We start from the raw sequence: 144,179 nt of genomic DNA, 5'->3' as shown, positions 1-144,179 counted from the left end.
TTGGGTAGCTCAGATGGTAGTTCACTTGCCCGCGAAAGGCAAAGGTCCCGAGTTCGAGTCTCTGTCCGGCACACTGTTTTAACCTGCCAGGAAGTTTCAGCCTGCTTGTATGTTTGTATGTCGGCAGCGCGATAGACTGTGTTAATATCGCTGACAGCGCTCTGCGCCCTCAGAAAGAGATTCTGTGGCTGGACGGACTAGCAGTTAGCGAGCGGATAGAGAAGGGTTTCGACATGCTTTGTTTTTTCTTTTAGTGGAAAACCAGTGTTGATGGGACATGCACTGTAAAATAAGGATGGATGTAGTAGGTAATGTTTGGGTAGTGGAATTATTGACTACCATATAATTTTTGGAACTGGATGTCACATGAGTAAGATAAAATCTTCTAAATACATTGTTTGCTCTTAAACAACATATTTATTTTGTTAACCATATGCCACCTAGTAGTTAGAGTCTATAGTAGTTAGAATCTTTTTGTTTAGCTGGCTATGGCTGCTGCTTGCTGTTATTGCTGCAGTTCGTGATATGAAGATTTTCTGTCAGGTAAGTGACTCATGAAGAAGTATGAGCTATTGATAGGATTTATTGCAATTCAGGGCCATTCTTTTGTATTAATTATTTGAAGCCATGTTGTATCAGATTGCGTTGGGCTTTTATTTTGCGGGTAACAAATGAATAGGTTAAGTTTAATTTGTCTTTGTCAGGGAAAATTCTGTAGGTCAGTGTTTGAAATGAGAAAAATAAGTAAAGAGACAGTAGTTTCACCTCATTCAGTAGTTTCACCAAGTAAAGACATAGTAGTTTCAACCTGACCCATTTCGTCGTGTTCTGCAGCCTTCCGTGGACCAATCTGGACACACCTGTTGCACTGCCGAAATACTTCGTCCCATACGAGCAGCAATTTAGCGGATTGATGCTTCACATTCTCTCATGCCAATAATTCGCCTTGTTTCAAACTCACAGATTTGACGGTACAGTTCGTGCGTACGTCTGCAAGGCATCCTGCACATCTACTCAAATCGCACCTTCGGTCTATAGCGACAACGAGCGCCGCAGGCACATTTGTTCAGTAGGTGGCGTTGCGTCGCAATATTGATGTTGACCTCGAACCTGCGATCCGACATGGTTCAAATGTTACTGCTTTCTGCAGAACATACTAATGTACATGTCCTCTGAATGTGGAAATCCTACCTCTAGTCGTTCAAGGAGTTTTGTGTTTTCTGAACGTGAGTTTAATACGAAAGAACAGTGTAACTTTCCACGGAATTCTAAAGTCGGAGGAAGAGAAGTGCCTATTATATTGAGTAGCAGTAAGTTTGGAAAATAAATAGAAAGAAGGGGAGAGAGAGAAAATTGACTGAAAAGGAAGTCGAATCTACACCTTCAGCTTTTCTTAACAGTGGTAGAACGTTGCCTTCGGAAGAACATTTATATTTCAGCTCCTGTTTAACACCCACTTTTGAACACCGAGTCAAGTTTGGTAACAATTTAGCTACCGCCATGAAATCCTCTGGCACTTTTTTGAGTGTATTTGTAGTAACCTCGCGTGAAGCAACGTCAGACTGCTGCCCAATTTACGCTGCAGGCCACTAAAATTGCAACTCTATAAAGAAGGAATACAGCAGACTTTAAATTTGCATTAATGGAAATGAAAATGATTAGTATTCCAGCGCAACCACACAGACTAGATAGTTGCAACGCCATCCACATTCTAAATATAAGGAAAGATAAAACAATGAGTTTTATCATTAAGAAATCGCATTTTAAACATTGTCTGCTTATGAGAAGATCGTGTTACGCTTCGTTTTACAAAGAGTAACGTCTACGAGCACGAGTAGAGAAATACGATAGCGGCAGATTCATCGGAATCGATACCGTGTCGTTCATCGTTCCGACATAATGCTCGTCACGTTGGCGGCATCCTGGGACTCTCAAGCGGATATGGAATCGATGGATTCAGGAGAGCCATACTCAATGCCATTCAGGACCCCAACAGCCCTGCGCGACTAGCGCCAGAGAGGGCAGATTGTTTGCTCATCCACGAAGGATCGAACAGCCGCATCAAATATCCTGAGCAGAAAACGAGCTTGTTTGCAGCAGAAGATCCACACGTGCAGTGGCAAAACGTCTGAAAACCGCGATCTGTCAGCACGGCGATCACCGTTGCGGCTTCCCATGACGCGGCAGCAGAGAGAGATGCACCCAGAGATAATTCTGGACGCAAGAGTGGCACCATATTGTCCTTTACGACAAGTTCCAGTTCTGTATACACTGTCACGATGGATGTATCTGTGTGGAGACTCTGAGAAGAACGAATTTTGTCACACTGCATCGTGTCGTCGTACAGGTCCTATACCTGGCTTGATGGTATGAGATATTGCTAGGTCCACAACATGAAATCAGCTGCTTCGCATAGTTGGTAATTTGGACAGCAGCCTTTAAATTTATGAAATGCTGATACCGATAGCAGTGTCCTTTCTTCGAGGTCTTTGCTATATTATCTTCCAACAAAACAACCCAAGACAGTTTGTTTCCCGAATTACCCTGACCAATGTCGATACGGAGGGTATTCGATTGCTGCCAAGGCCAACAAGTTCTCCATGTTTCCCATCCCTTGCAAGGACCTAGTCATCGGTTGCGAGGCAGACGGGCTGCCACTTGCTGGCCTCTACAATTTACGAACTCTAGCACAGAGTTTAAGCGGTTAGAGGCGCCATGTCACTGATTGCGCCTCCCCTTCCGTCAGAGGTTCGAGTCCTCCCTCGGGCATGGGTGTGTGTGTTGTTCTTACCATAAGTTAGTTTAAGTAGTGTGTAAGTCTAGGGACCGATGACGTCAGCAGTTTGGTCCCATAGGATTTCACACACAGCATGCTGAAGTCCTACAGACGTGGCACAGGAAATGACAGGTTATGGGAGTGATAGTAGAAGACAGCAAGATATTTAGCCTGTATTTCGCAGAAGACGAGATTGTACTTGGAGAAGATGAAGATGATATGAGCTATATGATAAGAAAGCTTAAAGAGGAATACAGGAAGGCTGGCCTGGAGATGAACTTGAAGAAGTGTAAGTACTTGGCTATTGGAGCCGAAAAAGTAAATAATTTAATAATTTGGAGGTAGCTGGAGAACTAATTGCAGGTGTGGAAAAAGGCAAATTATCTTGGGGCATTATTTAATAAATTGAACACAAGCAGTGATGATATCACTGTTAGGATTAATAAAGGACGAGCTATAACAAGGACAATGAACTCTCTACTGTGGGAAAAAAACCAAAGAAGAACAATGAAGAAGGGAATATATAAGACTATAGTCCATAGTGCAGTTTTGTACAGAACAGATGCCTAGGACGTTAGCAAAAGAAGATTAAATTGCCTGTCACTGAGATGGACTACTTAAGAAGAAGTTCGGGCTGTACTGGGCTAGTTATGATTGAAAATGACGTCATCCAACAAAAGATGAGAAAATGGATATGGATACCTGTGACGACATCCAGCAAAAACGGCTGCTGTGGTTTGGCCATGTAAATATGATGAATGAAGACAGGATACCAAAGAAGATACTACGATGAACACCATCCCAGTGGAAGAAAAGGGGTTGTCCACGATGCAGCTGGCAAAACGATGCAAGGAAAGTCAAGACAGAGGAAGATGGTGACAGAGGGTGGAGAAGCGGCACCAGCCGTAGATAATCCGCAAGAAGAATAAGAAGGAATAACGTGCCCTCGTCTATCACGCACGCTCAGTTCGGCTTGACGTCCAGCAGGGTTGGAACCATTGTTGCTACTACAGGTGACACACTGTGTACTAAATTTCGAGTCATATTTACCGTCAAATTTATAAAATGTCATTGTATGCTGTGTATTAGACTGGCAATGGCAAGGAAATCGTTTCTGAAGAAGAGAAATTTGTTAACATCGAGTATAGATTTAAGTGTCAGGAAGTCGTTTCTGAAAGTATTTGTATGGAGTGTAGCCATGTATGGAAGTGAAACATGGACGATAACCAGTTTGGACAAGAAGAGAATAGAAGCTTTCGAAATGTGGTGCCACTGAAGAATGCTGAAGATAAGGTGGGTAGATCACGTAACTAATGAGGAGGTATTGAATAGGATTCGGGAGAAGAGAAATTTGTGGCACAACTTGACTAGAAGAAAGGATCCGTTGGTAGGACATGTTTTGAGGCATCAAGGGATCACAAATTTAGCATTGGAGGGCAGCGTGGAGGGTAAAAATCGTAGAGGGAGACCAAGAGAACAATACACTAAGCAGATTCAGAAGGATGTAGGTTGCAGTAGGTACTGGGAGATGAAGAAGCTTGCACAGGATAGAGTAGCATGGAGAGCTGCATCAAACCAGTCTCAGGACTGAAGACCACAACAACAACAACATGCTGTGTATAGAGGTGTTGCAATTTTAATGAGCAGCAGTGTACTTCGGTCCCGTTGGTTTCATTCGCAGCTCTAACAACAGCCCGGAAGAACAGAGCAGGCAACGACAGCGACAGTTGAGGCTCCAGCGAGCGTGTCGGGAATGGAGACCAGCTCGTTTGCTAAAAGACTCTCGTGTGTCTCAGACCGCTAGGGCCGCCCATCAATATTCTCTCAGCGTCAGTCGCGTGCTGCAAGAAAGACTCCCGAGAGTGGAACTTGTCTTCACAAACAGCAGCCGTATCCCCCCCCCCCCTCCTCCCTGCTGCTCCTAGGCGCCACTTCTGCCACATCTGTAGAATGACTGTAGTCTGTAGAATAAACACGGTTGTGATTTTCAGTGTTAGTGAGGGAAGTCCACTGTAGGCAAAAACGGCTCTGAGCACTATGGGACTTAACATCTGCGGTCATCAGAACTACTTAAACGTAACTAACCTAAGGACATCACACACGTCCATGCCCACAAAGGATTCGAACCTGCGACCGCAGCAGTCGCGCGGTTCCGGACTGAAGCGCCTAGAACCGCTCGACCACCGCGGCCGGTCACTATAGACACAATCTGACCATTGTAGCTTCATGATAATGACATTCAAAACTGATTACAATTCTTCGAATGGCCCCTACCAAAACTGCAAATAGGTCGGGGTTCCTGCGATTATGTTTACAGACGAAGCATCATTTACAAACCAAATCTTCCCACTGCGCACTAGTAATCAGCTGAAAATCCTGTAATGGTGATGCATTAGTTTGTTCTGAAAGCGGTGCTGATATTCAAGACAATAAAAGCGGGTTAAAAGCTGTGAGCTATCTGGGGAAGTTAACCTTCCATTACTGAGCAACTGTTGCACCAGGTATCCAATCTAGCTTACCAAATTCCCAACCAGACTAACATTAATTATAATCTTTTAGTAGTCATCTTACGATAACCGGTGATATATATATAAAAAGACAATTTAAATAAAAGGAAATAAATCAGTTTATATTTGGACATTTAGTTTAACATTGATCATTGTTCCGTTAAAATTTCAGCATATTAAACTTGATCCATAAGTAAACTGGTGCCTTATTTAGGATTGTGAAAATGTGAGTTTGTAATCCTACGGAACACATCAAATATGGAGCCAAGATTGGGAGACTGCATACAACACTGCATTCATAAAATAACACACGAAGAACGTTGAAACATATGCAAGAGGAAATTAACCACAACCAACCGATTCAATTTTCACCCAAAGAAGTTACGTTCGTAGCGCAATCCTGTCTGTCATGAAATTACCACACACTGGCATACTAAATTCATACTAACTCTCTGTGAAATCTTCCCGAATAGAATAGTTAAGGGCCACTTTGATGATTACACTACATGCTTCACGTGGTCAACTTGGTTTACACAAAGAGTGTAACTACACAATAGTTTTGATAATTAAAATAAAATTCATCGAAACACAATTTACAAAAGAAAAACCTCGAACTGGTTACTATCGTCTTACTATTAACCTGATGGGTCAAACAGTTGTATAAGCACGGGGTACTGGTCTCACAAAGTACACCCCACGTGGGTTGAACATAAAGAAAAGTTGCTATATTGAAAAATATTGTCAAGACGAGACGTTATAATCTCACGCACATTCGCATTTAGGATTGATGATCTTAGTTAGAGTTATGGGTCATCCACACGTGGTTCCACTTTACTCACAGAGTAGTGACAAAGCAACTACTGGAAGATATTCTGAACTTCACACTCGAATTACACTGCGTTGCAATATAAGATAACATTAGATATTTTAGATCTAAACCTGAAATAAAGGTGCTTAAATTTTCAGTTAGGCTGAACTTAAGAAGTCCATTGTCCTACGGACTTAACAGAGACGCGCTTAGCCGGAGATCCAACCACTTCAGACGCTCGCCGCGGACAGACTGACCTGGTCCCTTCCTGAGGGTGGCTCACAAATACAAACGGAAGTGGCCAGAGAGGCAGCTTCCTATACCAACATGACAAGGGGCGGACGGGACCATACTAAGCATAGAAATCTCTCTGCTTTTAGAAAGGTAGATACCTGTTCCGATGTTGGTCCTACTGTTCTCTAGCAGACAGGCTTGTCTGCTACCATCAAGCATGCAACTAGAAATACATTTGCTCATTCATCCTTTCACACAGAAGGGAAGGGGGATGACAGTATCTTATCATATACAGTACATAAAAGAAAGCGGATGCAGGTTCCGTATGAGTCTGTGTGACATGAATTACATATAAACTGTGTTTTAAAGTGTAGTAGTGTGACAGATCTTTCTTGATTACGTGTAAAAGTAACACGTTCCACTGCTCAGTCTCCTCCCAGATAGTCAGAAACACCACAGTAAATTTAGAAGAGGAATATATGCCGTAAATGACAACAGTTTTAAAAAATTAACATGAAAGGAATCCAACAGAGATCTTTCAATCCACGCTGACTGAAAGAACCAGCGACCTTGGTCTGTCAACGCGCGGCATTTCAAAAACTGCGTCAATGTTCCCGATTTCATGTAAGGGATTTTAATTAGCAACATGTGTCGACAGTGCCTAACGAATATGTTACCACAGTTACTGGAACACTCCACTCCGTACATTAGGCAATCCATGTGCTACCAACGTGACAGCTCGTCGATTCCCCCCAGATTATCATAGATATTCGTAACAGAACCTTCGGAGGTCGTCGGATCAGTCATTCGGTGTCACACAAAATGGGGCATTCACCCGCCAGAACTAACACATCCGAAACAAGAGATTATAAGGTATCTGCTTTAAAGAAGCCTTTGCTCAACAGTAGATTACGATACCTATCCTGATTGATGAAATTTGCGATTCGATTCTTTTTCAAGCTATGTTTAGCTAAAACTGCAAATCCAATGTTTTATAAGGGAGCCTATGGGTTCGATGTTTTGTGTGAGAAAATTTATTTAAATCTCTTTATTTTTCATGTTTTCTTTAATATTTTGGAACTCCATTTTTATCTGCAAATTTAAAGAAATTAATTATTATATAAAATCCATTTGTTTCGTTTGACCATAATTGGCACATATTGCACGTTCTTCGGTCTTTGGTTACGAAAATTCCATTTCAAAATAGTGTTCAATAACATATATAATTACTTCATTTCTGTAAATTTTGTTTATATCCAGAGTTATGTTTACTAGGTATTTATGTACAATGTTTAATTTACTTAATTAATGGTTCTGGAAAGATCTAGATTTTCTTGCTATTAAATATATCATTGGTGCTTTTCATCAAAGAGTTAGACAGTCTTCGATTGGCTTTCAAGTAAGCCAGTGCTGGTAGGGAACTGGAGAAAGCAACTCTTTCAATGGAAATGGGATAGAACAACATAGGTTAGTTAACTATTTAGTTTTTTTACATGTTCCATAGCCCATTTGAACGATTCTTTTATCGAAATGATGTGGAACGAGTCAGTTTAGGGGATATGTACGCATGTTTGGTGTTAACGATAATGAACACAAAACTATTTTAGCCCTACTATGCAACTACACTTAAAACAAGTTGTTTTCTCTCTATCTTTTTTTACCAGCTACCATTTATTAAGTATAAATTCGTCAATGGAGTAGAAGGAGTTGTCCAAGAGTAACGATTTAAAGTTAGATTTAAAACTTGCTTTGTTACCTGTCCGACATTTTAAAAAAGGGTTTTATAGCAGCTGAGGACATTTGGTGTGAGTACTGTGAATTAAATGTGCCACATGTATGTCTTTTTGCATTAAAACTGTGACTTTTAATGGAATACGTACTTGAAACGATTTATGACCTTGTCATGTGGGAAGATTCTCTTTAGCAAAGTACATAACGCAGAAACATGAAGTTGATTACTTGTCGTGTGTGAATTGGAAATAAACCACGATGTCTAAAAACAGTGAACTAGCATCTTCACTAACATTCAATACGGAGGACAGAAAATCATTCCCCAGACGTTATAAAGACTACAACCGCAGCCACAAACAGCACTACAAAACAAGATGAGTAGTTTTTCTACTCATCGTAACAACAGTTCTTAAACTGGTATTCTGCACTGCTTTCTCCCGACATATTCAACAACGCATTTACATGTCAGTTTGTTCTGATAAATAAATGCAAATACAACATCAATAATGTCGTAAAAATACTTTTTAGTTGAAAAAAGGGAGCGGTAGTGTTAAAGTGTCTACAGGAAGACACCAACTATTCCCGAAGACATGAAATGCTATATAACAGGCGTCTTTGCTGTGACAAGTCAAGGTGAGATTCACTCTGTAGTATTGTCTCTCTGACTTCGCTTTACAGGATACCATCTGTTGCCTGCGGCTGTATTCACATGTAAATAGTTTTGTTACGATGAGTGGTGGTCGTCCGTCTTCTGATTAGTTTGATGCGGCCCGCCACGAATTCATCCCAATTCTTTTCAACTCAGCATTTGCAACCTAAATCCTCATTTATCTGCTGGATTTATTCCAATCTCTGTCTGCCTCTACAGTTTTTACCCTCTACAGCTCCCTCTAGTACCATGGACGTTTTCCCTGATGTCTTAACAGATGTTCTACCATCCTGTACCGTGTTCTTGTCAGTGTTTTCCATATACTGCTTTCCTCGCCGATTCTCTGGAGAACTTCCTCATTCCTTACCTTATCAGTTCACCCAATTTTAAAAGTTATTATGTAGCACCACATCTGAAATGCTTCGATTCTCTTCTGTTCCGATTTTCCCACAGTCCATGTTTCACTACCATACAATGCTGTGCTCCAAACGTACATTCTCAGAAATTTCTTCCTCAAATTAAGGCCGATGTTTGATACTAGCAGACTTCTCTTGGCCAGAAATGCCAGTTTTGCTTGTTCCAGTCTGCTTTTATGCCCATCTTGCAACGCCCTTAACTTCATCTATTTCGTGATCACCAATTCTAATATTAAGTTTATCGCTATTCTCATTTCTGCTATTTCTTATTACTTTTGTCTTTCTTCGATTTACTCTTAATTCATATTCTGTACTCATTAGAATGCTGATTCTATTCAAGAGATCCTGTAATTCTTTTTCACTTTCTCGGCGAATCTTATCACTAATATCCTTTTACCTTGAATTTTAATTCCATTTTCGCACCTTTCTTTTATTTCCTTCATTGCTTCTTCGGTGATGGATTGAACAGCAAGGGCGAAAGACTGCATTCCTGTCGTACATACCTTTTTACCTAAGCAATTCGTTATTGTTCTCCCACTCTTATTGTTCCCTCTTGGTTCTTGTGCGTATTGAATACTACCCGTCTTTCCCTATACCTTATTCCTATTTTTCTCAAAATATCTAACATCCTGCACCATTTTACATTGTCGAACGCTTTTTCCAGGTCGACAAAACCTATGAATGTGTCAGTTTTGGTTCTGTTATCAAGCCCAACGTCAGAACCCCCTCTGTGGTGGCTTTACCTTTTCGAAAGCCAAACTGATTGTCATCCTCAATTTTCTTTTCCGTTGTTCTGTATATTCTTGTCAGCGAGTTGGATACATGAAGCGTTAAGCTGATTGTGCGATAATTCTTGCACTTGTCGGCTCTTGCAGTCTTCGGAACCAGTGTGGATAAAGTTTTTTCGAAAGTCTGATGGTACATCGCCAGTCTCATTCATTCTACACATCAACGTGAATAGTAGTTTTGTTATCACTGTGCCAATATATAGCTACATAACGAATGTGTTTCTGTTATCTTGCCATATGTCGAATCATATCTAGAAACATTAAAAAATTCAAACATTTTTCTTTCTTCTGAATTGTTTATTACATGAATTTAAAATACCACAGTTCAATAAGCAACGTTCTTGGTCTTGCCTTCTATTGCTAGTAGGTAAAGATTTTGTGGGTTGGATGCACCTGAGGCCGTCACATGAGAACAGGGTTTTTTTTCTAAATGTAACCAGCAACTTTGTGTGTTTGCCTTGGACTTTATTTACGCAATTCCAAAAGCAGCTTTTAGTGGAAATTGCAGCCTTTTAAATAGAAAAGGCACGACGTTTCTCTCTCTCTCTCTCTCTCTCTCTCTCTCCCCCCTCTTTATACAGCATTTAAATGACGCCGCCGTTGTGAGTCTTCAAGCGACTCAGAAGCTATAAAAGACATGTGGCGCTCAGCGTCTAAAATGTGACGGGTTAGTGACTGTGGTGTTCTTTATCCAATTGTCGTGGGATATGAGACTGCTCCAGGGTTTGCTGGGTTCGGTTAACTTTCGCATCCCGAACTCTCTTAGAACTATGTGCTAAATTAGACGTACCGTACTGGTGCGAGCCTTGTGGTAGAATAAATAATATTAATAATACATTTATTAAGGCTTTCCCGACCTTTTATTTTTAAATACGGTTCTCGTGGTTACCGCGGGATTTTATTATTGTATCTCCACAATACTTCGTCAGGTGGTGCAGGAGTTCTTTTTAAAAACTCTCTCACGAGTAAATATTCGATTGGCATTGTCATGGAATAATTTGTAAACACTCCGAGTTTCCGACCTGATAAAAGAAGTATTTTCTATTCCCTTAGTCATCCTTGTATAAGGAAGGATTTTTGTTTCGTGGCATACATTCTTCGCTTGTTCCTATTTATGGATCATCTTCAGTGATCTTCAATCCAAGTCTGTTTTACGCATATAATATTGTGTTGTATAATGATTCAGGTAAGTTGCTATATTACAGATTTATTCTCTTGTTGCATAAGAAATATCTTTAAGCGCAAGTTTCGTAAGATTAAATTACTAGTTGGTTGTACTTAGAGTTTGTGACTTTATTATTCGATAAGTGTCGTCCTGGAGTTATTGCCTTGCTTACTCCAGGATGTACGGTTTTCAGCATTTTCGGACACATTTCAAACGAATGCTTCTCTTTCATTCTTTGGGTATGTTTCGGTTGTGTGAGTTTACTGGATGTAGTGTTGCCAACGGTCGCAGTGAGGTTTCGTTCGGCTTTTGTTCGTGTTGTGGTGTCTGCGCATTGGTTGACATTTGTTTCTATGTTATGTGTGGGTTACTCTGTGTGGTGCTCTTGAAAAAAGCAGAATTTTGAATGGGAGGAATCGTAAAATTTTTGTTGTTGTAAATTAAGTCATTATCCAGCCTTGTTATGTTGTGCACCGCTATTTATTGTTGTTTTAGTGGGCAACATGATCAGTGAGTTGTTACTCATGTTGATTTGGCCATTTAATAATTTTTAATCGTTCAAAAAAAGTGAAACAAAATTTAATTAAGTTAAAGTAAATAACTGAACAAGTAAACAATTTCAATCACTTATGCACTTTAATAAAGGAGGATACGACAGGCACCCAAGAAATCAAAGTGACAGTTGCAGAGGATAAGCGAGGATTTAAGAGGAAGAAGGTGTTATCATGTGGAAAACTGAGCAGACGACTGAGAAAAGTGCTCGTCATTTTTTGTGGAAGTTGATTTTGTAGAGCATAGAGTCATGGACATTAAGGAAGGAAGATGAAAGGTTTGAGAATGGAGAAGATGAGTTAGACAGAAATAGTAGATACTGAGAGAAAAAGCTTTTTAGTAAACTGTCTACGAAGACAGTGCTTACCGACAGTTGGTTTAGAGGGACTGGTGGAAGGAAAAAAGAAAGAAGAAGTAAACGACAGTAGTTGACAGATAGGTTGAAAGTGCAAAGACAGGTTTGTAAAATCTTTGCATGTGCATCCTTGTAGTAGACGGTTACAGCGACTTCGGCTGTTCAATATGTAATGAAAATTAAAACGCAGTGGTCTCTTTTGTATTTAATTTATTTACGTTACCGGTTTCGATGTTACTAGTTCCCATCATATCACCGGAGGGCTTGGTTAGCACTTGGACGGGTGACCATATGGTCTGCTGAGCGTTGTTGGCAAGCGGGGAGTACTGAGCCCTTGTGAGGCAAACTGAGGAGCTACTTGATCGAGAAGTAACTGCTCCGGTGTCGTAAACTGACATATGACCTGGAGAGATGTGCTGACCACAAGCCCCTCCATATCGGCATCCAGTGACACTTGTGGACTGAAGATGACACGGCGGCCGGTCGGTACCGTTGGGCCTTCATGGCCTGTCCGTGCGGAGTTTTTTTTTATCTATGTATCATTACACCATCTTCAAGCCCTTTGAGCAACGAAAATAGGGAGGAATCGTATCTCGTGTGCAGTCATAATAGGAGCCAATACTAAATGAGCGTTGTCTATAGATCTGTGGTTGGCACAACATTGTTGTCCTGACAGTCGTCGACTGATAAAAGAAGCGGTAGTGTCGTGTAGACCAGAGATCTGTGGACACCGGTTATTTAGTACTGGCCCCTATAGGATTACAGACGAAATTGAATTCCTGCCAATTTACATTGATCAAGAGGCCTGAAGATGGTGTAATGGAACTCCGAAACTGACTGCGTAAATAAATTAAGTACAAAAGACACGGCGTAATGTGTTTTAATTTTCAATGCAGTTTTGTAAGAGAACGGTACAAGACAGAAAGGTGGAGAGCCAATGTTACATAAAGACCTCCGTAACAGGTATAGTGCTAAAATAAATCGCGTGTGGTCGTCGTCGTCGTCGGCTGATACTCATATCCGAGTTTTGATTTCTTTCCTGAGATTTCCTTTGTCACTGTTCAGGCGTGGAAGTGTCGTTGATGGCTTAGCAATCCAATCCTAGCGTGGAACAGGCGGCCACAGACGTTACAGCTAATGGAAGGTGGAGGACGTGGCTGAGCCTGGAGGAGTTTACGTCTCCGGCGTTTGTCATTCTCCATTCTTCGAAGTTCCAGCTCAAAGTTTTGTAGAGCATTTGAGGTAACTGAGCGCCAGCGACTTCGATCTTCTGCTGTTGTGGACCAGTTACTCGAATCTATGTTCAAGTTTTTCAGATTTTTCTTGTACTGATCCTTATAACGTTTGAGAGGGGCACCTCGTGGCCTTTTACCTGTGCTCACTTCGCTGTACAGCATTTGGCGTGGAAGTCTGTCATTTTTCATCCGCTGGACATGTCCGACCCATCTGAGTTGATGCCCAATGATATGAGCTTCCATGCTATACATTTTTGCTTTCTCAAGAACAGCCGTATTGGATATGAAGTCATCCCATTTCAGGTTCATGACATATCTTAGCTTCTGTTGGTTGAAGCGTTCTAGTTTCTTTAGATCACAGCAATATAACGTCCAGGTTTCGCAACCTTATAGCAGGGTGGAAATGACTACAGCTTTGTACACCATCAGTTTGGTGTACAGTGTTAGGTCTTTTTTCAGGAAGACGCGCTTTGTAAGACGTCCAAATGCTACATGGGCAGCACGTAATCTATTCTCCACATCTTTTCCAGATGAGCAGTTAGATGACAGTATACTTCCTAGGTAGAGGAAATGGTCCACTTGTTCCAAGGGTGTTTCATAAATGGATATGCTGAAATCAAGAACGGATGAGCCAGGAGTTGGCTGCGCCATCACCTTTGTCTTTGGAATATTGATGGAGAGACCAAATCGTTCATATGCCCTGCTGAAGGAATCAACTGACATCTGCAGGTGAATGAGCTGGAGAAGCACTGTCATCAGCATACTGCCGCTCTGTCACACGAGTGGTACTGATAAACCTTTTTGAATGGAGTCTGGACTGGTTGAATAATCCTCCATCGAACCTGTACTTTAGTTCTACTCCTGCATTGTTTATGGATGTCTCGTAAAGCATAGCTGCCAGATACAATGCAAATAATGTTGGCGCAAGAACGCATCCTTGTTTAAGCCCCCTTGTTATTGGGAATTCACCAGTTGTTTCATTCTGGCAGAGAATCTGTCCAGTCATATCATCGTGGAAAGCTTCAATCAAGTCAACAAAATGTTCAGGGCAGCCGAAGCATTTTAAGACCATCCACATGGCTTCTCTGGGAACTGTATCAAAGGCCTTTTCTAGATCGTAGAAAACAAGTAGTAAAGGCTTTTGCTGTTCTCTGCACTTCTCCTGTAGTTGTCGTGCACAGAAAATCATGTCAATTGTCCCTTTTGAAGGTCGAAACCCGCACTGAGACTCAGGTAGTGTCTGGAGGCGATTTAAAAGGATTCTCGCAAAAATTTTGCCACTGATAGAGAGTAGAGATATTCCCCGGTAGTTACCACAGACGCTTCTGTCGCCCTTCTTGAAGATGGTGACAATTGTGGAGTTCTTAAAGTCAGCTGGTACCTTGCGGGTTTCCCACATTAATAGAATGAGTGAGAAGAGTCTAGTAATTAGGGACAAGCCGCCACCCTCAATAAGCTCCATCGGGATGCTGTCAGCTCCAGGAGCCTTCCCAGGTTTCACACTCTTGAGTGCCTTGCAAAATTCTTGAAAAGTTGGAGGATCAGCCATCCAGGGTCGTGGAGGGTGCTGTGGGACATTTTTGAGAAAATCTCCAGCGGCAGTAGAAGGGCGGCTTAACAGTGAAGTGCTCTTTCCAAAAATTTAAGATGTCCTGACTCTCAGTAAGAATGGTGGAGTTGTCAGCAGCTTTCAATGTTCCTGATGAGCGTAGAAGCCACGCAGGTTCCTTGCATCGGAAAGATTTTGGAGTTCTGTAGCTTTCTGTTGCCACCATTTGTTCTTGATTGCTCGTATTTCACTTTGACATTTCTGCTTGAGATCTTGAAAGTGTGCTTTCTTTTCTGCGCACAACACAGAGATTAGACCTTTGGTGCTGTGTGACTCCCGTTTCGTCGAGCTGAGAGAAACGTGGGCCGCGGCCGGGGCGCTGGGTCAGCGTATCTAGCCGGAAGCGCAGCAGAGTGCCGAGTGCAGGCAACGTCCTCAGATAGCGGCGCAATTTTCCGCCGGGTGCAGCCGCCGTGTGGACACGCCCCGCTGCGTGCTGCGTGCTGGCAGACACGCGTGGACGCGTGGCCGCATATACTCCGTTCTGCCCTCACCTGCTCCGTCGCGATCGACATCCGGGTGACTGCAGCTGTTAAGCTGTGTGCACAACAAAGCGAAGCGGAGAAACTTTCCCGTTGCTTTATAAGAATACCGCTACGGTCGCAGGTTCGAATCCTGCCTCGGTCATGGATGGATGTAATGTCCTTAGGTTAGTTAGATTTAAGTAGTTCTAAGTTCTAGAGGAGTGATGACCTCAGAAGTTACGCCCCGTAGTGTACAGAGCCATATAAGCATACCGGAGAAACAAACAGACCGTGTTATATCAGCTCTAGCCTTGATAACTGCCTCAATGCGCCCTCACTGTGTGTTAACGGATACATCCAACACTATAGTACTTCATACACGACACAAAAAAATCAAAAAAGAAATTAATTTCGTTAATTGTTGTTGTTGTTGCTGTTGTGGTGGTCTTCAGTCGTGAGACTGGTTTGATGCATTTCAGCAGCTCTCCAAGCTACTCTATCCTGTGCAAGCAGCTTCATCTCCCGGTACGTACTACAGCCTACATTCTTTTGAATCGTCTTAGTGTATTCATCTCTTGGTCTCCCTCTACGATTTTTACCCTCCATGCTGCCCTCCAGTACTAAATTGGTGATCCCTTAATGTTTCAGAACATGTCCTACCAATCGATCCCTTCTTCTAGTCAAGTTGTGCCACAAACTCCTCTTCTCCCCAATTCCCTTCAATACCTCCTCATTAGTTATGTGATCTACCCATCTAATCTTCAGCATTCTTCTGTAGCACCACATTTCGAAAGCTTCTATTCTCTTCTTGTCCAAACTATTTATCGTCCATGTTTCACTTCCATACATGGCTACACTCCATACAAATACTTTCAGAAACGACTTCCTGACACTTAAATCTATACTCGATGTTAACAAATTTCTCTTCTTCAGAAACGCTTTCCTTGCCATTGCCAGTCTACATTTTATTTCCTCTCTACTTCGACCATCATCAGTTATTTTGCTCCCCAAATAGCAAAACCCCTTTACTACTTTAAGTGGCTCATTTCCTAATCTCATTCCCGCAGCATCACCGGACTTAATAATCGTTTTGCTTTTGTTGAATGTTCATCTTATACCTTCCTTTCAAGACACTGTCCATTCCGTTCAACTGCTCTTCCAAGTCCTTTTCTGTCTCTGACAGAATTACAATGTCATCGGCGAACCTCAAAGTTTTTATTTCTTCTTCATGGATTTTAATACCTACTCCGAACTTTTCTTTTGTTTCCTTTACTGCTTGCTCAATATACAGACTGAATAGCATCGGGGAGAGGCTACAACCCTGTCTCACTCCCTTCCCAACCACTGCTTCCCTTTCATGCCCCTCGACTCTTATAACTGCAATTTGGTTTCTGTACAAATTGTAAATAGCCTTTCGCTCTCTGTATTTTACCCATGCCACGTTAAGGAGAACTTACTTTATGCCCAAAACAAAATAATTTAAGAAAGTACTCATTTCGTAAACTGTTATTGACTCTTATTCATAACATATTTATTAAAGACATATTGATGTGTAAGAGGGTCCTGAACCTGAAAATACGAATTTGATGTTTGTTGTGAAAAGTCACACCCACTACAACGACCTAAATTTTTGCGTGAAGTTTTACTGAGAAATTTAAAACAATTATTGAACCTAGAAGGAATCATTCAAAAGTATTAATATTTTTTCAGAGTTGTAAAATGTAAAATAAATTACTAGATTTTAGTATGTTCAAAATGTGGTCATAACCCGCCCTCCCCCTCGGGCCCTCGCCCCCCCCCCCCCTCTTCATCACAGTTGGTATTGCAAGGGTTCATGGTGAGCTTTCTGATACTTATTCGAATGATGATTCCAATTTATGCACAATATTTCGAATTTCGACCAGTCGGCATCTTCAGGTGCTGTAGGTTTGCGGTTATGTGTATTCTCTGTCTGGACTCTAAATCAGGCTGTGAAGTAATGCTCGTATATCTCCGCCATTTGCAACGTAGTACGACCCAAGGCGTACCACTTCAAAAATGGTTCAAATGGCTCTGAGCACTATGGGACTTATCTTCTGAGGTCATCAGTCCCCTAGAACTTAGAATTACTTAAACCTAACTAACCTAAGGACATCATACACATCCATGCCCGAGGCAGGATTCGAACCTGCGACCGTAGCGGACGCGCGGTTCCAGAATGTAGTGCCTAGAACCGCTCGGCCACCCTGGCCGGCCGTACCACTTACCCAGTTTGACGCTCGTTTGTTTGTCAAAGCCCGCACTGATATTCAGCGAAATGAACGTTCTCTTACCGTTTACCAGCCATATTGTATGTGACATCCAACGAGATCTCAATAAACAGAGTACCAAACGGCATGACTTGTTCCAATTATAATCTCCATCTCGGTTTATTGGTTTACCGATGTATTTTTTTTTCCGATGGACTCCTTACTTACACTGTTCCAGAAACCTGATTTCACACCACTACATTGGTCGCAACACAATTTCGTGATTCTCTTCGAAGCAGTGCTCGTTGACAGGCGATTTCCTTGACTGTTTCACAGTTAACGTACAAGTACCACTGAGAGAAAAACAGATCCGAGACAAACAGAATGCTAGTGAATGTAAGCTTGAGAGACAAAAGTTAAGTAGGCATTACTGTTGTCAATAGCAAGTAATGTGAGTCGAAAGAACAAATTTTCATATAAACAAGGCACAAAGCGCCTGCTGTCAACATTTGCACTGTTGTTTAGAGACACAGAAATATGATTGGGAGAAAGATACCAAGTGAATGTTATTACCCTGTGACGAGCCATCGCAGACCGCTGGTCCCTTATTGGTATGCTTGAGACAGTATACGTGCCTAGTATGTTCCAAAACGCCGAGCATAAGAACGGGATTTCTGGTGCTCATTCATTGGTTTCTGTCAAGTATTCGGGATAGCCGTAGGGCTAGGGACCATTTGTGTACCAAACAGAAAGATCATCTTAGTGTCCTGTCCTACAGTACAAGGCCAATGTATGAAAATTACACACTTCCTCCTGCTTAGGCAACCAGCTGCTGTGTCCGAGAGGTTCTAGGCTCTTCAGTCCGGAACCGCGCTGCTGCTACGGTCGCAGATTCGAATCCTGCCTCGGGATGGATGTGTGTGATGTCCTTAGATAACTTAGGTTTAAGTAGTTCTAAGTGTAGGGGACTGATGACCTCAGAAGTTAAGTCCCATAGTGCTTAGAGCCATTCCTGCTTAGGCAATTGGAGCAAAGTGGTTGGTTCTAATTGCTCAAATGGCTCAAATGGCTCAGAGCACTATGGGACTTAACATCTGAGGTCATCTGTTCCCTAGAACTTACAACTACTTAAACCTAACTAACCCAAGGACATCACACACATCCATGCCCGAGGCAGGATTCGAACCTGCGACCGTAACGGTCACGCGGTTCCACACTGAGAGACCCAGAACCGCTCGGCTACACCGGCCGGCGTTCTTTTTGCATTTGATGTGCTCTGCGGTGGGCTTAACGAGACTTAGTTCAGGCGTGGTTCGTCGGGAAAAGCCACAAAAGGCTCAAATGGCTCAGAGCAGTATGGGATTTAATTTCTGAGGTCATCAGTCCCCTAGAACTTAGAACTAGTTAAACCTAACTAACCTAAGGACATCACACACACAAATGCCCGAGGCAGGATTCGAACCTGCGACCATAGCGGTCTCGCGGTTCCAGACTGCAGCGCCTAGAACCGCACGGCCACTTCGGCCGGCAGATGTTAAGCCCCATAGTGCTCAGAGCCATTCCTGCTTAGGCAAATGGGGCAAAGTGGTTGGTTCTTTTTGCTCAAATGGCTCAAATGGTTCTGAGCACTATGGGACTTAACATCTGAGGTCATCAGTTCCCTAGAACTTACAACTACTTAAACCTAACTAACCCAAGGACATCACACACATCCATGCCCGAGGCAGGATTCGAACTTGCGACCGTGACGGTCGCGCGGTTCCAGACTGAAGCGCCTAGAACCGCTCGGCTACACCGGCCGGCGTTATTTTTGCATTTGATGTGGTCTGCGGTGGGCTTGACCAGACTTAGTTCAGGCGTGGTTCGTCGGGAAAAGCCACAAAAGGCTCAAATGGCTCAGAGCACTATGGGACTTAACTTCTAAGGTCATCAGTCCCATAGAACTTAGAACTACTTAAACCTAACTAACCTAAGGACATCACACACACAAATGCCCGAGGCTGGATTCGAACCTGCGACCGTAGCGGTCGCGCGTTTCCAGACTGCAGCGTCGAGAACCGCGCGGCCACTCCGACCGGCGCTACAAAAGGATTTTTTATTATATTTTCACCGGTCCAAAACCCAGATGATGATTCCAACAGCGCCGTACGCAGCAAACAGCTAAAATTTTAACGATACATTCCTAACAGCCCGATCTCTAACAAAGTTGCAAATTTTCTTCATCTCCTTTTCCGTTTCCGAGATACAGATGTTCGAAGTTACCCTACTTTTACACTTAAAATAGTACGTAAGACCCGGCGTGAAGCAAAAACGTGGTTTATAATGCGGCACAGCACGGAAAAATATGCTGTAAATTATCTCCGTCATCACCTGGGATACCCATGATGCAGTACTGAAGAAAATGCACAACTTTTTTGCATATAAAATCTGGTCTGAAGTGCAAAATTAGTTTTGTGTTATTGCACGTAAGTAAACTATGAAAATTTTAGCGGCCAATATATTTCTTTTCATACGAATTTAATGCCCTGCTACAGCTGGGAAAAGAAGGAAACTAGCGGGAAAATGTTCCTATCGGAGCAATGCGAATAAGTTCGTGTTTATTTAAAACATTGCGACTGAAAAATGGGCTACCAGCTGCCTCATTCTATCTTCCTGTGCACCTTTACAAATTTTCTTAAAAAGTTTTGATATACGAGTATATTCCCGTTTTTTGTACTGAGAGAGAAGAAGACAGTGGCACTGACCAACAGACTGAAAAGTATTAAATACTGGAAGATAGTAGACAGTGGCTGTGTTATAGAAAGAGGGACAATGGCAGTGTGAGAGAAAGAGTGGTACACAGTGGCAGTGGAACGTGGTTGCCAGTGACAGGGCAGTGCTAGGAAAACAGTGAAGGATACAGTGCCAGAGGGGAAGGAATAAACTTGAAGAGAAAATAGGTGATACCCAGTGATAATGGAAGACAGAGTATACGACAATGACAACGCGAGAAAGACAGTTAGTGACAGTGAGAAGAGACAGCAGCAGAAGTAAGGATGGAACGAGATATTAGCAGTAAAAGAGAGTAAGAAAAGGCTGTAGTAGTAGGACAGAACGCAAGTGACGGTGACTGTGAACTGGAGACAACTACAGAAGGACACAAAAACATAATGGCAATGAGTTGGTGTGAATGAATGAGTCAGGAAGAGCACCTGTAAATGGATGGGTATGGGCGATTTAGTGATTGTCTAGTGGATGTGAGTGAGTTACAGTTACGGGAGCTTGAGTGAGTTTGAGGTGAGTTGCATGTTGGAAAACGTGCAAATACACTCATGGAAATGGAAAAAAGAACACATTGACACCGGTGTGTCAGACCCACCATACTTGCTCCGGACACTGCGAGAGGGCTGTACAAGCAATGATCACACGCACGGCACAGCGGACACACCAGGAACCGCGGTGTTGGCCGTCGAATGGCGCTAGCTGCGCAGCATTTGTGCACCGCCGCTGTCAGTGTCAGCCAGTTTGCCGTGGCATACGGAGCTCCATCGCAGTCTTTAACACTGGTAGCATGCCGCGAAAGCGTGGACGTGAACCGTATGTGCAGTTGGCGGACTTTGAGCGAGGGCGTATAGTGGGCATGCGGGAGGCCGGGTGGACGTACCGCCGAATTGCTCAACACGTGGGGCGTGAGGTCTCCACAGTACATCGGTGTTGTCGCCAGTGGTCGGCGGAAGGTGCACGTGCCCGTCGACCTGGGACCGGACCGCAGCGACGCACGGATGCACGCCAAGACCGTAGGATCCTATGCAGTGCCGTAGGGGACCGCACCGCCACTTCCCAGCAAATTAGGGACACTGTTGCTCCTGGGGTATCGGCGAGGACCATTCGCAACCGTCTCCATGAAGCTGGGCTACGGACCCGCACACCGTTAGGCCGTCTTCCGCTCACGCCCCAACATCGTGCAGCCCTCCTCCAGTGGTGTCGCGACAGGCGTGAATGGAGGGACGAATGGAGACGTGTCGTCTTCAGCGATGAGAGTCGCTTCTGCCTTGGTGCCAATGATGGTCGTATGCGTGTTTGGCGCCGTGCAGGTGAGCGCCACAATCAGGACTGCATACGACCGAGGCACACAGGGCCAACACCCGGCATCATGGTGTGGGGAGCGATCTCCTACACTGGCCGTACACCACTGGTGATCGTCGAGGGGACACTGAATAGTGCACGGTACATCCAAACCGTCATCGAACCCATCGTTCTACCATTCCTAGACCGACAAGGGAATTTGCTGTTCCAACAGGACAATGCACGTCCACATGTATCCCGTGCCACCCAACGTGCTCTAGAAGGTGTAAGTCAACTACGCTGGCCAGCAAGATCTCCGGATCTGTCCCCCATTGAGCATGTTTGGGACTGGATGAAGCGTCGTCTCGCGCGGTCTGCACGTCCAGCACGAACGCTGGTCCAACTGAGGCGCCAGGTGGAAATGGCATGGCAAGCCGTTCCACAGGACTACATCCAGCATCTCTACGATCGTCTCCATGGGAGAATAGCAGCCTGCATTGCTGCGAAAGGTGGATATACACTGTACTAGTGCCGACATTGTGCATGCTCTGTTGCCTGTGTCTATGTGCCTGTGGTTCTGTCAGTGTGATCATGTGATGTATCTGACCCCAGGAATGTGTCAATAAAGTTTCCTCTTCCTGGGACAATGAATTCACGGTGTTCTTATTTCAATTTCCAGGAGTGTATGTTCACATGCCAAAATTTTTGGGAAAATTTGTGAAGGTGCTAAAGAAGATAGAATGAGGCAGCTGTTACTCCACTGTTCAGTCAGAGTCTTTAAATAAACAGGAACATATCCGCATTTCTGTGATCCCATTGCTCAGAAAATATTCCCGTACAACCTATGAAATTTTGTTAGTGGAATTCGGATTCACCCCGTATAACTACACGCCACGACTGACGCTACAAAAACTTCAAGTTTTTCCCAGCAGCCTCAGGCATGCGAAGTTCGTCCTCAGAATATAAGAGATTAACTAATTACCTGAGGACAGGCTCAGTTGCTTTCTAGATTCTGCACTAACCAGGAAAGCATTCTGCCTTCCTGTGCCGAGACTGAAGCAGAGATAGACGCTTCTCATGAATGTGTCACGCTTCACGACCGTCTTAATGCGTACGAAACGTGAGCAAACAAAGGTTCTCATACATATTAATTACTTGGACTTCTCACAGGCGGCGTGCTTTGTAGAGCGTAAACTGACGGTGCATATGCATATCCCAGAATCCTGCATCTCTCAAGGAAGAAGACGTAATGCACTGCAAAGCACTGCAAAAAATCACGTATTCGTAAAACTGCAATTACAAAAGCCTTAAAATGACAAATAATTTAAAATGATGAAGTAAGAAAGATTTTCTTTGTGCTATACTATAAAAAACTTCAGAATGTTTTCAGCGGAGGTCCGTTCCACCAGTACTAACTCCTTGCAACGACTAGTTCCGTCCACGTTCTGCCATTATCTTCTGACTGCACTAAGCTGTTTTGCAACCTACCACAAATGGTTCAAAATGGCTCTGAGCACTATGGGGCTTAACATCTGTGGTCATCAGTCCCCTAGAACTTAGAACTACTTAAACCTTACTAACCTAAGGACATCACACACATCCATGCCCGAGGCAGGATTCGAACCTGCGACCGTAGCAGTCGCGCGGTTCCGGACTGAGCGCCTAGAACCGCTGGACCACCGCGGCCGGCGAAACCTACCACATTCAACAAAATAGAAGTGAAGACAAGGAAATTTCGTGTTGAAATCGAAACTTACGTACGTCTGTTCTTTTTGTTCCTTGCATTGTGTGTGCCATTGTTCAGGAATGGGAGCCAGATGACATCGCTGTGGTCATAACATCACATGATAAGTGAGGTAATATGTACCGCCACCTGTGAACTTCGAAGCCTCCGATTAGCATAGTCTCGTGTTGCAACCGCTTATGGGCTGCACATCAGAAGCGAAAGAGGAAAGCTAGATTAAAATATGCATACAGAAGAATAGGAAACTGTATCGAAGTAGGAGTGTACCTATACCAACAGTCATTCTTTCTGTGTGATTTTATGTTGATTCCTGTGCAAAGCATTTCCGTTATACCCATGTTAGAGAAACAAAGAGGATGGCACTCGAACACAGATGACCATACAATGACGGTAAATAGAAACGCAACACCAAGAAGAAGTTGTGCGGCATAAACGAAAGTTGGTAGGCGTGGTTCTACATCTGAAAAATGATGTCTATTCAAATTTCGCACCTGTCGCCTAAGAGTTGCGCTAGTTCCGCCACTATGCGGATGAAACCAGCTTTGCTTTGAATATACGCTGTAACGGTCGTGAGTGTTAGTTACCTTTGCGACTGGACGTGGTGAGTTGCAGTTAGTCAAGAATGCCTTTAAAGCGACAAGGACGCCATGATCGACACCTCACTGAGTCTGGACAGGGTCGTGTAATAGGCCTACGAGATGCTCGATGTTACTTCTGCGACATTGCAGAAAGACTTAGCAGGAATATAGCCACCGTACATGGTTGCCGGTAACGTGGTCACGGGAATGTGCGGTCACAAGGAGATCGGGCTCGGGACGGCCATGTGACACTACCGAGAGCGAAGACCATTTGTTCGGCATATAGCTTTGGTACGGCATACTGCATCTGCAGCAGCAATTTGAGCAGCAGTTGGGACCACAATGACACAATGAACTGTTACAAATCGGTTACTTCAAGGACAACTCCATGACGGATGCTCTGTAGGACGCATTCTGCTGACCCCAAACCACTGCCGTTTGTGAGTTCAGTGGTGTCAAGTGAGAGTTCATTAGAGGGCAGAGTGGAGGTCTGCTGTGTTTTCTGATGACAGCTGCGTCTCGCTGCCAGTGATGTCCGTGTGTTGGTTAGTAGGCCAGCTGGGGATCTGCAACCTACCTCTCTGCGTGCATGGGCACACCGGAACACCTGAAGTTACGGTCTGGGCTGCCATTTCGTATGACAGCAAGAGCACTCTTGTGGTTATCCCACGCACTCTGACGGAAAATTTGTACGTCAATCTGATGATTAGGACTGTTGTGCTGCCATTCATGATCAGCATTTCAGGAGGTGTTTTCCAACAGGATGAATCCCTCCCACACAAACTGTTGGAACCCGAAATGCTCTACAGGCAGTCGACGTCATGCCTTGGCCTGCTCGATCACTACATCTGTCTCTAGTCGAGCACATGTGGAGCATCATCGGACGAGAACTCCCGCGTCACCCACAACGGCATTAACCGTCCCTGTACTGACCGACCAAGTGCAACATGAATGGAACTCCATCCCACAAACTGACATCCAACACCTGTACAACACAACGCATGCACGTTTGCATGCTTGCATTCGACATTCTGGCGGTTACACACGTTATTAATGCAGCAGCATTTGACATTTGCAATGACTTACATTAACCTGTGATCTTCCAATATTAATAACTTAAATATGTTGTCTAGATAACTGTATTCACGGCACTTCATTACTCTGCGTTAACAGCAACAACTGCATTCTGTATAATATGCATTGACATGCCCCGTTCCGCGTCATTTGGAGTTCCCTTTGCAGAACCGAAACAGCTTTACCATTTCCTACCTACTTTCATTGATATGTTTAGGCATTCTGCTGTTAAAATGAAAATGTCTCACAGGGAAAGAAAGCAAAGCAACGAAAACAAAAGATGATAATTACTTTAAGTGTCTAAGCGGGGAAGTTTCCTTGTGGCACACTCCTTCAGTTCTATACGAGAATATAGTAGTTGAGAACTTCTCTCTCTTATGTGTTGTTGATACGTGTACTTCCTCACATTATTTTCTTCGTGTTTTATCAGTTCTTTTAATAAAAATTTTCTAATCGGCATTCTGCTCTCTATGTACCCATTAGTCACATGAATACCTAGTTTTGACGCATATCGTTCCACGGAAACTGATAAATAAATAAATAAATAAATAAATAAAAAGAAATAACCACTGACTGTGCTAACCACCTCTTGCGGTATTAGAGCGAAATGACAGCCGTAAACTTAATTGACGGAACAAACAAGTTCACTTTCTGTTCGGATGTTACAATGTCATGTAAAGCCTCATATGTCAGTTACGTTCTTCGTATGATCCTTGCAAACAGTTAACAATTATCTATTATTATGAAAATTAATCTTGACGCATTTCTCACTAACTGCACATCACTGTCATTGTGCAGGTGCTTATCATTTCCAGGTTAAAAAGAAAGGTAGCTAAATGGTGTCAAATAATGAATAGGCATGTGCTATTTAGATACATTCTTTACGTATACAGCTGTATATCTAAGTAACTTGAGTGACAATTAAACGTAGAAGAGTTCGGCAAAAATATGGAAACACCAAAAGCAAAACATATTATCATGCCAAATACTGTGTAGGAACTCCGTTAGGAATAGAAAAATACAGGCTCCGTATGGTTTCCAAGGGACTCTTGTACCATCCTTCCTGCAAAATGTTGGCAAGCCCAGGTAACCAATTATGGAGGTAGATACTGATCACGCACCCTTCTCTCCAAACCCGTCCAAAAGACTCAGTAATATTGAGATCTGATGACTGTGGTGGCCAGGGGAGATAGACACTTTACCTTCGTGCTCACAAAACCAGCCGCGCGGGATTAGCCGAGCGGTCTAGGGCGCTGCAGTCATGGACTGTGCGGCTGATCCCGGCGGAGGTTCGAGTCCTGCCTCGGGCATGGGTGTGTGTGTTTGTCCTTAGGATAATTTAGGCTAAGTAGTGTGTAAGCTTAGGGACTGATGACCTTAGCAGTTAAGTCCCATAAGATTTCACACCTATTTGAACATTTTTCACACCCCCACAAAACCAATTCTGGACTATGCGAACCGGGAGAACAGGGGCTCCGTCGTCTTGGAACACAGCATGACCATTGCGTAACAAACATTACAGCAAGGGATGGCGCTGATCAACCAGAACAGTCACGTAGGTCACATAATTCTTAATAATAAAGTTACCTTGTATAGAAATACCACAATACGGCTGCCAAAACAGGTCACTGAGTTTCCGTCAGTTTCAGTCTTGGGCAGCAAATCAGGCCAGAAGTGAAACAAGACGTATACAACCAAACAACTTTCTTCCATTGCTCCATAGTTCAAGTCTTAAGACTTCAGAACCACGTTTTCCTGTTTCGAGAATTTGCGCCACTAGTGAGTGGTTTTATAAATCCAGCGCGCCCTGCCATTCCTTGGTCAAAAAGCTCCAATGATGTTTTGATGCTGAGACAATTAACGATTTCGACATTATCCAGTAACTTTTGCAGGCGCCGTCCTCTTATTTTTCGTACAGTCCTCTTCAATGACCGTCCGTCGGGATCACTTGACGCACAGTTTCGCCTACTTTGTTACAGCGCATGATGTAATTCCGCTTTCCCTGTATGCGGTGTAAACGTTCCATACAGTCCTTCTTGAAACACCAAACACTTCGGCGCCTTTTGATATGGAATAACCCACTGTATGAGCTCCAACAATTTGTGGAAATTTGAATTCACTTAACTCCGACATAATGCATTCACAACTACTCAGAGCACGGCTGACATTTGCAATGTGTTGAGGACATTACACAGGTGATGTTCGTAGTCAAACAAAAAAGAGTAACCTCCAGGCCTGGCTAGCATCTACAGTTATGTTCACGCATGCATTTCCCGTTGTTTTCCTGTATTTTTGTCTAACCCGTGTGTCCGTCTCTCCACAAGTAACACGTCTTCGGTTTTCAAGCCAACAATGATCTGTGTTCCGGCGTTTATTTAGTTGCTCCGAAGATGTCCCATCAGCATCAACTCTTGTTTCGACTCAGATCTCCCCTTACACTCCGTCAGTAGTGATTGATCGTCTATTGCTTTTACAGAATCTCTTTTTGCGTCTACTATGTTCCATCATAGACTGATACACTGATCTATCCGTTAATAGAAGCGGGACAACTGTAGTGTCAACCGACAGCATGACCGTTACAAAGTAATGATGCATCCAACAACGTACATTGGTTCAGTGTTGGAATGAGAGAGGGTGCAGCTTATACGGTAGTTTCATGGGACGTGGAGGGATGGAGGAAAATAAGAGCATTTTCTTACGAAATAGAATTTAAAAGTTCCTCGGTGCTAAGTCTTGTGCCGGTTGAGGCACAATGAAAACACAGCCCAGTACAGTACAACAGTTTTACTGAAAATTACGTAGGCCAAACTCCTCCATGTTTGGAGAAAATTTATCACTACTTCGTGACTAGCACTGAATTTATAGAAGTCCTACTTAGACTGGAGGCTGTAATGATGTAACAGTCAAAGTTAATATTCGCCGCTTGGATGTAGAATAGAATAATTTACCGAATGTCGGCAGCCGGCTTCAAGTTTCTCGACGTCTCCAGTGTAGAGGATATGTACAAATGTGTGTGAAATCTAATGGGCTTAACTGCTAAGGTCATCAGCCCCTAAGCTTACACACTACTTAACCTAAATTATCCTAAGGACAAACACACACACCCATGCCCGAGGGAGGACTCGAACCTACGCCGGTACTAGCCGCACAGTCCATGTAGAGGATATGTCCCTGTGATGGTGAAGGAAGGCGCTGGTGGCTCCATCGGTCTGCTGTGGCTTGTGTGCCATGACGTCGTATGCAGCCAAGGTTCCTGTCGAGGCTCTGATTGACAAACTGCGGCTGCAGTTGGCGCATGGCCAAGAGTTCGACGAAAGATGACTCGGAGAGGTTTTGCACCGCCCTAAATACCCGAGCCAAGTAGAGGTACTAGAGGAAATATTTGAATTACGTAGCCCGCAGAGGCGAACAGATCTGCGGGGCCAGTGACATCTGGCGGCCCTCGCATTGCCACCAGTTGGCCTAGGCAGCATCAATAGTTGAGCTCGATCTTGTGCTGATGTAACCCGTTTTAGATCAGGCCACTATGTATACCGTTAGTGTGAAACGAGTTTCCAGTCTGTAGGTATACAGACTGTACACAGCATTCCACCCCATCCCCTCCCCACTCCTTGAAGGATAAGAGGGTGCAGGACATGTCTTAGGAACCTGGTGCTTCTTCATTGGACGCCCAATCAAACTGTTGGCCTTGGCGAGCAGCGGTCGAAGTCCCTGGAGTTGGTATCTGGACCAGGGATGGGCTGATCTCGTCAGAATCCAAAGGGTGTGGATCCTGTTGCTGCGGCAATTTTTCTGTGTTGTCCAGGATTCCGGCAGAGGGGTCGTCCGTCTCTAGAACAGAAGATTGTGATAATCCACAGCTAGGAGGCATCGATGTGTTCCATGGACACACACATGATTGATGTGCTTGCAGCAAATTGAGGCATTTTGTAGTCGTACTTTCACATGGTCCGACCCAGCAAATGGATTACTGCTGCTGGGACCGACTGGGTACGATAATTGGAAAAAACCAACATCCAGACGTCTTCTTTGACAGAATAAAAAAAATACATCATTCGAAAAGCGGTTAGAAGTGCTTACTACCTGCAGCGACATTGGTAAACATTACGTCATTTAGTGCAAATTGCGTTTTTTATGCAATTTCGACCTCCAATACTTCCACTAACAAGAAGATGATACACGTCTTTTACTGCGTCTTCACACCAACTATGACTTTTAAGAGGAAAATCGCCGGCCGCTGTGCCCGAGCGGTTGTAGGCACTCCAGTTCGGAACCGCGCTGCTGCTACAGTCGCAGGTTCGAATCGTGTCTCGGGCATGGATGTGTGTGATGTCCTTAGGTTAGTTAGGTTTAAGTAGTTCTAAGTTCTAGGGGACTGATGACCTCAGATGTTAAGTCCCATAGTGCTCAGAGGCATTTGAACCATTTTGAGTAAAATCGTGGAGGTGATATTTAACATGCATAACAATTACTGGAATGTGAGGTGTGTCGCCAACGTGGGACAACACTTGCCTTTCCTCACAGCTACGTTTCTTTCTCTGGGTGTTATAAGTGTTGGGGAACTCTGCACACGTTACTATGTATCTGAATTTATTTGTTATATGAATACTCACTACCGTTTTACTAAAGTTGTATGCAGTTAATAATTTCATTATTAACCAGAAAACGCTTCTAGTCATTTCTACTGCTGTGCCAAAACTCAATTCACTGTGTAATGCTTTTCAGATTAAGATGTTAAATTATTTTAGCGCTTACATATTTTGTACATTCCTGAGTTCCTATAGAAATAAGAAATATTCTGCTCTCTTTTTTTCCCTTATTATATATAGATTGATAATAATAGTGTTTTTACGTGTTGCTCTTTCTTTTGTATGCTTGCAGATCCTGTGCAGTGTGTATACAAACAGTATTTCGTTCGAAGTGCTACTAAAATGTATTCTTCAAAACACTGGGGTGCCATTTGTTGGCGGCCGGAGTGGCCGAGCGGTTCTAGGCGCTTCAGTCTGGAACCGCGCGACCGCTACGGTCGCAGGTTCGAATCCTGCCTCGGGCATGGACGTGTGTGATGTCCTTAGGTTATTTAGGTTTAAGTAGTTCTAAGTTCTAGGGGACTGATGACCACAGCAGTTAAGTCCCATAGTGCTCAGAGCCATTTGGACCATTTTGCCATTTGTTAGCTTCGATCAGTCACAGCATAGTAGGTAGATTTTCATTGATGTAGGATATAGACAGCTGGAAAACTTTAAATAGGGATAGTTCCGTGCTGAATAAAACTTGTTTACACATAGGAATATACCATGTTGCAGTGTTCCGGAACCACAGGGCGAGCTTGTTTACTTGTATTCACAAGTATTAATGAGTATTCTGATGAAAGAGAGGTCACTATTCGGTAAATTCTGGGAACGGTTAAACTTTTCAACTCTTTTTTCTTTTTTTCCTTGCTCCAACATGAAATATAACGATGTTTGTACTCGCTTTATTAGTGAGCAATCAGGTGTCTCCGCCACTCGGTTACGTATTCGCCAGAATGCAGTGTTATTTAATAGATCAATTAAAATCTTGTTAGATTCTTTGCACGAATACGGTCTTTACATATATGAAGACTGAGCAATGGGGAATCCTGTTTCGCTGCAAGCTGCTAATGCAGCGACGTGCCGCGACGGCGTGCGCCGCGGGTGGCCGTCCGCAGTAGATTAGGCGCTGCTGATGGTCACGGCCTGCCGCAGGCGATAGCGCGACACGCGGCTCGCGTCTCCCCCGTGTTGCGCTCTGCCCCGCTGGTTCCGGAAGAGGCGAACGCGGCCGCGTCCGATGGCGTGGACTCCTTGCACCGTGCTACTTTAGCCAACAAATGCGATTTAGGTACTATCTCTTAAGATGGCGGACGTTCATAGATGCGATCACAAGACAGTTAAGATGCTTTAATCAGCACATTGTCGAGTAGAATGGCCACATTAGGATGAATAACAAAAACAAACTGTTCCTTTCCATGTACACGTTAATAGAAAGACTGATTAAATTTCTAGGTGATTTGGGATATGCACTACGTTAGAGCTGACACTTCTGGTACGTGTGGGCGTCGTGCTGACGTGACTACGGAGACAGATACTGGACCATGCCATGCTGCTTCAGCTCTACACCAGAGTACATCAATCGTAGTCCTGGCGAGTGTGGCGTGTGGGTCTCCTGCAACCTATCAGATCTTTTCAGTAGGCGATGTGGTGACCATGGTATCAATCGAACACTCTCTGTGTATTGTTGTCACAGAACAGTCCAGACAACCTGCAGTCTTGCGGTATCTCATTGAAAGTCACAGAGACCATAAAGTTATGGCATAGTCATCGGGATTTACCGGCTGTGCTGCCCGCAGCAGCTTGGCCATTATGACGAATACGATCTGGTGGCATTTATTTTCCTTGGAGGCTCCAGAAACGAGTACGTCCGTCATTATGGTGTCCACAGAACGGCAATCGTCTGCGTAGAAGACGTGGTGCCACTCCTATATCGAGTACTGAAATTGGGCGCGCCACTCTATCTCTGCCGCCATGTTAAGAGAATACGTATCGATGGTCGACGTGCTGACCATCCGTTGTGTTCTATACGTCGCTCTGCCTATGTCGACATCTGTCTTACCGCAAACAGGGTCAGTTTGGGCTTACTGAACTTTACATGCGTTCACCATTTTGCACTGACGAGCACGCCAGTAGCAATGTCCGTAACGATAAATCACAGTCTTGACAGCACACGATCGTGCCGTTGTTGAATTCCAATAAGTGTTTGTAGACGTTCTTCTCTGTATAGAAGCCACAGCGCGATCTTCTCACAGACAAACAATACGCAAAGGCGAAATTTTTCCTTATATGTTGATCATGTATGGCGTTACTTCTACTTTGTGCGGTTATCTTCAAATGGTAATCATTTGTGTGTCTAAGAACCTGGTCTGGATAAAAATATAGAAATTTCAGAAGCTGCTGTATGGTCGCGAATGGAATAGTGACCCGAAAACGTAGAATAAATTTCTTTTAGTTCACATCTATGGTCACATACTTGTAGGTCCTCAGACTACCGGTTTCGGTCAGCAATGACGATATTCAGATCCGATTTATAAAAAACTTATTCTAATATATAGAAGCCACAGTGGCATCGTCTAATGCTAAACACAAAATCAGCGATTTTTTATATGTGTGTGTGTGTGTGTGAGGATACTGGCGCTGATTTTGTGTTTAGCATTTTGACGATACCACTACGGATCCATTATATTAGAATGTGTCTTTTAAAAATCAGATCTGAAGATGGTCATTGCTGACCGAAATCGGTAGTCTGAGTACCTACAAGTTTGTGACCACAGAGTGTAACAGAATAAATTTATTCTACCGAGAGAAATCCTTACTCCAACGTAAACACATACGCAAGCCTGCAGGTTACGCTGTTGTAACTGACCACGAACGGCACCTGTGAAATGTCATTAATGCGGTGCAAGGTCAGTCGTGGCCAGAACACTAATCTGTGTAGTTGTGTTTGCACTATGTCTAATGTGGGCACATTTTTGGTTCTGGTATATTGGGTGAGTGTTTTGTGTTCTATGAGGCCCGGTATCGAAGATTTATAACGCATACAGAAAAAGTGCAAATACATCATTCGCTAAGTAACAACATGGGCGAAAGTGAGTGTTGAGCGGGAGTGGCAAATGGTCACTGAAGAGGATTGTGGCGAGAAACAAGAGGACGACAGCTGCAAAAGTAACTGCGGTACTGAATATCGCGCTAGCAAATCCTGTCAGTACCAAAACGTCATGAAGTGATTCCATAGGCTGGGAAATATAGAGCGAGCTAGAATTCCAAAACCATTCATCAGCGACACAAATGCCCGTAACAGGTAAACGTGGTACCGAAGCAAATGAACTTGGAGTACTGAGCAATGGAAGAAAGTCATTCGGCCAAGTTTACGTCTCAAGAGTGAAACATGACAGAGTTTCGCTGATTATTTGGGCAGCCAAATCGTCATATTCCTTGGGTCCCATGGTTACTTTGCAAAGTCACATCGCTCCTCCATCATTATATTGCAGTTTTAATGGCCATCTGTGTATAATGTATGACCTAGTGTTATGTAGGACTAGGAACTATCGTTGTTAGGTGAATGTATAATTTCTGAGACTCAGTGATAGCTATAAAGTCAGATTGTAATTAGATTCCCGTTTTCGTTCTATTTCCCTTAGTTGTACCCGGTTTTAACGCACGTCTGTGCTGTGGCACCAGCCTCAGAGGCCGCCGGTTTTCTTACCGGTCGTGCAAGTTATTTTCTCTGCCAGTATTGAGAGATTAGGTCACTAAGTTAACAGGGAATGATCTTGGGGCCGGCCGGTGTGGCCGAGCGGTTCGAGGAGCTAAAGTCTGGAACCGCAAGACCGCTACGGTCGCAGGTTCGAATCCTGCCTCGGGCATGGATGTGTGTGATGTCCTTAGGTTAGTTAGATTTAAGTAGTTCTAAGTTATAGGGGACTGATGACCTTAGCAGGTAAGTCCCATAGTTCTCTGAGCCAATGATCTTGGGCTAACCCTAATCATAGATCTAATGCGATGTGTGTCTGAGTTTTCAAAGTAGAACACACAATAGTATTATGAATTTTCGTAGCATTTCAAAAAGTTAGATTCGTTTCGAAACCTAATCCTTAACCCTGCTTTGATGTGTCAGCTGAGCTCTGATCATATGCTACTAGAACATTACATAAGCTGTGTTAGCGAATTTTTGTGGATGACACAGCTGAGGATGAGTGTAACGTCGTGACTGATGAAATTCATAAAAGAGGGACCAGCGTTGTTATTGGAGCCTTACACTAGCTGTAAAGATACTCTTGTGGATAATGTAGCTGAGGATGAGTGACACGTCTTGTCGGATGGCTTTCTTGAGAGAGGGATCGATTATTCATTCCGACGAGAAATAAGGTCGAATAATTGGCGTCAGTGGCTATGAGAGCATCCTGTTGCATAGCAGCAACTCGGGATATTTCAGTTTAAGGCAACGTAGCGTGTCATTGACATCGTCACTTTTCCGTTGATGAAAACTGCAGAGTTGTGTTGTACTTCAAATTATTTATTCCCGTGGAGCATTCGCAACTAGAACAGAAAAGTGGGCAAATAAACGCAAAGTACCCTAAGTCACTCACCATCAGCTACCTTGCGAAGTATATATTTCAACATCTGCCCTCCCGATTTCAGTGTCTCATGATTGCACCCTCTCGTTTGGTTTCTCTGCACTGGGAGTCGAATGAGGCCCCCTCCATCTCTCTGGCTGAGCCACGTGGACACGTGAACTTCGCTGCCGTTTTGTGCCTTACAAGATAATTACATTATAATAACAACATACACTACTGGCCATTAAAATTGCTACACCAATAACAAATGCAGATGTTGAACGGGTACTCATTGGACAAATATATTATACTAGAACTGACATATGATTACATTTTCACGTAATTTGGGTGCATAGATCCTGAGAAATCGGTACCCAGAACAACCACCTCTGGCCGTAATAACGGCCTTGATACGCCTGGGCATTGAGTCAAAAACAGCTTGGATGGCGCGTACAGGTACAGTTGCCCATGCAGCTTCAACACGATACCACAGTTCCTCAAGAGTAGTGACTGGCGTCTTGTGACGAACCATTTGCTCGGCCACCATTAACCAGACGTTTTCAGTTGGTGAGAGATCTGGAGAATGTGCTGGCCAGGGCAGCAGTCGAACGTTTTCTGTATCCAGAAAGGCCGGTACAGGACCTGCAACATGCGGTAGTGCATTGTCCTCCTGAAATGTAGGGTTTGGCAGTGATCGAATGAAGGGTAGAGCCACGGGTCGTAACACATCTGAAACGTAACGTCCACTGTTCAAACTGCCGTCAGTGCGAACAAGAGGTGACCGAGACGTGTAACCAATGGCACCCCTTACCATCACGCCGGGTGATACGCCAGTATGGTGATGACGAATACACGCTTCCAATGTGTGTTCACCGCGATGTCGTCAAACACGGATGCGACCATCATGATGTTGGAAACAGAACCTGGATTCATCCGAAAAAATGACGTATTGCCATTCGTGCACACAGGTTCGTCGTTGAGTACACCATCGCAGGCGCTCCTGTCTGTGATGCAGCGTCAAGGGTAACCGCAGCCATGGTCTCCGAGCTGATAGTCCATGCTGCCGCAGATGTCGACGAACTGTTCGTGCAGATGGTTGTTGTCTAGCAAACGTCCCCATCTGTTGACTCAGGGATCGAGACGTGGCTGCGCGATCCGTTACAGCTATGCGGATAAGATGCCTGTCATCTCGACTGCTAGTGATACGAGGCCGTTGGGATTCAGCACAGCGTTCCGTATTACCCTCCTGAACCGACCGATTCAATATTCTGCTAACAGTCATTGGATATCGACCAACGTGAGGAGCAATGTCTCAATACGATAAACCGCAATCGCGATAGGCTACAATCGGACCTTTATCAAAGTAGGAAACGTGATGGTATGCATTTCTCCTCCTTACACGAGGTATCACAACAACGTTTCACCGGGCAACGCCGGTCAACTGCTGTTTGTGTATGAGAAATCGCTTGGAAACTTTTCTCACGTCAGCACGTTGTAGGTGTCGCCACTGGCGCCAACCTTGTGTGAATGCTCTGAAAAGCTAATCATTTTCATATCACAGCATCTTCTTCCTGTCAGTTAAATTTCGCGTCTGTAGCACGTCAACCTCGTGGTGTAGCAATTTTAATAGCCAGTAGTGTATTTAGTGGTACTAGGGACGCAAATCTGGTGGTTTGGAAGGAGGTGGCAAAATGGACACTGGAACGGTCGAATCTGAGACCAACCGCTGCTCACCTCAGTACAAGAGAACGGCGACAACGAATGGTCGGTGATCGGCAGTACTGCTAAATTTACGTGACGTCGAGCAGTGCGGCGTGCGTCGTATACACTGCCGAGGCGTGTCCGATCACGAAGTTCGGCGGGACTTGGGCCGCTTGCTTTGTGAATTAAGAGCTGTGGGAGGGACCGCCTCCACGAAGCAGGATCAGACTGTTCCCTCAGCCGTGACCGACACAACTCCAGAGCCAGCGACCATAGCGGCACGCGCTCAGCCAAACGAGAAACGCTTCAACATTCCTGCTACTCTTTATGAGTGCTCTACTACGTTACCTTTACTTCATCGTCTGTTTTAAGGACAGATTTTATCTTTTTAGAAGTTGATATAAATTGCTCAAAAACGCCGTGCCCCATTTGCTTATTTGCGAACATGTATTGTGCTAGAACCCATCATTGTAACATGATTAGTTGCTGCCCTACAAAGGAGTCGCAACATTTCTCTCGGGTCTGTTCAAATGGTTCAAATGGCTCTGAGCACTTGAATGGGTACAGTACCGCCCGACATTGAAAATAGGTACAACATACTTCATTATTTTTGTCAGAACAACACATTTTTTTGTAAAATAACTCAATTTCAATTAATACAGCGAAGCTGGATACCAGTGTGGGAAAGAATGACAATTTATTTATTTAATTGATCACAGGTGCAATCCCACAAAATAAATCCCTACATCCAGTTTGGTGAGATCTGTGAAATGAATGAATGTATGGTCGTCTGCTAACTGCAGATAGTGAATGTGAATATATGATCATCTTTGAGACGATCCTTTGGCCACCTTTGGTGGAACCAAAGAGATGAAACTTACCGGAGCTTTGAGCGCCTGAAATGTGGCTGACCAATACGGTAGCAAGGTGCTCCCCCACTTCAACAGAGGTGCGAGAGGACCTGAAGAACGGCCATGTTTCAGCACTCTGCCGCTGGATCTTGTGCTGTTAAGCTGTCTTAGTTGTGCTCCGTAGAGACAAAAGAGTGGAGACATGGTATGCACGTGGAATATTTAAGAGTAGTTTGAAATAATAATTTCTCTATTTCAGGAACTTTTGTGGGGAGAATTAAATGTCAGGCAGGTAATATTAATGGGATCGTAGTAATCTTCGGAAGTGACCAACGGTCACAATGAAACCACGTGTAGCAATAAGTTGAAATACTTCCGTGTGCTTAAGTTAAGCTGAATTACTAACGTGTGTACTATAAGTTGAAATATTCAAGAAATGGCGTGTGCAGGACTTGAAAATAGAGACGAGTACTTCCATGTGGTGAGTACTGTGTGAGTCTCAATCTGTGGATGAGACAAAGGATAAAGAGAAGTACTCGTCCATGGTATCAGTTGAGGACTCGTGTGTGCGATGAATATGTTCTTAATATTACTTTACAAGATATGTTTCCGTGTGACGCTTGATTCATACTATAATACTCTGAGAGAGAAGCAAGGTGAGTCAGCCGTCTATCCAGCAACGCCACATGGCTTGCATTGCACAGGAAGACGTGCTTATACACTCCTGGAAATTGAAATAAGAACACCGTGAATTCATTGTCCCAGAAAGGGGAAACTTTATTGACACATTCCTGGGGTCAGATACATCACATGATCACACTGACAGAACCACAGGCACATAGACACAGGCAACAGAGCATGCACAATGTCGACACTAGTACAGTGTATATCCACCTTTCGCAGCAATGCAGGCTGCTATTCTCCCATGGAGACGATCGTAGAGATGCTGGATGTAGTCCTGTGGAACGGCTTGCCATGCCATTTCCACCTGGTGCCTCAGTTGGACCAGCGTTCGTGCTGGACGTGCAGACCGCGTGAGACGACGCTTCATTCAGTCCCAAACATGCTCAATGGGGGACAGATCCGGAGATCTTGCTGGCCAGGGTAGTTGACTCACACCTTCTAGAGCACGTTGGGTGGCACGGGATACATGCGGACGTGCATTGTCCTGTTGGAACAGCAAGTTCCCTTGCCGGTCTAGGAATGGTAGAACGATGGGTTCGATGACGGTTTGGATGTACCGTGCACTATTCAGTGTCCCCTCGACGATCACCAGTGGTGTACGGCCAGTGTAGGAGATCGCTCCCCACACCATGATGCCGGGTGTTGGCCCTGTGTGCCTCGGTCGTATGCAGTCCTGATTGTGGCGCTCACCTGCACGGCGCCAAACACGCATACGACCATCATTGGCACCAAGGCAGAAGCGACTCTCATTGCTGAAGACGACACGTCTCCATTCGTCCCTCCATTCACGCCTGTCGCGACACCACTGGAGGCGGGCTGCACGATGTTGGGGCGTGAGCGGAAGACGGCCTAACGGTGTGCGGGACCGTAGCCCAGCTTCATGGAGACGGTTGCGAATGGTCCTCGCCGATACCCCAGGAGCAACAGTGTCCCTAATTTGCTGGGAAGTGGCGGTGCGGTCCCCTACGGCACTGCGTAGGATCCTACGGTCTTGGCGTGCATCCGTGCGTCGCTGCGGCCCGGTCCCAGGTCGACGGGCACGTGCCGACCACTGGCGACAACATCGATGTACTGTGGAGACCTCACGCCCCACGTGTTGAGCAATTCGGCGGTACGTCCACCCAGCCTCCCGCATGCCCACTATACGCCCTCGCTCAAAGTCCGTCAACTGCACATACGGTTCACGTCCACGCTGTCGCGGCATGCTACCAGTGTTAAAGACTGCGATGGAGCTCCGTATGCCACGGCAAACTGGCTGACACTGACGGCGGCGGTGCACAAATGCTGCGCAGCTAGCGCCATTCGACGGCCAACACCGCGGTTCCTGGTGTGTCCGCTGTGCCGTGCGTGTGATCATTGCTTGTACAGCCCTCTCGCAGTGTCCGGAGCAAGTATGGTGGGTCTGACACACCGGTGTCAATGTGTTCTTTTTTCCATTTCCAGGAGTGTATCTCCAGAGTTCATAGTAGGAAAGTAGAATTACGAAGTGGGGCAGTGTCGTGTGAAACTGGGATAAATACTAATTGAAGTGGGAAAGCTGAAAGTGATAGTGTTGTGACTATTTATTGTATTGTATTCCATGTTGTAGTGTGGTGTATGTCATGTAATTTGGGTATGTGTGGTTTGCATGGGAGAGTAGCAAGGTAGTTTCAAAAGATTAGTGGGTTATGCTTGTTCCTTTTGTACCGCTCGATCTGGAGGAAAGTTTCGTGATGATGATTGTGAGAGTCGAAGTATGAGATATAATAAAAGATCCACCATCCTATCCAGAAAGTGCACTGTAGCGTTAAATAATCACGAGACCATAAGGTAGAGAATCACCAATGTAAAGCCATGCCCACTGGGCGGAATTTCTCATGTGTTATTGTTGTAGGTTATAGGATTTGTGTGTTTAGGTTATAGAATTTATCGGAATAAATAAGATAGTGAAAAGAAAAAGATTGGTGGACTTTTCCTTCGAATTGTATGTTGTCATGATGTCCCCAATTTATAATGTGTGCGTCATTCAAATTCAGTGCGGTGGCCACGTGTTGATAAAAGCCGTTAAATAAAAGACAAAAAGAAAATGTGGTATTGCCAGTGCGTAGTGAACAGTCAGAGTTCTGTAAATTACTGATAGTCAGATGTGCGTTTCCGTTGCGTATTATTCATACAGGAGGATAATTTGTAACTTAATTGAGAGTACGAGAGTTCATATTACTCGATAAATAAGAATGAATCCACTCGCTTGGCAGACCACTCATCTTGCAGGCCTGACTGCTTGATGCCACAGTATGAGCAAGGCATGTGTGTGCCTCTCACACTATGCGACTTAACATCTGAGGTCATCAGTCCCCTAGAACTTAGAACTACTTAAAGCTAACTAACCTAAGGACATTACACACATCGATGCCCGAGGCCGGATTCGAACCTGCGACCCTAGCGGTCGCGCTGTTCCAGACTGAAGCGCCTAGAAACGTTCGGCCACAACGGCCGGCTCTCGGGTCTGTCTCAGTCTTTAACAGTGGCTCTCCTGCGTAGAGGCACTACAACTTTTGACTAATCACAAGCATGTTCAACCAAGTTTGTGGAAACACATACCACAGTCCATTTCAATTGAATGATTGCTGCCTCCACAAGGAAGTGTCCACGAGTGCACGCGGTGTGCTTGCACATTATCACTTAGAAAGATGAGCCTATCGACAATATGTTTTCTGTAGGGCTGGGCAGAAGGTTGGAGAGCCCTGTTCTGGTACATGATACCAGCCCCAAATATGACGACTCACCTCCCTGATGAAACTGTGAAACTAAATTTCTGATGTGAATTCCTACCTGACAGCTTCCACACTTTTCTAGAATGATCATTAAGGGTCGACAATGCGGCCCTTTATACTGAGGAGAAAAAAGTCGTGGAACACCTCCTAACATCGTGTCGGACCTCCTTTTTCCCTGCACAATGCAACAGCTCGACGTGTGATGGGCTCAATAAGTCGTGGGAAGCTCTACATCTGCATATATACTTCGCTTGCCACCAAGCAACGTGTGGCGGAGCGCACAATTCGCTCCAAAGTAAAATCCCCCCCGTCGAAAAACGACTGTCTGAACGCATCAGTACGAGCTCTAATTTCCCTTATCTTTGAATGGTGTTCATTGCGCGATATGAAAGTTGGTGGTAACAATATATGCTCTGCATCCTCGGCGAAGATCGGATTTCTGAATTTAGTGAGCAGCCCCCTCCGTTTAGCGCGACGTCTATCTGCAAGTGTGTCCCACTTCAAACTTTCTATGAGATTTGCAACGCTCGCGCGGTGGCTAAATGGACCTGTCACGAATCTTGCTGCTCTTCTCTGGACCTTCTCAATCTCTTGAATCAGACCCAACTGGTAACGGTCCCATACAGACGAACAATACTCCAAGACTGGACGAACTAACGTATCGTAACCAATTTCCTTCGTTGAAGGACTGCATCGCTTCAGGACTTTACCAATAAACCGCAATCTTGAGTTCGCCTTGCCCATTCCTGGTGTAATCTGATCATTCCATTTGAGATCATTTCGAATAGTCACACCCAGATACTTGACGGATGTTACCACTTCCAAAATCTCGGCATTTATTTTGTACTCGTACATTAATGGGGATTTTGCCTTCTTATGTGCAGTAGGTTATATTTACTAATATTGAGAAATAACTGCCAGTCATTACACCACGCATTTATTTTCTGCAAATCCTCATTGATTTGTTCGCAACTTTCTTGTGATACTACTTTCCTGTAGACTACAGCATCATCGACAAACAATCTAATGCCGCTGTCAGTACCATCAACCAGATCGTTTATGTAAATTGCAAAAATCAGCGGACCTATTACGCTGCCCTGGGGCACACCTGAAGTTACGCTTGTCTCTGTTGAAGCCATCCCATTCAAGACGACATACTGCTCTTTGTCTGTTAGAAAACTTTCTATCCAACCCCATATGTCATATGATAGACCGTAAGAGCGCACTTTTTGTAGCAAGCGACAGTGCAGAACTGAGTCTAACGCCTTTCAAAAGTCGAGAAATATGGCATCAACCTGGGAGCCGGTATCTAGAACCTGTTGTACATCATGCACAAAAAGGGTCAGCTGTGTCTCGCATGACCGCTGTTTCCTAAAACCGTGCTGGTTTCTGCAGATGAGCTTCTCAGAGTCTAGAAAGGTCATTATGTCTGAACACAAAATACGTTCCATGATTCTACAATAAACCGATGTCAGTGAAATTGGCTTGTAATTAAGTGCATCCGATTTTCTACCCTTTTTATGGATTCCTAACAACTGGGCCTTCTTCCACTCTCCTGCAGAAATTTTAAGCCATGCTGCCCCTGTAGCCATCCCTAATTGCGAAAGCGCTACCGGTGCAGGATTTTGTGCACGAAATGACTTCTCGAGTATGTCTCATAAATGTTCAGTGGGATTCGTCCCTGGTGATCTGTTGCAGCCATATCATTCATTCCAGCTGCCCTAAACGAATCGAGAACAAGTGTCGCCCGGTGACACGGCACACTTTTATCCATAAAAATTCTATCGTTGTTTGGGAACATGAGGTCCACGAATCACTGCAAATGGTCTCCAAGTAGTCAATTTAAACACATCCCATATCATTATGGAGCCACCAACAGCTTGCACAGCGCCTTGTTGACAAGCTGGGTCCATGGCTTTGTGGGGTCTGCGCCACACTCGAACCCTACCATCAGCTCTTACCAATTGAAATTGGGACTCATCTGACTAGACCACGATTTTCAATTTGTCTTAAGGTCCAACAGATATGGTTAAGAGCCCAGGAGAGGCTTTGCAGGCGTGTCATGTTGTTAGCAAAGGCACTCGCGTCGGTCGTCTGCTGCCATAGCCCATTAACGCCAAATTTCGCTGCACTGTCCTAACGGATATGTTCGTCGTATGTCCCACATTGATTTCTGCGGTTATTTCCCACAGTGTTGCAAGTCTGTTAGCACCGACAACTCTGCGCAGGTGTCGCTGCCCTCTGTCGTCCAGTGAAGGCCATCGGCCACTGCATTGTCCGTAGTGAGAGGTAATGGCTGAAATCTGATATTCTCGGCACACTCTTGAGGCTGTGGATCTCAGAATACTGAATTAAAAATGGAATGTTCCACGTGTCTATCTCCAACTACCATTACGCGTTCAAATTCTGTTAATTCCCATCGTGCGGCCATAATCACGTCGTAAACCATTTTCTGTTTCAGGGTACTCCTCCACGATGGCTGCTCGGTGGGGCCGTGCGTTATCATCAATCTGGAGGAAGGTGGGACCCACTCCATCCCTGAAAAGGCGAACATACTGGTGCAAATTGACGGCCCGATGCACCTGACCTGTTACAGTTCCTCTGTCAAAGACAGGCAGGGGTGTACGTGCAACAATCATAATTCCACCCCACACCATCTAACCACGACCTCCATACAGGTCCCTTTCACGGACATTAAGGGGCTGGTATCTGGTTCCTGGTTCACGCCATATGAAAACCCAGGCGAGAATCACTGTTCGGACTATACCTGGACTCGTCCGTGAACATAACCTGGGACCACCGTTCCAATGATCATGTACTATGTTCTTGACACCAGGCTTTACGGGCTCTCCTGTGACAAGGGGTCAGCGGAATGCACCTTTCAGGTCTCCGGGAGAATAAACCATGTCTGTTCAGTCATCTGTAGACAGTGTGTCTGGAGACAACTGTTCCAGCGGCTGCAGTAAGGTCCCGAGCAAGGCTATCTGCAGTATTCCGTGCCCGTCTGCGGGCACTGATGGGTGAGATATCGGTCTTCTTGTGGTGATGTACGCTGTGGACGTCCCGTACTGTAGCGCCTGGACACGTTTCCTGTCTGCTGGAATCGTTGCCATAATCTGGAGATCAAACTTTGTGGCACACGGAGCGCCTGTGCTACGACCTGCTGTGTTTGACCAGCCTCCAGTCGCCTTAGTATTCTAACCCTCATAACGTCAACAATATGTGTTCTTTGAGCTATTTTCAACACACAGTCACCATTAGTACGTCTGAAAACGTCTGCACACTTACTCGCTGCACCGTACTGTGACATGCACCAACACACCTCTGCGTTTGTGGACTGCTGCCAGCACCACCGTGCGACGACCGCAGGTCAAATGCACCGCAGGATCATACCCCGACGTGATTTAAGCCCGCAAGCCGCCCACCAGAGCGTTGTTTCACCATGTATAAGCATTATCCATAATTTATGAGCAGGAGTGTAAATCACTTGAGTACAAACGACGGCTCCGCCAATGCACTGCCCTATTATACCTTGTGTAGGAAACAATACCGCCATATGTATATGCGCCATTTGTATCTGTGCATGTCGCTATCCCACGACTTTTGGCAGCTTCGTGTATGTAGTAAGCTAACACCGTCAGTAGCATTTACTGGTTTCAGTGTTATTGTGCATCACCTTCGGACATCTCTAGAATTCTGATCCCATTGATACCGGGAATCACAAATACTTTCTGTAGACGATTGAAATCATCGGCGTCGGCTAAACTAAAGCTTCATAAGCGCTCTAATTTTTGAGCATCTATTGGAAGTATTGTAACACAGCAGATTAATTTTATTGTGCAGACCTCAAAATTTTATTAAAAATCCTCACGACAGAATGGCGTACCGCCAATGCAACAAACCTTGGAGTGAGGCAAAAAGAAGTGCAAGCACTGCTGCAGTACTTAGCAAGGCACTGTTAGGCAACTCTGCCACCGAGCACTGCCACAAACTCAAACGTCGACAGAAAGACAGAGGTCGACGGCCTAGAATCGTCATAGAAATTACCACAGCGTGGGAAGGAGGGCTGACGAGTGCGATGAATGGGGGACAATACGCTCACGTACTCAGAGCTACCATGTCATAGGTAGGGACCTGGCTCATATAAATAGAACCAGAAAAAAGAATGATACTCTAAGGAGTTTCACTAAAGGAACGATTAGCAAATTAATGATAACCACCGTGCTACCTGTTTGCTGACTTCAGCACTGAGGCAGCCAAACCTGATGCATGCTACAGCTGCGGTCCGCTGTTGCTGTCTACTGGGGCGTCGCGCTTGAGAAGACCGGTAAGTAGCTGCTGCTCCTCCACTCCATCTTCACAGTTGACCTACAAACTGCAATCTTCTCGCTGGCTGGTAATTCGAGTCCGTGCAGTCTACGAGCCGACTTGTTGAACATCTGCTGGAGTGTTTGCGATCCATAGTGGATGACCAGGCCTCTGCACACGGCAGCTGGCATCCTAGACCATAGTCGGCAGAGTCCACTTGAGCTCATGACAGGGCTATCTTCGAAAGCGCTGTGGTGGCCAATCTTGAAGAGACTTTATAAACTTTGCTCGACCAATAAATATATTTACAGATAACGCTGAATCACTGAGGCCTCTGGTGGTGAACTGGGCCACTCACCCTCACACTTCGCTCGATCTTTTGATTACAATGCGACTTCAGACCTGGGTCGCTACATTGGTGTAATGAAGCAGTTCTGATATGCTATAAACAGTGGGGTAGTCCAGAGTCGTGGAGGGGCCTGAGGATGTTGTACTGTTAGGTCTAAATCCGTTTCGTATGAATAAAAGCCAGTAAATATAGTTTATCGTTGGTATAAGACATAATAATAGCTGTTGTCGCAACGTCCTCCAGAAGATGGATGTGTGGAGAAATCGTACACTTGTCTGTGAAGAGAACCTGATGACACTGATCCCGGTTCTCTGCGTACTACTGTGCACGAGGATTTGTATTGTTGACGGCATTGGACTCCGAGAGGCCAAATTATTCATGTGTAGATGGTTGTGTTCTGTCTTGCTCCACGCAGCCCTGATGGTTGGCTCCAGAGAGCGAACACGCAGTTACGTCGCGTTTTCGGTGGGATACCTGTGAGAGATTTCATCAGTATGACAGTATGAGGTAAATCTTAAGTGCTTTGTGTATCACGATAGTGGTTGAATGTTGGAATGACTTTGGTGAGGTGTATTCTAATTAGCTGGGAAACTTCCTGGCAATGCAAGCGAGGTGAAAGGACAGATAGCCGGCCGGTGTGGCCGATCGGTTCTAGGCGCTACAGTGTGGTACCGCGCGACCGTTACGGTCGCAGGTTCGAATCCTGCCTCGGGCATGGATGTGTGTGATGCCCTTAGATAACTTAGGTTTAAGTAGTTCTAAGTTCTAGGGGACTGATGACCTTAGAAGTTAAGTCCCATAGTGCTCAAGACAGAAACACACTGGTTTGCGTGTGGTGTTGCTGCTGTGCTAAGAGCGTACTCAACTTTCACGATGTAAACTTTGTTGTCTTTTCCGCATCCATGTTTTCAATGCTGCCAGTAACCAAGGAGAGAGAGGCATGCGATATTGCACTTGCTGTGTTGTTCAGAAATACAATGCAATATACTTTGTCTGAAGGAACAGGCACCGCGGCAACTACAGCCGCTATGAAACACACGAAATGTGTGCGCAGTTGTGAATAAGGTCTATCATCAACTGTGGAATACAATGATGTCAATGAAAATTTGTGCCGGACTAGGACTCGAACCCGGTTTTCCGCTTATCGCGCACGGCCGCCTTACTATTAGGCTATCTAAGCACGCTTCACGGGCAGACTCAAACTTCGTGCATCCACAATGCGTATTCCCATACAGGGGAGACATTTCAAGTGAAGGTCGCATGTCCGGTTTCAGCCGATAAATGCGATATTGCCGTACCCGTGTTGCTCATAAGTACGATCCTCCAGACGTGCATGAGTGTAGGTTGTAGACACATTGTTGACGACATGTGGAAGTTTGGGTGTGGCCGGGAAATGCGCTTGGGTAGCCTAATAGTGAGGTGAAATCTCGTGATAAATGGGAAACCAGGATCGTGTCCCAGTCCGGAACAAATTTTCAGTGTCGTCATTCTACTATACAGTAGATTGATAGACAGATATATATATATATATAGATAGATAGATAGACAGATAGATATTCAGCGATCACAGGCCCTGCAGACCACGCGCTGCTTCCACAAACTGCCTCCATTCCTTCTTGTTTTGTGCCCGGTTCATCCATGTGTCTTCAGTTCCCAGGGCTGGTAGGTCCTTCGCAAGGTCGTCCATCCAGCGCTGTCTTGGTCGTCCAACGGGGCGTTTGATGTTTGGTTTCCCCGCTAGCGCCATCTTTGCCTGTCTTCCATCTGGCATACGGGCTACATGGCCCATCCATTGTATTTTTTTTGCTCTTTAGCTTCTGTAGGATAGTTGGTTGTCGCATCAGAAGGTAGATTTCCTTGTTTTTCCTCCTCCTCCATTCTCCGTTATCTAAAACTGGTCCCCATATCTTCCTCATTACTCTTCTTTCAAATATTAATAGTTTGTTCCTTTCTCGCTTGGCGTGCTCCATGTATCTGAACCGTACATCACTGCTGGGCATATCACTGTGTTGTAGATTTGCATCTTAGTGTTCACTGAGATCGATTTAGAGCCAAGCGTCTCTCTGAGGGAATGCATGCATTTCGTTCCCACTGCAATTCTTTCCTTGATGTCCATTTTTATGTTGTTGTCCGTGGTAAACCAAGATCCCAAGTATTTGAACAGGTCTACTCTCTTGAAACGCTTGCCATCTATCTCAAGAAATTCTACCTGCTCTTGTCTTCTTCCTAACTGCATGAAATCTGTTTTGTCTCGATTCACTTTGAGCCCTACCTTCTGTGCATTATTGTCCATTTTCTGGTACATTTTTTTCAACTTGTGCTTTGATTCACTTAGTAGTAGTATGTCATCTGCATATGCGAGACAATTGACGTTACCGTCCATCTCTACTGCAGCCCACTCCTGTTGCCTTCAATCTCTTATTACTTTCTCTATGATGACATTGAACAGAACACATGAGAGAGCATCCCCTTGTCTGAGGCCTGTCTCAATCTCGAATGTTTCTGTTGTGGCTCCTCGGAAACGTACAGCTGCCTTTGACCCTTTGCGCCATTCTCACTAGCTTCTCGGGGATTCTGAAGCCCTGCATTGCATTGTATAGGCTATTTCTGTGGGTGGTGTCAAATGCACGTTGAAAATCGACGAACCGGCTGTAGATATCTTTATCATATTCCCAATGTTTTTCAAACAGATGTCTCAGTGTGAAAATGTGATCTATTGTCGATCGGTTTGGTCGAAAGCCAGCTTGGTACTCCTGTATGTTGTTCTCTACGAATGGTTGTAATTTTCTGAGGATAATGATGGACAGCACCTTATACGTTAAATTCAACAAGCAGATTCCTCTGTAGTCACCGCATTCCAATTTGTTTCCCTTGTAAGTAGGCTGTTTAGGTTTTTATCACGTAGCGCTCTGTATGAAAATCACTGGCTGTGCTGTGTGCAGTCTGTGACTGGTTGGCATTGTTGGAACATTCGCTTTTGTAGTATTGGGCAGTTGGATGTGAACAGCGCGTAGAGTTGCGCAGTTGGAGGTGAGCCGCCAGCAGTGGTGGATGTGGGGAGAGAGATGGAAGAATTTTGAGAGCGGACGATCTAGACGTGTGTCCATCAGAAAGAGTAAATTTGTAATATTGGATAACATGAACTGATATATATATATATATATGATGACTTTTGAACACTATTAAGGTAAATAAATTGTTTGTTCTCTATCAAAAATGGTTCAAATGGCCCTGAGCACTATGTGACTTAACTTCTGAGGTCATCAGTCCCCTAGAACGTAGAACTACTTAAACCTAAGGACATCACAAACATCCATGCCCGAGGCAGGATTCGAACCTACGACCGTAGCGGTCGCGCGGTTCCAGACTGTAGCGCCTAGAACCGCTCGGCCACCCCGGTCGGCCTCTATCAAAATCTTTCATTTGCTAACTATGCCTGTCAGTAGTTAGTGCCTTCAGTAGTTAGAATCTTTTATTTAGCTGGCAGTATTGGCTCTCGCTGTATTGCAGTAGTTCGAGTAACGAAGATTTTTGTGAGGTAAGTGACTCCTGAAAGGTATAGGTTATTGTTACTCAGGGCCATTCTTTTGTAGGGATTATTGAGAGTCAGATAGCGTTTCGTTAAAAAAATTATTGTGTGTCAGTTTAGTGATGATCATCTACATCTACATCTACATCCATAGTCCGGAAGTCACCTGACGATGTGTGGCGGAGGGTACCTTGAGTACCTCTATCGGTTCTCCCTTCTATTCCAGTCTCGTATTGTTCGTGGAAAGAAGGATTGTCGGTATGCCTCTGTGTGGGCTCTAATCTCTCTGATTTTATCCTCACGGTCTCTCCGCGAGATATACATAGGAGGGAGCAATATACTGCTCGACTCCTCGGTGAAGGCATGTTCTCGAAACTTCAACAAAAGTCCGTACCGAGCTACTGAGCGTCTCTCCTGCAGAGTCTTGAATTGGAGTTTATCTATCATGTCCGTAACGCTTTCGCGATTACTAAATGATCCTGTGACGAAGCGCGCTGCTCTCCGTTGGATCTTCTCTATCTCATCTATCAACCCTATCTGGTACGGATCCCACACAGCTGAGCAGTATTCAAGCAGTGGGCGAACAAGTGTACTGTAACCTACTTCCTTTGTTTTCGGATTGCATTTCCTTAGGATTCTTCCAAAGAATCTCAGTCTGGCATCTGCTTTACCGACGATCATCTTGATATGATCATTCCATTTTAAATCACTCCTAATGCGTACTCCCAGATAATTTATGGGATTAACTGCTTCCAGTTGCTGACCTGCTATTTTGTAGCTAAATGATAAGGGATCTATCTTTCTACGTATTCGCAGCACATTACACTTTTCTACATTGAGATTGAAGTACCATTCCCTGCACCAAGCGTCAATTCGCTGCAGATCCTCCATTGAGAATGACATGCTACGTTCTGTTATCTAGGAACTCTTCAATCCAATCACACAATTGGTCTGATAGTTCATATACTCTTACTTTGTTCATTAAACGACTGTGGGGAACTGTATCGAACGCCTTGCGGAAGTCAAGAAACACGGCATCTACCTGGGAACCCGTGACTATGGCCTTCTGAGTCTCGTGGACGAATAGCGCGAGCTGGGTTTCACACGATCGTCTTTTTTCGAAAGCCATGCTGATTTCTGCAGAGTAGATTTCTAGTTTCCAGAAAAATCATTATACTCGAACATAATAAGTGTTCCAAAATTCTACAACTGATCGATGTTAGAGATATAGGTCTACAGTTCTGCACCTCTGCATGAGTAAAGAGAGAAATGTCTGAGTACGTTCAGTTCTGTTCAGGTGTTTGAAAATCAAATAACGTAAGAGGTTTATCAGCTCTGTAATTCATAAATTTATCTGAGGGGATGTTTCACCCTTCTTGTACATTGGGCTTATTGTAGCCTATTTCCATTCTTCTGGCAGTGTCTCCTTCTTCCATATCAACTGGATCAGTTTATATATCTCTAAGTGTAAGCTCTCATCTCCCTTCTTGATTAATTATGATGTTATTCCATACAGTTGGTAGTTGTGAATATCCGCAACTGCGAATACATTTCACGTGACGAGAGAGAGGTGTCGGCAGATTCTCGACGATTCGCTGGTCGGAAGCACTTTCCGAGCTAACGGAGCGCAGTGAGCCCCAGCTGACGGAGCACGTAGGAGTTAGTGGAGTGCGTTCTGAGGGAAGCCATTACGGAGCGCTGGCAGCCACCCGTTGCACAACGGCGCAGGTAACGAGCTCGCGGAGGCCCCAGGGCGAGAATTGGCGGCGCCCGCGGCTGCGGCGAAGGCCGGGCAGGGGCGGCACGTGGCAGCGCGTGACGCGCATCGCCCACGCGCCGGCCGGCAACGCGCGCCTGCACGCGCGCACCACGCTCTGACGCCCCACGCTGCCACCATCACTGTTCAGTGCACGCTCACTCTGTCGTCGTTTCCGAAGCCCAGTTGTCTCCGGATCTGTTGTCGAGTCTGAAATGGTGACTGCACCTCAAAAACATCTCCTATCGTAATTATTTTCAGCCATAATGGCTGTGATTGTGTACCGTGACTGTGTGGGATAATTATTTATTTCAAGTTTCTGCTACCAATCACTTTTTTATTTTATGCTTAATCTAACATAATCCAACGCGTTTCGAACATATTCTGTTCATCTTCAGGCGTTTATAGAGGAAAGGTGCCTAACAGGAGACACACTTTCGTAAACCCATTTAAAAGACCTAAAAGTAAGTGCAACTGTATTTTTTACGATGATAATAAGATCTTGTTGTTGTTGTGGTCTTCAGTCCTGAGACTAGTTTGATGCAGCTCTCCATGCTACCCTATCCTGTGCAAGCTTCTTCAACCCACATCCTTCTGAATCTGCTTAGTGTATTCATCTCTTGGTCTCCCTCTACGATATTTACCCTCCACGCAGCCCTCCAGTACTAAATTTGTGATCCCTTGATGCCTCAGAACATGTCCTACCAACCGATCCCTTCTTATAGTCAAGTTGTGCCACACCTTCTTCTAGTCAAGTTGTGCCACAAACTCCTCTTCTCCCCAATTCTATTCAATACCTCCTCATTAGTTATGTGATCTTCCCATCTAATCTTGAGCATTCTTCTGTAGCACCACATTTCGAAAGCTTCTATTCTCTTCTTGTCCAAACTGTTTATCGTCCATGTTTCACTTCCATACATGGCTACATTATTTAATTTTATCATACAATTATCGTATTTGCAACAATAAACAATCTTTCACATTAGTTATTAAATCTTCACAAACAAGGCATTTCATAGAAATGAGTTCAAGGTTTCCTAATATGAGACAGTAATAATATTTTACTTTAATTATTTTATTACATAATAATGACTTATAAATACACAATTTTTACATGTTCATTCACTTCTGTTATCCTTCACTCATTTCACACTGCTTAGATTTATATTTACGACACCCGGGGCAAACATAATCGTGTCCTGTGACACCGCAATCTTCACGAGCCCTGCGATAACATTTCGTGCACTGTGCCCATTTCTCCCCGTGTTTGCCTTCAGAAAAGCGCCCAGTACAGAACAGACACTCTTCGTCATCGTCATCACTGCTGTCTGAATCCCCACTGTCATCAAAATGGACATCGGATGCCGAGTCACTAGACGATTCTTCTGCTTTAGGTCTAAGATTGGAAGATTTTCCACTCTTCTCCCCAAATAACTTTCTCGCCGCTTTCTTAGCTTCAGCCTCTGATCTCTTCTGTTTAGATTCTTGCAATTGCTTCACATAAGGAGTTGAAGTTAGTAACGCAGCAGAGCACGAACGCGATGTTTGACCTATTTGACTAACTGCAGGTGGTTTTGCGATGTGTGGGACGGGTCTGATGTCTGCCGGGCTGACAGCTTGATCGTCACCATCAGTAGTTTCATTTTCGTTTTTGACATCTCTTTCTTGAAGAGCGTTAGCATGACGATGAATTGAAAATTCTTGTTCCCTAAAGATGTTTCTGTTGCGTGGGATGAGACCTGTTTTTCTGAAGGCATTCACAGATGCTTCCATTTTTTGCTGCTCGGTTGTAAGCTGCCCCAAATAACTTGGCTATTAATAATGGGGTGATAACACGACCTGGGTTACTTGTCAACCACGTTTCTATCTCTTGGGAATAGTAGGTGTTCTAAGGCCCCATAAACTGGGTGTCAAGTGGCTGCATTTTATGCGTTGAGTTAGGTGGCAAACATACAATATGAACATTATTTTCACGTGCTTTATGTAACACATCGAGATTCTTTGTGAGAGAATAATGCCCATCAAGAATCAAAAATGATCAAAACACTGAGTAAAAATGTGAGTTTGTATCCAGCCACTTGGATGACAAGCTGATATTGATCCTGCAGGTGCACGGTCCATCAAGTTCCAGAAAACATTCCAATTTCTGATCGTAAGACTAGTCAAAGTAATCCCTGTTTATGATAATTTAATCGAATTAAAATAAACGCAGTTGCCGAAATTTTACGACAATAAATGATGAATATTGTTATCTCATGATAGTATTGCGCAAATTACATATAAAAATTCGTGAGAGAACGAGTTCCCCCAATATGCGATAGGTATCGTAATATGCGACACTGTCGCGTATTTGGATCCCCATACTATCGCATATTAGGAATTTAGCCATCTTACACAAAGAATCACGCACTTGCTAACAACGTTCGTTGGAAAATAAACCTAATTGTCAATAATTATAGGTAATACCGCTACAAATAACAACAATAAAAGCGTGCAATAATATCCACTCACCTTTAAGCTGAAATATTGTCTCAAAACCGATGTCGCAAAAACTCCAAACACAAGTAATTTTGTATCAACCTCCACGTACTGTGTCCGGCTCAACTATGCTGTCCTGCTCGCTGTGTCGTCGTCTGGCACTCAATAGACGTGTTTAAGAAACTCTCCACCAGAGTGCAACCCCTAACATGAGCACAGTTGTGGTGTCTCATATTAGGGAACTATCGCATAATAGGCACCTTTCCTCTACATACATACAGGGTGGCGCACGAAATGTGTTACCAATTGTTGCTTTCACAATTTACGACGCACATTAGATATCCCGCTGGGATCTCTGTTGCAGTACCAGCAGAGCTTGGAAAAACAAATGAGTTACGAAATGACGTGTAATTCACGATACTGCCGCTAGGAGACTAGTAAGCAGCAATGGCTGACAATGGAAGACTCACGACATAGCAACGATCGGCAGTTGTGTTACTTTTTCATGAAACGAAAAGCCTTGTTGTGACTCAGAGGCGTTTTCGACAACAGTTTAAAACACGATGGGTCCCTTGCAAGAAGACCATCCACAGGTTGTACGATAAATTTGTACAGGAAGGAACAGTATTGGAAGTGAAGCGACCTCGGCCTAAGCCTGTTTGTTCGCCGGAGAATACTGAAGCGGTACGAGTTGCTGTACAGAGAAGTCCCGGGAAATCGTGTAGAAAGGCAGCAGTGCAACTGGAAATATCCAGACGCTCCGTTCAACGCATTCTTAAAAGTGACCTCCATATGTACCCATACAAGATGACCTGTGCACAGAAGCTCACTGAAGAACACAAGCAGCAGAGACTACTGTTTGCTCAGTGGGCGGAGGATAGGGAAGAAACTCTCAACAACGTTTGGTTTTCAGACGAGGGGCATTTTCAAATGGTTCAAATGGCTCTGAGCACTATGCGACTTAACTTCTGAGGTCATCAGTCACCTAGAACTTAGAACTAATTAAACCTAACTAACCTAAGGACATCACACACATCCATGCCCGAGGCAGGATTCGAACCTGCAACCGTAGCGGTCGCTCGGCTCCAGACTGTAGCCCCTAGAACCACACGGCCACTCCGGCCGGCGGCGCATTTTCATTCAGATGGTGTGGTTAACAAACAAAATGTACGCTTTTGGGCCACTGAAAACCCACAAGTGCTTCATGAACGACAACATTATGCTCCGAGGATTACAGTGTGGGCAGCAATTTCCAGTCACGAACTTATTGGACCCTTTTTCTTTGACGAAACTGTGAACAGCGAGCGTTATTTGAGCATGCTTCGCAATAGCTTCATTCCACAGCTTCTTGCTACTGCCTTACCCTTCAACACGCAGTGGTTCATGCAAGATGAAACAAGGCCACATACTGCAAACAATGTGTTGGAGTTTTTACACGAGCATTTCGACATGCGGATCATTTCATTCGGGTTTCCAGGTTGCTTCAATGACGGACAAAATTGGTCCCCCAATAGTCCAGACCTTAATCCATGTGACTTTTTTCTCTGGGGGGGGGGGGGGGGGGTACCTAAAGGAAAAAATTTTCCCGAAACGTCCACGTGATTTAATGGAGCTCAGAAGACTTATTCTTCAAGCTTTCAGTGAAATTACGGTAGAAATGTGCCGTAGGGTAATCACTAACTTCAGTGTTCGTTTTAAGGAAGTTAGGAAACTAAATGGTGGACAAATTAAGCACGTGCTGAGTTAGAACAAATCTCCATGGACGGCTCTTCATTGTAGTATATGTTCCTTTCAGATTGTATTGACAATAGAATTTATATTCAAAAACAAAATGGTAACACATTTCGTGCGCCACCCTGTACATACATAGAGAAACGTTGCTTAAAAATAAACAGTCTTAAACTAGATTAATCTAGAACACTCTGTCCATTGTTTTTTACTGTAGCTGCTGGTGTGGCATTTGGTTGGAAGGAGGGGGGCAATGTATGGCTAGAAATCGAAATCAGTGATGTCTTCTGCTGTTTTTCTTCTTTGTCGTTGACTATGTATGTCACATCCTGTATAGGATGCAGATAGGTTTGCATCAGTTATGTGTTACGAAAATGGTGTGAAAGGTTTTTATATGACAGTTGATCACTTACAATTTCATCATCTTGCTGCTTCATTTGCATCACTGGTGTAATGGTGGAGCTGTTGATTGACATTAGACAATTGCACATTATATTTTGTCACTGATTGCCAATGTAATTCACTGCACAAATTGCTCCGATGTTATACAAACAACACAAAATGGTGGACTGTAGCATCTGAGTCTGTATCGATTATCGAGGTTTTGTATCGATATTCTTGGTATTGACAGATTTGTAGTCAATTATACACATTGACTTACCTTAGAAATGGCTTAAGACTGTTGATGAATTTTGAGTTTTTGGTTCAAAATGGTTCAAATGGCTCAGAGCACTATAGGACTTAACTGCTGAGGTCATCAGTCTCCTTGAGTTTTTGAATTCGGTTATTTCATTAAGAATGTTATCTCCATGTTTTGTGTTATGTATGAAAATTTCCATTTCTTCCTTGATATCCATTCTTTTACTTTTTCCTATTTTGTGTAAAGTTTTGAGGTTGTCTTCGATTTTCAAAGGGTGGCCTGTGTCTTTAATGTGAGTTGCTACTGCTGATTTGTTACATTTATAAAGTCTGTAGCAGTCTAAATGTTCTTTGAATCGGGTTTTGAAATTTCTGTCTGTTTGGCCGATATAACATTTATTACATTGGCTGCAGGTAATTTTGTATATGCCAGATTCATCAAGACTTGTATCTGGTGGTTTTATATTGTGAATAAGCTTCCTACTTAGGTTGTTGTTGGTGCTGAAGCTGATTTTTACTTCTGTGTTTTTGAATAGTCGTGCTAATTTGTCAGATACTGTTCCAAGATATGGCATTTTTACATATTTGACTGCTGGGGCACTGTCAGTTGTGAATGTAGTTTGATGTTGTTTGTTCAGTTTATTTTTTATCTGTTGTGACATAGTCAACCACATAGAAGAAAACCACCAGAAGACATCACTGATTTCGATTTCTAGCCATACACTGCCCCCCTCCTTCCAGCCAAATGCCACACCAGCAGCTACTTCATTCTTTCTCCTTTCTGTTCATCTTTCTATACAATGTGTCCCAGTTCCGTTAGGACTGTGGCTAAGAAAAGTAAAAGTCATGGATTATGTTCACAAAGTCACTGTATTTACTCCAAGTAGTATCCCCTTGAATCAATATACAGCTAAAATCGCTTTAAAAGTGTTTTCAAACAGATACTATAGCCCTTTTTTGGAATTAAATTTATTACTGCAGTAGAATTTTCTTGTATGTCCTCAAATACATTATAATTGAGTCCTTTCATTGCCAAATTCATTTGGCGGAACAATAAGAAGTCAGCTGGGGCCAAATTAGGCGAATACCGTGGTTGATCCAGGACTGTGACGCATTTGCTGGCCAAAAATTCGCACACAGTCTTCACTTTAGGTTTCGTGGGTCATTGTCGCGGACGAGTGACCAGAAACCTGTCTCTCCGTATTAGGGTCGAATTCGATGAATTCTCGCTCACAAACTATGGAGGACTTAAAAAACTTGACGCCTCGCTACCCTACCGCCATTTTCCAAAAAGTGTTAGACATGTACTGTTACAACAGCAGCCAGGGCGCCTGCTGCAGTGAAGCTAGCAGTTCGACCTCCTGTACGACTGTTGTTGAAACACTGAAGATCGTAACGCCACAACTCGCCACGAGAGAGTCATGCAACTGGTATTTCACACAACCAGTCCTAACAGAACTGAGACACACTGTGAATTCCCCATTTCTCATTGGTTATTAGCTCTTTCTCATTGTTATCAATACTTCTTTTTCTGTAATATCACCTGTGAGGGCGTTTTCATGGCTAGTTCTAACAGATAAATCGGAAACAGCTTTTACTAGAAGAAAAAAGTGCAGAGGAAATCACGTTGCCAGAACTGTCTTACACCAGCGATTAGGCCGGCCGGTGTGGCCGAGCGGTTATAGGACCTTCAGTCTGGAACCGCGGACAGCTTCGGTCGCAGGTTCGAATCCTGCCTCGGGCATGGATGTGTGTGATGTCCTTAGGTTAGCTAGGTTTAAGTTGTTCTAAGTTCTAGGGGACTGATGGCCACAGATGTTAAGTCCCATAGTGCTCAGAGCCATTTGAACCATTTTGAGGGACAGGCTTACTCTTCACCATCAAGAACTTGGATGGTTGAAACAGGTAAATTACTTATGTGTGACCCGAAGTAGTGAACTCTTTTTCAAATGCCGTATCCACAACAAGAGGACTCAACTGTTATACCTCCTACACCAATCGTACCCATTATTGACCAGTTGCTAGATGAACATTCGAACGAAGCTCCGGCTATATCGAGCAACAGTTTTACCTGCACTTCCTTATGGCTGCTCCACGTGGAGAACTACCAGCCCATTCAATCTCTGGCCACTCCAAGTAATTAAAACAGACGCCTCCGCCTCATCTTAGGAGCTCCTACATGGGCCCGGATTGCCGACCTCAACGCCGTACTGAACATCTCACGCGTCTCCGATCACATCACTTATACAATGCATAGGGTCGATGAACTCAGGCCCACTACCCGACAACTGAAATGTACTGGCTCTATCAAAAATGGTTCAAATGTCTCTAAGCACTATGGCACTTAACATATGAGGTCATCAGTCCCCTTCACTTAGAACTACTTAAACGTAACTAACCTAGGGACATCACACACATCCATGCCCGAGGCAAGATTAGAACCTGCGACCGTAGCAGCAGCGTGGTTCCGGACTGAAGCGCCTAGAACCGCTCGGCCACAATGGCTGGTCTGGCTCTATCGCTCAACAACGGTGGCATCAAGTGCGGGTCCCTTGTGCAATCAGTGAGCCCCCCCCCCTTCCCAATAACTGGATTCAACGAAAAAATCGTTCAAATGGCTCTGAGCACTATGGGACTTAACATCTGAGGTCATCAGTCCCTTAGTACTTAGAACTACTTAAACCTGACTAACCTAAGGACATCACACACATCCACACCCGAGGCACGATTCGAACCTACGACCGTAGCGGTCGCGCGGTTCCAGACTGACGCCCCTAGAACCGCTCGGCCACTCTGGCCGGCCCAGCGAAAACCAACACCTTCAGCAGGGTTACGGGCTATGAACCCTCCCAACTGCTTACGTCTGAATAAAGCTTGTATAAATCTCTGTATCCCGACATCCCAGAAGTCCAGCCTTAATGCAGTGTACTACTTTGGCTCACCTGGTACACAAATGCACGCACGCACGCACACACACACACACACACACACACACACACGCACAAAACTCAGATCGGCATCAGCTGTTCCACATACGTGTTGACATTCCTGTAGGCTGAAAATCACTTGAAGTCAGCAGCTTGACTTTCGGTGTGCTGTTTGCACAGAGACACTGGTTGGAATTCAAACTGTCACCCACTCAACCATTTGGAGTAAGCAAATGTGACTTGGGAATCCGTCTCACCTCAGGACTGTGGACTGTATGGCGAGTGCCCATTTCCAGCAATTTTGAATGCGATAAAAAAGTATTGCAGCCCCAGGCTATCTTCCTAGTTTGAGAGTTATTTTCGTGATATACTGTGTGTGGTGTATTGTACCAACAATAGATTACTTCAGGAGGAGGTCGAGCAGATACTACGCATACACACAAATGATTAGTAATTTATTAAAACTTCAGCACATAAAATACTTAACTTTGGAAACAATTATCGTCCTTACATATCTGACACTGTCACTGACAATTATGACATGACCCAAAAACTGAAAAAAAATGTGACTGAGGTGCTCAACCGACACGCTAGAGGTACCTGACCTGCTTGGCAGAAGCTAAATGAATCGGGTAAAGATGTCGCCTGGTTTATTGTGGTGTAGGCAACCTAAATAACCAATGAAAACCTTAGAATGAAATTTTCACTCTACAGCGGAGTTTGGAAGGTAGGAGACGAGGTACTGGCAGAAGTAAAGCTGTGAGGACGGGGCGTGAGTCGTGCTTGGGTAGCTCAGTTGGTAGAGCACTTGCCCGCGAAAGGCAAAGGTCCCGAGTTCGAGTCTCGGTCCGGCACACATTTTTAATATGCCAGGAAGTTTCATTGAAAACCTTGTTCACTGGTTTCTCCGTCCTATCAGGTGTTGGGTGTGGGGGGTTGAGCTGATCTCTCTTGCACTCTTGGCACTGGAAAACTAATTTTCGGGCATCACGTTTAACGTAGGCCAGATTGGATGTTATTTAATTTTCATGACAGTTTTAAAGAGCTCCCAGGTGTCCTACACATAAAGAATGATCACCTTATACTGGAAAGATCAGCTCCTGTGGCAGGTAGAATTTGTTCTTCCCGTCACAGCTGGTGCGACAGCAGAGCATCCCCTTCTTGAGTGAGTACCCTGTGACCTCTAAACCTTCTGTTTTGCTTTACATCCTGTAACAAAGGATCAGCATCCTCATTTTCCGCTAAACCTCAATCTCTGCAAGGATTACTCTCACACACGCAGGTTCCTCGGCGCTTTGCGGAAGAACCTCTACCTCGTCCTCATGCTGAAATATTCGATTAAGGGCATCAACCACATGGCTATCCATTAATTTTATATGTTGAACTCCAAAACGGAAAGCTGAGAGCGTCACAGCCCACCTGGCTATTCTCTCTCTCTTCCACGGTCTAACTAAAACCATGACAATACCTTGCTGTCAATCCCTAAATGATATGGCGTCTACTCAAGAAACGTTCCAAGACAAATAACATGCTAACGCCTCTAATTCGTACACAGAGTACTGGCTCTCTGTGGCGGATAATGATTTGGACCTGTACCTGATAGGCTTTCTCTTTTCTCCCTTCTTTTGGAGGAGCATGGCTGTGACACCCGAATTAGATGCATCTGTCTGCACAATAAATTCAGGACTGGCCAGGACTGGCACACTAGCGAAGGCTGCTATCAAAGCACCGAAGGATGCCCGCTGCATTTCAACCCATAGGAATCATTCTCCCTCCACTACATCTGGCTGAGGGGGGCAGTCAAATGGGCAAAAGTAGGATTGAATTTGAGAATAAACTTAGCCATTTTTGTGAATCTGGCTATATACCTCTTGTTCTTCCGTCTGGGGAAAGATGAATAGCCTTGGTCACATTATGATGCACTCAAGCCAGTCACTATATGACCCAGAAACGAAATATCCTTTCCATTTAGCTGATTTTAGATTGTTTTATGATTAGCCCCAATTCACATATACAGCGAAGGACTTGCCCTGTATAATCCAAGCGTCATTTATATGTTTTACTATAAGCCACCATGTCGTCCAAGTAGTTATAACGAAATATGAGGTGAAAAAGAACGGAATCTGTGACGTTAGTATGACTGCCCCCGCAGAAAACCAAAATGGAACACAGTTGTACCTGAATTATACTTGAAGAGCCTCCAACTTTGCAAAATGCTGTTAGTGGCTTAGACTTCTCCACAAGGCGTACTTGTGGTAGGCCTGGTTCAGGTGGCATAAGGTAAAGTACTGGGTGCTGGAAAGCCATCTGAAGCAATTGAAGATCGAGTAGTCCACCTCTGGTTGGTCTCCATTCCCACTGGGTTTGAGTATCAAGAAAACAGGCGATACTGAAGGCCGGATTGCGCCATAAGCCCAAAGTTCGTCAATAATTCTCCTCAATTCCCTCATTTAGGTAGTGACAAGCGGCAGGGAGACTGTCGAACTGGAACCTGATCTGTGAGCAAAATCTTCCGCTGCAGCTTCTCGTCCACCCCAGTCTATTTGCACCTCCGAATATCATCCTAAAACTTCCAACAGAGCCCGCCAGTGCACTGAGCCTATGTGAGAAATAAAGAACTGGTTGGCTTTTACGGAACACACCTCATGATAGCACCTATGTTTACATAAGACATACTTCTCACTTGGCGTAAATTTAAACATGAAGATCCCATCTATATAATGCAATATGTCTGCTGGAGAAAATCGCACGCCAGGTGCACATCCGCGCTTAGTTTTTCTGTTATGGGAAATCCATAGACCAGGATAGCTCCTGGATGCTAAGATGTAGAAGAACCTTCCCCATAACAGGTAATGCCTTCCCACTTAACATTCGAAAGGCAAGGGTCCCGAGTTCGAGTCTCGTTCCGGCACACACTTTTAATCTGCCAGGAAGTTTCACGAGAGACTTTGTTTTAATATCCCGAATCCAACAGTGACACATTACTCCCTGGGTCCAATAATGGGTACCCTGGTTCATGGTTCAAGGTAGTGCACACAAAGCACATGAAAGGTAGACCAACCCCTGAAAGAGGCCTGGCCTTACTGCGGACTTTCAGTAACCTGTGCGAGCTCCTGCACCAGCTTGCAGGCTGAGAGTTCTTCTCAGCTCTGACTTCATCTGCATATCATACTGTTGCTCGTTCACCTCTGGAACGCCTTTTCTCCAGTCGTCCACGAGCAAAATTGCCATTTGCGGTCCACATCCAGAGTGTGGCTCAAATGGCTCTGAGCACTATGGGACTCAACTGCTGAGGTCATTAGTCCCCTAGAACTTAGAACTAGTTAAACCTAACTAACCTAAGGACATCACAAACATCCATGCCCGAGGCAGGATTCGAACCTGCGACCGTAGCGGTCTTGCGGTTCCAGACTGCAGCGCCTTTAACCGCACGGCCACTTCGGCCGGCCATCCAGAGTGTGCTGGAGTCACTTGGTGTGAAGCATGTACAGCCCCAAATCCAGAGTTTTAACTGTCTTCCACCATGGTTAGTGCCAAGACCCAGGATGATTTTAGATTTAGTGCAGTACAGGAGAGATTACACTTCTATATTTGCTTATAATACTTTCTTTTCTGTCATTTTAACTGAGCACAATAATTTTACAGTTATCGTTAAGGATGGGTCAAAATGGGGAGACTCCATTGGTTGCTCTGTTGTTTTCCTTACTCGTGTCCTCAAAATCCGACTGCCTCGAGACACTAATGTATTCGTCGCAGAACTGTATGTGATGTTGCTGTCACTGGTCCCGAAGAGACGTTCTGCGACTGTTAAATTCGTTGTCTGTTCAGACTCATTGGGAGCCATTTATTCTCTATAACGATTGTACCCAGCGGATTAAGTAGTCCAGAAAGCCAGAACGTCCTTCTACAGCTGCTACTACTGGGGAAGGAGGTGTCTTCCTGCTGGATACCAGGGCACAAGGGTACTGCTGGAAAACTACACACGCCAAAAAATGTTTTGGGTCACCGCTCTTCCCAGTTTACTGTGGATATTTTATCACAGTCTCTTTGACTGTTCAGAGATGTCACGAAACGTGCCCAAAGATGTAAAATGAGCAGCGCCTATTAGACTGAGGACGTCCGACAGCCAATCAATTTCAGTCATTCCACCAGGAAGGAAGTACACGGCTCATCTTGTCTGCATTGTTACTTTGTGCCAGGAAGGGCTCTCAACAAGGGAAGTGACCAGGCGTCTCAGAGTGAACCAAAGCGATGTTTTTCGGACATGGAGGAGATACAGAAAGACAGGAACTGTCGAAGACATGCCTCGCTCAGGCCGCCCAAGGTCTAAAACTGCAGTGGATGACCGCTACCTACGGATTAAGGCTCGGAGGAACCATGACAGCAACGCCAATACGTTGAATAATGCTTTTCTTGCAGCCACTGGACGTCGTGGCTCAAACTGAGCGGATTAGGCTGCATGATGCGCAACTTCACTCCCGACGTCCAGGGCGAGGTCCATCTTTGCAACCACGACACCATGCAGCGCCGTACAGATGGGTCCAACAATATGCCGAATGACCGCTCAGGATTGGCATCACTTTCTCTTCACCGAAGAGTGTCGCATATGCCTTCAACCAGACAATCGTCAGAGACGAGTTTGGAGGCAAACTGGTCAGACTGAACGCCTTAAGACACACTGTCCAGCGACTGCAGCAAGGTGGAGGTTCCTTGCTATTCATGTGGGGCCGACGTACGCCGCTGGTGGTCATGGAAGGCACCATAATGGCCTTACGATACGTGAATGCCATCCTTCGACCGATAGTGCAGTTATATCGACAGCATATTGGCGAGGCATTCGTCTTCATGGACGACAATTCGCACCCCAGTCATGCACATCTTGTGAATGACTTCCTTCAGGATAACGAAATCGCTCGACTAGAGTGGCCAGCATGTTCTCCAGACATGAACCTTATCGAACATGCCTGGGATAGATAGAAAAGGGCTGTTTATGGACGAATTGAGCCACCAACCACTCTGAAGTGTCGACGCCGAATCGCCGTTGAGGAGTGCGACAATCTGGATCAACAGTGCCTTGATGAACTTGGGGATAGAATGCCACGACGAATACAGGCATGCATCAGTGCAAGAGGACGTGCTACTGGGTATTACAGGTACCGGTGTGTACAGCAATCTGGGCCACCATCTCTGAAGGTTTCGCTGTATGTAACTACAACATGCAGTGTGTGGATTTCATGAGCAATAAAAAGGGCGGAAATGATTTTTGCGTTGATCTCTATTCCAATTTTCTGTCCAGGTTCCGGAACTCTCGGAAACTAGATGGTGCAAAACTTTTTTTGATGTGTGTATATGGAGGATGGAGCCAAGGAGGCATGCAGCGATCCTCAGTTGTTTCAAGTTACTACCTCCCTGCATGCTAACACCTCGCTGTTGAGGTACAGAGTCAGGTGTCGACGGGAGGAGACTGGCTGGAAATGACTGATAATAAGCTGCTTCTCTGCGTCTAGTAAAGCCAACTACGGGGCAGTGGTGTACTTCCTTTCCGCTACGAAGATGGGATGAGGTCCTCCTTACTCGTCTTCGCTTAGGCCACAGCCCTATGACACATGGCTTCTTGCTCCAGAGAGAGGACCCACCAATGTTTGGTGCTTGCGGCGTGCTTATCACTGCGCACCACAATTTACTTGACTGTGTTTTATTTTCGGATGAAAGGCAGCGGCAGATTTCCCGGCAGATCTGCCCTCTATTTTAAGTGATGCTTAAACAAATGTGACGAGGTTTATAATGTCTTGTGATTTGCCTAGCTTATTTCTAAAAATTTTAGGGAGATGTTCTTAATGTTGTAACAGGGTAACGGGCACCCCCTTTTTTTTAAAAAAAAAAAAAAAAAGAAAAGAAAGTGGTGAGCCAGTTACATTTCTCATATGTCTTTCTGTTAACTCTTTTATGGTTTTAAATCTTCTTTAATCCAAGGTGTAGTATATTCCACCCTTTCTCGGTTGTCTTTAGACGTGTGAGATACAGTGATTGTGTGGCTCAATACGAGTGAGGTGAGACTGAGTAAATGAGCGTCATTTCATAGATTTCTTCCTCACTGTGTGCAACAGTTTCAGAAATTTTATCCACGTTCTTCTGTTTTAATGAGTGCAAGGGCGCTGAAAACCTAGTCATAGGACGCCCATAAGCATATATGTATATACAACGCCACTGAAACGTAACGACGTTCTGCTATCACTGAATTGCTAGGGAGCTGGTTTGCAACCAAGAGCTTCAGGTCCAGCGATAATAATAGTAATAATAATAGTAATAGTCTTGAACAACTGTATTAGAGGCCTAGGCCCAATCAGCTTCTTAACGAATATTTCACTATAATGCAAGAAGGCCTGTCAAAAATTTAAAAAAATGTGTCTATAATATTAATCCATATACACCATTGCAGACGGACAGGCCACTTTTTTCTTTTAGCGCAATTGCTTTCACAGACGAAGGCCAATCAATTGTTCGTAGTATGTGAGACCTGTAAAAATGTTGAGAAAACACGTAGTACTGAACTTAGATACGGGTGAGACCCACTGAAAATGATTTTAAATTTTGCAGTTCGCAAATGTAGCAATATACCAACAGTAGTTGGCAAAGTAGCAAATACCAACAGCGACCCATCAAAGATTTTCACAAATTGGTTTGGCAAAGGACTTGACATCAATGACCATGAATAATTAAGATTAGTAGCACTCACTCAGGTTATTAAGGAAGTTATAATATTACTTGGGAGCACTACAAGATGTTAGAGCAAAAGCGTACCTGCCTGCGTGGAATTGGAATTAAAGTAGATCCGCCTTGAGGCAATTAAATTAAATACTCAAGTAGAGGAAATGACAGCTAAAACAATTGACGGCTGTCTACTGACAAATACAGACGCTAAATACATCAGCTTAAGCCCACTGATGCAGCAGAGGGAGATAAACAAGCACGCAGCGTGATAACAGCAGAAGAGGCGAGCACACTCGAATGCAGTGTAGCAATAAACAACTTATATGTTCAAAAATGTATGTGAAATCTTATTGGACTTAACTGCTAAGCTCATCAGTCCCTAAGCTTTCACACTACTTAACGTAAATTATCCTAAGGACAAGACACACACCCATACCCGAGGAGGACTCGAACTTCCACCGGGACCAGCCGCACAGTCCATAACTGCAGCGCCCTAGACCGCTCGGCTAATCCCTCGCGGCAAAACAACTTATAGTAAAATGTATACATGAAATTAGCTGGCCTGCTGTTTGACAAGTTGTGAACTTAGTTCCACTCGGAGCACAAAGAACCATTCAGCAAGTCAGCTTGCGGGTTCCCTCTTGAATTCAACACAATAATAATTATGAAATGATCATTTGTTGCCCTGCAACATAAAACAATGCATTAATACTAGTATCGATAAAAACAAGAAACTACAAGCACCAACGAGTAGAGCAAGGACGGTGAGCGTAAGAAATACAAACGCCACGAAAGTTTTAGGGCAATTACTAGCGTATGCAGCTCCTTAGAGAACATAAGAAAGCGTAACGTTTGCAGACACTAACAAGCCGCGCCTCTCAACAGTACGACAATCGAATCCCACAGTTTAAAATATCGAATTTAATGATTAACCCACATTCACTATAAGTCACGAATGGTGGTCAAAAACAGCTGGAGATGCCCCAGTGGAGAAACAAGCGAGCGCACATGCTCCCTACAGTACATCAGAAATATCATTCACAAATTAGAAAGATAACCAGGGTGCTTGGTGCCACAACACTTGTTTAGTACTTGGAAATGGGCGCTCACCACCAAAACCACCGTCCTGAGGTGAGAGAGATTCCCAAGCCAAGTCTGATTCCTCGAAGTGGTTGATTGGCTGACAGTCTGAACTCTACCCGGCCTCTCAGTGACAACAACACACACCCCAAACCAGGCTGCCGACTTCACGAGATGTTCAGCCCGCAAGGACGACAACAAGTCCACGGCAACAGCTGACCCGGAACTATACATAGCTCCACCAACACGACTAACCAAGTATGCTGTGCAAATCCATAAATTGCCACTTGGAGCCATCTACCTGCCCCCTGGAGTGAAGGTGTCCTTTTGTTACACAGCAACTGGTCAGCGACATTGGCAGTGAATGAGTTACTACCGATATAAGTGAGCGGTCCACACACGGAATGTGCATGGCTCTAGCATGAAGTGTATCGCTATTTGTAGCCTCCTCTAAACAGGCTATAAAACTTACACTTGACACACAAAAAAACACTAGAATAACTTATTGTCCTTGAATTCGTCATTTCGCCTCACTGCGTGCTTCTTTCAGTTACCGTCTGTGTATGATCCTAGTTTAATCGAGCTTTGTTCCTTGACAGTGACACATCATGCGAAGTTTATTTCGTCCTCAAGGTTTGCTCGTCAGTGTATTTATATAAATTCTGTGTGCCCAAAGCCATAAGGGCCGTTCAGCAAATTAGACCACAGATTTCCTTTAGCATGGAATTTGGAAGATGTCCATTACAATCTGAAAATAGATGAAAAGAAAATTAAAGTTTGGGCTACCTTCTAATAATAAAATTATCTTAAAACGGAAGTGCTTGTTTTATATTAAAATTAAACTTACATAATAACATGTTTCGTATTTACTTTTGTTCGGTTAGATAAAGGCCTACTTACATGTTAAAGTTTGGGACTAATTTGGAAATTTCTAGATAATGACAGTTTTGGAAATGCTTACCATTGCAGCTGCAGTCACGTGCACAGTAGCTTTCATCATCTCCCTTCGGCCTTCTCAGAAGCTGGCTTGCAGAAAACAGGAAAGACTCTACAATTACGATATGCACTGACTGACCTAGCAACGTGATATCCTCGTAAGATACGAGATCTTTTACGAGCTGAAGCTTGCATAAGGAGACTTGATATCGCTTAATATTCACTAAAAGTCACACACAGGAGATACTTTAGAGATATATTTTTGTTAAATCTGCATCAAGTACGTACAGTGTTTCTTCTACGCGTCCTTGTGTGAAGTGAATTTCCTTAATTGTTTCTATTTTTCCCTTATTGTTTCTATTTTCCCTTATATAAAATTTTATTTGTATCTTCATGTTCTGTTTCTTTGATAAATTGTAGATTTAAGAAAAATATATCTGTAAAGTATCTCCTGTGCGTGACTTTTAGTGAACATTAAGCGATCAATATCAGGTCTCCTTATGCAAGCTTCAGCACGTAAAAGATCTCATATCATACGAGGATATCACCGTGCTTGGTCAGTCACTACATATGGTAATTGTAGAGTCTTTCCTGTTCTCCGCAAGTCAGCTTCTGAGAAGGCTGAAGGGAGATGATGAAAACTACTGTGCACGTGACGGCAGCTACAATCGTAACCATTCCCAACACTTTAAACACGTTTAAAACATACACAAGCAAATATTCCGTCCGCCTGCTTAGCTGGGTGGTAACGTGCTCGCCTTTCATGCAAGAGGTTCTAGGTTTGATTCCCGGCAGGGTTGGAGAGTTTCGCCAGTCGTGGACTGTGTGTTGTGTTGTCCTTATCATTATTTCACCCCTAGAATGAAATAAGACTTGCACTTGGCAGCCGAACTTCCCCGAATGGGGTCTCCCGGGCAAAGATGCTATACGCTCATTTCATTTCCGTAGATATTATATCAAGTTTTATTTACGCTACATCCAGATACTGGTTGACGACACTATCTACTTCACACCATCATCGTCAAAAGCCGTGCATGGAACATGTGGTACCTCTCGACAGATTAAAGCTTTTTGGAACACGAGGTGGTGCTAGAATCAGTCCAGTAATAGGCACTCTCCTGATAACCAGGCAGGAGGTTCTTATTAGTTAATGTTGTTCTCTTACTGTTTCAAATTCACTGGACTCCTCTTGCATACGTTCCTAAACTGGCTGTCCTGGGTGAAAGTAAATAGTTGAGACTTATGCCGCCCCAGCCTTGGGATTTACAACTCTGTTGATCCGATTTAAAATGCTAAAAGGTAAAAATTGTCGATTCTTATTCGAGACGAGCAAGGACAAAATTATTTTCTGGCCATTCACACTTAATTTCCAGTTTATTTTCTTTTTCTTTTTTTAACTTTACCTACATACATTCACGGGAGACATTGACCTATCTCAAGCCTCATTATTTTTATTAAAGCTGTATTTAAAACCTAAAATTCTGCAAGCGTTGTTCTGTATACGCCAATGACCCTCAGAAGTATTCTTCACAACATTACATGCATTGATGTGACACGTGTAATTTTGGGAAGTTCATGTGCCAACATACTTGCTCCGAAAAACACACAAGCAATTATTATCGCCGTGCTATATGCACGTATGTTGTCTAAACGTATCGTAGATCTATTGAAAGCGAGGATGGTGATTATGTGCATCAAATTGCAAGCTTTGAAACGTTTGTAACATAATATAATATGTGACAGCTTCGCCTAAGTTTCTCATAGATTATTTAACTCACTTTAAATGGAGTTCCGGACTATTCCTTGTAAATGCGGCGACAAATCCCTTTCTCCAACTTCCATCCATCTTCTGTCTGACCGAGTGCCCCGTCCCTAAAGATACTGGCGAATAACATCCCAAACCTGTTACGAGATATGACGTTGTCTTCTACGTCCGCCGTCAGTGAACGTTGGCCGCGAGTCATTGCTTGTGTTGTCAACTTGTAGCACGGTGTAACTGTACTCGGTACTTCTATAGATCGTTTGAGCACTGCCGTTTGTAATTCCGTATAAACGCACTGTAACGTAGTACTTTTCGTGGGGGTTGCTGGAAGCGCAGACATGATTTTGCTATTTACACATTTTTCTGTATAACTGACTAATAATTTTTCCGTTTAAGAATCGTTCCATGGTACAGAAAAAATGTAGGTGTTGTGGAGAAACATCTTTAACCCTAGATTACGAAACGCTTGTAGAATTTACGATTGCAGTTGGGTTCCAATTTGAGATTGCCACCAATCTGGTATTGTCAGCGTAAGATGTAAACGGTATATTTTGTGCTTATTCTGGATGTGATATGCCATTGGATGCCTTATAATTGTAATTCGATGGAGTATAAATTATGAACAAAACCTTTATACATTGTGGATGAGGATCACTGCGACTGTGATGAATAAAGGGTTCTTGAAATTACTGCATCCAGTCATCTTTTGTTTTCTTCCTCAATTTTTACTATCCTATTACCGGTTTCGAACCGCTTAACGATTCATCATCAGATGGGATATATTTATTGATTGTTTGCAGCAGTGTGGGAGTCGTGTAGCTGTGGCAAGATGTGTAAACGAAACGTGTAAGCACTGAGTGTGGCGACATCTTCAGTCGGGCTGTCTCCCACTGTGTCTGTCGAGACGTATTCCTAACTACCTGACCGTGGGCGACCAGGGGATCGATTGGCTGCCCTTGCCTTGGTCGGATTGACTTTGATTTTGTTGTCATGCGCCCAGTGTTCGATGACGTATATTTGTCGTTCCATGTTTGCTATGACTCGTACCGGCTTCCTTCCAGTTTTCAGGAATACTGCGTCGTCAGAAAATAATCTGACTGATACTAGAGGTTTGTTGGAGCACCGTTTTTATAAATATTGAAACGTAGCGGCTATAAAACGTAACCCTGAGGGATTCTCGCGGCAGCCGGAGTTGCTGCTGTCTTTTAGTCGTCTATACGAAAGTAAAGACTTCTTCCTTCCAGGGAGCTGTTGAGGGTCATAATGTAGCAATCCGGCCTGGTGTATTTTGTCACAACTTGACTATTAAGCTCTGACGCCATTCGTTATCGTTGGCTTTTTCTAACTCCATAGAAATTTAATTTTTCTCATTAAAATTGTCCTGTCCTGAAACCCTAACTGCTCGGTTCTTACGATGTCTTAAGTGATAAGGACATCCTGAATTCCAGCTAGTATCACTCTCTTGACTATCTTACCCACTGTCAATGGCAAACTTATCGCTTCATAAATTTGCGGTTGGGAAAGGCCATTTCTTGATTTTGGTATGGGTTCTACTCTGCCCAATTTCCAGCACTCAGGGAAGTATCCCAGCAGTAAGCAATTATTGATAATCGTTCTGAGTAATACTGTTGGCTTCCTTGGTAAGTTCATGAGTTTCTCGTTGCCAGTTCTGTCATTATCTGGTGAGGTGTTCCTTGTATTTTTGATGATGCGCTTGGTTTCAGTTGGAGTGGCCAGTCGGGAGCGTACTTGATTTGGAGCATCGCATATTGCTTCCCATTCGTTCACATCGTCGGTTTCAGTATGGCGTAGGTGGTTGTTGTTCTCCCTAGTTGGAAGCGTGTTCATTTGGTCCTGGTACACTTCGGCATGTTGTTCTGCCTGGACGTACGGGTCATACATGAGTCAGTGAGGGCCACTAATCGCCCTTTTGCGAGGTCTCCTCTGTCTGACATTGTTAACGATCAGACACTCGTCTTTTGCTCGTAGCCAGAAATTTTGTTATCCTATCCTTCCGGAATTGTTACCTTCATTCCCTCATCCCCTTCTGGAGTTCACGGGTTAGTCTACGAGTGTCGCTTTTATCTTCTGGAGTAGGGGAGCGAACTCATAGTTTTCAACTTCTGTTTCGTTCTGTCTTCAGTTCTTGGAAAATAGAAGGAAATTTGTCAAAATTAACGTTCAGAAGAAAGTTCTGCGTTGTTTCTCTTTGTTCTGCCCTGTTAATTTTCTTCGTCAATATTCGAACAGTTAAATCGACGGCTTCTTTGGTGGTCTGATATTGTTCATTAGCCTGATATTGCTGCCAGTCGACAACAATGGAATCCCTGTCAGAATCTGTAACGAATTAGCGGCTGTCTTAGGACCTCTTTTAACCGTAATGTACTATAGATTCCTCAAAGAAAAAACTGTGCCCAATGGGTGGAAGAAAGCGCAGGTCACATTGGTCTACAAGCATGAAAGCAGAAGTGATCCACAAAACTACCATCCAATATCCTTAACGTACATCTGTTGTAAGATCATTGAGCTCAAACTTAATGTTCTTTCTCGAACAGTATGGTGTCCACCACGGCAACCAACATGGGTTTTGAAAACCTCGGTCATGCAAAACACAACTCTCGCTTTTCTCACAGTACATCCTGAGAAACTTGGATCAAGGCAGTCAGGCAGATGCAGTATTTCGTCACTTCCGAATATCACTTGATTCCATACAACATCTAAGCTTAGTATCGTAAGTACGATCGTATGGAGTATCAGGTACTGTCTCTGGCTGAGCCAGATGCAGCTGCCTGCCCTGTTTCAGAGGATGATTCTCAGCCTTCAAGGTCCGGGCAATCGCAGAGGGTGGGCTTATTCGTAGTTGGGAGCTCCAATGTTACGCGCGTAATAGTGCCCCTTAGGGATATGGCGGCTAAGAAGGGGACGAAATACAGTGTGCACTCCGTGTGCATTCCGGATGGAGTCATTCCTGATGTGGAAAGGGTCCTTCCGGATGCCATGAAGAGCACAGGGTGCAGCCAGCTGCAGGTGGTGGCTCATGTCGGCACTGTGCCGCTTTGGATCTGAGGAAATTCTCTCTGGATTCCAGCGGCTATCTGATTTGGTGAAGGCTCCCGGTCTTGCTTACGAGATGAAGGCAGAGCTCACCATCTGCAGCATCGTTGACAGAACCGACGGCGGACCTTCGGTGCAGAGCCGGGTGGAGGGTCTGAATCAGAGGCTCAGACGGTTTTGCGACCGTGTTGGCTGCAGATTCCTTGACTTGCGCCATAGGGTGGTGGGGTTTCGGGTTCCGCTGAATAGGTCAGGACTTCACTACACTCAGCTGGCGGCTACACAGGTAGCGTAGGCTGTGTGACGTGGACTGGGCGGTTTTTTAGGTTAGAAGGCCTCGGGAAAGTACGGGTTGGGCTGCAATCTCAAAGGGTGCATGGAAAATACAGGACATGCTTGGATCAAGGAACAGTCGGAATTGTAGTTGTGAATCGTTGTTGTTGTGCTGGGAAAGTCCCTGAGCTGCAAGTGCTAATAGAAAGCACAGAAGCTGAAATCGTTATGGGTACAGAAAGCTGGCTAAAGCCTGAAATAAGTTCTGCGGAAATTTTTATGAAGTCTCAGACGGTGTTCAGGAAAGATAGATTAGGCAGAATTGGTGGTGGAGTGTTTGTGTCTGTCAGTAGTGGTTTATCTTGTAGTGAAGTCGAAGTAGATACTCCGTGCGAATTGGTATGGGTGGAGGTTATACTTAACACCCGAACTAAGTTAATAATTGGCTCCTTCTACCGACCCTCAGACTCCGATGATATAGTTGCTGAACAGTTCAGAGAAAATTTGAGTCTCGTAACAAATAAATACCCCACTCATACGGTTATAGTTGGTGGGGACTTCAACCTTCGCTCGATATGTTGGTAAAAATACTTGTTCAAAACCGGTGGTAGGCAGAAAACATCTTCCGAGATTGCCCTAAATGCTTTCTCCGAAAATTATTTCGAGCAGTTAGTCCACGAACCCAAGCGAATTGTAAATGGTTGCGAAAACACACTTGACCTCTTAGCCACAAACAATCCAGAGCTAATAGAGAGCATCATGACTGATACACGGATTAGTGATCACAAGGTCATTGTAGCTAGGCTCAATACCGTTTCTTCCAAATCCACCAGAAACAAATGCAAAATAATTTTATTTAAAAAAGCGGATAAAGTGTCACTAGAAGCCTTCCTAAGAGACAATCTCCATTCCTTCCGAACTGACTATGCAAATGTAGACGAGATGTGGCTCAAATTCAAAGATATGGTAGCAACAGCAATTGAGAGATTCATACCTCATAAATTGGTAAGAGATGGAACTGATCCCCCATGGTACACAAAACAGGTCCGAACGCTGTTGCAGAGGCAACGGAAAAAGCATACTAAGTTCAGAAGAACGCGAAATCCCGAAGATTGGCTAAAATTTACAGACGGGCGAAATTTGGCACGGATTTCAATGCGAGATGTCTTTAATAGGTTCCACAATGAAACACTGTCTCTAAATTTGGTAGAAAATCCGAAGAAATTCTGGTCATATGTAAAGTACACAAGCGGCAAGACGCAGTCAATACCTTCGCTGCGCAGTGCCGATGGTACTGTTACCGACGACTGTGCTTCTAAAGCGGAGTTATTGAACGCAGTTTTCCGAAATTCCTTCAATAAGGAAGACGAATGGAATATTCCAGAATTTGAAACACGAACAGCTGCTAGCATGAGTTTCTTAGAAGTAGATACCTTAGGGGTTGCGAAGCAACTCAAATCGCTTGATACGGGCAAGTCTTCAGGTCCAGATTGTATACCGATTAGGTTACTTTCAGATTACGCTGATACAATAGCTCCCTACTTAGGAATCATATACAACCGCTCGCTCACCGAAAGATCTGTACCTACAGATTGGGAAATTGCGCAGGTCGCACTAGTGTTTAAGAAGGGTAGTATGAGTAATCCATCGAACTACAGACCTATATCATTGACGTAGGTTTGCAGTAGGGTTTTGGAGCATATACTGTATTCAAACATTATGAATCACCTCGAAGGGAACGATCTATTGATACGTAATCAGCGTGGTTTCAGAAAACATCGTTCTTGTGCACACGAAGTAATGGTCGCTATCGACAGGGGATCTCAAGTTGATTCCGTATTTCTAGATTTCCGGAAAGCTTTTGACACCGTTCCTCACAAGCGACTTCTAATCAAGCTGCGGGCCTATGGGGTATCGTCTCAGTTGTGCGACTGGATTCGTGATTTCCTGTCAGGAAGGTCGCAGTTCGTAGTAATAGACGGCCAATCATCGAGTAAAACTGAAGTGATATCAGGTGTTCCCCAGGGAAGCGTCCTGGGACCTCTGCTGTTCCTGATTTATATAAATGACTCGGGTGACAATCTGAGCTGTTCTCTTAGGTTGTTCGCAGATGATGCTGTAATTTACCGTCTAGTAAGGTCATCCGAAGACCAGTATCAGTTGCAAAGCGATTTAGAAAAGATTGCTGTATGGTGTGGTGACGCTAAATAACGAAAAGTGTGAGGTGCTCCACATGAGTTCCAAAAGAAATCCGTTGGAATTCGATTACTCGATAAATAGTACAATTCTCAAGGCTGTCAATTCAACTAAGTACCTGGGTGCTAAAATTACGAACAACTTCAGTTGGAAAGACCACATAGATAATATTGTGGGGAAGGCGAGCCAAAGGTTGCGTTTCATTGGCAGGACACTTAGAAGATGCAACAAGTCCACTAAAGAGACAGCTTACACTACACTCGTTCGTCCTCTGTTAGAATATTGTTGCGCGGTGTGGGATCCTTACCAGGTGGGATTGACGGAGAACATCGAAAGGGTGCAAAAAAGGGCAGCTCGTTTTGTATTATCACGTAATAGGGGAGAGAGTGTGGCAGATATGATACGTGAGTTGGGATGGAAGTCATTAGAGCAAAGACGTTTTTCGTCGCGGCGAGATCAATTTACGAAATTTCAGTCACCCACTTTCTGTTCCGAATGCGAAAATATTTTGTTGAGCCCAACCTACATAGATAGGAATGATCATCAAAATAAAATAAGAGAAATCAGAGCTCGAACAGAAAGGTTTAGATGTTCGCTTTTCCCGCGCGATGTTCGTGAGTGGAGTGGTAGGGAGATAGTATGATTGTGGTTCGATGGACCCTCTGCCAAGCACTTAAATGTGAATTGCAGAGTAATCATGTAGATGTAGATGTAGATGGGTAATTTTTAACTCCATTTCTTGTTAAGGAAGACCCTTCATGTTAATTTGGACAGAGAGTTATCGACATATGTGAAAGTATGAGAGTTGCGCAGAAAGTAATGCACTGCATTTTTTTCTTCAACATTTTTTTATTGAACATAATGAAGATTACACACGCGAAAGAATGGTATTGTATCTACACACTTTATTTTTTCATGTGATCTCCATCCCATTCTACGGCCTTGCTCCAGCGCGAAACAAGGGCGTTTATGGGCTGCCGTACCAATCCTTGTCCTGCTGGTGTAGCCAGTGCTTCACTGTGTGAGTCACCGCCTCGCTGTCCTCAAAATGTCTTCCACGAATGGCATCCCTTAGTGGCCCAAACAAGTGGAAGTCCGAGGGGACAAGGTCAGGACTGTAGGGTGGATGGGTTAACACTGTCCAGTCCTGTTTTCCGATGCGGCCAGCAATCCTTAGACTTGTGTGGGACCGAGCGTGATCGTGTTGCAGCGAAACATCTGGGTTGCTGTGGCGCCAAAGCCACCGTAAGTGCGTCTTGAGTTTTGTTAATGTGTTGACATATACTTCTGAATTAATGGTACCGCCTGTTGGCTTCACATCAATGAGAATCACACCTTCGCACTCCCAGAACACGATGATCACGACCTTACCGGCGGATGTAGTTGCTTTGAATGTTTTCTTCTGTGGGCAGCGGGAAATGCGCAATTCCATCGACTGTCGTTACGTTTCGCACTCAAAATGGTAAACCCAGGATTCATCACCTATCACAATCTGGGACAAGAATGCCTTTCCCTCAGGTTCAAAACGTTGCAACAAATCAAGACAAATGTTTTTTTCTGTGCGATTTGTCATCCACCATTAAACACCGCAGGACCCATCTTGCACACACTTTTGACTATCCAAGAGAGCGGGTAATTGCATCCACACCTCTTTTGCTGACTGATAGATGCAGCGCCAACTGCCGAGTCGTAATGCGTCTGTCCTCGCGAATGAACACATCAGCTCGCTGCAACATGTGAGGTGTGACAGCTGTGGATGGTCTCCCCGACCGCTGTAAATCGTGGGGCTCCACCGAGACGCCTTCTGATGGCCTCACCCCGTGCCCAGCAACTACTATGTGTACTTCTGTCGACAGCAGATGTTCCACAGACTATGGACAAGCGTTTGTGAACGTTCCCCACAGTTTCTTTCCCTGCAGTGAGAAATTCAATGACGGCACGTTGCTTGTAAAGCGCATCACCTACAGGCGCCATTTTGAAACTGTCATGCAGCTTCGCTATCTGTCGGAAGTGGAGGAAACTTGGCACGCTCGCCCAGGAGACTACAAATAACACATACGTTACGTTCCGCATTCGTAGCATTGTTTTCAGCTGAGAAAAAAAATGCGGTGTGTTACTTTCTGGGCAATCCCCATAACTACTGATACATCCCAGAGAAGTATGTTAAAATCCTTGCTGTTCATAGTTCTTGCTGCATATAAGTGACTTGGCACAAAATAGTAATAAAAAAACTTGTGACACCATAAGGTATCATAACTGAAATATTTTCGGTTTTTCCTTTCACACACGCAATTACACAATTTTTGGTTTTTAATAATTAAAGTGTAATCTTTTTAACATTTTGAAACAAATATGAAATGTGTGTATTTTAAAACATCAGTTTTTTACTAAAAATGAAAACTATTTATAAAACTATGGAGAAGATACTCTGTCAATGTCATGGAAATAGTATCGTATCAAAAGAGGGAGAGGCCTGCCAAGTAGTAACACTCAGCAGTACCAGTATAATACAAAGACTTTCGAAGTGCGTGTAAAGCACATGCCTAAGTCACTACAGAGGTCCGGCCCTGAACCAATACCACAAAAGGGAGAAAAATAAAATTAAAACTACTGTTCAAATCACAATTCGGGCTGCTTATACAATTATGAATTCAGTGGTAACAGGCACAGAGATGCACACCACTTTATTAAAAGTAAGTTGTGCTTCTCTTGGTTGCGCTTTGAAAATAATTTTGTCAATCCATCCATAACCATGGATAGCTTACCAGAGTACAGGACTATCAAATGGTGGGAACAGATAAATTTCTGGGTTCGCTTATCAGTTAATTCATAAATTCCTCAAAATGGTGTAGAACTGCATAAGATCCAGCGGGATCCAGCGGCCACTGGTTTCAAAGAAACACGCCAACGGCTGCGCGCAGGGACACCAGCTTCTCCGAAGGCCAGGTGTCTGGCGGCACCCCAGGAAAGCCAACCTGTGTGTGCGTGGTCGGGCCGAATTGTCCCTCGGCTGAAAGTCTAAGCGGATGTCAGCATTTTGGCAGAAGGCACCTTTTGTTCTTCGAGGAAGCATACAGTGTGAGAGGATCCGAGTTTACAAAACTTCTGAGAATCGCCCTCTCAGGCTCAGTTCGTTGTAACACTTAGTAGGTTCAGTTCGTGTCAATACATTGCTGGCTTTATTTCGCGATCAACACTCGTACCGTGGTATTCGCCATTCTGCGCTTCATGTGATCGTTTTCACCGCCAAGCATAGATACCCTCAGTTCCTATCAAGTTATTCGCGGTAGAACGCTCATAGAATAGCTGACTGTGTTTAAAATGCAAATAATAGGTTTCTGTCGCGAGAATCCGGCCTCACGAGTTTGTCAATGTTAATTCGGTAGTTTTGGTCGTGCTGTCCCTGTCCATGTGGACCACCAATGTCATCACAGTCCGTAGAGCAGCAGATAATCAGGTGAGGTTCTTCTAGTCGGATGGTAGGGAAGACGGTAAAAGGCGTTTTGATCGCACAGAAACCAAAAGAAACGAGCAAGCCACACCAGGATTATAAGCATCACTGTAAGACTTCGTTGTCTCCTGACCTTCATTGCTTACATATTCCACCCTCACAATCATATTCCGCACATCAAGACGCTTCATTCGAACCCGAACTCGATAAGATAAAGTCAATGTTGTATGAATTCATGTAAACGATATGCAAATAACAAGTGTGCACTGGAGTTGAAATACTCGAGGCTGGTGTACACACATACATTCCAGACACGACGATCACAGGAGCTTTTAGTTCGAGAGACGCAGACCACACACCGGAAGGCCGGTCCCTTCAGAGGATGAGTCAACCTCGGCCGCCCGTGGAGCAGACAGCGTGTGCCCAAGTGAAAGGGGGAACGACTCCATGTTCGGCTTAAAAGCAAATTCCGCTACTTTGTGTGGGACCATCCAACCTATGCATTCTTTACACATAGCACGCAGTTTCTGAGATTTTCACAGGGAGACAGCTAACGCCAAATGCCGATACTACAGATTTCTGGATTGGTCGCCTTAAACGAAACGTCATTCTCCAGTTTTAGAAGAGCAATGCTGATTGTCAGACGATATTTCTGACGCCTTGCGCTGAAGGAGTAATGGAAGAGACTGAAAGATATATGCCTTCACGTCTGACGTGGAGAGGGGCCGTTCTGTTGTCGCTCTTGGAGCGAGGAACAAGTCTCTCCTCAGTACTTCACTGGGAGAGCACCTCTGTTGAGAGCGAATCGAAGTGCGACTCTATATTGAGTCCTTGCGATTAAGTGTTGTTCACTGTGTTGGCTGACACACTTATTGTGCAGTGTGAACGGACAGAGTTATAGTTGAACACCTGCGAGCGAATTTTTGAGTGGCATCGCGGTGGACTCGTTATCTGACCGGTGTACCAAGCCAATAGTTAGACTAGGGGCGAATGGGAATCCTTGACTTCATCAAGGTGTAGGGAGAGTTTGATTGGCGAAGGTCAATGCAGATAGAACGAGAGTTATCTTATTTGTCAGCAGCGAGCGGCGCAGATGGCAGTCATCACAGCTTACGGTATTGTGCGCTACAGCTATTGCGAGCCCCATATTTCCTCTGCAACAGTACACTTCACTGAATTTCACACGCGACAGCCTCGACCGTACCTAGCAACATTCTAAAGGATAATTATTCAAGTGGAGTAGGCACACCTCTCAGCCATTCTGCCAAGTCAATAACAATCTTAAACTTTGTATAGAAATTTCATTAGCGAATCCTATCCTTGAGAGGTAGCTTCACATTCCGGAAAGAACCAGGAAATAACTTGTTCAATTCATAACTAAAAGTGCCATTGTGGTTTCTCAGAATTTTTGCAAAATAAATAATAATTTTCGTTAGTTTCATGTTTTTCTTGCACTAACTAGCACTACTCGAGTACCCAAGTATTCCACTAGCTATGTAAGAAATTTTGTGAATTTTTGTGTCATTTCCTTACAGCGGACGACTCCAGAAGACATTTATTGCTGAAAGTTTTTCAGGCATTTCTCTTTAGAACGTTAGGAGCGTCTGTCTGACTTCTGTAGTAGTGTGGTGGTGGAAATTGCATCTTGCAGGAGCCACAGGGTAAAGGGTACATCTCAGATTAATCCGTTGCGCAGAATAACAGAATAGCAGATCAACCCCACACTCACATCACAAAGCCAACTATCATATTGTGGAAGAGCGGAACCTCGTTGCAGCTGAGCATCTGCGGCAATGAAATCTGTAATACCAAACCACTGCAGACTTTTATCTGTGTAAACGATTTGCCATTGTTTTACATAACATGAATAATATAATTTCCCTAGGCAATGTAACTGTATAACAGTGATTATTACGATATAAGTCCTAATGTCCTATAGTCCAAGTATCAAGATGCTTTCTGTGGCTGTAAGTATCAAATGTCATGTAGCTGTAATTACCGAATGTCATTAACGTTGCGAGTAAATACATGTAGTATCTGCCCCAGTTTGAAATTTCAGATTATTTCAAGTAATTAAACCACCCTGAGTCTGCTGAGCGCTGTTGGCAAGCGGCATGCACTCAGCCCTTGTGAGGCCAATGGAAGAGCTATCTGATTGAGAAGTAGCGGCTGCAGTCACTAAGATTGACAACGGCCGGGAGTGAGGTGTGCTGACCCCATGCCCTCCCATATCCGCATCCAGTGTCGCCTATCAGCAGAGGATGACACAGCGGAAGGTCTATGCTGTTGGGCCTTCCAAGGCCTGTTCGGTGTAATTAAACTAGTAAATACAAAATTTCATAACGAAATATATGAAGTTTTGAAATTAATAGCTGTAACAACTATTGAAAAGAAAATAGTCTGGAAACTTTCCGAATTTTATGTTTTTATTTGTCAACTTTCAGAAGTTTATGTTTATATTTTTGAATTAGATCGTTGTGGTTACTGTGTTTGTATCGATGTCTTGGCTATAGTATTCAAGTGTTGTAGAAGAGTTCTCTTGTTTATCTGAAGCCCTTGTTTCAATGAAGGAATGCTATTGATGATATTTAAATATCTGAGGAGATTTGTTTGTTAGCATTTGTCATAGGAAGAGCTACAGTGAGGTCATAAAAGTTCAATATTATCATATTACATACAGCAGTTATTCAGTCATTTGTCATTCTAGTCCCTCTACATCTAGTAACTCAAATTCTGTGAATCAAAACTGAGTCTTAACTAAATTATATTATCCTCCAAGAATAAAATTTGACTCTGCTCGACTAATAGCAGACGTCATCACAACGAGTGTTACTAATTGTTATGGGAACATAATTCTGATTATAAAACATTGGTTCAAAAACAAACTGTCTGTCATAGGACTGGCGCTCGTATTCTTTCATCATTTTATTACTACTTCTCTGAAATATGAATAGTAATCAACCATACCTTCAGCTGACCAATATAAAATTGGGGACTGATGCTGAACGAAGTAGAGGGTTGTGACCTTAGACTTTTCGCATATGATTAGATATCTATGATGAAATAGTGTCGAAAAAAGCTACAAAAATATTATTTTAATGTTCTGCCACTTGACATATTGTCATTAGCCTTCTTGTGTCACAATAAAAAGTTATTTAGATCACAATCAGTTAACTTTGTACGCTCTTTTAAACGTTCTTTGTTCATAGTCAAACCAATTTTGCATCACAGAACACATTGTGGAAACAGCACGATGGAGATTTTATGCAAGTTGGCGGAAAAACATCTTGATAAAATTGTAAAGTGGTGCTGTTGATGGCAATTTGAATTAAAATTTTAGAAAAGTAAAATTCTACACTTCACAGAACAGAAAAGTCGTGATATCTTATGACTACAAATACAGTGAGTCACTATTAAAGCTAATCTACTCACACAAATGGGAATATAAAATGAAATGATGACATAGGCACATTTGTGGGTAATGCAGGTGGCAGATTTGGTAGGATACCACGAAGATACCATCAGTCTACAAAGGAGGTTGCTTACGAAACACTTGTACGATCCTCTCTGGAATATTGTTTACTTGTGTGGTACCCACATCAAATAGGTTTCGGAGAGGACATCAAATGAATACAAAGAAGAGCAGCACGAATAATTCCAGCAGCAATTGTGAGTGGATCTACATACCCCTTATTGGTGCAAGTGAGTGTAAACGTCCTGACCCATGTTCAGAGTACGTTCCGTACTTTTACCTCCAACATACTGTGAGGTAACGGGCGAGTTGTGGCGTCCTGGAAATATCCCATGTTCGGAGTTGGCGCGGCCCCGCAGGGGCCTCTCGGCGGTCCGAGGACTGGCAGCAACCACGTGGTGCCGAACGTTGGCTGAACAACAGGGCTAGCGCCAACACGTGGTCCAGCCAGCACGTGGCTGGGAATTCCTTGGTGACTCTGTGTCTGTGAAAGACACTTGTATGCCGAGAGTGACAAAGATGGCGGACTTTGTGAAACCATCATGGCAGACTTTTCACAGCTTGTATAGAAATTAATAGTAGCCAGACGAATCATGATACCTCAAAAAGAAACATGTACATTACTATTATCTGCACGACGATTCTGATTGTGTAATCAGATTTTAAATATCTTTATTAGTTTAAAGTTTAGTATCTGACAGTAAATAATACAAGTAACACCCAGCAACGAATTTCCAAAATCTAAACCGTTCATCCGATTTCGTCGATCGGTGTGTCTTTAGAAAGCGATTAGTGTAAATCTATATTGGTATGAATTACAGGCATGTAACTTGAATAGTACATGAGTTAATAGAGGTCAAAGTGGCTGATTACTATTGATCTCGTCAGGCCATAAGTACTCCACAGTTACACAGAAGAACGGTAGCAGCATGCTTATAAATATATTTATTCGTCTATGTCTTTGTTTATATTCGATATATATACTATTCATGAAGAAATTGGTTAAATATTTACTGTGTTTTATAAAGCACAGAGACATTAGGCTACTGGCTATCTTCTGTTCTATAGCTTTTATATATGTTTATTTAACAACAGTATAACCTCGTTAGCGCGAACTCGCATACGACGAACTCGCGGTTAACGCGAAAAAATTATTGGTCCCACCAGGAATACATCAGTTCTTATGGTATGTTTTATCGGTTAACACGAATTTCGGTCAAGGTGAATTACGAACCCTGTTTCAGTTCCTAGCGTAATTAAATTTCACTGTAACACAAACTTCCGACCTTAGATTATTCTACAGCGTAATTTTTTTCCGAAATGAATGTAGAAAATGTAGCTACAAAGCCAATTATACTTCTTGTTGACTCGTTTTTAACGTATTGTAGGTCGGTAGCTGCGATTATCAACTCAACAATCAGCGTATGCTGTACATTGTAAGACATTCAATAATGTGTGCAGCAGCATTTAGGAACGTACTCAGTGCGAAATTTGACAGGTATTCTGTTAGTCTTATCCGTATCGAGTTGGAATACTGAATAAAAACTATAGTTATAACCGGTACCGTAGCACGCGAAAATGGCAAAGAGGAAACAAACAGCTCTAAATGTGCAGTTAAAGCTTAAGATTCTAGATGAAGTGGACCTTAGTACCAAGAAAACAGCAATTGCAGAGCAGTTTTGAATACGTAAATGTACTTTATATACGATTATTAAGAATCGAGAAAAAATTATTAATGTTGTGGCATCAGGTTCTGGAAACAAATCCAAACGACTTCGTACCGCCAAGTATGAAGACATCGAGACGTTACTGCTAGAATGGTTCAATCATATGCGTGCATCTAACATACATTTAACTGGCCCTGTGATTCAGTCAAAAGCAAATGATATTGCTAAAGATATGGACATCGAAGACTTCCGTTGTTCTGCTGGTTGGTTGTATCGGTTCCAAAAGAGACATTCAGTTTCATCTGTACAAATAAGTGGTGAAGCAAATAAAGTTGATGAAGAAAGTGAGAACAGCTGGTTGCATGAATTCAACCGAGTGAGGGAAAAGTATGCCTCGTGTGACGTGTTTAACATGGATGAAACTGGATTTTTCTACAATCTTTCTCCAAATCACACCCTGGGGATAAAAGGTGATAAGAGACACGGTGGAGCACGAAGCAAACAACGTGTGACTGTTGTACTGTGCTGTAATGCTGACGGCAGTGAGAAGTTTCGTCCCTGGGTTATCGGTAAATCCGAGAAACCACGTTGTTTTAAAAAAGTAAATATGGACACTTTACCTTGCATCTACTCTCACCACAAGAAAGCTTGGATTGATGGCCCATCATTTCGCAAGTGGCTTCTTCGTTTCAACAGTCGAATGGTTGCTCATTGGACAGATGTACCGCCCATAACGTTCAGGATTTGAACCTACCCAACATTAAGGTTCAGTCTTTTTCACCAAACGCCACAAGCCGCCTTCCATCTTTGGACCAAGGCATAATCTTTCTCATAAATAGAGCTTATCGTAAGCGACTTGTAAGAGCTGCAATTCGTGCTGCTGAAAACAATAGTGCAACCCCAAATTGGAATCTGCTTGACGCAATGAAAGCCATCGCAGCAACCTGGAACTCAGTATCGCCACATCACATAGGGAAGTACTTTAACAGATCTTGGAGACATAGCAACACTGAAGATGTCCACGAGTTAGAAGATGCCGCTTCACCTGATGAATGGACAGTTCTGCAGGACGTTGCGAACCGTGGGATTAGTTTCGAAGAATTAATTAGTGTAGACGACGATGTCGCCGTATGTGCTTCTGTGGAATCGGATGTGCCAAAAGCTGTGAACGAGGTGCAAGAAGGGCCATCAGAAGAAAGTGAAGAGGAAGAGAATACAGATACCATTCCACCTACCCGTCAGGAGATGTTTACAGCCTTGGACTGTTCAGAACGGTTGGCTTCAACATCCGACGTCGCTGCTGGGTTTACGGACGCTATCATTACAATTGGTTGTGAAATTACAAAATATTATCGTTCCCATGAACGTCAGCGATCCATGACCGGATTTTTTCCAAGAAAGTAACGTACATAATTTGTGAGTACTTGTAATTTTACAATCACTTTATAGCGTTTTAAGTTTACAATAACGTGATTGATAGTGTAGTGTATTACACGTTAGTGTACTGCTGTACATGTATACTTACTAAAATCTGAGTTTTTCTCTTAATACGAATTTTTTTAACACGAAATCCTGATTTTTCCGTCCCTTCGGATTCGTGTTAACGAAGTTTTACTGTAGTTTATTTATTTACTAATATCTGTTGGAGCGTGTTTATGGTCCAGCCATAGAATACTTATTAATTTCAAGTTATTTAAATGTAAATCCAGTATTTCGAATGTGTTTTAAAATATTTGTGAGTGTGCGTTGGTTTGCAGACATGAGGGAGCGCTCTAGCCAATCACAGAGCTCGTTACTAAGAGAGACGTATGGGTGTTGGGGAGGAGCATCGTTTCCGGAGAGGACACGAGGTATTTTGGAACAGTGCGGCGTGAGGGACAGTCGGACAGGACACGCGGAGAGCTGGGCGCGGCGCCGCGACGGACGCACTGTCGGCGGAAAGACTTCGACAGCGGAGCAGTTAGCGCGTGGTCGCGGAGGATAGAAATATTTTGGAGTGCTCTTGTGTGATTTCCGTGGCTTCTGCAGTGAAGACGTAGTAGGCGTTCAGAAGTGAATACATCGCGAGCTATGTTGTTGTTGTTCATAACTAATTACTTGAAGTAGGAATCTGTCGTTTCCCTGTTTTCAACTTATATTTTATTTAACTGCTGGACCATCAACACCAATAAGTGTTTTACAGAAATATACCGCATTCTCAAAAGTACTTCTACTATCGTATTCATCGTTAATAAAGTACCTGCAGAGTTTATTTATTTGCAGACTTTCTATTATAAATTTATGTTACTTTCACAATTCGCAATTGCCGAGTGATAGAAACCTTCGGCCATTCGATTCACGTGTATAGCCATATTGTATACTGTAGACTCAGCAGTATTTGGCCTGTAATGCGGCAACTACGTATCCCAGCCCCTAGACAACGAAACCAGCCAAAATTTTCAATATTTCATCTCTGAGTCGGAGGGTACGTAGTTGAGGGCCACAGCACCTCAATTCATCTTTATTTTTTGAAAGCCCGCAATATACAGTTTATGTGGTAACAGTCTGTATCGCGGTTTGTTACGCTGTCCCAGCAGTGCAGGATCAGTCGCAGCGTGCCAAACTGCACCGGAACACAATGTACGGGCCACTTGTGCACTGAGGCTCGGTCTGTCTCGGCTTTGCTCGCTTCTTCCCGGAAGTACTCGATACAGAGCGATATTTCATTTAGCACTGCGGTGCGGCATTTTTCGGAAGGCACGATTCTCTTCGTTCTGGCAGAATCGTGACGTTAGCGCTTTTTACCCTTTGCTTCTTGTTCACAGTGTCTAGGGGCTGTTTGCACAAATAGAGGCATACTAGCGATATACCGTCACAAGGCTTTAAAAATGAACAGCAATGACAGAAGAGGAGGATAAGAATTCTCAATATCAGTTACGTGATATACAGTAGCATAATCAACAGGAATCGCAAATTTGCTACGGAGCGAAATTACAACACCATGCAGAACGAATTTAAAGACTTAGTTGACGATGAGATATCAACAAATTATAATGATCGATAAGCGGGGTTCTTTGTTCTGAACATCAGGAAGCGCTTTGTGGTAAATTTTCTGGCTTGGAGCACGTAAAACTTTGGTGGAACGAATAGTAAATTTTCTGAAGTGACACGCATTATTCGACAGTCAGTTGCAACGCTTTTCGATGTGACTGAACGAAGAACGTGAAGACTTTATACAGCACAGTCAGAACAGTCTAAAAAGCTTGTAAGGGTGTTGCAGGCTAGGCTGTGCTGAAAAGAAAAACTGTTAAGAAAGAAAAATTCGATACATTACGCCATTTTCGATTCAACGGTGTCGCCAAAGGTGGCTTTCTAGCTTAAATGTACCACTTCTGAAAAAGGCACATTTTAACAGGTACCGAGCATCTGGACAAGTCATAACTCTCGGACCCACACATCTCTGCCAATTACCGCATTTTAGCGCCTGCAAAAGCTTGAATTCCCATGCCCGACGACCTGATTGACTAACTAGAACTCTAAATAAGTGGGAAACGGACCATCATACCGAATTTTTCTCTGACCAGTTACATATCAGCACAGTTTCTCCTGCAACACCCCCAGAAGTTTTACAGAGTGTTTCTGACTGCCCCATAATATCCTCGTACATTAGTTAGGTCAAGAGACAGAGCTGGAACGATTTTTCCATTTAAAACTCGCTATTGTTGAATTAATAAAGGAAAAAGGTGAGCACGAACGAAAATTAAATCCGGAATGGATTGCAAAAAAATGGTTCAAATGGCTCTGAGCACTATGGGACTCAACTGCTGAGGTCATTAGTCCCCTAGAACTTAGAACTAGTTAAACCTAACTAACCTAAGGACATCACAAACATCCATGCCCGAGACAGGATTCGAACCTGCGACCGTAGAGGTCTTGCGGTTCCAGACTGCAGCGCCTTTAACCGCACGGCCACTTCGGCCGGCTGAAATGGATTGCAGTCGTCACATTTTAAGTGTACTTGACGGAACGCTGCCCATAGTAAGACGCTGCAAGGCGAAAAACGAGCAGTTTTTGATTTAATGAGGATGCATTTAAAAAGAAATCCGCCACGGCTCGTAAACAGAAGTCGAAAACTACTGGAAGGTGATTAATGGAGGACAGATATGGAAAGACCCTTCACTAATGGGAAAAAAAAGAAAAATAGGACTGACTTCCAGAATGTACATGGAAACGGCTAAAAGAAACTACATTCCCCACAGTTACTCGCTCACACAGACAGCTGTATTCACGGTCGCAATGCTAAATGAAATGCTGGTAATAGTGAGTGCACCGCTGGATTTTATATTGTGTAAATTATGACGTTGTTGAAGGTGTGAGAGGTTGTTACAGTTATAGTTCTTAAATTAATTGCGTGATATATGTTCTTCTCAAATTTTTGGATGAACACGTTTCTTGGTTTTTATGATGGTAACATGCAAATGCAAAAGCTGGTGATAAATCTGTGAATAGATATGTGAGTGGACCGTACATCCTACTCATCTGATGATAGTGCTGTAAGACTGGTAACATTTGCAAATGAAAATTACTTTGAGATCTTCAGTACAATGTTGCCGCATAGAGGAAACAATTAGGAATAAAAAAAAAGCAGCCGAACCTGAAGAGATCCAACTAGAATTCTTGAATTTGGAATTTCAGGAGTAAGGTGATTGGCCAAATTCTGCAATGAATGCATCAGACCGTGCGCATTCCGTAAAATTTGGAAAGAAGCAAGAGCCGTCGCGCTGCTGAAACACGGGCAGACTAAAGATAACACAAAGACCTTCAGACAAATATCCTTGCTATGTTCCTCCTAAAACAAATTACAAAAAAATATTATTGACTACAGTAACTCCACACACCGAAGCCAACCTTCCCACGTACCAAGAGGTTTCTCGAGCAGATACAAACTGTTGCTATCACGTGTTATCTCTCATCTTCTATACTGAGAAACGCATTCAAAACGGCATGAAAACAGGGCTGCGAAATGATAAAGTATGAATTGAGGGGCTACTGCCTAAGCTGACAAAATTATCAAATGTGAACAGATTTATAGGTTAGTTAACAACATGTTAACACACAGGAAAATTAAGGTTTCGCTTCCTGGCACGAACAGCAAGAGTGAGGTTTTGAGTAACGTCCTACGGCAGTGTTCTGTACTAGCACCCATTGTTTCCAACCTATACTTTGCTGGCATGCCAGACGCCAATTCGTGTAAATTTGCGTACGCGGACGACTTGGCCATCGCGTGTCAAAGTATAAATTTTAAACACCTCGACAAAATACTGTACGCAGCCGTAGAAGCACTGAACATCTTCTACACCAACTTCTAGCTACATCCAAAACCTAAAAAAAAACAACCATCACCATAATACACATTAACACCAGAGACAGAAATAGAAAACCACAACTGTATGAATCGTCAACGCATCAGGCATGAGCATAAGCCTAAAAAGTTTGGAATTAAATGAGAGCACACTCTAACCTGTAACTCACATCTGGCAGATACAAAACAGAAGCCCAAATCCTGTAGCGCTATCCTGTCGAAACTGGCTGGAAGTTATGGAACGAGCACAATGAGGTCTTCAGCACTAGCGCTTGTCTACAGCATGGCTCAATACAGTTCACCGATCAGGACGAGAAGAGCACGCGTAGAACTGAAGGACACAACGCGGATAATCTATGGAACACTTACGGCTACCGCACGTGCTTGGCTCCCCATCTCTCCGTCTTTGCAAACACAGAAACCACAGAATTTTGGTGATCACAGTTAGCCAAAAGAGCATACAGAAAAATTCTAGACAACGCAGAACTCTCTATACATCAAGACTCCCCCCCTCCACCTCCACAGACAGACTTAAGTCTACGTCTGCTTCAAGGAAAAGCGGCAAAGAACTGCATGACTTACCCTCAAAGACAGCTTGGAAAGAATTATGGATTGTAAGCAGACATCTGAACCGAAATCTGATGGTCAACCCCACCAAGAACATCGGTGAATTCAACCTCTCGAGCTGGCCGCTGTGGCCGAGCGGTTCTAGGCACTTCAGTCCGGAACCACGCCACTGCTACGGTCGCAGGTTCGAATCCTGCCTCGGGCATTGATGTGTGTGATGTCCTTAGGTTAGTTAGGTTTAAGTAGTTCTACGTCTAGGGTACTGATGACCTCAGATGTTAATTTCCATAGTTCTTGGAGCTATTTGAACATTTTTCAACCTCCCGATGAAATTATGGACAACTCTGAACGTGTGTTGGTAGATGTAAACAACTGACGAACAAATGAGGCCTATTGCACAGTCCTGAATCAATCCAATTAGCGGGCTATTTATTGTGTGTGAAGTGACAATTACTTGTGTATGAAGTGCGTGACTATGAGGGAGAAGTGAAGGATATCCATAAACTCTCTGACTAAGCCATAGTTGGCTCTCAAATATTTGTTATATTGTATAGTATTATAACAACACAGTTAAAAAGTATTGTAATTCAATATAAATCTATAAGAATATTTTAGTTAATCATAAGTCTGGCGATTCTTTTGTAAATGTTGAGCAAGTAAAGAAATAAAAGGAATGCTGCAGGAAGGAGAACCAGTTTGACGACATATTGTTGGTCGGAAGACATGTAAGCGAAATCGAGGATGTCAAAGGAGTATGAGCAACAGAAATCGGAAGTGATTACAATTTGGTACTAATTAAAGCAAAACAAAGAATAACACGAAAAAATGAATTCGAAGCGAATACTAATTGGTCAGGTGAGTACAGGGTAATTTCAGCAGCAGCAGAAAATGGTATAACAGGAGTACGATTCGTTGTGAATAGGAAGGTAGGGCAGAGAGTGATTTACTGTCAACAGTTCAGTGATATGGGTGGTTCTCATCAGAATCGGCAGCAAACCAGTACCGACAACGATAGTTCAGGTATACATGCCGATGGCGCAAGTCGAAGATCAAGAGAGAGAGAAAGTACGTGAGGATATTGAACGGGTAATTCAGTGCGTAACGGGAGACGAAAATTTAATAATTATGGGGAAATGGAATGCGGGTGGGGCGAAGGAGGAGAAGAAATGGTTAGGGGAGAATATGGGCTTCGAACAAGGAATGAGAGAGGACAAAGACTAACTGAGTTCTGTAATAAATTTCAGCTAGTGATAGCGAATACTCTGATCAAGAATCACAAGAGGAGAAGGTATACTTGGAAAAGGCCAGGGGATTCGGGAAGATTTCAGTCAGAATACATCATGGTCAGTCAGAGATTCCGAAATCAGATACTGTATTGTAAGGCGTACCCCAGGAGCAGATGTAGATTCAGATAACGATATAGTAGTGATGAAGAGTAGGCTGAATTTTAAGACATTAGTCAGGAAGAATCAATTCGCCAAGAAGAGAGGTACAGAAGTACTAAGGAATGAAGAGAAACGCTTGAAATTCTCTAAGGCTGCGATAAGGAATAGCCCAGTAAACAGCTCAGTTGAAGGGGGATGGACACTCTAAACAGGGCATCTTAAGAAGTTGGAAAGAAAAACATAGATATAAAGAAGGTAACTGCGAAAAAACAGTTAGTAACAGAAGGAATGCTTCAATTGATCGATGAAAGAAGGATGTACAAAAATGTTTAGGGGAAGACAGAAATTTAGAAATACAAGCCACTTAGAAATGAAATATATAGTAGGTGCAGGGAAGATAAAGAGAAATGGCTACATGAAAAATGTGAAGAAATCAAGAAAGAAATTATGATCGGCAAGACTGAGTCAGCATATAGAAAGATCAAAGAAACTTCGGTGAAATTAAAAGCAAGGGCGGTAACATGACGAGTGCTATGTGAATTCCACTGGTAAATGCAGAGAGAGAGGGGACAGATTGAAATAGTACACTGAAGGCCTCTATGCAGGGGAACACTTGCTGACACGTGATAGAAGAAAAAACAAGAGTCGCCATAGAATAGATAGGGGATTCAGCACTAGAATCAGAATTTTAAAAAGCTTTGCACGACCTAAGATCGAATAAGGTAGAAGGGATAGATAACATACCAGCAAAATTTCTAAAATCATTGAGGGGGGGGGGGGGGGGGGGGAACATCATCCATACAATTTCGAAGGTTGCAAGAGACGACAAGCGCGAGGATTATTGCACAATCAACTTAACAGCTCATGAATTCAAGTTGCTCTCGAGGATAATATACAGAAGAATGAAAAATAAAACTGCGAATGTTTTAGGTGATTATCAGTCATGCTTTATGAAAGGTTTATAATGGAAGCAAGACTGAAGAAAAATCAAGACACATTTATAGGATTTGTCGAGCTGGAAAAAAAAAAACCACTCGGTCTACAGGCCACAAGTGGCCCATCGGAACCATCCGACCGCCGAGTCATCCGCCAAGCAGAATGCGGATAGGAGGGGCATGGGGTCAGCACACCGCTCTCCCGGTCGTTATGATGGTATTATTGACCGAAGCCGCTACTATTCGGTCGAGTAGCTCCTCAATTGGCACCACGACGCTGAGTGCACCCCGAAAAATGGCAACAGCACATGGTGGCCTCGATGGCCACCCATCCAAGTGCCGGCCACGCCCGACAGAGCTTAACTTCAGTGGTCTCACGGGAATCGGTATATCCACTGCGGCAAGGCCGTTGCCTAGATGTCTATCTAGAAAAAGCGTTCGACAATTTAAAATGGTGCAAGACGTTTGAAATTCTGAGAATAACAGGGGTAACCTATAAGTAAGAGGTTATACACTCCTGGAAATGGAAAAAAGAACACATTGACACCGGTGTGTCAGACCCACCATACTTGCTCCGGGCACTGCGAGAGGGCTGTTCAAGCAATGATCACACGCACGGCACAGCGGACACACCAGGAACCGCGGTGTTGGCCGTCGAATGGCGCTAGCTGCGCAGCATTTGTGCACCGCCGCCGTCAGTGTCAGCCAGTTTGCCGTTGCATACGGAGCTCCATCGCAGTCTTTAACACTGGTAGCATGCCGCGACAGCGTGGACGTGAACCGTATGCGAGGGCGTATAGCGGGCATGCGGGAGGCCGGGTGGACGTACCGCCGAATTGCTCAACACGTGGGGCGTGAGGTCTCCACAGTACATCGATGTTGTCGCCAGTGGTCGGCGGAAGGTGCACGTGCCCGTCGACCTGGGACCGGACCGCAGCGACGCACGGATGCACGCCAAGACCGTAGGATCCTACGCAGTGCCGTAGGGGACCGCACCGCCACTTCCCAGCAAATTAGGGACACTGTTGCTCCTGGGGTATCGGCGAGGACCATTCGCAACCGTCTCCACGAAGCTGGGCTACGGTCCCGCACACCGTTAGGCCGTCTTCCGCTCACGCCCCAACATCGTGCAGCCCGCCTCCAGTGGTGTCGCGACAGGCGTGAATGGAGGGACGAATGGAGACGTGTCGTCTTCAGCGATGAGAGTCGCTTCTGCCTTGGTGCCAATGATGGTCGTATGCGTGTTTGGCGCCTTGCAGGTGAGCGCCACAATCAGGACTGCATACGACCGAGGCACACAGGGCCAACACCCGGCATCATGGTGTGGGGAGCGATCTCCTACACTGGCCGTACACCACTGGTGATCGTCGAGGGGACACTGAATAGTGCACGGTACATCCAAACCGTCATCGAACCCATCGTTCTACCATTCCTGGACCGGCAAGAGAACTTGCTGTTCCAACAGGACAATGCACGTCCGCATGTACCCCGTGCCACCCAACGTGCTCTAGAAGGTGTAAGTCAACTACCCTGGCCAGCAAGATCTCCGGATCTGTCCCCCATTGAGCATGTTTGGGACTGGATAAAGCGTCGTCTCACGCGGTCTGCACATCCAGCACGAACGCTGGTCCAACTGAGGCGCCAGGTGGAAATGGCATGGCAAGCCGTTCCACAGGACTACATCCAGCATCTCTACGATCGTCTCCATGGGAGAATAGCAGCCTGCATTGCTGCGAAAGGTGGATATACACTGTACTAGTGCTGACATTGTGCATGCTCTGTTGCCTGTGTCTATGTGCCTGTGGTTCTGTCAGTGTGATCATGTGATGTATCTGACCCCAGGAATGTGTCAATGAAGTTTCCCCTTCCTGGGACAATGAATTCACGGTGTTCTTATTTCAATTTCCAGGAGTGTATGTAATAAGTACAAGAACCTAGAAGGAACAACAAGAGTGGGAGCCCAATAACGATCCCAGATTAAAAAGGAATTAAAGACAGATATGAAGTCTCTCACTCTATTGCTCAATCCATACATCGAAGAAGCAATGACGGAAATAAAGGGAAGATTCAAGTGCGGGATTAAAATTCTGCGTGAAAGTATATCAGTGATAAGTTCGCTGATGACATTGCCATCCTCAGAGAATGTGAAGAAGAATTACAGGATCTGTTGAATGGAATGAACAGGCTAATGAGTGCAGAATATGGATTGAGAGCAAATTGAAGAAAGGTAGAAGTAGTGAGAAGTAGCATAAATGAGAACAGTGAGAAACTTAACATCAGAACTGGAGATCACGAAGTAGACGAAGTTACGGAATTAACCTTTGATGGACGGAGCAAGGAGGACATAAAAAGTAGACTAGCACCTGCAAAAAGGGCATTCTACGGCAGCAGAAGTCTACTAGTATCAAACATAAGGTTTAATTTGAGAAAGAAATTTCTTAGAATACAAGTTTGCAGCATAGCATTGTATGGTAGTGAAACATGGACTGTGGTAAAACCGGAACAAAAGAGAATCGAAGCATTTGAGACGTGGGGCTACAGAACAATGTTGAAACTAAGGTGGACTGATAAGCTAAAGAATGAAGAGGGCGTTTGTAGAATCTGCGACGAAAGGAATATATGGGAAACCCGACAAGAAAAAGAGACAGGATGATAGGACACCTGTTTAGACATCAGGGAATAATTTCCGTGGTAGTAGAAAGAGTTGTAGAGGGTAAAAACTGTTGGGGAGCGCATACATTGGAATACATCCAGTAAATAATTGAGAATGTAGGTTGCAAGTGCTTCTCTGAGATGAAGAGGATGGAACAGGAGAGGAATTCCTGGACGGCTGTGTCAAACCAGTGAAAAGACTGATCGAAAATACCTAACAGAAGCTACAGAATCGATTTCATATTCTGGAAGAACTGAAATAATAAGGAGAAAGAAAAGAGAAGAGGACGAGGAAGAAAAAAATCCGAGGAACATTCAAATCCATTGTGACTGAGACTATGCAGCAACACCTAACGATTCAGGAAAGGAGAGAGAGGGGTACAATATGTTTCAATGAGGAGTGCAAAGAGGTGATAAAAAATAGAAATGAGTACCAGCAGAGGATGCTAGATAATGACACCCCACAGTCTAGAGAAGGATACTCGGAGTAGTGGGAAAAGAAGCAATTCATCAGCAAGGAACTAGAAAAGACTGAAAAGACAGAAGCAAGAACAATGTAAGAGAAATCTACACATGCACTGGTACAAGATATTTCAAGACAGGGCACGAATCAAAATTTGCAGCGATGGTAAACAATAACATTGACTTGGTGGATGGACGAGAAGAGGGCACGAAATTGCAGAAGTTCTATTCCGAAGAAGTTTTGAATATCCATGCAGGAAAAGACATGACTGAGGAAACCAAGAGCTCTGGAGGAACCCATCAAAGAGAAGGAGAGCCTATAATGAGGAAAATGGATGAAATTCTAAACCAAACGAAAAACAATGAGGCTCTGGAGACCGACGACATGACAATAAAAATGCTGAAACAAGGTGGAGCTGCTTTCTGGAAAGCATTGTGTAGAATGATTCAGCAGTTTTGGATTAACAAAAAAAGATGCCTAATGAATGGCAACAACCAATAATATGCCCAGGACGTAAAAATGTAAAAAGAATCAGGTGCGAGAACTACAGCGGAATCTCATTGACACGTAACGTATAGAAGATCTTTGCGCGCATTCTGTTACTCTGTTACTAGGGCTAGTTCCATTTATAGAGGAAAACCTTGAAAATCACCAGGCCGGGTTTCGGAAAGGCACATCAAATATGGACTAGATATGATTCTCAGACAAGTAATTGGAAAGATGTGCGGATATGATAAGAAGGCATTCTGGCTATTTATATATTTCAAGAAAGCCTATGATAAGGCTAACAGATGAAGAATATGAAGGATAATGAAAGAATAAGGAATACCTTCGAAACTGTTCAGGCTGACTACAACGTGCAGTGAGAAAATTAAATATTAAGGGAAATAGGTGTCAAACAGTGAGACAGAAATTCTCGCACTCTGTTTAACTTGACCTTGTAAACAGCCCTAGAAAGAGTGCCCTCGACTGGAAGAAGCATGAAAGTAGGTGGTCAAGTGATATTATCGTTATAGCAGAGTAGGAAGATGAAGTAATAGGAACTTAATGATTAGTAGAGTAGGAACAAAAAGTCGATCCAGGGGTAAACGAAGATAAGAAAGAGTGTATGATTGTATCGCGAAACTATGAAGAGGAAACGGAAATTTAAGATGACTTTATCCTTCAGATATCTAGGACGCAGTGACAATGCAAACAACAATATGGAGGAAGAGATAATTAACCCGATGTATGTAGTCTCAATGGGCAAATTATTCAGCAACAAACTGCTAATAAGTTCAACAAAACTCCGCATGTACAAGACAATTCTGCGGCTGATATTATTGTATGGGATTGAAACATGGACACTGAGCAAGAAGATGGGTAGAAAAATTATGATAATCGAAAACAAGGACTCAAGAAAAATCCTTGGATTCGTGTCAGGAAACAGAACTTTTAGAACAAGAAAAAACCGGAAACATACACAGTGTTTGATGAATCAGATGTCACATATATAACGAAGCGTAGAAGATTTGATTATCTGGACATGTACTGAGAAAACAAGAAAGGATGGTGAAGGCAGTGCTAGAAGGGAAGCTGCCAGATACCGAGACCACTTGGTGGACCGAAATCGATGTGGATGGATGGAGTCAAGAAAGACCTGGAGATCTTGGAACCTACAAGAATATTACCAGCAACAGAGACCAATGGAACAGGCTGAGGAGTGAGGCAATGGAAAGACTTCAGGTTATGTGGCCAACTAGATAAAGTAGGCTAAATGGATGTACTAAATACGGATGCAAACACATTATTGTTGTACTAAAACATTTTATGTATTTTGCCGTTATTATTAAAGTCGTAAGCATCTGTGGCACGTTAACAGTGTTAGTGATCCAGTAGTTATTTATAAATGCAAGGATTAGAGGTAGAATGCAGTAGTTACTTAGAGATGCAAGGATTAGAGGTAGAATCTGCCAGACAGAGGATCAACTGAAAGTACAAAATGATAGTGGGCAGGATCAAACGAGTCGGAGGATTAGCGAATAAAATCAAAAATAGAGCAGAGAAATTTGAGCACGACAAGGAACATTAATCATGAGAGAAATGGGGCAGCTAAAAACGTAAGTGCACCAATTTTCTTTAAATCATACCGCTGTGATCGAGCGGTTCTAGGCGCTTCAGTACGGGACCACGCGGGTGCTACGGTCCCAGGTTCGAATCCTGCCTCGGGCATGGATGTGTGTGATGTCCTTAGGTTAGTTAGGTTTAAGTAGTTCTAAGTCTAGGGGACTGATGACCTCAGAAGTTAAGTGCCGTGGTGCTCAGAGCCATTTGAACCATTTTAAATCGCAAGAATAAGTTACTGTATTACGTTCAGAATGTGCCAGTGGCCTATATGGAACACTTCCCAGTCGCGGCATAGCGCTGCATTGTTCATATCACACGTGATTAACAAAGTTAGCTGCACAGGAAAGCACTCTGTTCAATGAAGAAATACGGCACGTTGTTCGTTGACGTCGCAACAGCGGATGCACCTGATTTCCAGCCGCGTTGGTTTGAGTAAAGCTACTCACAGTAGGCATCATAAAATGGACTACAGTAGTGTGTGTCTTTCCTACTAGCTCATGTATCCATCGCAGGCAAAATGTGGTGCATGACCCAAGTACGTCCACTCCCTAGTGCTTTGGCGATGAATATTCATCGCGCATTCAGCTGGTTTTGTTCTCAGTGGTAACTTCTTTAAAGTTCTGTTCACGGCATTCACCTTGCCTCCCTTGAGGGGCGGCCTTGCACTAGCCAGCAATCGACACCAAAGCGCGACGCTCCAAATTAACCGAATGAGATAAGAACTACAGCGTTAGTGCGCATGCCTTCTTCGTAGTCTTTCACTCGGGATGACACCAACTACCCTAACGCCACCCTGCGACGATTCCTCCTGAATACCAGCACGTCCGGAAATACGTTCTTGAATTTAGTTATGTGCGGGTCAGCAAATCAAACAGCTCACGGCTTCTAAACAAGATGACATACAAAATGCTGAGAAAGACAGCACTTGAAAACTCCGTTGTAGAAGGGAAACCGCAGGTGAACTGGACAGTGTTGTGGCGAAATTTTCACCAGACGTTTCTTCTGTCACGGATTCGCTCACGCTGGTACCTGACTGCCAAAGACAAAACCCCTACGAACGACAAACTGCACAGAATCCACCTCCTGGCAACAGCCGCCAGCCACACCTGCGGAAACGTTGATTCGCCCGAGAACAGATTTCTTTGTGGAGCAGCGCAGGACATGTGGAATTTTCTCAGCCATAGAGAAGCCATCGCTGATAGGACGAACGCTCGCGGTCTGAACTGATGCAGCCTGACACCCAATTACGAAACACAGTGAAGCTCTATGGAGGGTCGGACACACAGCCACCTACATTACTGTGAACAGAGATGCTACGTTCTCCGAATACGTGCCCTATATTGAAAGGGAATATTAACGAACAGGGTAGATTGCCAATAACAGGAAAATATTTAGCCACGTGCTGCAGATCATGATCAAGGAATTCCCAAAGATGCATCATACCTGTCCCTAGATAATCGACACAATGAGAAAGCAAAAGCTCACAGAAAAGACTCTTAATTTATTGTAGCAATTTTATGCATGTGATACACTTAAACTAAACTCTGTCCGAACAGGCTCGAGAGGTCCAACGGTACTGACCGACCGCACTTACGTGAGAGAAATAAAAAAACGCAAACAAGGAAACACTGTTTAGAAGACAAGAGCACATCTACAATTGTGAAATTCCTGTTCTGGCGCTTTGCGTTCTGGTGTTGTAAACTACAGATGTCTGTATGGATGATGTAATTTCCTTAAGCTGGCTGATCGTTGTAAAATGCCCTTTGGAGAAATATATTGCTGGAAAATAATAATTACACAACCATTTATCGGAACAGCGTTGTATGGGAAATTTATAGACGTTAACAATATGTACTTGAGAATTACCCAATTAGCTTGTCTTATATTTCGTAACGGTTAATTTGAATATGTTTGCGAATTTCTAATGACAACGATGGCAACACACCTTATCACTATCACACGGCGAGATTAAAAATATAGGAAAATGCAAAGCTGACACGTTATGAGTAGGATACACGTGAGCTGGAAAATGTTGTATAACCGACGAGTTACTCTTTTTTGCGTCATCCTTTATAGCTAAACCTGTCTAAAGGCAGAATGCGGAGTAACAAATATGTGGCCTCCAACGTGAGCTCCACTTTAATGTCATGTTGTGCAAACTTAAACAACTATAATGAGCCTGTACTGTTAGCTACATCGCGAATGCCATTCTTGTGCTCGTACTAACGCTATAAATATTTGCTCTTTTTATTTCAAAAGCAGAATAGATGCTGGAAATAGGTTTTTAACGGCTACAGTATTTCATTCGCAGTACAACTGACGTGTTAGTTTAATCCGCTGGAATGTGTTCTAATCTTTTTTATGTCACAGTCTTGTTACCAAAGATTTATTTAATTCATTAAAATATACTGTCGAGTTAAAACTGTATGATAACCCACCAGCACGTTAGTCCAACTCTAATGCGCAAAGAACTGTGATCTGAACTGACACGTGTTCTGTTAAGCTCTGGTACAGGTATCGGCCATCAGCTGTTTACGATACTTGTATAGTGGAATTTGGAATTTGTTCGTAAAAAAAAGAAAAAAAACGAATTTAAAGCTTAGACAGCACCCGCAGAGCAATAATTGTAGTCCCGCAGAATTTTTACATAATGTCATAATCGTCATCGACTGTACTATTTACTACGATTTCTACGACTGCAGTTGGGTCTTTTTTAAGTGGATAAAGTTACTGAAAACACAGTAGTTGTCAACATTAATAAAATGAATATAAGGATGTGAGCCTCCAACGCTGAAGTCGAGGCTCAAAGCTTTTTATTCATTTTATAATGTTGACAACTGCTGTGTCTTCAGCACACATAACCACTTGAAAAACACCTAAGATCGAAATTGCAATCGTGAGAATTGTAATACATAGCACAGTCGATGGCGAAGATGATGTCATATAAGATAATTTACAGAGTTTGCACGCTATTCACCTGACCAGCGTGTCGTTATCGACGATGTTTTTGAGTCAAGACGATGACGTATGGACTGTCAACAACTCGACGCTCGCAGCGATGGACGCATAAAGACCAATTTTGGAGGTGTAACGCAACTGACAGAAGTCTGTGGATATCAGCACGTATATTCGCAATTTCTGTAGTAATAATTACATTGTGGTACAAAGTTAAAGGGCTGTGTAAGTACTAAGATTTTTGTCTGTTTCCATAGCCAGCGATTGATAATAAAATATATTATTGATTCAAAATCATTTTAACCATACCGGACGGAGTGCCACTATATTGGCTTGAATGGGTAGCGTCCTGGAGAGGGTAAATGAGTTGTTGACATCTGTCACGGGCTAAAGATGGCGACATCTTCCTGGTTTTCATCAGAATTACAAGTGCACCTTGTTTCCGTTACACCAGCATCAGCTTCACCGTTAGAATCGTTCCTGTTTCGTTTACTTTAACAATCGCGCAATTAGCGAAAGCTTCAATAAAGCTAATTAAAGACTGCTCTAGGACACTTCATACATTGAAATCGTCGCATCATGATCCGATTCCTGTTGGCGTATCACATATGACATTAATAACGCTGTAGGCAAAATCAATGAATGTGTCAATGTTTTTGTTAAATACGTTTACAAGACCACAATGAAACGCTTATTACATTGCGCAATGTAGCACATTAACATGATTTAACATTATGGTGAATCAACGTGCATTTCGTAGATGAAGTAATGACTAACTTCTAACGATACACAAGATATGAGGAAAACTTGCATCACGACTTCATTTCACGTCCCAATTTTGCATAAATGTTGTGCAGAAAGTTTCACAAATATTCTTTCAGTAATTATAACAAAGGTAGTATCTTACAGAATGTACGAAGAATATGGAGGACTATATCGCACGTTCTAGGTGTTGTTGTTGTTGTTGTTGTTGTTGTGGTCTTCAGTCCTGAGACTGGTTTGATGCAGCTCTCCATGCTACTCTATTCTGTGCAAGCTTCTTCATCTCCCAGTACCTACTGCAACCTACATCCTTCTGAATATGCTTAGTGTATTCATCTCTTGGTCTCTCTCTACGGTTTTTGCCCTCCACGCCGCCCTCCAGTGCTAAATTTGTGATCAGCTGATGCCTCAGAACATGTCCTACCAACCGGTCCCTTCTTCTTGTCAAGTTGTTCCACAAACTCCTCTCCTCCCCAATTCTATTCAATACCTCCTCATTAGTTACGTGATCTACCCATCTAATCTTCAGCATTCTTCTGTAGAAGCACATTTCAAAATTCTGCAGCATCAGATGAAAATGTAGGTCGTTGGGAAATCCTGCTGTCAGAGTTCCAGCGGTATTTTAATGCCCACAGATGCGGACGCGGATACAGAGAAGGGACTTTCGTGTAAAGTACGGATGTGGATTTCGATTCACCGATCCGCACGGATCTCTAGTTATGGAGGACAGTTATCTCTCCCTTCCCGGCACCTGTGTGTCTTACAGCAGTCAAGACAGCCACACAACAGTTCGATGCAGACCAGAACTGATCCCCACCGATAACTCCAACACAGGTTGTAATTTATTTGAGCTGTTCTATATGAGCATTAAGTTGCGCTTACACCTGTGCGACTTCCTTGCGCACTAAGCGCACGTGGTCGTTGCAGGAAGTGGCAAGGAGGTGCATGCACCGGTGCAAAGTCACGCATGCCCTAGAGTTGTGCATACGGGCCATCGCGCGCAAGAGGGGAGACACGTGTGCAGGCAAGCACAACCGCACGACGACTAGCTGCAAGGCGGACGGATGCAAATGCTGCTTAGGTTGACACAATGAAGCGGTCTTCTTCAGCCGCACGGCGTAATAGTGTGGGCAGCTCACACGAAAAGGATAGCCCGTGGCGCATGCGTCGAAGCAAGTGACTCTGCTGGTCTTATGATTGCCAGCAACCGTCTCTGGCGGCGAGCGGGAAACTATTTCACACGAGTTTAATAATTCTTGACAGCGCGTTTAAATGTATGCTAGCTCAGCGATAGCACGAGACAAAGTTAAGGTCTTTAGTGGGTACCTTTTCAATTACATATTTATTTCCCGAGGGCTCTGCACGGAGCTGAACGTTCGCGAAGTGTGGCGGATAAGCCGACTAGTGTGACGTCATAAGTTCGTTGCAGTCCCGTATTTCTCGTGGTCCCCGCCGAGGTACCATCGCGCAGCATCGGGCCGTTTCTTGTACGTCAAAGTTTCGCTGGGCAACTCGCGATCACTCCCAAGACGCTGCGCCACCAATTACATTTATCTTAACAAGCATTTAACCGTTTACAACTATAGGTTCTTGAGTTACATCTCCAGTAGCAATCCAGACAATTATTTCTCTCTTTCTCCCACTCAACTTTTTTCTGGCGTTCGATGTGATTTTCAGTTCTGAGAGTGAAGAATTATACATGCAATTCGAGTTACATATCAAATTGTAAGCTAGCGAGATGAACCGATTCTTTAGTCAGACAATGCAAGAAGATAAGTCCTATCTCTTACACTGTGTGACGTCATATGTCAACATTATTTAAGTCAGAATGATCTGCATTACAAAAACATTTCATTTCTTCAGAATGAGATTTTCACTCTGCAGTGGCATGTGCGCTGGAATGAAACTTCCTGGCGGATTATAACTGTGTGCCGGACCGAGACTTGAACTCGGGACCTTTGCCTTTCACGGGCAAGTGCTCTACCAGGAAGTTTCATATCAGCGCACTTTCCGTTGCAGAGTGAAAATCTCATTCTGGAAACATCCCCCAGGCTGTGACTAAGCCATGTCTCCGCAATATCATTTCTTCCAGGAGTGCTAGTTCTGCAAGTTTCGCAGGAGAGCTTCTTTGAAGTTTGGAAAGTAGGAGACGAGGTACTGGCGGAAGTAAAGCTGTGAGGACGGGGCGTGAGTCGTGCTTGGGTAGCTCAGATGGTAGAGCACTTGCCCGCAAAAGGCAGAGGTCCCGAGTTCGAGTCTCGGTCCGGCACACAGTTTCAATCTGCCAGGAAATTTCATTTCATTTCTTACTTTTCAAACCGAAATTCAGACATGCCATGAGCCTCAAATCATTTCTGAAAAACTAATGTGAATCATTACTTCTTACACTGTATAATTCGAAACTTTAATTATTGACCCGTTTTTTTTTAAAAAAAAAAAAAGCAACAAACCATCCCTCTTATGACAGAGAATGTGGAGACAGGCAGCCTTTAATTGACAGTAAATACTCATTTCGTTGTAGAACGGCTTGTTAAGACTAATAAAGGTTGATATTTATTAATGCATCACTGAAATATGTGTGCACCGAGATCATTTACGATATTGGATTACATCACAAATAAGCCCTGCTAACACAGAATTCATTTTATTAACCTCCAGTATCATTTACATTAATCATTGCTCAAAATTAAGTCTGCTACCCCTTCCAATTATTAATCCTCCGTGAAAACTAGCAAAAAATTATTTATACAGTCGGCGAAACAATAACATTTGCACATTCTGATAAGCTCAAGAACCCCCAGCTGTGCACAGCTTACACCAGTGACAACATAACACACACTAGCAATGGAAGCAGCAGTACATCTAACATACTTACAGCAGTGTATTTTTTCTTTATTATTGCTACATTTTTATTTATAAATCTTTTTGGGTGTCTGTGACCAGTAGGGCAAACTTCGTTCTAGCACACTTTTCCAGTATGGGTTGCCTACATCATGGTCATGCATACATTCTGGGGCAAACCTATTGCTCTGCCCCGCTTCGGCCCTTAACCTACTGTTCTCTTCTAACTGACAGGTCCTTAATATATTATTATATGCCACTTTATATCAGACTGATATCAAATTAATTAATTGATGACCTCCACCCCCTCATAATGTCATGGGTTTACCCCCTTTCCTGACAGTTTCTGCTCTATTTTTCGAATTTTGTGTTCTTTTGACTAGGGTTTCTGGGTTACTTTACTTTGCCACCAACCACTTTGAGAAATCCCAGAAGCCCTTGACCACTTTTGATATAAAATTAATTCTGTAATTAATTAAATTGATCGAAAAAAATCATAAGAAATAGCCTATTGTATTCATGACCTGTTTCAGGTTGTTCGAATAGCTCCCTCCCACTATAAATTTGATTGACTAATTAATTAAATTGATCAATTAATTAACTTCATCCCTCTGCTAAATCCTAGAGTTGCCCTGTCTCCACCCCCACCTGGAAATTGGCGTATCTGTGCTGAAAAGAAAGAATCTCTTGACAGGGAATTCAATTACACACGGAGGGTATATTGGTTATTTATAAAATTCAGTTTTCAGGGGCTGGATCTATGTTGTTCATTATTCCCTGCTGTTTGGGAAGACGCAGGTTTTGTACAATACATCGAAAAGAAATAATTAAATTGATCGCTTTTTCATTAGATAGTGAAAGGGGCCACGCAAGTACACTGTTAAAAATCTTTTGCATCTACTGCAGTGCATTGCACGTCCACACCCCAACCGCTTCGCCAGGCTGCACCATGAACCAAGAGACTGCATTATACTTGCTCGACCCCTCAACCACTGTCGGCTGCCACAGCGCCAGCCACAAGTCGTGCTAACCTCCGAAGAAAGCATCAGTTAGCGGCAACCCTTTGATACTTAATACATGAGAAATTGCTGTCGAAACACATTATCTCTCTCGCTCCTCTCTCTCTCTCTCTCTCTCTCTCTCTCTCTCTCTCTCTCTCTCTGTCTCAGGTTGCTATTTCATGCCCACCGAGCATCTGTGATGTGCCGTACCAACCCCTCTTTTGTCATGTACGAAGTAGCGGACACACGGTAAACCACCAGCTGTGGAAGTCTTGGAAATATTCCCTCACACTATCAGACTGATTGACTAATTAATTAACTAAATTATTGCCCTCTGTGTGGGACAGATTTTCCTTGCATCCTATTGGTGGATACTGGGTCTGGTATATTTGGTGGGATTCTACCCCGCAACTCCTCAGTTTCCAAACCCCTCCAGATATTTTTCCCTCCCTTGCCTCCAGTTGGCTGGTAATGGCACAGTTACACCGTTTGAAAGGAAGTTCATTAAGTCGAACGCAGCTGAGAATTTCAAATTTCAGGTCAGTTGCGAGGTATGTGCTTTAACTATTTGCAGAGAGGTTGGATTGACCTGTGTGCTCGCAGAACCACTATTGTAAACAATAAATTTGATGTCTCAGTGGGAAGTGGTGCTGTATAAAATGATAGCTGTAATTTCAAATTTTGGTGTGAATTTAAACCATCAAGGCTGTGGAATTCCCGACCGTTACAGATCTGCTAAGTGTATTTTATAAAGCACCCTTGAATCCTTAAATTTGTTCTCTCAGATACATCAGGATGAAGAAGGAGGAGGAAAGAGTCTACCACCTGATAGGACACTACAAGACAGAGCACACTGCAGTGTATTGAGAAGCACAAAACCAAAATCTTAGTAGTTGTCATGGATAGATGCCTGAGATCGCTGAAAACACTCATACATATAGCCCACACGCCTCCCAGATGTCCACACACAGCATATCTCTTCCATCATACACTGGAACCACCAATGTTCAGAGGCCGGAGAAAAATGCCACAGCTGTGGACACACATGCATGCATTCCAGAGTGCACCATCCTAGAAATGGAGGGCATCCAGGGATGAATGGAATGGTAGGAATTCAGATATTATCAATAGGTCCAGCGCCAACACTTGTCAGTGATCGATTCTGAATCGCTCAATTTTACGTGGAGAATACATGCAACACCCACGATCCTGTAGACAGCCCAACACATACTGATGTTAGTTCTCTTTTCGGCTATAAGAACTGACTAGCCGGCCGTCTAGAACTTTTCTTTGTACTCACCAGTCGTGAAAGTGTTAAGGCAGAAAAGCTGATTCATCCCGGCCACAGGCTACCTCCGACACTCGCCCTGCATGCCTAATGTTGTCGTCCTTGGAAACCACCCACGTAATTATCACTGTAATTACAATTAAATATTATGAACGCTTGAGGAGCAACGCTTAGGCACTCGTTATGTAATCGAAACGTTCTCGGTCCCGGGTTCGAAACCCACCACTGCTTAAAGTTTGATTAATAATCAGCATAAGACTTCTGGCATAAGATTTTACCCACATTCTGCCAATGGCCTTGTCGAAGACGGCGGAGGAGTGGACAGAGATTCAGGGCACTCACTTGTCCTTAGGGTGGGAAACTGCCACTAAAAGCGGAAGAATGAGCAGTGATCAACGGCATGAGGATGCAGAGGGCAACAGAAACCACTGCATCAAATACACTTAACTTGTATCCACAGGACACGTTCCTTGTAATTGAAAAGTGTCACCATGATCTCTCCTGTGGCAAAAGATTCCAGAATGGGCCCCCATTGGGATCTCCAGGAGGGGACTGCCAAGTGGGAGGTGACCATGAGAAAAATATTGAATAACCAACGGAAGGGTAGTGTTACCAGGAGTCGGAAAATGGACTATCAGATTCTTAAACATGGTAGGGAAGCTAGAAAATCCAAAAAGGGAAGTATAAAGGCTCAATCTAGATGTAGCAGGGGTCGGTAAAGTGAAATGGAAAGATGAGTATAGGCTAATATCAACAGCAGCAGAAAATGGTATAATGGAGTGGGATTCGTTATGAATAGGAAGGTAGGGCAGAAAGTGTGTTACTGTGAACATTTCAGTGGTAGAATTGTTCTTATCAGAATCGACAAAAAACCAACAACAATAATTCAGGTATACATGCCGACGTTGCAAGTTGAAGATGAAGAGAGAGAAGAAGTACATGAGGATACTAAAAGGGTAATACAGTGCATAGAGCGAGAAGAAAATCTAATACTCATGGAGGACAGGAATGCAGTTGTAGGGGAAGGAGCAGAAGAAAAGGTTACAGGAGAGTATGGGCTAGGGACAAGGAATGAGAGAGGAAAAATACTAAATGAGTTCTGTAATAAATTTCAGCTAGTAATAGCGATTATACTATTCAAGAATCACAAGAGGAGGAGGTATACTTAGAAATACTAGAAAAAGGCCGGTAGATACGGCAAGATTTAAGTTATATTACACCATGGTCAGACATTCCGCCCCGATGGCTGAATAGTCAGGCCGGCCGCGGTGGTCTAGCGGTTCTAGGCGCTCAGTCCGGAACCGCGCGACTGCTACGTCGCAGGTTCGAATCCTGCCTCGGGCATGGATGTGTGTGATGTCCTTAGGTTAGTTAGGTTTAAGTAGTTCTAAGCTCTAGGGGACTGAAGACCACAAATGTTAAGTCCCATAGTGCTCAGAGCCATTTGAACCATTTTTTTGAATGGTCAGTCTGCTTTCCGCAGCGCTGCGGCGAGGACGTCTTGTTTACGTCCCGTCCGCGCGGTCGCGAGTGCCCGTAATTTTTTACTACTTCGTTGTCGCTAGTTTAGAGTCCATCACTACCGACGCAACATGGCACATTCATACAGACAAACTACCGTCAAGATCAGTTTTCAACTCGATCATGCACGACCGCGAGCTTTTGAAGTGGAACGTTTTCTACGTGACGACGTTAAAATTGAACCGCGGGACATAATTGGTATCTATCTCTCTATCACGAGCAGTGTTATCTACGTCAAGTTAGTAAGTGACGAGGTGTGCAACATAATCGTGCGCGCACATGCGAACGATCTTAAATTCAAACATTCTGATGGCCATATTGGGGCGGTCTCTATCGATCACGCGGGGCTTGGCCTCCGTACGATACGCGTCTTCGAACTCCCTTTCGAAGTGCCACCGGACGTAGTCACCGCGGCTATCCAGCCTTACGGCAGAGTGGTCAGCCACATGGCCGAAAAATGGACCACCTTTACAACGTACCCGATTCTTAACGGTGTACGACAGATCAAAATTGAACTGACCAAACATGTAACATCACATCATGTCATCGGCGGACGTAGGGCGATCATTATGTATGATGGTCAGCGAAGAAGGGCACGTCCGGTCGGATTGTCTCCGACGACGGCTAACTCAAATCCCAACAGGTGAATCTATGACTCCTTCTACGGTGACGACCCTTCCTCTCCATTATGCCGAGGTTGCACGGGCAGCAACCCGTTCCGATGCTGACCACATTAGTTCGATAGCCACCCCCGATATCGAGACCATTATGGATTCTTCAGTACCGGATGTTGCCTCTACAAGGGCGCCCCCAGTATGGACATTGACCCACGGGTTGTGCCGACAGCGGCTTTTCTTCCTGACGCCGGAGCAGCTGAAGAAATCCACTCACATTCGGATACTGAAACACACGTCCGTAAACAGCGTTCCCCGCGGAAACACAAGAGACGGCGGCGTGTTCCATCGGACGAATGTTTGCAGCGATCGTCTCACATGGTCTGTGGACACTCCGACGACGGTACCGGCAGTACAGAGACCGGAGTAACATCCCACCCAACAGATCGCCATGGTGACGGCTTCAGTCCGTCCAACCCCACAGAACAGCAGGATCACAAGCAGACAGCCGCTGCCGATTCCTAGCCAGTAGAGCTGATGGAGCCAGCACCGAGTGCCGCAGCAGCCACAAACAGCCACCAACAGCCGATGGTATTTCATGGCAACTGGGCGGACGACAGTGAGGAGAATTCCTTGCCCATTGTGTCGGACCACATGCGGGGGAATTAACCTCACCAGTGGTGATCTTTTCCCGCCATCAGATACAGTGACGAGACAGCCTTACAAGGGTATTGATGGCCAACACGGGCGCTATGGATAGACCTCAAACTTATCGCGTTGCGACTATAAACATCAAAACTACACGGACGCGCGCTAAGTTATCCTTGCTTCAGGATATGTTGTATTCTGCTTCCATCGATATAGCCCTTCTCCTGGAAGTGTACGTCGATGATTTCCCAGGCATGTACTGTTACGATGCTTGCGTCTCTCCAGCTTCCCCCACAGGCAGCGGTGTCGCTGTACTTCTTCGGGAAGGAATAGAGGCGGACGATATCCTGTTACTGCCTGGGGCAAGAGGAATGGCACTCACAGTACTGGGTGTCCGCCTTATCAATATCTACGCACCTTCTGGGACGGACAAACGTCGCGAACGTTCACGATTCTTTGCGGAAGACGTCGCCCCGCTCTTCCAAGGCCGCCACGACCATCTGGTGTTTGGAGGTGACTACAATTGCGTACTGGCGCCCAGAGACCAATTCCCACGATATAATCCGTGCCCGGAACTCGAGACGCTAATTCGAGATCTGCAGATGGTGGACACTTGGGAACATCTTCACGGCCACCGACCGGGATTCACACACTTCACGAGTCACTCTTCCAGTCGCATCGATCGGATTTATGTCTCACGCTCGCTCGCCGCTGGAACACAGGATGCGGAACAGTGGCCTGCAGCTTTCTCGGACCACTCAACTTACATTTGTGCCGTCACCCTGCGGCGGCAACAAATGTGTAGAAGCCGCAGCCCGTGGAAATTAAACATCGCTCACCTGTCTACCCGGATTGCCGCCAAGCCGTTGAGGATACGTGGCATTCGTGTGAAAATCGCCTCCGTGGGTATCCCTGGTGGTTGGACTGCGCCAAACCGACCCTGAGGCGAACGTTGATAACCTACGGTCGCGACCACGCTGCTTAGCGTAGACATACACTCGACTCTTACTTCAGGTAACTGTGACCGCAATGCTATGGCGCCGTCTCCGGAACGACAAACGGCGTTCCACCGTGCTAAGGCTCAGATCATCGCTAATATGCGGCGCCACCTTGAGGGGGCGGTCATCCGCTCGAGGACGTACGATCGGATATCGAGCGAACGCCCGTCAATGTTCCACGTACTTCGTGAACGTAAACGACACCAACGAGCGCTGATACGCTTCTTCGACACGGAGGACGGTCGCCGCCTCACATTCCAACAAGATATAAACACAGCGTTCTATGAACATTATTCCCAGCTCTACTCCGCTCAGACCCTTGATTCGACAGCACTGGAGGACGTCTCTCAGACAATTTACGGCACCGTCACCCCTACAATGGAAGCGGCCTCGATGGAAGAAATTACGGAAGAAGAAGTGATCGACGCCATCAAAACAGGAGCTGTCAACAAGTCTCCGGGTCCTGATGGCCTCCCCTTTTACCGTACTTTTCAATATTTATTAGACACCCGATGAACGGACATCTGTCACGAACTACTATCCCCGAAAGTGCCGTTCCCTGCGGCCCTTGTGGAAGGGATGATTATTCCTATTCACAAACCGTTCGGTGGCTCACGGCTGCAGGACTACCGCCCGTTGACGCTATTGAACTTGGAATTTAAGATCTTTTCTCGACTGTTGGCGGCGCGGATACACCAGACCTTACGAAACGTTATCTCACCCGATCAAACGTCATTAGGAGGCGACAATAATATTCAAGCAGCACTCAGTGAATATCGTGACTTGATCTCACTGGCGAGGGCATGTCGTCTGAAGGGTGCACTGGCGGCAATCGATTTCAGTCAAGCTTTCGACGGAGTGGACCACGACTATTTGGAAGTGGTCCTCCAACATATGCGGTACCCACAGCCATTCGTCATTGTCGTCATGCGACTACTCCGTGGCGCGACATCCAAGGTGATAGTCAACGGCCGACCTACGCAGCCCCTCACCATTTCTCGATCGATACGCCAAGGCTGCCCTCTGTCCACTTTACTTTACGCTGTGGCCATGGAACAACTCCTATGGGGCCTGCGCCAACGACTAACGGGTAAAACGTTACGAGGCCACACTTTCCGATGTAAAGCGTACGCTGACGACCTGGTGATTGTCATCCGCAACGGCGACGACACCGCTAGCGCACTGAATTGGATAGCGAAATATAGCATGGCCACTGATAGTCGTATCAACGTCGCAAAATTGGTGGCGATGAACAACGGGGTCGGATTGTCTGAGGACAGTGTCACCCCCTTACAGCTCAAAGATACTTTGAAATGTCTCGGCATTGATTTTACGGACGATATACGACGAACCGCTGCTCAAAACTTTCGACGGCTTTTTCGAAATGTTCGGGCAGGGATTGCCAACAACCACCTACGAGCCCTGGACATCGTCCAACGGACCCAGTATGTCAACACACATATATCGTCACATGTTCCGCACATCGCCCAGATATTACCTTTACCGGTGGTGTTAGCTTGCCGTATACTTGCGGCTTTTGGGTCCTTCGTCAGTTCTGGAATGCCTTTCAAGATCAAATATGTGACTCCCACCCCTCCCCCGGATCGGGGAGGCCTTAGCGTTTATCACGTTCATGACAGAGCGGTCGCCCTATTTGTGAGCACATTATTCAAACTATGGCACCGCCATCCGGACAGTCTGACGAGTTTGTTAATAGAAGAACTAGCACCGCCCGACCTGTTGCCACCTGTGCCGATACACCACGTCCCCTCCTCGCTCTTCTACATCGGTGTCTTTTACCTCGAACTCAGTTACGTTCGATTTGCCTTACCAGCGACTCAACTGGCGACGGCAAAGACGGTTTATCGGGTCCTGCAACGTAGACTACCCGATAACAACGTGGAGAGGCAGCACCCGAACGTCAACTGGCGAGTAGTGTGGACGACAATTCACCACGTAACACTGGACACTGACGTCACAGCGATGTGGTATATCACTGTCAATGGCAAGCAGGTGACCAGATCAAGGCTACATGCGATCCATATGGTAGACTCACCCACGTGCACGAGCTGTGGCGTTCAAGACAACGATGAACACCGTCTTAGCTGCGGCGAGTCTACGGAATGGTTCAAATGGCTCTGAGCACTATGGTCATCAGTCCCCTAGAACGTAGAACTACTTAAACCTAACTAACCTAAGGACATCACACAACACCCAATCATCACGAGGCAGAGTAAATCCCTGACCCCGCCGGTGAGTCTACGGCTGTGTGGCACTTAGTGAGGCAAATGTCAGCATACTTCCTTCGAGTAACGCCGAATCATATCGACCCCAAGACTATCTTATTCCCGGATGAGACGTATTACCCAAGCATGAAAACTAATGCCATGACGTGACTTCGTGGACATGCGGTGCATTATTTGTTTCAAGACGCCACTAAGGACACTTTAGACTTTTGGAACCATCTGCAGGAACGACACTGCAAGATCCTCCGTAACCCAGAGTATCGACAATATTTTTTCAATTATTTGTGGAGTGCGTTCCACGACCCTCCACGTAGCTGGAACATCACGGGTAAGAGAAGCTAAAATTACAAGACGATGATAGAACACTACACGGTACAACGTGGGATCTACTTGCTCATTACGAGAAGTCATACCTGGATGATACAGCAGATGGAGAGTTTCGTCGTGAACCCTCGCACTCTATAGCTTATAGCAGTATTTGACCCATTTCCTCTTTTTGTGCCCGGAGCGAAAAGTTCTTCGCAGGTTTTGTTTCCCATCCCGTGCAAAATGTAGCACCGGTTAGTGGTGGTACGAATTCCACCATTAGGTTTTGTTTCATGGCTTCCTTAATCCCGCACGTTGCTCTCTTTCTTTATGCCTTTTGCTACAAGCATGTTTTTAGTTATGTGCGTCCGCAACTCGACGCAACGAGTGTACTTACTAGTTTTCAGTTACTTACTGTTAAAAAAATACAAGAAAAATAAAAAAATTAAAAATAAATAAATAAAATAAACAACCATTCCCAATAATACACCAACTGCATCCTTTGTAGCACCTTCCCAGGATGGGAGGGAGGAGACATCGTGGCCAGGCCTCGGGTTGCGACCCCTGCCCACCTTGCCTCCGCCACCCCGCTCAGGGACTGGGTGTTGCGTTGTCTTCATCATTATTTCATTCCCATCCGGCGCGCAGGTCGCCCAATGTGGCGTCGAATGTAATAAGAACTGCACCAAGGCGGCCGGACCTGCCCCGTCGGGGGTCTTCCGGCCACTGACGCCAAACGCTCATTTCCATGGTCAGACAGAGATTCCGGAATCAGATACCGGATTGTAAGGCATATCCAGGAGCAGATACAGACTCAGACTACAATCTAGTAGTGATGAAGAGTAGGCTGAAGTTTAACAGGTTGGTCAGGAAGAATCAATATGCAAAGAAGTGGAATACGGAAGTACTAAGCAATGAAGCGATAGGCTTGAGGTTCGCTAAGGTTGTAAATACAGCAATAAAGAGTAGCTCAGTAGGCAGTACAGTTGAAGAGGCATAGACATCTCTAAAGAGGTCAGTCATAGTAACTGGAAAGAAAAAGTTACGTTGCAAAGAAGGTAACTCCAAAGAAACCACGAGTAACGGAAGAAATATTTCAGAAGTAAGTACAAAAGAAGAAAGTACAAAAATGTTCAGGGAAAGTCAGGGATACCCTACTATAAGTCACTGAGGAATGAAATAAATAGGAACTGCAGGGAAGCTAAAACGGAATGGCTGCAGGAAAAATGTGAAGAAATCGAAATAGAAATGATTATCAGAAGGACTGGCTCAGTTTATAGGAAAGCTAAAATGACCTTCAGTGAAATTAAAAGCAAGAGTGCTACCATTAAGGGTACAATGTGAATTCCACTGTTAAATGGAGAGGAGAGAGTGGATAGGTTGAATGAGTACATTGAAGGCCTCTACGGGGGGAAAGATTTGTCTGATGTGATAGAAGAAGAAACAGGAGTCGATTTAGAAGAGATAGGGGATCTAAAAAATGGTTCAAATGGCTCTGAGCACTATGGGACTTAACATCTGAGGTCACCAGTCCCCTAGAACTTAGAACTACTTAAACCTAACTAACCTAAGGACATCACACACATCCATGCCCGAGGCAGGATTCGAACCTGCGACCGTAGCGGTCGCGCGGGTGCAGACTGAAGCGCCTAGAACCGCTCGGTCACAACGGCCGGCGATAGGGGATCCACTATTAGAATCAGCATTTAAGAGAGCTTTGGAGGACTTAAGATGGAATAAGGCAGAAGGGATAGATAATATTCCATCAGAATTTCTAAAATCAATGGGAGAAGTGGCATCAAAACGACTATTAACGTTTGTGTGTAGACTGTATGAGTCTGGCGGCATACCATCAGACTTCCAGAAAAATATCATCCACAAAATTTCGAAGACTGCAAGAACTGAAAAGTGCTAGGATTATCGCACAATCAGGTTAACAGTTCCTTCATCCAAGTTGCTTACAAGAATAATATACAGAAGAATGGAAAAGAAAATTGAGGATGCACTAAATGACAATGAGTTTGGCTTTAGGAAAAGTAAAGACGCAAGAGAGGCGATTCTGACGTTGCGGTTAATAATGGAATAAAGACTAAGGAAAAATCAAGACACGTTTATAGGATTTATCCACCTGGAAAAAGCGCCCGACAATGTAAAATGGTGCAAGATGTTCGAAATTCGGAGAAACGTAGAGGTAAGCTACAGGGAGAGACGGGTCATATACAATATCTACAAAAGCCAAGAAGGAAGAATAAGAGTGGACGATCAAGAACAAAATACTCGGATTAAAACGGGTGTAAGACGGGCATGTAGTCTTTCGCTCCTACTATTCAATCTGTCCATCGAAGAAAGTTTTACCTATATAAAAGAAAGGTTCAGGAGTGAATTATATTTCAAGGTGAAAGTATATCAATGATACGATTCGCTGATGACATTACTATCCTGAATGAAAGTGAAGAAGAATTACGTGATCTCGGGAGCGGAATGGACAGTATAATGATTACGGAATATGGATAGAGAGTAAATCGAAGAAATACGAAGGTAATGATAAGTAGCGGAAATGAGAAGAGCGAGAAACTTAACATCAGGAATGATGGCCACGAAGTAGATGAGGGTAAGAATTTCTACTACCTAGGCCCCAAAATAACCACTGATGGACGGAGCAAGTAGGACATCAAAACAGACCAGCGCTGGCAAAAAGGGCATTTGTGAACAAGAGAAGTCCACAAGTTTGAAACAAAGGCTTTAATTTGAGGAAAAATGTACATTTGGAGCACAGTAATATATGGTGGCAACAGATGAATGTTGAAAATTAGGTAGACTGATAAGGTAAGCTGTTACTAGGTTCTGCGCAAAATTGAAGGGGAAAGCAATATGTGGAAGACACTGAAAAGGAGAAGTGAAGACAATGAGCGGAGTACCGGAAATACCTCATCCTGACGGCTGGGGTGCTGAAAATATCAGTATCTATATCAATCTTATGACTGAATTTTTCCACGTAAACCGCTTCGTCCCCCTTAAGGCAATGGGGATGTTGAAACTGCAATATCGCACATCAAATCCATACAACCCTTATGACAGCACATAGTCATTTTTTTTTGTACAGGTGAGAACAATGCCAATAGTAACTTTACATCCCAACACGAAATTTATAAGCCTGCCTATCATAGCGAATATATCACGCATCCCCTACTAAGTATAATACTTCGTTAATAACTGAATGCTGGTGGCACCAAACAACACTGAGCGAAAATTCCGAAGGATAGACACGCCTCATTTATTTTTCTTGCCAGTGGTACCAGTGTATCTTGGGAAGAGAGACTTAATCGTCTTAAAAACGACCAGATGTCAAAAACACGAACCCAACGACCATGTTACTGGCATCCAGCATAAAAAGCAATCTTGGTTCTACAGGCAGACACATGTATCGCTAACGAAATCCATGTTAAAATTATATACATGCTTTATAAATTGAGGAATGGTATTGCTTCCGAATGGAGTCGTCTTCCACACAAATACCACGAAATTGAATAAAGATGGTGATCTTGGGACGTATATTAACAGAACGAAAACGCGGGTATACAATGCCAGCAATTTAAGGTCGTAATAAAATCACCCGTATCACCGAATTTAGGAAATGATTCGGCTAAGGAACTTGGTATTAAGCCGATATTTGCAACTCATTCTTGCCGCTACTAGATATTTCCCACTTTAGCAGACGTTGTCTGTACCGCATTTTATCTCAATGCCATGATGACAGTGTAACAGAGGATCTGTGATATATCCAAGGGGCTATATGCCAGGGAGGATGATGATTGTTTGAGAATGATCATGTACAGTAGATGGTGTGCTATGTGAGGCATCAGTTTAAAAATACAACGGTAGATTGAGGTAATAAGAAATGTACAAAATCCTGTGACCAATACATTGGCTTTTCAGAACTGGAGTGTTACACTTTCTGGTGGAAATATTGTCTGTGATTTGGAATGCTTTCTCCAATCAACCACTTACTTAAACTGGATCTTATGGAGTTGTCTTTAAATGATTACAGCTACTGCTGAATCATATTCGTGGTACTTTCATATGTCGAAATGAGTAGCCATTTTCGAACCTAAGAACCCCCAGCAAAACTCCAGCATGCTTTTAGACAGTCCCTCTGTATCTTGCTACTGTTCCTCAGTTTCTGCCCCGCCTTCTCTGCAGCTTTGTAGATGTGTTCGTTCCAAATTTACTCGGTACTAAGCGGAAGTTGTAGAGCACTACAGTTAACACCTTCTGCTTCCCATGGAGGAAGAGGCTGAGCTGAGTTAATACGACAGTATCGTGTTTTCATTACACTGCAGAAATGAGAACATGTTGTCATAGCTTTGCCAACTACATGTGATGTGTAAGACCTGCGAGAAACGAAGCTTTCTTCTGCAACACAAGGAACTAGAAAAGAGTGTAAGTGCAGCAACGGTGGTGTTTCTTATTGGGAAAAATAGGAAGAGTCAACATCATATAGGAACTGGAAGAAGGACGACGATTTTGTTCCTGTATTGTAGTTCGTCTCCAAACCAAACACAGGAACTGCAGCCCAAAGAGATTTGCATCCGCACCAATCTTACCCACGACACCTATCAAAGTGCACAAGATCCATCTAGACCTGCGCTTGTCGAGGACATTAGAACTGCTTATCGGTGTATGGTAGGCTGAGAGTGTTGTAATGTTGTTACTGGCGGATAAGAAGAAACATGCATGATGGAGCTCCAGACGGACGAAGTTAGAAGCATTTTACGTAAATCAACTGTGCTACCATTTCTAAAGTATTGTTTTAGTGTCTGGGATAGTACCGAGACGGAATTGGCAAGAGAGAAATGATCATAGAATATAAACACACCCACTCCTAAGTCTACATTATTGTGCACTTACACACGTTATTATGTTAAAGCCATGTGGTTTCTGAAATATTGCTCATGCAGAGTGCAACGCTGTTTATGCTCTAATGCATGACATATATGTCCAGCATCTGACATACATACATCCTGCAAATTTTCTTTCCCACTCACTATTGTGACACACCTTATGATGATAAAACTACTTACTTCTACATACTTTGTGATACATGCACAATATAGCTTTCCAGAAACGTACAGCTCCCACTGTTCATACCTGATTACAGTTCAGAAATTATACTATGCTCGCATCAGTCCTATAAAATGATTGTCAGCAGTGGAAAATGCCTCTTATAAGAAAAGAGCATATCAGCGGTGTTTGACATGTGAAATTACACGCCGACCACTGTGACCGAGCAGTTCTAGGCGCTTCAGTCAGGAACCGTGCTGCTGCTACGGTCGCAGGTTCGAATCCTGCCTCAGGCATGGATGTGTGTGATGTCCTTAGGTTGGTTAGGTTTAAGTAGTTCTAAGTTTACTGGACTGATGACCTTAGATATTAAGTACCATAGTGCTTAGAGCCATTTGAACCATTTTTGAAATTACATGCCATGCTGCACTATCTGTGTAAACATGAAAACTGTCAGGCAAATGTATACATAGAGCACATAGTACCTTACAGCTGCCACTTACTTATAATCACTGCAGTTATGAAACTGGTGATTCGATTTATGTCGAAGCAAGATGTGACAGAGAAATGGAGTCCTCCTCTTATATCTTTCTTCGTCTAGAGGAAGGTGTTGAAATAGGTTTTCCATTGAGGAACGTGATCATCACACATGCATTGGGAGCCCTCTGCTGATTGTGGTATGGAGATGTTTGCTGCGAATGATTGAACGTAGACAGTGCTCTAAGTCACACACAGAACACGCAATTGTATTCAGCATGTGCAGAAAAATTTTTGAAATGGGAACGAGTACATGACAGCAAGTAGAATGTGAGAAAAACTTGACGTGCAAGCACTGGGAACAAGGGAAACAATCATTTTTCGTCGACAGTGATAAGGCGGAAGGAATAGAATGTTTAACGTGGATGATCGCCAAATGTTAAGTAATAAAAGCCAAGGTGTGATCCCAAAATTACTGGCAACCACTTTATAGATTTCTATAAAGTGTCCTTAGGTAAAGAGTGCTGTATTAGCAGATGGGGGACAGTAATATAAAACTACAGAATGGATCGCATGTTTGATCCTGCGGAAGACTGTGCAGGTGTTTTAAATCCTAACAAACAGTTTTTACAGTTTGCTTCACTGTTCTCTCCACCAGTCACATCCATACACTGTCAGGTAACAAATGCCTTACAGATCAATTTCTGTATCGTTTTTAACAACATTTTACTGTATGTCTTCTGAGGTAATAGTGGTACATGCAAGTGGACTGCTGACGTTGATGCTTTCCTGGAAAAGAGAACCATCTGCCTCTAAACTGACACATATCTGCGTTAAAATAGGAGGAAAGAAGACGGAGTGATCGGTTGGGAGGGTTTGAAACGAGGTATGATTTAATGGTTGGCTGATAATGCATTCTAGAGATAGTGAGATGTTGCTGCAGAGCATTTTTCATGCATGTAACTATTTTTTTCCGTTGTTCTCTCAGGGTGCATCTGTTGTCTGCTACAACTTGCGATCGACTTTTATACAACCGAGCGTTCTTTGTGTGACTTAGAACGCTATCTACCTGCAGTCCTTAACAGGAAACGTCTCCATACAACAGTCAGCAGAGGGCTTTCAACGCATGTTTGGTGAATCACGTGCCTCAATGGAAAACCTATTTCAACACCCTTCTCTAGACGAACGAAGATGTAAGAGGAGTATTCCGTTTCTCTGCCACATCTTGCTTCGACATAAATCGAATCTTCAGTTTCATAACTGCAGTGATTCTAAGTTAGTGCCAGGTGTAAGGTACTACATGCTCTACGTATACATTTACTTGACAGTTGTCATGTTTACACAGATAGTGCTACATGGTGTGTAATTTCAAATGTCAAACACCGCTGCTATGCATTAGTATGTTTCCTTACAACAGGCATTTTCCACTGCTGACAATCATTTGTATGTTTCCTTATAACAGGCATTTTTCACTGCAGACAATCATTTGTAGAACTGATGCGAGCATAGTATTATTTCTGAACTATAATCAGATATGAACACTGGGAGCTGTACGTTTCTGGAAAGCTATATTGTGCGTGTATCACAAAGAATCTATGTTTTTCTTCAGCATAGAAACAAGTAGTTTTATCATTTTAATGCTTGTCACAATAGTGAGTGGGACAGAAAAGCTGCAGGATGGATGTATTTCAAATGTTGGACATATATGTCATGCATTAGAGTATTAACAGCGTTGTACATTGCATGAGTAATGCTTCGGAAACCAGATGGCTTTAACATAATAACGTGTGTAAATGCAGAAACATGTAGACTTATGTATGTGTGTGTTTATGTTCTAAGATCATTTCTCTCTTGCCAATTCCATCTTGGTACTGCTGCTGAGCAGCAGTTGAGGATTCTACTCGGTCTGTTCCTTCAGAAGATGTGGAGTGTAGTGGGTGTAGTACCCACCTATTTCTGGCCAGCTGCAAATTAAATCAGCGGCAGTGTCACAGGGATGGTTGGTCAAAGACAATGGAGTGAGATCTTTGAATCTCCAACTTTATTCTAAGAATGCCAGAATACTCTGTGACAAGTTTAAACGCAGCCAAAACCTCTCAGACAAACAGAAGCTAAACGATGTCAAAGTTAGCGTAAGGAGGGCTATGCGTGAAGCGTTCATTGAATTCGAAAGTGAAATTCTATGTACCGACTTGACAGAAAATCCTAGGAAGTTCTGGTCTTACGTTAAATCAGTAAGTGGCTCGAAACAGCATATCCAGACACTACGGGATGATGATGGCATTGAAACAGAGGATGACACGCGTAAAGCTGAAATACTAAACACCTTTTTCCAAAGCTGTTTCACAGAGGAAGACCGCACTTCAGTTCCTTCTCTAAATGGTTCAAATGGCTCTGAGCACTATGGGACTCAACTGCTGTGGTCATCAGTCCCCTAGAACTTAGAACTACTTAAACCTAACTAACCTAAGGACATCACACACATCCATGCCCGAGGCAGGATTCGAACCTGCGACCGTAGCAGTCGCACGGTTCCGGACTGCGCGCCTAGAACCGCGAGACCACCGCGGCCGGCCCTTCTCTAAATCCTCGCACAAACGAAAAAATGGCTGACATCGAAATAAGTGTCCAAGGAATAGAAAGCAACTGGAATCACTCAATAGAGGAAAGTCCACTGGACCTGACGGGATACCAATTCGATTCTACACAGAGTACGCGAAAGAACTTGCCCCCCTTCTAACAGCCGTGTACCGCAAGTCTCTAGAGGAACGGAGGGTTCCAAATGATTGGAAAAGAGCACAGATAGTCCCAGTCTTCAAGAAGGGTCGTCGAGCAGATGCGCAAAACTATAGACCTGTATCTCTTACGTCGATCTCTTGTAGAATTTTAGAACATGTTTTTTGCTCGCGTATCATGTCATTTCTGGAAACCCAGAATCTACTATGTAGGAATCAACATGGATTCCGGAAACAGCGATCGTGTGAGACCCAACTCGCCTTATTTGTTCATGAGACCCAGAAAATATTAGATACAGGACCCCAGGTAGATGCTATTTTTCTTGACTTCCGGAAGGCGTTCGATACAGTTCCGCACTGTCGCCTGATAAACAAAGTAAGAGCCTACGGAATATCAGACCAGCTGTGTGGCTGGATTGAAGAGTTTTTAGCAAACAGAACACAGCATGTTGTCATCAATGGAGAGACGTCTACAGACGTAAAAGTAACCTCTGGCGTGCCACAGGGGAGTGTTATGGGACCGTTGCTTTTCACAATATATATAAATGACTTAGTAGATAGTGTCGGAAGTTCCATGCGGCTTTTCGCGGATGATGCTGTAGTATACAGAGAAGTTGCAGCATTAGAAAATTGTAGCGAAATGCAGGAAGATCTGCAGCGGATAGGCACTTGGTGCAGGGAGTGGCAACTGACCCTTAACATAGACAAATGTAATGTATTGCGAATACATAGAAAGAAGGATCCTTTATTGTATGATTATATGATAGCGGAACAAACACTGGTAGCAGTTACTTCTGTAAAATATCTGGGAGTATGCGTGCGGAACGATTTGAAGTGGAATGATCATATAAAATTAATTGTTGGTAAGGCGGGTACCAGGTTGAGATTCATTGGGAGAGTGCTTAGAAAATGTAGTCCATCAACAAAGGAGGTGGCTTACAAAACACTCGTTCGACCTATACTTGAGTATTGCTCATCAGTGTGGGATCCGTACCAGATCGGTCTGACGGAGGAGATAGAGAAGATCCAAAGAAGAGCGGCGCGTTTCGTCACAGGGTTATTTGGTAACCGTGATAGCGTTACGGAGATGTTTAATAAACTCAAGTGGCAGACTCTGCAAGAGAGGCGCTCTGCATCGCGGTGTAGCTTGCTCGCCAGGTTTCGAGAGGGTGCGTTTCTGGATGAGGTATCGAATATATTGCTTCCCCCTACTTATACCTCCCGAGGAGATCACGAATGTAAAATTAGAGAGATTAGAGCGCGCACGGAGGCTTTCAGACAGTCGTTCTTCCCGCGAACCATACGCGACTGGAACAGGAAAGGGAGGTAATGACAGTGGCACGTAAAGTGCCCTCCGCCACACACCGTTGGGTGGCTTGCGGAGTATCAATGTAGATGTAGATGTAGAACCATCCACATAGGGAGATGTGGGCAGTTGTAAAAATTATGCAGTATGACTGTAGTGCTATAAATATGTAGATAACCTAACTGCATTGGTATAGGACCCTGTTTGTTATACTTTGGTGTGTACTGTATGTTCGAGAATTAACTGTGAATGGACATACTGCACAGTCATCTATCTGCATTTACAGTCTAGTACATAGTACAAGTAAATAGTGGAGGAGTGGTTTATCGATGATACAGAAGTTAGGAAACATACTGCTGTGTGACTGGTTGACGTCAAATTGCGGAAAAACTGGTATATTTGGTAAGATTGATCACACCATCAACTGTGGCACTTATTACAGTACATTGTCCCACGTTGATGGTGTCTCATCCATCCCATCCATCCACAGGTATGCTGTTGATTACCACATATTGATTGACTGACACCACTTATTTGGTATAGAGAAACTTTTGGTGAGAGCAACACCTTCTGGGGGGCGGCCAGCACCAAAAAGGTGATCACATACATTGATGAAATACAAGGAATTAACGTTCTACATCTCCTTGAAACGGAACACCTAGACATCTTCTACCCTGTCTCTGTGAAAGATGAGATAAATGTAGAGTAGCTCTTTGCAAATGCTCGACATTTCCATAAACTCTTCCAGTTGGGCAGCTGCTTGCAAATGCTCGGCATTTCCATAAACTCTTCCAGTTTCCATATGTTGTGATGTCTTCCACATTTTTGCAATAAGAAACACCACCTGTCTTCTATTTCAATCATCCTGTGTGTTGATGGAATAGCATAGTTTACAGTATGAGATGTCCAGCTTTCTGCGAAAGCCAGTGGGTTTAATTGTGTTAATGTCTGTTTAGCACCTGGCACACACCTCAAAGTCATTGTGGAAAAAGAAAATTTATGGCGACATACAAGGCTGTAGTCATACACTGCATGGAAGTGTTACAGCAGAAAAAGCGATGTATCATACTGCCGCTTAAAGAACAAGACAGGGACCCTTTCTTGCAATTGATAGTCTGTGGGATATGGACCACCTATACGATGGGTGACGAAATTTTACACTGGTCTGTGCAAGTCACTTCAATCACTGGTCACCTGCTGCAATGGGCAATACCTGTTTATTTAGTAGGATCGCCACATACGCTCAATGTCAGCACAAAAAACGGTATTGACTTCTCTACCAGGTGATCTTAGAGTAGTTTCTGTGGCTCATAGTTGTTTTTTTTTTTTTTTTTTTTGGTTGAGTGGTACAAAATATTCAGGATGGAGAGAAAGGTTGGATGATAGAAATGAATTCACCCTGAGGGACACAGATCTCCTTTGGGCTGCAGCACCTGTATGTGGCTTGGAGACACACCACATTGCAGTAACAAAATTGCCAACCCTCTTTCAGTTCCTGTATGATGTGGGGTCATACAACTTCATCAACAAGAAACTCCACTGTAGCTGTTTTTACTCTCTTTTCTGTTGCTTTGTGTTGCAGGAGATGGCTTAATTTTTCGCTGGCCTTACACATGATATACAGTTGGAAGAGCGATGACAACATGTTCTCAATTCTGCAGAGCGGTCAAAACATGGTACTGCAGCATTAACTCAGCTCACTCTATTTCTCCACAGGAAGAAGAATGTCTTAAATATAGCGTTCCCCGACTTCCACTCGGTTTGGACTAAAAATGGAACAGTCACATAGACGAAGCAAGAGGGAGGGAGGGTGGGGCAGAGACTGAGGAACAGTTTTACAAGATGTAGAGGGTCTGTCTAAAAGCCTGACAGAGTTTTGCTGAATTGGGGTCCTTAGCAGATAGGTTCGAAAATGGTGACTCGTTTCGACATATAAGAGTACAATGAATACGATTCACCAGTGGCTGTAATCATTAAAGACATCTCCATAGGATCCAACTCAAGCATGTGGTTGATTGGAGAGACTTCATTCCAGATCACAGACAGCATTTCTAACAGAAAGCGTAACACTATAGTTCTGAAAAACCAGTGTACTGGTCATAGGATTTTTCCCATTTCTTACTACCTCAATCTAGTGTTGTATTTTTAAAGTGATTCCTCACATACCACACCATCTACTGTACATGATCATTCTCAATCAACCTCATCCTCCCCGGCATATAATCCCATGTATATATTGCAGAGCCTCTGTTTCACTGTCTTCCTGGTATAGAAAAAAATGGTTCAAATGGCTCTGAGCACTATGGGACTTAACATCTGTGGTCATGAGTCCCCTAGAACTTAGAACCACTTAAACCTAACTAACCTAAGGACATCACACACATCCATGCCCGAGGCAGGATTCGAACCTGCGACCGTAGCAGTCGCGCGGTTCCGGACTGCGCGCCTAGAACCGCTAGACCACCGCGGCCGGCCCTGGTATAGAGATGGAATGCATTACAGGTATTCCAGAATGAGATTTTTACTCTGCAGCGGAGTGTGCGCTGATATGAAACTTCCTGGCAGATTAAAACTGTGTGCCGGACCGAGACTCGAACTCGGGACCTTTGCCTTTCGCGGGAAAGTGCTCTACCATGACGATGATGGTAGAGCACTTGCCTGTGACAGGCAAAGATCCCGAATTCGAGTCTCGGTCCATCACACAGTTTTAATCTGCCAGGAAGTTTGATTACAGATATTGTTTTTTAGCATGGGAAATATCTAGCAGCGGGAAGATGAAGTTGCAAATTTTGTCTTAAACCACGTTCCTTAGCCGAATCTCTTACTAACTTCTGTGATAAGAGTGATTTTATTACGACCTTACACTGCTGGCATTGAAGCACCTGCATTTTCGTTCTGTTGATATACACCTCATGGTCACTGTCTTCATTCAGTGTCACAGTATTTGCAAGGAAGACCACTCCATTCGGAGGCAAGTTAAGTTTTTAACATGGATGTCGTTAGTGATACTTGTGTGTGCCTATAGAACCAAGACCGCTTTTTATGCAGGGTGGCAGTAACGTGGTCATTGTGATCGCGTTTTTGACATCTGGTCGTTTGTAAGACGACTAAGTGTCTCTTCCTAAGACACACTGGTACCACTAGCAAGTAAAACAAATGAGGCATGTCTATCCATCGCGAATTTTCTCTCAATCTCGTTTGGTGCCACAAGCATCCAGTTACTGGCGAAGTATTATACTTAGTAGGAGATGTGTGATAAATTCGTTGTGATTGGCAGACTTATAAAGTTTGTGTTTCAGCGTAAGTTAATGTTATCATTGTTACAATACATCCAAAGCACATGACTATGCCTGGTCATTTGATGTGGGATATTGCGATTTCACACAGCTGTAGCCTTGAGGGGGGCGAAGGAATTTATGTGGAAAAATTATGTTCAGTCATGTGAGATACATAGATATTGATATTTCATGAACCACAGACATCAGGATGAGGTATTTCCGATAGTTCACTCAGCTTCGAATGTCATCAGATTTGGCTGCAATCGAAATATATGTAATTGTAATTACAGTGATAATTATGTGGCTGGTTTCCTACAATGACACCATTTACGTGAAGTGTGCGTGGCTGGAACAAAGGGACAGTTTCAGCTCAGGGCTCTCAGAAGTGGTGCATACAAAGAGGAGTTCCGCCTAGCCAACTAGACAGTTCTTGCCAGCAGCTGTAGGGACAAGTGTCGGTGGTGGCGTCCTCTGGATAGCGGAATAGCGAACTGATACTGATATGCATTTGCCTGTCTCCGTGATAGAATGTGTTGTATGTATTCTCTGTAGAAATTCGAATGATTCAGTATCGATCACTTGACAAGTGCTTTCGCTGGATGTATTGACAACATCCAAATACCTTCCACTCCAGTCATCCCTGGATGCTCTCCATGGCCAGAGTGGCACACTCTGGCATACACATGCGTCGTCCACATCTGTGGCAGTATTCTCTGGCATCCGAATGTTGGTGGTGGCAGCGTCTGCTGCAAGGGGCGCACTGTTTGTAGACATCTGGGAGGTGAGAGGGTTATATGTATTCGTATGAATGTTTTCAGCGGTCTCAACCATCTAGCCATGACAACTACTAAGGCTGTGGTTAGAATGAAGTTTTCCATACTACTTCTGTGACAGCATGTAATTATCCATATTGTTTTGTATATGAATTATAGAACCTGTTTTATATCAGTTTTGTCAAAAGTTGACATTTTGAGAACCTTGGTTCTAATATTATAAGGTTTATTATTAAACAGCAGCCAATCACTTTAACCTATTTGAAACGCCAAAAAAACACAGAATGACGTATCTGTAGAATTAAGTGGTAGCCACACGGCAGCATTGGAAGCTCCGAAAACCCACTGATGTAACTTGGGTTTACATCTCCTGAATACAACTTTTTTTTTTTTACATTGTGCTCTTTGCATTGCTAGCTTAATACAAATATAGCTGCGGTATCCTGAACATGATAATACACTGCGCCACACACGGGTATATGAAAATCTGCAATTTGCTAGTCCGCAGCTCGTGGTCGTGCGGTAGTGTTCTCGCTTCCCGCGCCCTGTTCCTGGGTTCGATTCCCGGCAGGGTTAGGGATTTTCTCTGCATCGTGATGACTTGGTGTTGTGTGATGTCCTTAGGTTAGTTAGGTTTAAGTAGTTCTAGGGACTGATGACCATAGATGTTAAGTCCCATAGTGCTCAGAGCCATTTGAATCATTCTTTCGCAATTTGCTGCCAGGATGCCTCAGCATACGCCGTCCACACCAGATAGCATCCAGTGTGATTGATTCAGTGCACGTGAAGCAGCAGCCAGGTGCGGCACTCAATCTCACTCTTCTATGAAGTGGGTAAAGTGGTGTGAGAGAGAGGGGGTAAGACTGCAAGTAACATGCACCAGTATCGGACTTATCAAAACAAGAAAAGCTACCACAGAAAGGCCATTGGCACCTATTACATTGGAGACATAAACAATATTAGCCACATGGTGGGACTGAATTCTGGTATATATCTAGTAACGACGAGGCACTTTGACCGCGAGGTACTTGTACGGTGACGTCAACAACTCCTTCAGATTTCATCCAGTGCTGCCATTCAAATTACTACATATTTCATGATTGTTGCCAAAATCGTATACTCCAGTTCATAATGTTAATTGGTATTAATTTCTAGTGTTTCCGCCATAACCGAGTATGGGAATTAACAGGGTGGAAGTATTTCCATAGTCTGTGACTTGGCTGTATAGGCCAAGAATTTTGTCGACTATACATGACATGTGGAAGATTAATACTTAGAGTTGTGTTACACCAGTCCCAAATAATCACTTTTTATTTTTTACAGAAATGGAAGTAGCTGTGATTTATAGATGCTCTGAAAACAAATATCAAGATTAAAACTATCCCCTAGCTCTTAGTTACAAGTAAATAAGTTGCACAGGTTTCAAAGTCACACCCATGGGACATTAAAAGAGCAGCATGCAAATGCATTGTGACAAGTGTTCCTCTGCTGTAAGTAATTAAGGAGGACGCTTCCAGAATAGTTTGGCAACACTGCTTTACACCATGACTCATGTGTACACCAACCAGTTATGTGAGCGTTATCGACTGTGGAAACCAGACCCGATTTTAATTGTCATTTGCTATGGACGCGTGTTCTTGTACTGCATTAGTTCACTATAATGAGTGATAAAGCGGTTGGCAGTGAATGTATCTGAGGTGAAGTGATGAAGATGAAGAAAGGTGTTATTGTGTGCTTGTGTGCACAAATTTTCCACACCTGCAGTAACAAACCTGATAACTTCTGTTACATTTGTGTAGACGTTATTTGCGGTTCAAGAAGGCGACGAGTGACTAAAGCAGTGAAACAAGCATACGCCTTATACTTTTGGTGTTGAGTTAGAGACCAAGATGAATTGTGGTGTTCACACGTGTGTTGCGCTTCGTGTTCGTCTACACTGAATGCTTTCTTCTATGGTAAAAACGTCTCCACGAAATCTGGTGCCCTTGATACTTGGCGTAAACCCACAAATCATGCATTGGATTGCTACTTTTGTATGGTACCTACCTTGAGGAAAGGAGTCAATACCAAGAGGAAGATTCAGTACCATGACAACACATATGCCATTTGTACTGTGACTCATGGTGAAGGACTGCCAGTTTCCGTTCCCCCACATGTACCACCTTAGAACAGGGGTGGCCATGATGCTGAACCGACACATACAACCGAAAAAGCGCCATCATCTGCCAATGACGCTGACTCTACCTTTATACCATAGCCTTCACGTGGAGAATCACACAAAATCACATGACGTGAGCTCAGTGAACTGATTAGGGATTCAGGTCTTCCAAAATGTAAAGCTGAACTCTTGACCTCATGCCTACAGCAGTGGAGTCTCCACACTGACGCAGTGTATGTGTCTGTCTTCCGAGTGTGCCAGAAAAAACTTGAGTGTCATTCCAGAGCTAAAGACGACATAACATTCTGCAGTTACAATGACGGTTTCTTGGGATACATGAACGTTACCTAGAAACCAAACGAGTGGAGATTCTTTACAGATGGCTCAAACACAAGTCTGAAGGCTGTACTGTTGCGTAACAGTATTGAAACGCCATCCATTTCTGTCGTATGTGCTGCCCTATGTAAAGAAAGTTATACCATTTTGAAATCCTTTGCTAACAATAAGCATGAACGGCCCGTATGTGGAGATTTCAAAGTCATTGCTACGCTGTTAGGTTTGCAAGGGGGTTACAGTACGTACTACTACTATCTGTGTCGCTCAAGAGAAAAAAAGACTATACACTGAAGGAATGGCTTCCACAAACAATTCTGCTAACTGGCTCATAAAATATAGCTCTAAGAGAAATATAGCTCTAAGAGAATGTGGTCAGCGTCTCTCTAAGTCGATGGTTGTTTATCTTCAACTGAGGGTTGACTGGAGCTCCCACAGACCTTTTCTGTAGATTCAGAAGCAATAAGCTCTTTGGAATGGCATAGATATTGCACTGCAAGCCACTTACCAGGGTACACAACTATTTATTTTTATTTCATGTCTCTTTTCTGTTTGTAATTGAAACCATAGAAATATTACCATTGTTAATACTGTTACTGGGTTCCTTATAAAACATTGGCAGCCCAATTAGTATATTATGTTTTCCATTCACCGAAATACTGACGAACATGTAGAGCAGCATATTCGTCACCTCATTTTTTGTCCTGTTCCTCTAAGTTATTAAACATAGTTTTCCGAAATTCTTTCATCAAAGAAGACGAAGTAAATATTACAGAATTCGTATCAAGAACACCTGCCAGCGTAAGTAACTTAGAAGTAGATAGGCTCCGTGTAGCGAAGTAGCTTCAATTACTTAATAAAGGCAAGTCTTCCGGTCCAGATAGTATACCAATTAGGTTCCTTTAAGATTATACTGATACAATACCCCATAAAAGACGGGAAAGTTGAGAAGGTCATACCAATACTCAAGAAATAAAATAGAAGTAATCCGATGAATTATAGACTCATTGATATGAGTCTGTAGGATTATGGAAAATAAACTGTGTTCGAACATTATGAATTACCAAGGAAAAAATAAACACACTCTATCGACACGTAGTCAACATACATTCAGAAAATATTGTGCAACAAGCTCTTTATTCACACGAGGTAATGAGTGCTATCGACAGTGGATCTCAAGCTGATTCCAGATTTGTGGCTTTCCAGAAGGCTTCTGACACCGTTCCTCGCAAGAGAATTCTACTAGAAATGGGTGCCTATGGAGTATCTCTTCAGTTATGCTACTGGATTCGTGATTTATCTTCAGAAAGGTCACAGTATGTAGTAATGAACGGAAAACCATCGCGTAAAACAGAATTGATACTCGGCGTTCCCCAAGGGAGCGTTGTAGGCGATCCCTGTTCCTAATCTGTATAAGCGATTTAGAAGAAAACCTGAGCAGCCCTCTAGATTTTTTTTGCAGATGATGCTGTCATTTACCGTACAGTATCGTCATCAGAAAATAAAAACAAATTTACAAAATTATTTAGGGAAAATATCCGTATGGTGCGTAAAGTTTATGACAACACTGGTCCGGCAACTTCGCGAGCGCTAGGCTCCGTGCAGAGCTATGGGAAACAGGAAGTCAATGAAAAGGTACCGTGAGCTTGCATGCATTTAAACTTGGAGTCAAGAATTACTGAACTCGTCTGCATCAGCGCCACGGCCAATCTTCCTCGTGGGCCTCGCTCTGAAAAGTGTGAGGTTATCAACAGAGCACGACAGGAAATCTGTTAAATCTCGGTTACACAATCAATCAGAAAAATTTAAAGGCTGTCATTGGACTAAATATCTAGGAATTAACATTACAAACAACTTTAATTTGGATTATCACTTAGATAATGCTGTGGGGGAGGCAAACTGAAGATTACGTTTTATTGGCAGAACGTGTTTTGATGGCAGAACGCTATTCGAGAGATGGGATACTGCTGTATGGGCTTTTTAACACATAGGATTGAAGGAGGACAGCTCGTTTTGTGTTATCGTAAAATGGAGGAGAGGGTGTCACGGATATGATAAGGCAGTTGGGATGGAAATCATTAAAACGTAGGGGTTTTTGTCGCGGCGAGACCTTTTTACTGCCGCCAACCTAAATGAGGAGAAACGTTCATCGTAATGAAATAAGAGAAATCAGAGCTCATGTAGAATTATTTAACTGTTCATTTTTCCAAGCGCTGGTAGTGGAGCGGCAGAGAAATGGTCTCAAGGTAGTTCGAAGAACACTTTGCCAGGCACTTAAGAGTGAATTGCCGAGTAATCACGTAGATGCGGATGTATATTACAGACGTAATACAAGATATATATTGTTATCAACGGCCTAAGTGAACTCTACCATGAACCAATTGCAAGTTCATTGATAATATAGTTGCAATTTTCTGTATTATTTACGAAATGTTTTACATGCGCCTGTCAGCAGTAGATCTTCAGCTGGTCGTATATTAGAACATCAGTTGATGAAAGCTCTTCGAGACGTGTCAGCGCACAGCCACTTTCGTATAACATTTCTTAAGAACTGAAAACGTGTATCTGACCACAACGTCGCTGTCACGTGGTGAACACATGTGTGGAGCTTCCGCCTGACCACGCGACGATACCATGCGGTGGGAGTTACGACATGCGCAGGCAGTGCTGCCAACTGCTTATATGTGGGGACCCGAAATTACAGGAAACAGACACTATCCCAAAACTAGAGCTAATACGTAAATTTCAAAGTGTTTGGATGTCAGTTGCCTCAGATTAACCAAGCTTCAGTATTTCACTCCCGTGACTGGAACAGTGACATTGTCCTGATCCTTCCTTAAAAGGAATCTATCCGTAAAATAATTTAATTTCCAAAGAAGTAACAGAAAGAATAAAGTCAGATCAATAGAGTAAAACTATTTTCTGGAGATCAGTATCATTTATACTTACGGTGAATAATTGTCAGGAAATACTTACAAGGGAACCTCCCCATCGCACCCCCCTCAGATTTAGTTATAAATTGACACAGTGGATAGGCCTTGAAAAACTGAACACAGATCAATAGAGAAAACAGGAAGAAGTTGTGTGGAACTACGAAAAAATAAGCAAAATATACAAACTGAGTAGTCCATGTGCAAGATATGCAACATTAGGGACCGTATTAGCAGCGGAATGCCGTGGTCCCGTGGTTAGAGTGAGCAACTGCGGACAGAGAGGTCTTGGGTTCGAGTCCTCCCTCAGGTGAAAATTTTACTTTCTTTATTTTCGCAAAGTTACGATCTGACCGTTCGTTCACTGTAATAAGTTTAGTGTCTGTGTTTTGCGACCGCACCGCAAAACCGTCGATTAGTAGACGAAAGGACGTGCCTCTCCAATGGGAACCGAAAAAATTTGATCGCAAGTTCATAGGTCAACCGATTCCTCCACAGGAAAACACGTCTGATATATTCTATACGACACTGGTGACGGCATATGCGTCACATGACAGGAATATGTTGTCGACCCACCTAACTTGCACACTAGGCGAATGAGTAAAAAGATTCTTCTACCTTGCCCGATTTAGGTTTTCTTGTGGATGTGATAATCACTCCTAAAAAAGTGATGAAACCACAAGAGTTTGTCACATAAACTGCTACAAATGAATGCAACAGTTTCACAGTCGCACAGTTTTCCCTGTGCTCTGTCAAAACATATGTTTTTTTACGTTTTCGAATGTTTCCGTGTGTAGACCGTAAAATTGTGCATATGTCCAAGTCTGAAAATAAAAAATTAAACTTTTCTCTCGAGAGAAGATTCGAACCGATGACCTCTCGTTCCGCAGTTGCTCACGCTAACCACGGGACCACGGCGCTCTTCAGCTGGTACTGTCCTAAATGTTGCATTCATTGCGCATGGACTACTCAGTTTGTATATTTTGCTTATTTTTTTATAGTTCCACACAACTTCTTCCTGTTTTCTCGATTGATCTGTGTTCAGTTTTTCATGGCCTATCCCTGTGCCAACTTATAACTAAATCTGAGGGGGGTGCGATGGGGAGGTTCCCTTGTTAGGTGGATACAGAAGGCAAGAGCATTTGGCTCAAAGAGGGATTACAGCATGTCTTATTAAACACAGAGCAGTAGTTCTGTCTGTCAAAAATGATTGAAACAGTGGCGCAGCTATTACGAAGGGTGAAAGCACACAGCGAACAGACAGTGCGAGACGCGAGGTGGTTGCGACATTTTGTTGTGCAACAGCTGCTAGTATCCTGTTGTTGATGTGTTTTTCTCTTGTTAGTTCTTAAGTCCACGCTGTTCGCTGCTTACGCTTCGTAAACGCCCACAGTGTGTTCTCGTGTATCTGGCACAGTTACAAACGTGTTTTTACAAGAACACAGTTTCTATCGGTCGCAGAATATTCGAATTAAGAAGAGATGCCCTAGCTTTTTCAGGCAGTAGATGTATTGTGTAGAACTCTTCTGTGACGTACAATGAAATACGACGATTCAGCTAATGCTGCAAGCATAAATTGTGGTGAATAAAATGTCCTTATCCATTATATGTGACATTATCACACGATCAGAAGAACTTTGATGAAACAAATTCCGGACTCGATGTTTGTACCCAAATAACGGAGAAGACCTATCTGAGCTTTTCCACTTCTCCTTCTACTAGGTGCATTTCACTTCAGTATACAGTCTTAAGTGCCTCATAAGATCATAAAGGGAACTGGTTGGTAAAATTTCTCTCCTGGCTTTTTGGTCTGCAGTGATTAGGAGCAACTGAAAGCAGATGAATGCAGCAAATGCTACGTAATATTCTCAAACTAGATAATTTTTATTCAACAGTTATTACCTGCATTATGTATTTCCCGTAAGAACATACTAACGAATAGTAAGATACGTAACACACCATAGGAAAATTTCAGATGTGTGAAAGTTACTGCCAAGATACGATGTTTTACAGTTTGCCCAAATTTGCGTTCTGGAATTCTTCAGTTTCTTATTCATGCTTCACCATTGTATTTTATCAACGTAGTTGTTACGTTTGTACGTCACAGCTAAGAACATTGACTTCGTCATGGAGTTACACAGACTGTAAAATAAATACAATAGTTAAAAAAAAAATCAGCAGATACTTTCTCTATACCTTCACGTGAAGTTAGATAGTATCAGTAATGTTATACACACAGATATGTATTCTACCTCTTTCCCACTGATCAGGATGTGATGTAGGAACATTTTTAAAAACTGTTAATATGATGTAACTGGACAGTGAGTTACTGGCCTCTGCGATTCCTGTGTGCTGATGAAGGATCTATTGCTTTTAAGCGAATTTTTTATTGCTTGCAAGTTGCCAAACATGATTCGCGACTTTTTTAGATGTAAACTATTTACGTGATGACTACTTCATTTGGTATAAAAATTATACTAAATTAGAAGCTGGATAACACCGCTGTAAGCAACATTGAAAGTACAAACCTGTGTACAAATCGCCTTTTGACGAAGAGTTTTCTGTATCTTTTTAGGTCGTGCAGAATGTTACTTTCTTGGAAGTTGTACTTGCTTTTAGATTTTTAATTTAATATTACTTTCATTAGTCTATGTTTCTCATTTCTTAGTCTACTAAAGATGGGATGGATTTCCGAAACGGCAACGCTTTGGTTTATGAAGAACAGCGTTTCAACACATTACTCTGTGACCACTGGACGATGCACACATGTCAACTCTTAAGCATAACTGGAGATCATCAGCATAGATATGGTATTTTTCAATGGACTGTTACGGTTAACAACATTGACGGCAATGTGAGTGTCGTTCCTCGTACCGAAGTCAGGGAAATGCCTGATACTGCCGCCTGTCTACACTCCAAGTTCGTTGTCGCAGATATTACGCAAGTAATCAATGCATTCCGAGTATATAGTGCTCACATCTCTTCATCTTCAGCTGGCGACGAGGAAAAGATAGACAAAGTATATGAGGATATTGAAAGGGTAATACAGTGCGTTAAGGGAGATGAAAATCTAACAGTTATGGGAGACCGGAATGCAGTTGTAGGGGAAGAAGTAGAACAAAAGGTTACAGGAGAATTTCGGCTTTGTACAAGGAATGAGAGAGGAGAAAGACTAATTGAGTTCTGTAATAGATTTCAGCTATTACCAGCGAATACTCTGTTCAAGAATCACAAGAGGAGCAGGTATACTAGGAAAAGACCCGGTGATACAGGAAGGTTTCAGTTAGATTACATCATGGTCAGACAGAGCTTCCGAAATTAGATACTGAATTGTAAAACGTACCCAGGAGCAGGTATAGGCCCAGATCAGAATGAAGTAGTGATGAAGAGTGGGCTGAAGTTTAAGATATTAGTCAGGAAGAGTCAGTACGCAAAGAAGTGGGATACGGAAGTAATAAGAAATAACAAGACACGCTTGAAGTTCTCTAAGGCTATATAGATACAGAAATAATGAACTGGTCAGTAGGCAGTACAGTTAAAGAGGAATGGAAATCTCCAAAAAAGGGCTATCGCAGAAATTGGAAGGAAAAAATATACGTACAAAGAAGGTTACTGCGAAGAAACCATGGGTAACAAAAGGAAGCCGGCCGCTATGGCCAAGCGGTTCTAGGCGCTTCAGTCTGGAACCGCGCTGCTGCTACGGTCGCAGGTTCGAATCCTGCCTCCGGCATGGATGTGTGTGATGTCCTTAGGTTAGTTAGGTTTAAGTAGTTCTAAGTTTAGGGGACTGATGACCTCTGATGTTAAGTCCCATAGTGCTTAGAGCCACTTTTTAACAAAAGAAATCTTCAATTGATCTGTAGAAGGAGGAAATACAAAAATGTTTCGGGAAACACAGGGACACAGAAATATAAGTCGGTGAGGAATGAAATAAATAGGAAGTGCAGGGAAGCTAGGACGAAATGGCCGCAGAAAAAATGTGAAGGCATCGAAAAAGAAATGATTGTCGGAAGAACAGACTCAGCATACAAGAAAGTCAAAACAACCTTCGGTGACATTAAAAGCAAGGGTGATAACATTAAGAGTGCAACGGGAATTTCACTGTTAAATGCAGAAGAGGGAGTGGATAGGTTGAAAAAATACATTAGAGGAAGATTTGTCTGATGTGACAGAAGAAGAAACAGGGGCCTAGTATTAGAATCAGAATTTAAAGGAGCTTTGGAGGATTTAAGATCAAATAAGGCAGAAGGGATAGACAACATTCCATTAGAATTTCTAAAAACATTGGGAGAAGTGGCAACAAAACGACTATTCACGTTGATGTGTAGAATGTATGAGTCTGGCGACATACCATCCGACTTTCAGAAGAATATCGTCCACACAATCCCGAATACTGCAAGAGCTGATAAGTGCTAGAATTATCGCACAATCAGCTTAGCAGCTCATGCATCCATGTTGCTGACAAGAATAACATTCAGAAGAAAGGAAAAGAAAATTGAGGCTGCGCTACTGACGATCAGTTTGGTTTTAGAAAAGGTAAAGGCACAAGAGAGGCAATTATGATGTGGCCGTTGATAATGGAAACAATACTAAAGAAAAATCAAGACACATTCATAGGATTTGTCGACCTGGAAAAAGCGTTCGGCAATGTAAAATGGTGCAAGATGTCTGAAATTCTGGGAAAAATAGTGGTAAGCTAAAGCGAGAGAAGGGTAATGTACAATATGTGCAAGAGTAAAGAGGGAATAATAAGAGTGGACTAACAAGAACGAAGTGCTCGGATTAATATGGGTGTAAGACAGGGATGTAGTCTTTCGGCCCTACTGTTCAATCTGTACATGGAAGGACATTGCTATCCTGAGTAAAAACGAAGAAAAATTACATGATATCAGGATCGGAATGGACGTCTGATGAGTACAGAATATGGATTTAGAGTAAAGCGAAGAAAGACGAAAGTAATGAGAAGCAGCAAAAATGAGAACAGCGAGAGACTTTACGAAGTACAGGAAGTTAAAAGTCTGCTACCTAGGCAGTAAAATAACCAGTGACGTTGGAGCAAGTAGGACATCAAAAGCAAACTAGCACTGGCAAAAAGGGTTCCTGGGCAAGAGAAGTCTACTAGTGTCAAACATAGACCTTAATGTAAGGAAGAAATTTCTGAGAATGTACATCTGAAGGACAGCATTCTACGGTAGTGAAACATGGGCTGAGACAAAACTGGAACAGAAGAGAATCGAAGCATTTGAGATGTGGTGCTAAAGACGATGTTGAAAATTAGGTGGACTTATAAGATAAGAAATGAAGAGATTCAGCATAGAATCGGGGAGCAAAGGAATACATGGAAAACACTGATAAGGAGAAGGGACATCTGTTAAGACATTAGGGAATGACCTCCATGTACTAGAGGGAGCTGTAGAGGGCAAAAACTGTAGCGGAAGACGTAGATTGGAATACATCCAGTAAATAACAGAGGACCTAGTTTGGAAGTACTACTCTGAGATGAAGGGGTTGGCACAGGAGAGGAATTCGTGGCGGGCAGTATCAAACCAGTCAGAAGACTGATGATCCAAAAGAAAAAAAGTTCGCACATCATTGGCCATGGGTTTACGTCGCAGGTATATTTCTAGGATAGCAGTGGCGTCTTAGGTTTTGACTGGGGTCTTAAACGGGGGCCATCAGGGAGTTAAGAGGAGAGTTTGCATAGGGAGCTGGTGGACAGCCTGTTCAAGAGCGACACAGAGAGGGCAGGGCGGGCTGCCGGCGGAGCTGCGGCGTGTGTGATGGCGCAGTAGGCCTCGGCAGAGCCTGGCAGCCAAACGTGTGACCGGGTGGGAGTGGTGGCTTCGGAGCAGCCAGTGGCTGTTGCAACGCTTCACCGGAGCTCCGCGTTGTGTGGTAGAACTGAGTTTCCACGGGGCAGTGTGTATAGTCTCACGGAGTTGTTAGCCGCACTGAGATAGTCCGAGCTGCTCTGCTGCCACTACCCTTCTTGGTGAGCTTCATTACTTGATATTCTTTGAGGCGCCCTGCTAAACCCACAGCACAGGACAGGTAGTTTAAGTTGTGTAAAGGGGCCAACATAAGCGGCTGTCAGCCACACTCGAACGTACAACCTTTTATTTGATCAAACATTACAAGAGCCAAGAAAAAAAAACAGCTTTAGTTTTGGAACTTAATTAGCGGCTGAATGCGCCGTACAATCTCATGCCTTAAGAGCAAGACCACTTTAATTTAAAAACGGCTGAAAGCCAATAACTTAAAGCTCAACCAAAATCAGAAATTTAAAAGGCAAAGCCTTATCTTAAAACAGTTCCTTAATTAGGCTGAAGGCCCAAAGAATCTGACACTTTAAGATCAAACAACTTAAATTCAGAATCGGCTGAAGGCCCAACACTTAACGCTCAATAACATTAATCTTAAAAATGCCAAAGGCCTTACATAATACAGTTTTTAAATTAGGCTGAAGGCCCAAACCATCTGACACCTTCAGGGCAAAACAACCTTAATCTAAAATCGGATAGAAGCCAGACAAGTACAAACAACAAGAACAAACAAGAAAAGGCAGTGCACTCAAGGGCACTCAGAAGTTCCAAGGGTCGGCGTGGAATTCAAGCACTAACGCTCGCTTAGGTGAGACAGCAGTCGGCCCAACCATTGTCGATCCGACGACAACCCAACTGATTGACAGTCAATGGACCCAATCACAAGATAACCTCCGCTTCACCTGACAAGCACACAACAGGGAGTTCAATCGAACATCGTAGAAGGTATTGGCGCCCAAGACCAATTATACATTGAGCTGCCCAACTACACACCATGCTGGACAGCAACAACACGATGAGGAAAATACACTGCCTGAATTTACAACAATGGCCAGGGCAGGTACCCGGAACTTTAACGGCTACAAGCCAGAAGATTCCGCTGTTGCACTTCAATTCAAATAACCAAGTACAGTTAAACTCCACTGGAGGGTGTCTAAAATTTTCGAACTTGAAAACACACATTGTTGCCTGCAAGAATATCACAACAGCTGACAATGAACTCCAAACGACACAATGTGAACAGTCGTGACTTGCTGGTAGATTAAGTCAAAACTCAACTTTCATGTCCAGGATCAGTGAGCCGCGAAACTCATAGCAATGGGAACAGCACCACACACTCCAACACCACATAGAGGCCGCCAGCAGACCCGGCCAAACCACGCGCCGCAGAGATTTCCTCACTGCTCCACGCCAACCGACCAACTCCCAGGCCCGGAAACGGCGAAAGGACCAAATACACGTCGGCCGATGAGACGACCAACCGAACGACCAACTAACGGCCATCCTGCTCCAATGTCCCTCCGTCGGACAGTTCATGTGTGTCGCCAGCGGTCGGCGAGCACTGGCTGTCCGCGCCTCACTGGTGCTCCTTCTCCGACTTCACTGCTGCTGCGTCCCAACTGCACTGTCGGTCCGTCTCCAACTGACTGCCAGATACACGACGACCCGGAAATACTATCGGTCACTCCAGAGATGGTACGACAGTGCGCTTATCGATACGCGCTGCTGTTGCCGCTCACGGGCAAGAAAAGCAGGAAGTTAGTGACTCCAGTCAATGAAATAAGAAAACGAGGCGGCAGTACCGTAATAGAAGATGACAATCAATAAATGGCATGAACACGAGCTGTGCATGGCTCATTATTGTTTGAAAATTATTCGTTGGTTTTTTACCATCAGTGGTTACTATTAAAACGTCCCTGTCAACATCGTACTGTGTTTCTACTCCACGTCGATGTACTCGTTTTTCGATGTATATTGGTTTGCCTGTCTTCTTAGGCCCCTCCACCGTATAATTTTCTACTTCCCATTGCTGGCATTGTAATTCTGAAACTTCTGTTACCGATCTAATTAGGTGTGTAGAGGATAAAGTGCTCGCCATTTCTTAATGGGTCAGCGTAATCTTACTATTATCAAAGTTCGGAATAACTGTTATCTTCCTTTGAAGACTGCTCTATTCCATCGCACTATTTTCAACTGTGTACATTTATTTAAAGTGCTACGTCACCCTTCAAAGGTCCTTAAGCTTGAGAAGATGTTCTCAAATCCACCTCTAGAAGTGCCTCGAGATAATTTTTTTCTATTGTAATCCAATCTTTAATCCTTCATGCATTATTGAACATTAAGATGGAAGGTAATTTGATTCTGTGTATTGAATCCTCTGTGTGTTGGTCAGGTTGGGAGCCATGAAGATGCAGTAGCACATAGAGTGTGTTAACATACTGTTGCAGCAAATCAGGCTGTGTATCCAATAATATTCCCTGTATAACCAGGTGCTGCAGCTTGTCTTCCTACAGAAAGAATCCAGTAGTATCTGATTACAAGACTAGTGATGATAATCTTGAGCATATAACGCTGTTTAAGTATATAGGGGTAATATTGAAAAGCGACGTAAAATGGGACGATCACGTAAATTCAGTCTTGGAGGAGCGATTGGAAGATTAGGTTAGATTGAAGGGTTCTGGGAAAGTGCTGTGCAGCTGAAAAGGAAATCACATATAGGGCGGTAGTGCAACCTACTTTATAGCACTAGTCCAGTGTTTTCAGTCTCTATCAACAAGCCATGACAGACAATGAATGAATTCAGAGACGTGGTGCTATGATCGTAATAGTTTGGTATTTCCGATACCACAGCGTGACAGAAATGTTCGGCGAATATATATGGCAATTATTCGGTTGCTGTTTTCGAGAAACCTTATCGGGTAAATTTAGAGAACCTGCAAGGAGACAGCGTGACAATAACGCTGCCACCGTTGTGCATCTCGCAAAGGAATCATGAGAATAAGGTAAGAGATATTACCACACCAGAAAGGCACTTAAGAGAGCCATTTTTCCCCCGCTCAGTACGTGGATGGAGCAGAAAAGAAAATCGATAACATTGGTACGCATTATCTTCCGTGGTGCACAGTTACGGAATGTGTATGTAGATGTAGATCAAAAGAGTATTGCTGCTTCGTCAAGTGGGATTAGAATACTGCTTTGGGCATTGTTGCGTGTTCCGCATACACTGATAAGCCAAAACATTATGAACATCTCCTTAATAGCTTGTTTGTCCGTCTGTGGAACGAGATACATCACTGTTTCTGCGTATCATTGATCCAATAGTTTGTTGGTAGGTTTGTGGATGTATATGATGTCTAGGCACAGATCATGTAATTCGCGTAAATAGCGGGCCGCTGATTCATGTAGGCGGTGTTGGCCCTCGATAGCAACCCAGATGGGTTCCATAGGATTTACACCAACCGAATTTGGTCACCGATACATCAACTTGAGTTTACCATAATGCTCCTCAAACCATTGTGACATGGTTCTGGCTCCAAAACACGGTCAGTTATACTGCTGAAAGATCACATCGCTATTGGTTAAGAGATCAAGCATGAAGGGATGCAGGTGGTTTTCAGCTGGCAGCATGTCTTCGATTACTACGACATATTCCATGCAAGAATGTCTCCCATAGCATAATTCTGCTCTCAACAGCCTACGTCCGTGGTACGCTGCACGTTTTGAGTCGCCATTCACCTCCATGACGGCGTTTGTGGAGATGACTATTGACCTAGTGCAGCAAAAATGTGATTCACCCGAAGACACGTTTCCATTGATCGAAGATCGAATCCCGATGGTCCAGTGTACACTGCGGTCCTAATTGACGATGTCGTTGCGTGAACATGTGAACACACTCCATGGTCAACAATGTACTATGAACAGTGTGCTCCAAAACACCTGTGCATACACCAGCATTGTGCTTTTTCGGCAGAGATGCCTCGGATCACCATCTATCCTACTTTACAGAACAGACAGGCTTCCGAACCTTACGTTTGTGAAGAGTCGTGGATGTCCAGTCGTTTAGCGCCTAGTGGTAGTTTCACTGTCCTTCTACCTCTTTCCGTAGAATCTCACGACAGTAGCACGTGAACATTCGACCACCTTCGCCGTTTTCGAGATACACGTTTACAGGCTCCGTATAATAATAAGTTGCCCTTTGCCAAATCGCTTATCTAAATTGATTTCCCCTATTTCAGCCCATACCATCGCTAGGGTGATCCCCTGCCCGTATCTGCTCCATTTACATACTTTTTCTACCGCGTCACATGCTCGTTCAAGGCTACGTTCCAGGCGCCATCCTCCATTGGCATCCTTCACAGTTTGCTCAGTGTACATACAGAATAACGTAGAGGGTAGGCTACAACCGTATCTGACTACCTTTTGAACTGCTGCTGACCTTTTATGTCCTACGACTTTATACCTACAGTCTGGTTTCTGCACAATCTGAAAATAACCTTTCGCTTGTTCTGTTTTATCTCTGTTATCTTCGAAATTTAAAAGAGTGTAGTCCAGTCAGTATTGTGAAAAGCTTTCTCTGAATCTACAAATGCTACTAAAACAAGCTTGTCATTCTTCAGCCTGTCTTCTAAGCTAAGTCGTAGGGTAAATATTGTCTCTCGAGCTCCTAAATTTCTCCGGAACCCAAACTGGTCTTCCTTAACTTCGACCTCTGCCAGTTTTCCCATTCTTCTCAAAATAAGTATTTTGCAGTTATGAGTTAGTAAACTAGTAGTCAGCCGGCCAGCACGTGCCGTCTTTGAAGTCTGAGGATATTTTGTCTCATCTGTAAAAGATTTTCGTGGTATTTTCTCCCAAGGATGTAAAATTCTGCTCACAGTGTCATAATCTCCACCTCATCTTCATCTATTGCTGCTTATCTTTCTACAACATTGTCTTCAAATCTGTTTTTCTTACACAGGATGTCCTGGGAAGAATGGTCAATATTCTGTGTTAAGAGAGCAACGATCATTTGAAGCAAAAAACTTCATATGGACATATGTCTTATTCCGAATTGTTTCTGAGCTGGAACACATTTGATGTCCATTGTTATTTATTTTCTGTTTTATTCAATGCGTTGTCAGGTTTATACACGTTCACATGTAGAACAGTTAGTAAACTTTACAGCATTCGTTTTATAACGTATCAGTTGAAAAATGCATATTTTTAACACATTCACCTCGAAGCATTGTTTTTCACGTCACATTACAGCTGTTACATAGTTAGCAATAAATGTTGCAATATTTCACTGTCAACTATAGTGCACTTGTGAGAGATCGTTTTGCGTAGCTTATCTGAGTGCCTCTGCACGTACCCTAAGAGAGCAGCAGCGTCCATGATGTGACCAAGCAGCTCATCTCGCGTACTCACGCGTCGTTTGTACATCTCAGACTCCACACAACCCCATAAACAAAACCTTTTTGGTGGCCAGTTAATTGTTCAACATGACCAATCTAGTGACTACGGTAAGTGCTGATGAGATGTTCCCTCACACGTCTGGCAAAACGTGGAGTGGCTCTGTCGTGGTAGAAGTACACTGCAATCGGCACGGTCAGAGGAACCTCCCCATAGTCTTCAACAACCGAATTTTAGAAAGAAATGGAAGTAATTTTGTCCCGTCATTCGCTCGTCTCAAATGACTGGACCTATCAACATGTTGCCGATCATGCCGCATCAAACACTGGTCGAGAAACGAATTTGGAATTTATTTGCCACTGTAAAACATGAATTTTCCTGCGATTGTCGATGATTATTACGTGTGTTGTTGACTCCATTAGGGTTAAACTTGGCTTCCTCAGATAATAGTGTTAATGGAAGTGAAAGAAGATGGTCATTTAAGCAGTGACAAAATTTAGGTCACACGGCATTATCGCCAGTGTGAAGATTCTTCAACGATTGTATGTGCAATGAGTACAGGTTTTCTGCATGTAATGTTCCTCATATATGTGTTAGTGGGACACTGATACGTACAGATAGTGTCCGTGTGTTGGTAGTACGACTAAGCTTCACCATTTCAACAATGCGTTGCTGTTCCTGCACTGATTGTTTGAAGAAAATATTCAGAAGAAAAATGAGAACTCGGAAGAAGACCTGCATCATGCAGTTTGCTGAAAAAACTGGTAGAAAAACTCTGGTAGTCAGTCTACAATCGGGAATACTAAGTGTCGGAAAGCGCCGACAATGTTCTTCGACAGCAGCAGGGTCAGCTCCATCGCATAAGCCCTAAACATACAGCATATTTATATATTCTGCGTTAATGTAGATGTGTGACGTTTTAGCGAGCGCGAGTACAAGCAGGTCTCAGATATTTGTGATGCATACTCGCAGACTGAAGCGGCGAATGAAAATTTGTACCAAAGCTGAGATTCGAAACAGGGTCTCTGCTCACTAGGGCCGGCCGATGTGGCCGAGCGGTTCTAGGCGCTACAGTCAGGAACCGCGCAACCGCTACGGTCGCAGGTTCGAAACCTGCCTCGGGCATGGATGTGTGTGATGTCCTTAGGTTAGTTAGGTTTAAGTACACTACTGGCCATTAAAAGTGCTACACCACGAAGATGACGTGCTACAGACGAGAAATGTAACCGGCGGGAAGAAGATGCAAATGATTAGCTTTTCAGAGTATTCACACTAGGTTGGCGCCGGTGGCGACCCCTACAACGTGCTGACATGAGGAAAGTTTCCAACCGATTTCTCACACATAAACAGCAGTTGACCGGCGTTTCCTGATGAAACGTTATTGGAATGCCTCGTGTAAGGAGGAGAAATGCGTACCATCATGTTTCCAACTTTGATAAAGGTCGGATTGTAGCCTATTGCGATTGCGGTTTATCGTATCGCGAAATTGCTGCTCGCGTTGGTCGAGAGCCAATGACTGTTAGCAGAATATGGAATCGGTGGGTTCAGGAGGGTAATACGGAACGCCGTGCTGGATCCCAACGGCCTCGTATCACTACCAGTCGAGATGGCAGTCATCGTATCCGCATGGCTGTAACGTCTCGATCCCTGAGTCAACAGATGGGGACGTTTGCAAGACAACAACCATCTCCACGAACAGTTCGACGACGTTTGCAGCAGCATGGACTATGAGCTCGGAGACCATGGCTGCGGTTACCCTTGACGCAACATTACACACAGGAGCGCCTGCGATGTTGTACTCAACGACGAACCTGGTTGCACGAATGGCAAAACGTCATTTTTTTCGGGTGAATCCAGGTTCTGTTTACAGCATCATGATGGTCGCATCCGTATTTGGCGACATCGCGGTGAACGCACATTGGAAGCGTGTATTCGTCATCGCCATACTGGCGTATCACCCGGGGTGATGGTATGGGGTGCCATTGATTACACGTCTCTGTCACCTCTTGTTCGCATTGACGGCACTTTGAACAGTGGACGTTACATTTAAGATGTGTTGCGACCCGTGGCTCTACCCTTCATTCGATCCCTGCGAAACCCTACATTTCAGCAAGATAATCTACGACCGCATGTTGCAGGTCCTGTACGGGCCTTTGTGGATACAGAAAATGTTCGACTGCTGCCCTGGCCAGCACATTCTCCAGACCTCTCACCAACTGAAAACGTCTGGCTCGTCACAATACGCCAGTCACTACTCCTGATGAACTGTGATATCGTGTTGAAAGTGCATGGGCAGCTGTACCTGTACACACCATCCAAGCTCTATTTGTTTCAATGCCCAGGCGTATGAAGGCCGTTATTACGGCCAGAGGTATTTGTTCTGGGTACTGATATCTCAGGATCTGTGTACCCCAATTGCGTGAAAATGTAATCACATGTCAGTTCTAGTATAATATATTTGTCCAATGAATACCCGTTTATCATCTGCATTTCTTCTTGGTGTAGCAATTCTAATGGCCAGTAGTGTAGTTCTAAGTTCTAGGGCACTGATGACCTCAGATGTTAAGTCCCACAGTGCTCAGAGCCATTTGTACCATTTTTTGCTCACCAGGGAGATGGGCTAACCAGTACGCCACCTGGCACAGTGGGTCTGCAAAACTGCACGGTGTACCCTAGCACGCCACCCTCTCTCAATCCAAATTCCCATTCACTCCTGAGCCTACTTAGAATCCCCCCCCTCCCCCCCCCCCCCCAGACTCGAACAGCATTGCACAGGCTCTCCAAATGTACTAATATAGACCTCAGCTTCGATCGAAACGGGCGATCCTGCCTGAAACCCAGGAATATGTGCTTTAATCAAGTGAAAGTATAATAGGATCTCCCGTTTCCTTCGA

This window comes from Schistocerca serialis, chromosome 4, assembly GCF_023864345.2.
Source record: "Schistocerca serialis cubense isolate TAMUIC-IGC-003099 chromosome 4, iqSchSeri2.2, whole genome shotgun sequence".
NCBI classification, from domain to species: Eukaryota; Metazoa; Arthropoda; class Insecta; order Orthoptera; family Acrididae; genus Schistocerca; species Schistocerca serialis.
The sequence above is the reverse complement of the archived record's forward strand: the minus strand, read 5'-3'. Positions refer to the sequence as shown.